At 42.0% G+C, this 128,290-nt stretch overlaps 2 protein-coding genes across 5 annotated transcripts; one reads left to right on the top strand and one right to left on the bottom strand.

Annotated features, from left to right (window-relative positions):
- Positions 1–29,183: 29,183 nt before the first annotated feature.
- Positions 29,184–123,546, top strand: agbl1 (AGBL carboxypeptidase 1). Of its 4 annotated transcripts, none has more exons than XM_085359488.1 (27): positions 29,184–29,430; positions 47,980–48,053; positions 59,062–59,125; positions 60,958–61,104; positions 62,056–62,187; positions 62,491–62,584; positions 65,510–65,547; positions 83,060–83,268; positions 86,969–87,131; positions 87,849–87,916; positions 88,130–88,246; positions 90,597–90,765; positions 91,848–91,938; positions 92,522–92,788; positions 93,386–93,469; positions 96,499–96,579; positions 96,763–96,911; positions 99,351–99,438; positions 100,276–100,408; positions 103,961–104,114; positions 112,544–112,724; positions 114,407–114,533; positions 114,983–115,114; positions 115,278–115,340; positions 115,737–115,850; positions 119,475–119,629; positions 120,152–123,546. In XM_085359488.1, the coding sequence occupies exons 1-27, from the start codon at positions 29,349–29,351 to the stop codon at positions 120,435–120,437; spliced, it is 3,462 nt and encodes a 1,153-aa protein (XP_085215614.1). In that variant the 5' UTR covers positions 29,184–29,348; the 3' UTR covers positions 120,438–123,546. The 4 variants fall into 4 exon arrangements, with proteins under 4 accessions (XP_085215614.1, XP_085215613.1, XP_085215615.1 ...); XM_085359487.1 differs by having other exon boundaries at positions 114,404–114,533; XM_085359489.1 differs by lacking the exon at positions 93,386–93,469 and having other exon boundaries at positions 114,404–114,533.
- Positions 49,500–57,387, bottom strand: LOC146628388 (uncharacterized). The gene is made up of 3 exons (XM_085358900.1): positions 56,514–57,387; positions 55,933–56,414; positions 49,500–49,566 (listed from the first exon to the last, which is right to left on the bottom strand). Exons 1-3 carry the CDS (start codon positions 57,291–57,293, stop codon positions 49,500–49,502), a joined length of 1,329 nt encoding a protein of 442 aa, XP_085215026.1. The 5' UTR covers positions 57,294–57,387.
- Positions 123,547–128,290: the final 4,744 nt, after the last annotated feature.

The following is a 128,290-nucleotide window of genomic DNA, read 5'->3' as shown; positions in this document are numbered from 1 at the left end:
ATTCCAAGACGCTCAAAAGGAGTGCCGATGACAGGGAGAGGTTGGAGTGGAGCTCTATGGGGGATTTTAGCAGATGTTATCTGACACTGTGGGCAACTTTTACAAAACTGAGCCACATCTTTGCTAAGACCAGGCCAGTAGAAATGATGTTTGATGCGAGCTGTGGTCTTGTGTTTACCAAGGTGGCCAGCCCACGGAATAGAATGCCCTAAGGTGAGAATGGCGTTTCTAACCTTCTGGGGAACCACCAGCTGCAGCACCGACCCCTGCTGACGATAGAGAATGTCATTTTGCAAGATGTACTCACTGTTAACCTGCTCCACTCCAGGTTCCTTTTCTTTGGCCTTCCGGAAAAGAGATATTAAAGATTGATCAGATTTTTGGAGTTCAGCAATTTCAGTTGGAATATTAAACCCTAGGGGTGACGGTGTTGGCTCAGCGTCTGTTAGTGTATCCACAGGTGAAAATTTGAATTTCTCCTGCCTTCTTTGTCTGCGGGTCTTCCGTGGCTTCACCACAGTTGTCTCAAACTCCTCATTAAAAAAAGGCAGGGCACTCAGGGTCTCAGAGTGGGTACTGACTTGCTTAGCCTGAGCTCTGGTAACAGCTACATTGCACTCCTCAGTCTGCTCAGACTCCAACAAATCAAAAAGCACAGGAAGGTCACGCCCTAACACGGCAGAGTAAGGCAAACTGTTCACAACACCCACATTCAGCAGATACATCTGGTCCTGAACTTTAATGTAGATGTCAGCTGTCGGATATCTTTTCTCATCTCCATGGACACAACAGATTGAAATTGTATCACTGGTGCGAACAATATTAGGTGGGGCAAAATCTGAGTGAATAAGAGACCGAGAACTGCCAGAGTCAAGAAGGGCATTGAGTAGAACCCCATTCACTTCAATCTGGCTCATTTTGATGGATTTGTCACTCTCCTGCTCAGGATCAGCATTAGAACGAGGAGCAAAACACATTTGCACCATTTTAGCAGAATTTCTTGGGCACATAGGTTTTGTATGGCCCTCTAATCCACAAAGATAACAAATGAGCTTCTTACCAGAGGCCTTTGGTGGTCTAGTGGTAGACTGAGAGCTCTTACTGGTGCTTGTATTTGCTGAATCCAGATGGTTTTGCTGAGGTATCTTCCGGGTGTCCCTCGATACCTTCCATGCATTATGGCTCCATGCTTGCCCCTTCTTTCTGGCAGCAACAAAAACATCAGCTAACCGAGCCGCTTCCATTGCTGAACCAGGGTTGTGTTCTCTGATCCAAACCTGAAGCTCAGGAGATAACATTCTGAGAAACTGCTCCAAGATTATAGTTTCACCAATGTCATGAATAGTTTTACCCTTTGGCTGGATCCATTTCCCATAAAGCTCCTTCAGTCTCGCATATAGCTCACGAGGGCTTTCATCTGGTTGAACGTCCAGGGATCTGAATCTTTGCCTATATGTTTCAGGGTTAATGTCATATTTTGACAGAATAGCTGATTTCACTTTATCATAGTCTAATGAATCATCAATGTCCATGTGAACATAGGCACCTCTAGCTTTACCAGTAAGCAAGGGTATCAAATGAAAAACCCAATCTGACTTCTGCCATCGATAAGCTGTAGCCATACGTTCAAATGTGATCAGGAAATGTTCAATATCATCAGCTTCAGTTAATCTTTCCAATCTGCCCTCTATTTGTAGGGGAAACTGAAATGCTGGTGAAATGGCTGGATTGGAATTAGTCATAACTGGTTCAGCCTGGGCCTGCTGAACAGAGGAAGAAGGATGAATATCAAACTCTAATGATTCAGAGCGAGCTTCTGCAGAATCTGATGGTGATGTTCTGACTTGGATTTCTGACTGCAAAAGTCTAAACTGATGTTGAAAGGCTTTAAATCGCTGTTCTTGTCGTGCATTTAACTCACTCTGTTTTGCATCCCGGATGTCCTGTTGTTCCATGTGAGCATATTGACTAGATCAGACAAAGTAGGCTCCTTTTCAACTCTCTCCACAACTTCAGTGACTCCTGAGGCTCCATTTTCCTCCTCTTCGCAGGTTTGCTGAGCAGATCCCTTTTTCTTTTCATTCTTGCCACCACGATGCATTCTTCCTCCTCATGGGGAAAAACAGAAGAAAGAAAAAAAGAAAAAGAAAAAAGACCTGTGTCTAGTGATGGCCCGCTTGAAGCTGACGCTCCGGAGCGTGTGTCGAAAAAAACAACACACTGGTTCAGAAGCACTGTGTCGAGGCTTGCTTCGTTTGGCAAAAGTCACGTGACCAGTGACGTCCGAAGCTTCATTACGCACGTAACTGCTTCGGTACCTGATTCAAACGGATATAAGGAAGTGAATCATCCACGGGATTCGTGGAGTGTGTTGATGGTGACAGAGAGCGAAGAGGTGATCATTCCACTGACAGATATGGAGCCAGCGAGGAAGAGAGGACGTTCTGGCGTGTGGGAATATTTTGAGTTGATTTTGCTCAATTCATTTTATCTGCCGAAGTGAAAAACTTGAAATGTCCAAAATCATGTTTTCATAATGTAAATATCATTACAGCATATGACTTTAGGAACACTTCCATGTGAATTAAAGCTGATGAAGACTACAAAAATGTATTTGACACTATACGTACATTACATTGCTACACAGTTTAGAAAATCATTTTGTTTATTGTTTTTAGGTGATAGTCTGCAGGACCCAGGAATACCTGCATATCTACCAGCTTGCAGTGTGGTTCCTGCACTCCACAGCCTCTTCTGTTCCATGCAAGTGGATTTTCTCCAGGGCAGGAGAAACTATTTCTAAGAAAAGAAACAGACTCAGCCAGCGCACAGTAACACTAATCCTCTTTTTAAATGTAAATAACAAAAGGGCTACCTTACATAGATCATGTTTTTACTTTGCAAGTTCTTGATTAGGGATGGGTTTTGATTATCGCCTTTCTGATTACAATCCATGCTAAATTGAATAAAGTGATATTGATTCATTAAAATCCCGTGTCGATTTGTAAATTAACGTTATTATGCCTGAAACGCCAGCATCTCAGGTTAAACCTCACAACATGTCGTCAAACACCATGCAGCTAAAACAGTAACTGGGAGCAGGTTTACGGATTCTGCATACAAACGTGAACACAGAACGCGGACCCGACGCGTCAGAGTCAGATTTTGGTGTGTCGGCGGGTCCGCGCTGTGTTTGCCTCTTTTTTTTTCCGCTGGCTTCTGCAGCTGCAGGTTTCATAACTCTCTGTTTACATCTCTAATTAAGTCTCACATGTGTCAGCTTTCTTTTAATAGATACGAAATTATGGATATATACTGTTAAATGATCAGAATTGTAATATTTCTGACTGAGGCAAAACTTTCCAGATTCCAATCAAATTGAATCGGATCCTGTATCGAATCAAAAATGATTCTACAAATCAGTGACGATGCAGCCGTACTCAGCTCCCTAAGCATTTTCCCTTTCCAGTTCACAATCAATCCCACCCCTAGGTCAAAAATATGTATAGGACAATTGGCCTCATCTAATATTTTGTATGAACCTGTCCAGCTGTCCAGTGATTAAACGACAAGTAGATGGAGGCAGGACTTCACAGCAGGGGCATACTCCATAATGTGCTGTGCATTATCATATGTATATTATATATATTGCTCACTTATTGTATTTACCAACATCAAGGAGTTATGAGCAAAGAAAGGCCACCATAGTGCATGTTTAAATAGGGAAAGTTTATTGATCAAAATGTATTACGCAAATACGCATTACATTTTTTTCAGCCCCCAATCGAGAAAACAAAACCAATTACATGTTCAAAGCAACGGAACGGTGGCCCAATATCAGAGAGAACTCCACTCTTGAGTGAGCAGTGATAATTGAGCAGTCCGTTTTATTTTGCAGATTCAAGCTGCTCTTCAAAATTTTCACCACCAGATGTCACCGGAGAGGACTGTGTTGAAAAGCTTCGAGTAATGAACCGTTTTTCAATACAAGCTTCAGTGCTTCGGAAAGCTTCATTTGGCCATCACTACCTGTGTCCAATACTGGATGATCCCACCGCTGCCACCAATTGTCAGGGACCAAGCAGTAAAGCATAAAGGACACAGGTGGTTTTAATTCAAAAAATGGGTTTTATTGACCCAAAAATATGAAAACATATTTAACAAAGCCAAAACTTAAACAGGCAGACCAATAAAAGAGGTCAACTCAATAGACTAAACTCAAGATAATAATTAACAAAACCTCAAACAAACATATGACAAACTGACCTGCTGAAATGACACACAGGGGGACTTAAATACTGGTTTAGCTAAACCAAATGACACACACGGGGGAAAACAAGATGGCTGCCATATAACCAACTAATACAAAACATTTAAACAAACATGAAACACCCCCCAGGCAATGAAGCATGTGGTGCAATCCAATTAGGCTGTCAGCAGTACTTCAGGTCTCCCAGCCCTTTGCCACACCTTTTGCCAGACAGGAGGAGACACCAACCCCCAGGTAACTCAAACAAAGAAAGATGTATTAATATAACAAAACAGAACTTTGACCTTGCAAGTAGTGATGGGCAGATGAAGCCCCATGAAGCACTGAAGCTTTTCATCCAATTGGTTCACCCCAACGCGAAGCTTCATGAAGCTTCATTTACTCTAGCAGGACACCTACTGGACGTAAAAATAATAGCTGGCATGAATTTGAAGAGTGTGGCATTTTGCACACAGCCTGTAAATGTCAACAACAAAAGGAGTGTGTAAAACATGTATATTGTAGTGATGGCAGTATACTGTGTATATTTATACTGGCAGTATGGAAAATGATTATTTGGAAATGCTTGAAATGGAAATGATCATTTACTGTGAGGTGAGGTGTGGTTGGGGTGTGGACAGTAGTTGTGCTTTTGTAACGTTGAGGTATGAACAGCTACACACTGAGGCTTTGAGCCTCAGTCCTGCCTGTTCACATTTTATTCTGTAAAAACTAAATTTTCACTGCTGTTATGACCTTTTTAGTGGGGAGAACATTGCTAGGATTTAATGATTTAACAAATCTTTTGAATCCTTTGTCCTCCACAATGCTAAATGGCTGTGAGTCCTCAATCACCATGCTGACCAGGTCTTCATCTATTTGAGATTGTTCTCCTGAGGAAAGACAATAAAGATAAAGCACAAATATAAATATCACACACGTAACTTATAACAGCTGTATAATATTGTTATATCATTTAGTAACATTACTGCATCCTATATTATCATTGCATTTGATGGCTCACCTGGTCTTGCTCCACAATCGGTGTCCCCCTTATTCTCATGCAAAGCTCTGTAGTGCCTAAGCATGGATGAGGTGTTGTTGTTATATCCCAGCTCCCTGGCACATAGCAAACACTTCACCTTGTACAAAAGTCAAGACAGCTCAACATAAATTGTATTGCACCATCAGTATCATGAAAATACATCTTCTGTAGAAATTTACATACCTTGTTGGGAGGAATAAGATCAAAATGTTCCCACACAGGGGAGGACATCCTCCTCTTCTTAGCTGGCTCCATTCTCTCCTGACTTTCTCTCCTCACTCTCATAAACCTCCATACGGTCTCCAAACTCTCACTAACCGCAACTCTCCATCAAACACCCACATTTTGAATGAAGTCTGAGGGGTTTATATCGCTGTCATATCTCGCGGCAAAGTTCGAACCACTTCATGAACCAGTCACGTGGTACAGCCGGGCAGCGAGGCTTCGGACGTCATCATTTTCAGCTCCTCCCATAAATGAAGCAAGCCTCGATACGCGCTTCGCGGAAACGCCCCCTCCATTACTCGACACACGCTCCGAAGCCTCGATACAGAACGTCCCATCACTACTTGCAAGGTTAATATGTGTGCACGCCATATAAACATTGGAAGGTGTGATGGAAAAATGAATACATTTAATAAAGAAACGATATTGAACAATAAATAGAATATTTTAAAGTAGTGACTGTAAATTAAACTAAAGTGAATCAACGGGTGATGAGGTGTGGAGCTTACCATGTGTGGCATGCCATCACAGCTGGTATTACAGAGAGAGATGACCTTTCATCTGAATGTTAAATTCAAGTTATTAAGACTTGTCTCCTTGTGTGTGCATGTTTTTAACGCAGAAATCTGTTAGGGGAAAGTAACTTAAGCAATTTTTTGTAATGTTTTGTTTTGTGTTTTTTTTGTGTTTTTTTTTTTTTTAAGGATTTTTGTTCTTTGTTCATGGATGATAAACAGCCATGAACAAAAACCATTTGTTCATCCAGTCTAATTTAGTGGCACTTGTCCAAAGATGTTGGATGACAGATGACTTCTTTTAGTAAATGCTCTGATTCTTTCGTCTTTGGCTGGGAGATAAGGCGACCCTTGTTCTCCGCCTGTTTTCAGTTTCTTATTATGTGGTTTCTTCCTTGAACACTATCATTCTCTCTGCTTTGTTTTCGTAGCAGTAGAGGCTTCTCTCTTGCAATGTTGTCAGTACTTGTTCCGCTGCACCTCAAATCTGTTTCCCTATAAAAAGAAATTATTCACTAACACATGCACAGTTGAAGAACAAGACTGCTCAGTTCATGTTTCATAAACCCAACATTAAGTTTACATTAAATAAAATCTTGGGCACAGTAAAGAAAGTTTCTACACACAGTAATGGTTAATGCTCATTACTCCATTACCCCAGACAGTTGAATGCTGGAAACCCATCTTCAAAAAACTAAATCTAGCATAGTACATCTTATATTCACTCTAAAACACAAAAGGTGTCTTTTAATATTTGGCCGAAGGCACATCGATGTGTTCAATAACCAACACAGATGACTGACATAGACCTTTCAATTATGTTCACACGTGGTAATAAACAAAAATGTAATTAAGTTGCATCTTAAAGTGTTTTATTATTAATACTTGTTATTATTTTCTCCTTCTTTTAATATTTTATTTTTAATCTAATTTATTGATATTTTCTGATATAGTATTTAATTTAGTGAGATAAGATGGGGGTAGGGTTAGGGGGCAAAGCAAAAGCCCTCCGACAACATAGCCCCTGGGATCACTGGGGCACACAAACCCCTTACCACGATAAGGTGGCGATTCACTTTGACCTCCTTATCAACATCCAGCACTGTGTACAGACCTAGCATTTCAGAAAGTGTACAAGAAAAAATATAAGGTTAGACATGGTTAAAACTGAGGAGAAATCGACAAAGCATACACTACACATACATGTGTGAGGCCATTCTCAAGGTCACTCCGACATATAAAATGTAATGTAAATGTAATGATATGGTGAAAATCATTTTGTCTTGGTAACTGTACAGGCTATGTACCAGAAGGTGGCACAAGCACCCAGACCTTGAAATAGCATAAGGCGGAGCACAGTGTAAATGATACATGAAGTGAAGAGAGGTCACTATGCCTACTTACATATCTTACATAAAGCAAAAGACCATCCTAATAAAACAATGTTAATTTTCAAAAGCTGAATTTTTTTAATGGATTCTTATAACATGTACAAATCACATTTAGGTTTCTGCACACAGTCATGTATAAATAGAAATCAAACCTTTCCACACACATTTGAATTAATTTATAATGTTTTATATTCAACATTACCATATATAATATTACTTATCCAAATACTGCTCTGTACTGCTCCTATTAACTTTAGCTAAGAAAGCACTGTTAAACAACAAAGGAACAATTAGACCAAAGACTTGACTGGTTATAAACTACTGAGCAGTATGAACAAAGCAGCACTTGTGCACCACTTTTCTGACACATTGTGTAGAATGTGCTGCCACAGGTAGCTGTGCTGTTTACCTGTGGCTCAAAGTTTGCTTGTGTATTTTAGAAGTGCACTGTATCCCCGGAGAGAGGCTTGGGTTTCATGCCTTTTGGAAAGTGCTAATTCAGCCATGTTTGACTGAGCTAGCCTGCGTAGGGCCTGTCAATGCAAGCTCATATCACACGCTCTGTACTGACGGAAAGCTGTATATGCCAGAAGAGCAGCTTCCCAGACAGCAGCTTAATACTCACTTTCAACCTGGGAGTTAAACTTTTTGAAGAAGTGACAAAAGCCTACTTTTTCAGAGGCGCTACAGTGTCCAGAGTTGTACGCAGTGCAAATGTAAAATTATTAATAAAGTAATCAACCTCTACTCGAGTAGAGAAAGACGAAACCTATTCCTGCATATTCTCCTTCTTTTATGTGCTCCTCCTGTTCCTGTTGCACACATAATTGTTTTCAGTGAGGTTAAAGTTGCTGTCCCTTTGGATAACTGTCCTCTGTGCACCAAGGGAAATCTATTCTATTCTAAAATGAGTGAGAACTTGTCTCCAAATTATAATGAGATGGTAAAATAGTTAAAAGGGACACTCAACAATGTAACGTGGACTTTCTATACTGCTGGAAAGCTTTCTCTCGTTTTTACTAGCTATCTTGCTCTTTGTGTTGATGTTTGTGGTTATCAGCACAGTAATACTTAAATAAGAGGTAATCAACAGGAAGTACTGAGCCGCACACTATCCCAGTCAGACAGATGCCATCATGCACCCAAAAGCTATTCAAAAGTTGTTAAAGTTACTTAAGAGGTTCAGCTGTGTGATCACATTTTCTGCCCTTTAATGCTTAAAGGTATGATAGCTTATCATATTGAACTTCGGAGTCATTTCAATCAAAAATAGCTCTAATAAAAAATGTAAATTCTATGTCTAAAATAATAAAATTCAGCTGTAGTTGGGCTTTAATGGAAAACCGATAATGTAGTTATGCCACATGTCATATTTAATTGACATCAATTGGCAGGCTCAGTGTGTTTAAGGCCTGCAGCTACTGCTGCTCTATTTCGTCTTGTGTCTCTTTCTGGCCTTCTCTGCTGGGGGGGATCTTTTGCAAAAAAAATTTTTTTTTAAGAATTCTTTTTTACATACAATTACAATTTCATGTCAATAGCACCTTTAGACATATATTAGAAAACTGGCAACATGTTCAACCCCTGTCAGCTATATCAATCCAGACCAGTTTAAAATGCACATTGTACTGGACATCTGAGGTGAACGTTATTAGTCATTTTTTTAAATGGCTGGATACAGATACACACCTTTGGTTCAGTCTGTGTTCTCAACTGTCAGAGCTGGCACACACACCGTTTTATCTGAGCAACTTGAAAAGGGATCCAGTTCAAGTGATGAAGTGGGGTATTTTCACCCAGGACTGAGTTACACCAAAGGCTATTTTAGGCAGTGTCACCTCTGTCCTTCCTCCTGGACTGTTGGACAATAAAACAGGACCTGAAAAATGCTTACACTAGTACAGAAGCATTTTAATTCTCAGATAAGTAAACATGTCTGTTAATATACCATGACGCTTTACTCTGAACAAAAATAAATAATAAGTTCATCTAAATAAATGTGTCCATCTGTACCTTTTATATTCTTGTTAACTGAGATATTTTACTTTTACTGAGAATGCTAGATACTGAAAGTCAGTGGTAGCACTTAGTCTCCGTCTTACGGCTCCATACAGTATAGGAACTATTTGGTGAGAAACATTGTCACTAAGCAACCCTGTTAACCTGAACTGAGTTCACTGGAAGGAATTATTTTTACTGCTGGGTAACTTTAGCACAGTGAGAAGTATTGGAAACCAGTAGGACACTATGTTTTTCCATTATAAATATTTTAAACACATGGAAAGAACTTGTGGTATTACATCCTACTGTAAACATGGGGATATTTGTTCATGACACAATTCTTTTGGATGTCTACGCACTGCTTTAACTTTAGGTGTAATCTATCATGTCATGCAGCTCCTGAAATTCATGCATTGTGTTTACAGCTTTTAAATCCTACTCTAATAATCACTGCACTTATCCCCATATTTACCTATCATTAATCTAACTTTTCTGACTGAAACTTGAGACGTGTACCTGTTGAGTCATGAGGCAACATGAGACAAGACCAGAGCGTGGTTCACATGCCAAGATGATGTTCTGTTAAGTCTCGGAGATGACAAGCATTCAACTGTATGATTCTCTATTTCAGTAACCTAGACCACTGAAAACTCAAACATAACATGATAAAGTTAAGACAAAAAGCACCAAAATTGTTTGTGCTTTTAGTGGAACACACAAAACGAAACACAAGGTTTTCTCCACTGCAGTGTGATGACAGATGGGAATGTACAAGCCCATAACATGTAGTCTTTTACAAGAAGTTGGTCCAATATAAATCAAAGTTTATCAACCACTGAATTGAGCCAGACTGTCAGACTGACTAAAGGTGTTTTTTTTAAAAATGGTCCTTGAATCTCATATGTTCATGTGGCACATTTCATCTGCAAAAAGTGCTGGATATGTTCCTAGGAAATGTTCTTCATCAATCTGTCCATCCTTTAATTCTTAAAATGTACTAGTTAGATTTCCATGAAGTCATATTCAGTTTTGGTGACCTTACATTGTTTCCTGTAATGCCATAAGACCATAAAACTTGACTATACTATTACATTAGAGTAGGAAATAAATCTTAAAGCAGTTAAATGGTAAAAAATGGTCTGTATTTATATAGCGCTTTACTAGTCCCTAAGGACCCCAAAGCGCTTTACACATCCAGTCATCCACCCATTCAAACACACATTCACACACTGGTGATGGCAAGCTACATTGTAGCCACAGCTGTCCTGGGGCGCACTGAGTTAAGAAGATGGATGATTAGCAAATATTGGTGGTGTATTACGAAGTGCGGTTAATGGGTCAGAGAAATATGTTCAGCTTAAAGTCAGTTTTCAGAGTTACAAAGGTTGCTCTCTTTTTATCTTGCTAGATCACTATAGCAACTTATGCTGAACACAGAACCCGGAACAGGTTATATTCAGGTTGGAAGTCCCAGGGTTACACTGATGTTGACTTACAGTATAATTTAAATGCTATACAGAGTCTCTGCTGAACTAATATGTTTTATAAAAGCAGCCTGTTGAGCTGTATCTAACTAACACTACAGGAGTAAGCCATGCAGCAGGGCCACAGCAGCAGAAACTGCATCACAGGGATTTACACATATTCAGTTGATGAAAATGCATAAATGTTTTCAAGTTTTGCGCTAATCTGCTGCCAAGTCTGTTTGGAATTACAGCTGATAGAGCACAAATAAGAAAGCCCAGTTTGTTGGACATTTTTGACCAAAATATTTTATCAGTAAACTAGCTGGGACCACATCCTCATTTTAGGTTTGACAGCATTTCTAGTAGATAAGGGTAGATGGCTTAAGCGTGAATTGAGGCTGCAGTTTGGGGAAGGCCAGTAAGGGTACTGGTGGCGGCTCCTGGGACTGGGCAGATCCCCATATGAAAACAAGAATGAACAGCTTGTAGTGTTGGAGGGGTCATATATAGACCCACCTCCATGCACCCCCCTTCCGGTTGTCCCGCTCCTGAAATTCAGATAATTTATCTCCAATGAACAATTTTCCGCCAGCATTACTCTTTGATCTCTGTTACTCGTTCTTCTGTTATGTTTCTGATTGGAGTTGACTGGTTCTGTTTTCTGTGACTGGGGTCAAAAAGAAAGCCACAAAGAATTATTTACACCTGTAAAGTCAGAATGTCTCTTCCTGCTTAAGTAGATTATCCAATTTAACTGTCCATCAAACTGATTACAATCAGAACTGATAATAAAATAGCAGTGTTTATAGAGAGAGCACTTCCTAAAGCCACATTACAAAGTGCTTCACATAATGTAGCAACTTAATAACAAGCAAGTCTTATTACAGTACACAACATTCATAGTTCACTCAGGGATTTATAAACAACAGTCTGTTTTAACACATTGTTGAAAGTTTAAAATGTATAAACACTTAAAGTTATAGATACAGAAATTTCATTAATTTCGACTAGCAAACATCACCCACAGGCAGTTTTCTGGGCAGTCTTCATAGTGTATTTAATGGTGACAAAATTCTCATACAAATTTTGGTGGCTGTGAAGTTACATATGAGTGATGTGTGAAACAACACAACTGGAGAACCTTTGCAGGAATAATGAATACAAAAATTAAAAGAACTGGGTTTTAATGACTGTTTAAAACAAAACAAAACATATAGATGTGAATAATCGCTGTATGTGTGACAATATCAGTCGAAGGTTTCATTCAGAATGGCCTTTACTTAAATAGGAGATAGGGTATATGCATTGTTAAGGTTCAAAATTGAGGAAGGAGAGTACAAACCACCATTGGTCCAGAAGCTCTTGGTCAAACAATGATTTTAATGACTACACATGTGTGGGAAGACACTCTGTACGCCGACAGCAAGTAGTCTTCGACTTAATCAAAGCATAAACAGATATTTTATAGCATCAGGGTTTGATTTACTGACGCCCCTTCATGCGTCACAGATACATTTTATACATAGATCAGATTAACACCACAATGACTTTTAACCCAGAAGATCATCTTCTATTTTCATGGCTGGTACTTTCCGTTCTTGTCTTAAAGTGAATTGTTCCTCTTTCTTGCCGAGACAACAAGGACGGTTCCTCTTTTACCGAGACATGACTAATCTCTCCTCTAAGTAAATCTAACTCGTGTGTGTGTGTGTGTTGACCTCACATGCTCTTTGTGTCACCTCTTCACCTGTTGCACTTCTGACCTTTTACCAGACCAGAGGCTCACTGAGACTATATGTATGTCTTCTACTAAATAAATGTTTTAACCAAGAACCTCTACTAAAACCTTAATATGAAATGACCTGATATAAGTGTTTTGTAAGCATGTATTGCAATTCCTTCTATGTTCTAGTTTTCCCTCAGCATGTATCACCTGAACAGTCACGTCAGTGAAGCTTAAGACCTTTAAAGAACCTGAACATCAACTCAAATAAGCACAGATATGCATTGTGTACACAATAGTTATAACTGCATCTGAAATACAAAATTAACATCATCATAAACATCTTAAGGCCATCTTAAAGCTATCTGTTACATTGTTAAAGCCTCGTCTTAGCCTGCTGCTCAAAATAACTTCCTGCTTCTGCAAACTCTCTGCAAGCCTGTTTCCTGTCAGCCTGTGACTTTTAGCCTTTCTGAAAGACACACACTGTTCAACCCCTGAATGCAATATAAACTCCAGATTATATTATTAATGCAATGGTAATAATGATGATTATTTAACAATCGCAGTAAAATAATTTCCCTGCTCCACAGCATATATCAGTATAGTAAGATGATATGTGACAGTAAAGTCGAACACTATTTTTAGTGAGGCAGAGTGTAGATGTGCTTCTGAAGCATATTGTATCATGTCTGTTGGAATCACAATGTCTCCAATGGGTGCGATCTACTCCGTCAGTCATGTCATAGTCCTGATGTAGCACAGTTGTGCCCCCATTGTATTCCCAGGGTGAGCAAACCTCGCAACTAAAAACGGATTATTTGACCACACACACGTACACACACACAGTCACTCAGTCACTCTGGTGAGTGTGTGTGTAGCTCTTTGGTTGAAGTACTGGAGACAGGTGCCACGAACTGGAGCAGAGCCTCACCAACTGCAGTAATCAAGAGTCTACAAATATCCAGCTCTGCCACCACCTCACTGCCAGATCGTAGTCTCCAACGCAAATGTGCTTTAGCCATCCTTTGATCTAGTTAGTTATTCAAGGCGGACTTGCTGATATTCCCCTCCTGAAATAACTCTCTCCTCCCTCTTGCAGTGCCTCCAGGCCCTGCTCTCCTTTCCTTCTGGCCCACCCCTTCCACTGGAACCCAGTAATATTCTCAGACCAGTAACCGCAGCTTCTCAGTCTGGACAGTCACTCAGCTTCTTATCACCCTTTGCAATGCAAACCCAGTTATTTGCTACCAGCCTCCCTTCATTTGTGTCTCTTTTTAGGTTTATCAGTACAGCATATGAAGAGGGACGTTTTTAGTTGTTTTAGCCATTTTAACTCTTTTTAACTCCTGTAAAAAAATGAAATCAACCACATTTACCCTTTTATGTATTTCTCAAAGAAGTCAATGGCATTGTTGAACCAAGTATTTCAGTTATTAGGAGCTCCTAACCAAACACATTTTACCGCCCACTTTCTAAACCCTAGTCTGCTCTGTTGTTCATTTTTACATTCAGCTATCATCTGATGCACTGGTAATGTGTGACGTGAGACGTGCCAGCTCACCAAGCGTTTTAGTGCTTTTATGGGTGATTTTAACCATTTGCTGATTGATAGAACACAACTTTTGTCGTCAACATCGAGGACAGGCTGAATTAGAAGACCATCACAGAGGTTGTGTACAAGAAAGGGAGCTCTTTCAATATGTACAGCAAAATCCTGGAGGCTTTTTATCAGGCAGTTGGTGAGCACAGTGTTTGCTGATTAACTGCTGGAGTTTGCTGATTAACTAGCCACAGGAAGGCTGGCTCTGTGATTGGCTGTCAAATGGTGGCGAGGCCATCACTGAACAAACTGTTAGGCATCATAGATATTCTTGGCCATCCTCTGGACCACTTATTGAGCACACACTGATTCAGCTCACAGCCACGTGTAAATACTCTTTATAATAAAATATGTCTCTCTGGTGAAGAGCTATCTGCTCTTTCATTAATATTTTATTTCCTTTTAAAAATTCAGTTGTGGTTGCTTTGACTTTAAAGCAACCACAACTGAATTTTGCCAGCACCTGCTGGCAATCAGCTGTGATGACTGACCTGCTCCTCATCAGTGTTTTTTTTGTTGCTATGAAGTCTGACTCCCGTGAACCCTGTTGTGTGTGTGTGTGTGTGTGTACTAAACAGCCTGCAATATCAGACCGCTGTTGCTAGAACTCTTAACACCTGACCCTCCACTTTGTTATTGCCTTTGACCTTGCAAAATCCTGTAAATAAACCTGTTGAACCTTTACAGTGCTCGGTGATCATTCCATTAGTTTATGACATTAATACTGCTATTATTGTTACATTCATGTTGCTTTTTTATTATTATATGTATTATTTCAGCTGCAGTGACAGTGAGGTTCATGTGGTATTTCATTATAACATTATTTCTACATCATTTCAACTGCTGTGACAAAAGAATATCCCAATTATTGTAAACATGTATCATTTCATATATATACAACTTTCTTTTTGTTTCCTGCCCTCGCCAGGATAAATATCAACTTCTGTATAGCACTTCGCTGGGGACAGCACAACTTTCACTGCTCTCTCTGTGTACGCTACAGTCCATAGAGGCTAAAAACTATACATCACCATTGTAAACATATAGGAGCGCCTTCAAATCTAAGACACAAATCGTTTCAATTTTTTTAGTTTTATTTATATAGAGAGAAATCACAACAACAGTCATCTCGAGGAACTTGACATTGGAAGGTAAAGACCCTACAATAATACAAAGAAACTCTGGCAATTGGAAGACTCCCTATGAGCAAGTACTTGTGTGAAGGAAGAACTCTCTCCGGCAGACCCATGCTCAGTGAGGGCTGGTTGTCTGCCGCAGCGTTTGGGGGTGAGGGGAGCAAGACAAGACAAAATACTTACTGTGGAAGCGAGCCAGAGATTAATAATAACTCATAATTAAATTGAGAGGGGTGTATAAAGACACGGTTAGTGAAAATGGGTGAGAGAAGGAGAAACATTCATTGGATCATGGGAACCCCCCAGCAGCATAAAGTCTATTGCAGCATAACCAAGGGAGGATTCAGGGTCACCTGATCCACCTCTAACTATTAGCTTTGTCAAAAAGTAAAGTTTTAAGCTGTCACAGGGGCCCGGAGGTTGGTGCAATGATTTGGACCCAAGACCAGATTCAAACACGGAAGGCAATAGTACGATATAAGGGACTGGAGTGCACTGGTCCGAGCTGGGAGACATGGAATGTCGGTTGGATGCACATGGTAGCAGGAAGTTTAAGCTTGACAGCCGAATGACTGATTATGGACTTAACCTTGTAAGGACCGATGTAGTGGGGAGCAAGCTTGCGAGAGAGTGCCTTCAGAGGAATATCCTTAGCTGCCTTGGAGTATACCTGTTAGCCAATTGGCATAGTGGTATTGATGATTAGTGGCTTTGAGTAACGCCTTCCGAGTCTAAGCCCAGGCGCGGTGGCAATGCTGGAGATGGTGCTGGACTGAGGGAATGGCGAGGTCAGCCTCTTCCTCAGGAAATAGGGGTGGCTGATACCCTAGGGAGACAAGCCAGTTGCAGAAGATATGAGGGTGTTGTGTGCATACTCTATCCAAGGTAGATGAGAGGACCATGTCGCTGGGATGTAAGTGGTTAGGCAGTGGAGGTTAGACTCCAGCTCCTGGTTGAGCCTCTCTGTCTGGCCATTGGACTACGGATGGTATCCAGAACTGAGACTGACCTTGGCTCCCAGAGTAGTGCAGAAGGCCTTCCAGACATGCGAGGTGAACTGTGATCCCTGTTCCGAAACAATCTCCAAAGGGATGCCATGAAGCCTGAAGACATGGTTAACCAGGAGCTTAGTAGTCTGAAGGGCTGAAGGGAGTTTGTCATGGGTGACGAAATGAGCAGCCTTTGAAAACCTGTCGAATATGGACAAAATGACAGTTCCCAGAAGAGACAGGTAAACCAGTGACAAAATCTATGGCTATGTGAGACCAGGGGCAATGGGGAATAGTTAAAAGTTGAAGGAATCCTGCCGGTTGTTGAGTTCTGTTCTTACTCCTAGCACAGATGGTACAAGCCGCCACATGCTATATTTTTTCCAGTTTTCTCCCCCATTTCTTTTTCAGCTTAGACATCGTCATACTACATATATAATGTAGTAACTGAAATAACACTAAAAGAAATAACAAAGGGCATCCCTTTCCAGGGCCTCCCACCAGAAGTACCATTTTAATAATGAAATGGTCCTACCTACGCCGGGGTGACAGGCGAACTTAGCAGTGTTGATCCAGTTGATTACTGTGGAATGGGCTGAGGAGGGGACAAAACAGCAGTCAGGTGAACCAGTGCCAGGATCAGGTTCATCCTGGAGGGCCTGGCGAATTGTCTTCTCCACATCCCAGGAAATTAAACCCTCCCTGCAGGTGGCGGGTAAGATGGTCTCCCCTTGTGAGTGATCGGTGTTTGTGGCGAATTGGCGGGAGAGAGCATCCGACTTGATATTCAGAGAACCTGGACAGTATGAGATGGAAAAAGTTAAAACCTACAAAAACACAGTGACCATCAAACCTGGCGGGCATTTAGTTGTTTTGTGGTCCACAGGTAAGTGATATTCCTCTGGTCTGTCCATCTAAGAAAAGGCTGCTCGGCTCAATCTAGTGGGTGACGCCATTCCTCAAATACCAGCTTAATTGCAAATTATTTACGGTCGCCTACATCATAATTTTGTTCTGCCAGAATGAAACAATGTGAGAAGAAGGCACAGGGTTGCAGCTTTGAATGTGGCCTGGACCGCTGGGAGAGTACCACTCCTACACCAGTGTCTACCTCTACTGCACCTGTTCACATTCATCCCGACCCCATGATGTGTCATTTGTAGACCAATGTGCTAGAAACATTTTCAACGTTTTCTCGGACTTGCAAATATTTTACTGTTGCTTCACTTGGAACTACACTGCGTTCCACATTATTATGCAAATGATATTTTTCTCTGATTTTCCTAAATAGTCCATTCAAATGACAGTCAGCATATTTTTCGAGTCATCAACCGTTAGAGTATAAGTCAAATGTTACTGAACAAACCTCCCAATGAAAACAGTATGTTTTTCAAAAATAAAAAACTTAAAATGCACTGTTCCAAATTATTACGAACACAGAGTGTCAAAACATTTTATAGGTTATAGAGAATTGAAAATGGCTATTTGTCAAATTTGCAGCATTAGTAGATCAATTTTAGTGAAATCAAAAGCCATTTCAATCAAAAGCATCTTAACAGGTCAAGTTACATATTAACATAGGAACCCTTTATTGATAGCAGTTTCACAATTCTTGCATCCATGGAACTTGTGAGTTTTTGGAAAGTGTCTGCTTGAATGTCTTTGCAGGATGTCAGAATATCCTCCCAGAGCTGCTGTTTGGATGTGAACTGCCTCCCACCCTCATAGACCTTTTGCTTGAGGATGCTCCAAAGGTTCTCAATAGGACTGGGGTCAGGGGAGGATGAGGGCCACACCATGAGTTCCTCTCCTTTTATGCTGATAGCAGCCAATGATACAGAGGCATTCCTTGTAGCATGAGATGGTGCATTGTCTTGCATGAAGGTGATTTTGCTGCAGAAAGCACAGTTCTTCTTTTTCTATCGTGTAAGAAAGTGGTCAGTCAGAAACTCCACATACTTTGCAGAGGTCCTTTTCACACCTTCAGGGACCCTAAAGGGGCCGACCAGCTCTCTCCCTGTGATTCCGGCCCAAAACAAGACTCCACCACCTCCTTGCTGACGTCGCAGCCTTGTTGGGACATGGTGGCTGTCCACCAACCATCCACCACTGCATCCATCTTGACCATCCAGGGTTGCACTGCACTCATTGATGTTTTTAACGAACACCTTTTATTGCTTGTGATGCACAGACACACCAACAGAGGGCAGTAATATCTCTTCAACATACATTGTAAAATTACTATTACAACACTCCCACTTAATTTTACCATGGAGTTCACTTACTTGACTGCCATTGCTTATTTCTTTCAAAAAACAACATTATGCACCTATATCACGGTGTTACTAGAAAATAAACATTTTCTCTTTTGTTTTGAACTCACACAAAAAATGTACCGTGTCCATCTTAGACAAAACTATTATTCTTCATTACAGTTAAATGCTCACTATCTTAACATAAGCATAGTATAGGCATGTTAAGCATATGATAACCCTTTTAAACTGAACACAGTCCAATCTTCCCTCTGAGATACTCAAATTTTTGTCTAGGCAGCGGTTTGGTTAACATATCAGCCTTCATGTTTTCTGTACAGCAGTACTTCAGCTGGATTTGTCCATTTTGCACACATTCACGAATGTAGTGGTAACGAATGTCTATGTGCTTTGTTCTTGCATGATCGACTGGATTTTTTGCGATTGCAATTGCTCCTTGATTGTCCTCCAGGATCACTGTTGCTGTGGTTTCCATTCCAAGCTCAGTTAGTAGTCGTCTTAACCAAACTCCTTCTTGTGCAGCTTGGCTCAAAGCAATATACTCAGCCTCTGCAGTTGAAAGTGCAACTGTTGCTTGTTTCTTGCTAAGCCAACTGACTGCACCTCCTGCAAGTAGAAAGATGTTTCCAGTTGTAGAACGTCGATCGTCCTGATCACCTGCCCAATCAGCATCTGAATACCCAACCAAGGTTCCTGTTTCTGTTCTTTGATATTTGAGCCCCATGTTTAGAGTTCCTTTCAAATATCTCAGGATTCTTTTCACAGCTGTCAGGTGTGTAGTGTTTGGATTTGCATTGAACCTTGACACCACACTCACTGCTTGTGCAATATCTGGTCGTGTGGCCATGGCAGCATACAATAAACTTCCAACCATTGACTGATACATGCTTGGGTTTACAGGTTGACTGACATCATCACTCTTTCTTAATTTGACATTTGTGTCAGCTGGAGTTGCTACTGGATTGGCACTGTCCATTCCATACTTTTGTAGTATGTTTTCAATATACTGCCTCTGATGAAGCATAACATGGTTTTTGTCCTTGTCTTGGACCACTGAGATGCCCAGAATGTAGGATAGCTCACCCATGTCCTTCATTTTGTAGTGTTTCTTCAGAGTGTCCTTTAAGGTCTTCATGCTCTCTGCTGATTCTGTAATCAAAATCAGATCATCAACATACACAGCCAATATTTCCAACTCCTGACCTGTTCTAACAAACACACACTGATCTGAAGTACTCTGTGTAAAACCAATACTTTTCATGAACTCTGTAAAAGCTTTGCTCCAGCAACGTGGAGACTGCTTCAGTCCATATATCGACTTGTTTAGTTTGCACACTAGATGTTCCTGCCCAGGTTTGATGTAACCCTCTGGCTGCTCCATGTAGATTTCCTCTTCCAGGTGTCCATTCAAGAATGCAGTCACAACATCCATTTGATGCACATTTAGATTGTTTTGCACAGCAAATGACAACAATGTACGAATTGAACCAAATCGTACAACTGGAGAGAATGTTTCATCATAGTCTGCACCATAAATCTGTGAATAGCCTTTGGCAACAAGTCTGCACTTGTATCTTTCCACTTGTCCATCACTGTGATGCTTAACTTTAAAGACCCATTTTGATCCAACTGCTTTGCGATCCTTTGGTAGATCCACTAAATCCCATGTGCCATTTTCTAGCAGTGACTCATATTCCAAATCAGCTGCTTCTTTCCACTCCTTTGCATTTGGACTTGACATAGCCTCTTCTAGTGTATTTGGTTCTGTGACACAACAGATGTTTGCATAATGATCAACTGTAGCTCCATCAGCAAACTCCTCAAATCCATATCTCTTTGGAGGTCTTCTGATCCGCTGATCTCCTTTTGCAGCCTCACTGGTGACAGTCTCCTCAGTACTTGTTTGTCTTTCACCCGTGTGTAGTGTCACCTCATTCCCCAAACCGAGATCTTTTTCAATTTGTTTGCATTTAAACTCTGTTTCATTGAAGACCACATCTCGTCGAATCAGTATTTTTCCTTTTTCCTCATCCCACAGTCGGTAGCCTTTTGCATTGGTTGCATTTCCCAGGAAACGAACTTTCACTGCCTTTTTGTCCAGCTTCTTTCTCTCTGTGTCTGGAACATGAGCATAAGCAACGCAACCAAATACTTTCATATGGCTAATGTCTGGGTTTTTTTCATACCATCTCTGATAGGGTGTTTCGTTCTTTAAAGCAGATGTTGGGAGCATATTCTGTGTGTAAGCTGCAGTAGCAACAGCTTCTGCCCAGAATGTGTTTGGCAACTTTGCATGTGATAGCATGCTTCTAGCTGATTCCACTAGAGTTCTGTTTTTTCTTTCTGCAACACCATTTTGCTGTGGTGTGTGTGGTACAGTCATTTCATGGTGGATGCCTTGAGCTTTCAAATATTCTTGAAACTCTTTAGATGTGTATTCCCCACCATTGTCAGTTCTGAGTCTTATTACTCCCTGTCCACATTCATTTGAGAAGATTCTTTCAAACTCTTTGAACTTGCTAAGGACTTCTGTTTTTTCTCTTATGAAATACACTTTACAACATCTGGAGTAGTCATCAATGAAAGTCACAAAGTACTTTTTTCCTCCAAGTGACTCAGTTTGAAAAGGACCACAAACGTCACTATGCACTAATTGCAACTTGCGTTTTGTTCGTATTTCTCCCACTGATTTGTAAGGTTTTCTTGATAATTTGCCCTCAACACAAGCTTCACAAAAAATGTCCTCCTCTTCATTTGTAAAGCTAACTCCTTTTACCAAGTTTTTGACCTTTTTCAGATTTGTAGTGTGACCTAGACGCTGATGCCACATACTTGCTGGAACTGAAGCAGTTGACGCTCCATGACAGGTTGTGCAGTTTCCCTCAATATCCAGCTGATACAATCCGTCAGATCTTTGTGTTCCCATTCCATGGAGAGCTCCATTCTTTCCTCTTATGTAGCAATGAGTCCTTTTGAACTTCACTGTGTTTCCCTTCTTGGCAGCAGCTCCCACTGAGAAAAGGTTCATTGATAATTTGGGAACATACAGCACATCATACATTGTGACATCTTTTCCATTACTAACTCTGAATGACATTTTCATTGTTATGTTGCCCAGACCTAAAGCCTCAACTACTCTGCCATCACCGAGTTTCACTGTTTGTGGTTCTGAAAACTCTTGGTAGTTTTGTAGAGCTTCTTTATTCCATGTCATGTGTTTTGACGCTCCTGAATCAATTAACCATTCTTCTTGTTGTGCATCACTTTTACATGACTCATTTACAACAAAAGCTCCCTCATATGAGTCCTCTTTGTCCTTATACACCACGCTTTTAGCCTTGTGGGCCTTGTATTTCTTTTTAATGCTTGGACAATCACGCTTGATATGTCCTTCCTTCCCACATTTGTAACATCTCCATGAGTCGGAGCTGTTTGCTCCCACTGTTTTTGATCCACTCTGTTCAATTCTATGCATCTGAGATGACATCGCTGATACACTACTGGACACAGTGGTGTTGTCAGTAAGCACTCGCTTTTGTTCCTCATTTATCAAGGCTTGTTGAACAAACTGTAGTGTCAGACTGTCCATCTTTGTCTCCAAAGCAGTAACAACAGTCGCATAGCTGGGTGGCAAACTACCTAGAAGGGTGACAATTTGATCTTCCTCTTCAATTACAGAACCTATTGCCCCTAGCTGATCAGTAAGTTCCTTCATCCTCTTTAAATGATCATTGAGATGTTCTCCTTCCTTCATTTCACACCGGAAGTACTTCTTCAGAAATAGCTTGTTAGCAACAGTATCTCTTTCAAACTGTGCTTTTAGCATCTCCCATGCTTCTTTGGGGGTCTTACAGTTTGTTATCAAGTACAATTGGGGTGTACTTACATTCAGTACCAGCACTGAAAATGCCTTTCTTTCTTCCGTTCAAATTCAGCTCGCGCTTGGGCATTAGCATCCGCAGCTAACTGCTCCGTCTCCTGTACCATACCCCACAGTCCTTTTGCCTTCAACAGGTGCTCCAGTTGAAATTTCCACGTTGCCCAATTCTCCGGTCCGCTCAGCTTGTCAATAAACAGTCTATCTTCCATTGTGAATCCCACAATTCTGTTTATGACTCCCAAAAGAAAACGTGTTAGCAGCTTCCCTTGGCGACCTCTGGGCCCATAACCTGATGTTTTTAACGAACACCTTTCATTGCTTGTAATGCACAGACACACCAACAGAGGGCAGTAATATCTCTTCAACATACATTGTAAAATTACTATTACAACACTCATCACTGAACAAGACTGTTTAAAATTAGTCTTCATGTAGTTCTCGGTCCACTGCAGCCATTGTGAGCATTAGTTAGGGGTGGTTTATGCACAACTGCTAGTCTCTGGAGGATCCTACACCTTGATGTTCGCAGGGCTCCAGAGGCACCAGTAGCTTCAAATATGTGTTTGCTGCTTTGTAATGGCCTTTTAGCAGCTGCTCTCTTAATCTGAAGTATTTGTCTGGCAGAAACCTTCCTCATTGTGCCTTTATCTGCATGAACCCGTGTGTGCTCTGACTCAGCCACAAATCTCTTAACATTATGGTGATCACGCTTAAGTTTTCGTGAAATATCTCTGGTTTTGGTTATGTGTCCAAGGCATTCAACTATTTCATGCAACAGCAGAGAGATCCTTTTTCTTACTCATATTGCTTGAAAATGGTGGTCTGCTTAATAATGTGGAACATCCTTCTTTAGTAGTTTTTCCTTTAATTGAGCTCACCTGTCAAACTCATGATCACAGGTCTCCGAGATTAATTCAGTGATCCACAAATCCCTGAGACACAATTCCATCCATGAGTTTAATTGAAAAACAACTTATTTAATCTTTATGACACTTAAACACAATGTGCATAATAACTTGGAACGCGATGTACAGCCAGGTAGCTGCACCTCTCACTCACCTCAAGTCCACCGAGATCCCCCTTCTACAGATCCCCTTCCGTTAAGTTAAAATATCTATTCACCGAATCCCAGAAAACATTGAAGATGTTTCCCAGATGTTGGTGTGGGCCATTACCTCACGACTAGAACGTTAGCTAGGTCTGTCTTCACCTGGCCTCCTGCTAGCATGTAGCCAAGAAGTGACTGAGGGTGAACGAAACTCACATATCTCTATTTTGACACATAACCGGCATTGAAGCATGCTCTGTCTTTCTAGTCCCTGTCAGTACTCTCAAGCAGTGTTGGTCAAGTTACTTGAAAAAAGTAATCAGTAACTAATTACTGATTACTTCCCCCCAAAAGTAATTAGTTACTTAGTTACTTATTAAAAAAATTATTTACAACCTGAATAGGTAAAAAAGCAATAGATCTTTCAGCCCAATTCTATTTTTTTTGTATAATCCATCATATAAAATGTAATCAAATGAAAAAGTTTCTTTTTGAAACTAGTTTTATTAGTTTTAATCTTTTAACTTTATGCGTGAAGCAAACATTAAATGATATGCAACATTCTCTGACTGGAAGAAATTTGTTTAACATTTAAACCTTTTTTCTGCATATTCCAGCATATAAAATAAAATGGTTTTTTCAATTCAATTCAATTCAATTTTATTTATATAGCGCCAAATCACAACAAAAGTTGCCTCAAGGCGCTTCATAGATACAGAGAAAACCCAACAATCATATGACCCCCTATGAGCAAGCACTTTGGCGACATTGGGAAGGAAAAACTCCCTTTTAACAGGAAGAAACCTCCGGCAGAACCAGGCTCAGGGAGGGGCGGCCATCTGCTGCGACCGGTTGGGGTGATAGAAGGAAGACAGGATAAAGACATGCTGTGGAAGAGAGACAGAAGTTAATAACAGATATGATTCAATGCAGAGAGGTCTATTAATACATAGTGAGTGAGAAAGGTGACTGGAAAGGAAAAACTCAATGCATCATGGGAATCCCCCGGCAGCCTACGTCTATTGCAGCATAACTAAGGGAGGATTCAGGGTCACCTGGTCCAGCCCTAACTATATGCTTTAGCAAAAAGGAAAGTTTTAAGCCTAATCTTAAAAGTAGAGATAGTGTCTGTCTCCCGAATCCAAACTGGAAGCTGGTTCCACAGAAGAGGGGCCTGAAAACTGAAGGCTCTCCCTCCCATTCTACTTTTAAATACTCTAGGAACAACAAGTAGGCCTGCAGAGCAAGAGCGAAGTGCTCTAATAGGGTGATATGGTACTACAAGGTCATTAAGATAAGATGGGGCCTGATTATTTAAGACCTTGTATGTGAGGAGCAGGATTTTGAATTCAATTCTGGACTTAACAGGAAGCCAATGAAGGGAAGCCAAAACAGGAGAAATATGCTCTCTCTTTCTAGTCCCTGTCAGTACTCTTGCTGCAGCATTTTGGATTAACTGACGGCTTTTCAGTGAGTTTTTAGGACATCCTGATAATAATGAATTACAGTCGTCCAGCCTGGAAGTAATAAATGCATGAACTAGTTTTTCAGCGTCACTCTGAGACAGGATGTTTCTAATTTTAGAGATGTTGCGCAAATGGAAGAAAGCAGTCTTACATATTTGTTTAATATGTGCGTTGAAGGACATATCCTGGTCACAAATGACTCCAAGGTTCCTCACAGCGTTACTGGAGGCCAAGGTAATGCCGTCCAGAGTAAGTATCTGGTTAGACACCATATTTCTAAGATTTTCAGGGCCGAGTACAATAACCTCAGTTTTATCTGAATTAAGAAGCAGAAAGTTAGCGGCCATCCAGGTCTTTATGTCTTTAAGACCTTCCTGCAGTTTAACTAATTGGTGTGTGTTATCTGGCTTCATGGACAGATAGAGCTGGGTGTCATCAGCATAGCAGTGAAAATGTATGCTATGTCTTCTAATGATGCTGCCTAAGGGAAGCATGTATAATGTAAACAGAATTGGTCCTAGCACTGAACCCTGTGGAACTCCATAATTAACCTCAGTGTGTGAAGAGGACTCTCCATTTACATGCACAAATTGGAGTCTATTAGATAGATATGATACAAACCACTGCAGTGCAATACCTGTAATACCTACAGCATGTTCTAATCGCTCTAATAGGATATTATGGTCAACAGTATCGAATGCTGCACTAAGGTCTAGCAGGACAAGCACAGAGATGAGTCCACTGTCAGAGGCCATAAGAAGATCATTTGTAACTAGAGCTGGGCGATATATCGAGTTTTTAAAAAATATCGATATATTTTTATACGAGATATAAGATGTGACAATATCCTTTATATCGATATAGTCTATGTTACGTTATAATTATACTTGTGGAGCCGCAAGTTTCCCTCTCTTTCGTCCACTTTCGTCTTTTCGCAACGTTACTCGGACTCGCCTCTCCTTCACTGAACACAACTCCCCCTCCTCCCCCATCGCTTCACCTGCAGGAAGCGACAAGATGGACACGGCAAATCTCCGTTAACGAGTTACTGGACGGCTAGCTAACCACGCTAACGAGCTAACCACGCTAATGCCATGCAGCCCAGAGGTGCTGCACGGACTAAAATCCTTTCATTTTCTCAAATGTTGACAGCGCGCCTTATGTATGAATTCGGGTTGTGCTTGATGGCCGCGAACCGATTTTATGTAGAACACGGCGCTCAGCAATCTGTCAAAAAATGTTTTAGTACGACTTTGGTAAGCTACGGAGCTGCACCGCTTGATGGTTTGTTGGAGCATTACGGCTGAGCCTTGCGGAGTGATACGTACTGTGCTTCAACGTAATATTACCTTACTGTGTATAAGGACCATAAATGGCACTTGTTAAGAGACATGGTTGCGAAGCAGATTTCAAACTCCAGGCTGTCAGTCACGCAGTACAAGTTGGGAACAGAGCAGCTGTGAAATCTGTCTTTGTTATTGTGCTCAGCGTCTTTTAGTTTACATTTTGACTGCACAATTGTGAGCTTTTTGTTATGCAGAAAAACAACATTGTTTTCTTTTATTTATGGAGCATTATTATTTAATAAATGCTCATAATTTATTTTTGAGTAAATTTTATGTACATCTATGCTCTATGTTAATAAAAGTGCCTGTGTGACATCTGGGACACAGCTTTGACTAAGAACTCTCTTTTTGTTCTTACTTTATGGCTTTAAAAAATATATCGAGATATATATCTTATATCGCCATCCAGCTAAAAAATATCGAGATATAAATTTTGGGTCATATCGCCCAGCCCTATTTGTAACCTTCACTAAAGCTGTTTCTGTGCTGTGATGAGCTCTGAAACCTGACTGAAACTCTTCAAATAAACCATTCCTCTGCACAATGTGTTGGTCCTTTTGTGTTTACACACACTTTTTCAAATAGATGCACGTAAAACACAGCAAAAAATAAATAAAATCAAAGACTCAGCGGCCCTGTTGCTCTATTTTCACCTGTATAGCAAGAGTGGGGCAGGCGGAAATTTGCCCTGGTGCAGGTGTGTCGTAGCGGTCAGTGGAAGGATCAGGCAGTTTCTCTGTGAATTTCACATTCCCGTGGCAGCTGTCGGTGCTTGCTTGGAAGTTTAGGGGGTTTTTTGCTGTAAAAAGAAGTTTTCTTCCCATGCAGTGAACAGCGGACGCTAATGTTTTTGTCACCTTTTACTGAATCAAACTCAAAGTAAGGTCAGTACTTCCACTCTTTAAAAGCTGCACGGTCATACTCTCTCCCGCACTCGATATATTATCCATTGTTGATCTGCACACAGCTGTTGCCACGAAAGTCACACTCGCTTACGTCACTGTCATGGAACACTCTCGCAAAAAAATCACGGTTTTAGTAACGCAGTAATGCAGCGTGCTTACGGGAAAGTAACAGTAATCAAATTACCTTTTTTGCAATAGTAATCCCTTACTTTACACGTTACTTGAAAAAGTAATCAGATTACAGTAACACATTACTTGTAATGCTCTCAAGGCTTTTTAGGGAGTTTTTAGGGCATCCTGATAATAACGAATTACAGTACAGTGGTCCCTCGTTTATCGCGGCAGTTACGTTCTAAAAAATAACTTGCAATAGGTGAAGTCCGCGAAGTATCCAACTTTATTTTTTACAATTATTATATATGTTTTAAGGCTGTAAAACCCCTCACTGCACACTTTATACAGTTTTCTCAGACAGGCAAGAACATTTTCACACTTTTCTCTCTTGTTTAAACACTCTCAAAGTTCAAAACTTCGTAGAAAAATAAGTCCAGTATTATAGAATGAAACCAAAGGCGCCTGCGGTTGCCTTTGACGATGCAAAATGTTTCGTCGACATTGTTGTTGTTTGTTGGGGAGAAAAATTACAAACATACAGTACAGCACTTCAGAGTCGCACTGCTAACGATCGAAGATTTATGTAAATTTGAAAAGCTGAATGCATTCTGTACTGTACAGGAGACACGCCACGAGATTGATTCACAATGGTCTACAGCCAATCAGGACGCAGAACACAATGCGATGTACAAAAAAAAAAAAAAAGCATGCAAAATTGCACAAAAAAATCCGTGAAACAGCGAGAAGGGAGACCGCGTTTTAGCGAGGGACCACTGTAGTCCAGCCTAGAAATAATAAACATACGAACTAGTTTTTCAGCATCACTGAAGGATGTTTCTAATGTTAGAGATATTGTGCATAGAAGAAATGCACAAGGGAAGAAAGTCCTACAAATTTATTTAATGTGCGCCCTGAAGTACATATCCTGATCACAAATGACTCCAAGAAATCTCACAGTGTTACTGTAGGCCAAGGTAATGCCATCCTGGGTAAGACTGCTCACTCAAAGCTGCAGAGAAACACAACAGAAAGAAAGAAGTCAGAGAAGGAACTTGAGTGAAAGACCGGAAATGATGGGCTTATATAAGGGAACAAACAAGGGAACGAGTAAGAAAATATCATGCTGAAAAGAAGCAACAAATTCAGCTTGAACAACCTTTAACCCTAAAGCCTGGTGTAAAAAATATAACCACAGAAAAATGAGGAACAGACCAAGTAAGACATGCAATCCTAAAAGCCCAGAAGGTAAAGGCTACAATCCTGAAATCTAATGTTGAGAGTGTGAGATCAATTAAAACGCCTTTGGAAGAAAAACCTTGAAAGCTCTAGCAACAAATTTATCCAAGGGTCTTGAATGGTTTGAATGAAAAGCGTGCAGCATGTATAGGAAATTTTATTCAAATGTCTAGAAATAATGATAAAAAAAAGTAAAGCAAAAATGTATACACACACACACACACACACACACACACACACACACACACACACATATATATATGTAATGATCATCTCCCCACCTCTCTCCAGAGACAGAGGTGTCAGTCACGCACTCAGTGTGAGTGTGGAAAATCAGCATGTATAAGTAATGCAGGTACAAACACATGTGCACACACACACACACACACACACACACTATATAAATTCACCCCACCTGTCCTCTTGCACATACTGGTGTGTTGTTTCACATTTAGGCTACTAACCAACAGCAGTCAAAAGACAGAAGGGCACAAGGGCACCCAATCAGGCGCTTATGAGTGCTACAACTCCACACCCTCTACCTCCAGTAGTGCACACCACACTAAGTTTCCTTCACACTAACACCAAGTCAGAGGAGAAAACAAGAAAGGAAGGGAAAGAATCTCTTTTTATTTCCCATCTTTTCATTTAGATCCCAGCGTATGTGGATTAGACTGACAAATAAATAACCAGACAAACAGGGCAGCTGTTAACAGAAATCAGTGGAAGCAGTTACAATGTCTGTTTATGGCCAGAATCACTTTACTTGGAATGGTACTCTGAGAGATCTGCATGGCAGCTATACAGGCTTCTGCACAGGTAGGTAAGACTAAGTGTGTTTGTGTACATGTGTATCAGTCACATGTATTTTCATTTGAAATTAAGAATACCTTTAAAAAAAAAAGCCATAGACAGTAAAGTTATGAGGAATAGCTTTTATTTATCAATGGACTTCATGCAAACTGCAGTAAAGAGAAAGTCTTCTGTTACTCCTCTGAGGTTGAAATCAAAACTTGTGGGGTCCATACCATTTATTGGATGTTCTTGTGTCCTTCTGGTGATTCTCTGGGGCTCTTTAAAATGCAGTAAAATGAATCTAGGATTAAATGAAACTTTCTCATGCATATGCAAACATACAGATTGCATGTCTATGCTTACTCTCCTGATGAGAACACGGACAGGGGGTGGGGGCGGGGGTGGAGTTGACTTGGCAGCCTGTGTAAGGTTGGCATGAGTGCCTGTATGCTTGTACACATCAAGACCAAGCAGAATTCTGACTTGGCATTACTTGCAAGAGCATTCAGTTGCAGTTGACACATTTAATTGTGGTGTACTGTAAGGCTTGGAATTCATTACACATCCATTTATGCATAAAATACTTTTTTTCCACAGACAAATCTCAGTTTCCTCAGTTTCCTTACTTATAAACATTTGAACCAGACCACCAGTGCATTGATATGACTTCTGCTGTGATTGGGTACTCAATAAATAAATAATTTAAATCTAATCTCTTGTTTGTTACTATCACTTATTCTGAAAGAAGTAGTCATACTAACAAACTGCAGCTGTGAGTGTCAAAATGCAAAGAATGCCAGTTATGAAAAGCAACTTTTGCTTCTGTAGTCATGGAAAGGTTGCTTGAAAATATCTAGTGCCTCCAGTGCTAGTCAGACTGGAGTGCTATCTCTGCTATGTGGCTGTTATGTGCTCAATGTTACTGTGCATGCTGTGTCAACTCTCCACAGTAATAAGATGTCAGATCAGAGGCATAACAGAGAGGAGCAAAGTAGCATCCAGTGGGCTAATGACACATAAGTGATTTGAGTATGCTATAGGGTAGTCAAGGAAACTGTCACTCTTATTTATGGTTTAATGTCTTGGTAACGATAACATACTGTTTACTTGATAACAGTCTGAATTTACTGTTTGATATTTCTTTTTATGATCTCAGATCCCTGTGTACATTATAAGTTATCTAAAATCATATGAATTATGTCAGTGACTCATACACTTCTTTCTAGTTAGCAGTTAGTGAATGCAGTTCACCAGATTTTAGAAACCAACAGTGTCAATGAGAGTCTTGTAAAACTACAACTGAAGATGAATCCACTCAGCACACATCCTTAATTCTTATAGATGCAGAACATGAGTCAATAAACATGAGTAAATGTTAACTTGCAAAATAAGGGGCTTTGAGACAATTGTTGTTGTGTTTTAGTGCTGTAGAAATAAAGTTGAATTTAACTGAATGAGTCCATTCAACTGAGGGGAGGCCTTGCAATAGTTTTTGTTCGTTTTCTGTCATGGATCACTAGTAGACTTAACAGAAGATGAAAGAAAAGTCTGGAAAGGTTTAGGGCTGAACAACTACTAACTTGTTCGGCAATTTGAACTACAATAGCTCATTTGTTGAACTGGACCACATGGACTAGCCTTCGCTCGCTAAATGTGTTGGTGAGCCTTGGCCACCAATGATCTTATCACTGGTTTGCCACTTTTCCTTCCTTGGACTACTTTTGATGGATATTATACCACAACTGTAGTTCTGGAGATGCTCTGATACAATCATTTAGTCCAGCGGTCCCCAACCTTTTTTGCACCACGGTGTCACGGTCCTGGGTCTCCTGACCCAGCGTTTTTAGTTCTTTGTGATTTTCGTATTATTGTACTTGTGTGATTTATTCTATGGCTTCTAGTTTTGATCCCTTGCCCTTCATGTCTCCCTGTGTGCCCCTCTATGTATTTATGAGCCCTCGTCCCCTTTCGTGTTTATTCCGTGTCTCCCCTGCCTGTTACGTTGGTGTTCTACTCGTGCTCTCTCTCCCCCTGCACTTCCTGTTCCACCTCTCCCGTCAGTGTTCAGTTCACCCCCGCCCTGTCTCGTTATGATTATCAGTGTCACCTGTGTTCCCCGTGTGTTCCCACTTCCCTCGTTAACCCTCTGTGTATTTCTGTCTGCGTCTCCCTCTGTTCAGTGTGACGTCGTCCCTCATGCCGTGTGTGGATCTCCCTGTGTCTCTCTAGTTTGTGGTTTCCCAGTTCAGTTTAGTTTTGTATTTCCTATGTTCGGCCATTCCAGCATTAAAGCTGTGATTTTGAGTTCATCCCCGTGTCTGTGAGTTTTGCGTTTGGGTCCTCCTCCTGCCTGCCACACAGCCGAGCCTTGACAGTACGACGTCACCAGTTATGGACCCAGCAACTCACAACCCCTCCGCTGAGCTCCGGGAGGATTTGATCTATACGGTGGAGTACCACTGTCAGGAGTGGGAGGCGCTGCCAGGAGACGAACACCGGGAGGTCGTAGCCGCCCGTCTACAGCGGATGGTGTCCGGACTCCCGTGGCTGTTCGGCGCGCTGCACCCCCACATCCGGGACTTCCTTGTTTCCACCGTAGGCGTCCGCCCGGAGCTGCCTCTCCAGTGTGAGGGGTCGGAGGACGTTCAGCCCGGTCCGCTGGAGGATTCGCGGCCCGGCTCATCTCCTCCCCCCTCTCGGCGAAAACGGCGCTCACGCCGCCGCCGCCCTAACGTTTCTGAGCAAACTCCGGTGGTGAGTGACACTAACTGTTTCTTCCATGCCACTTCCAAGTCGGACCAACTCGGACAATATTCTGCTCTCCAACCTATATATTTAGAAACCGTTTGTGTGGATGCTCCTTCGGACCCAGGAGTTAAGACTGTTTCATCTGGAACTGTTTATTCTGGAGCTATGTTTATTCAGTCAGCTGCCCGTCCGCTTTCAGCTCAGTCCCCTGCTCAGCAGCCGTCTGTAGCTCAGTCTCCAATGTCACCTGCTCAGCAGCCACCTGTAGCTCAGTGTCCTGTGTTTCCTGCTCAGAAGCCGCCTGTAGCCCAGACACCAACTCCACCACCACCATTTTCGCCCCAAGCTCTGTTAGCCGCCCGGCCCGAAGCTCTGTTAGCCGCCCGGCCCGAAGCTCTGTTAGCCGCCCGGCCCGAAGCTCTGTTAGCCGCCCGGCCCGAAGCTCTGTTAGCCGCCCGGCCCGAAGCTCAGTCGCCACCTCCACCACATTCAGCCTCGCTTCCCATAGCACAGTCACATCCACAGCCTGACTTACTACAAACCTTATTTCAATCCTTAGCCCAGTCAATAGCTCAGTTGGTAGAGGAATCATCAGCCTTATCGACAGCTCAGTTAGCTCCCTCGCAGCCCTTCACAGCTCAGTTAGCTCCCTCGCAGCCACCCTCAGTGCAGTCCCCAGTGCAGTCCCCAGTGCAGTCCCCAGTGCAGTCCCCAGTGCAGTCCCCTTTAGCACAGTCACCCACTCAACCACCAGCACCACAACCATCACTACCTCTAGTTCATTCCCCTGTGAAGTCATTAACTCCACCACCTACTCCACTCTCACCACCACCGTTACTACAGACATCAGTTCAGTCCCCTGTGCAGTCATTTACTTCTCCACCGTTAGCAGCTCAGGTCCCCGTGTGTCCAGCAGCTCAGGTCCCCGTGTGTCCAGCAGCTCAGGTCCCCGTGTGTCCAGCAGCTCAGGTCCCCGTGTGTCCAGCAGCTCAGGTCCCCGTGTGTCCAGCAGCTCAGGTCCCCGTGTGTCCAGCAGCTCAGGTCCCCGTGTGTCCAGCAGCTCAGGTCCCCGTGTGTCCAGCAGCTCAGGTCCCCGTGTGTCCAGCAGCTCAGGTCCCCGTGTGTCCAGCAGCTCAGCTCGCACCTGAACCTTTGGCCCAGTTCCCCGTAGCAGTGCGGTTTTCTAGCCAGCTTAACATTGAGCCCGGGGTCCTAATCCTCTCTGGCTCTACATCAGCTCCTGCTGGAAGCTCGGATGAGCTCATCCAGGACTCCGCGGCTCCCACGCCGCCATCTACCTCGTCCGCTGGGGGTTCCAGTGAGCCCGGCCAGCACCTCCCTGTCTCCGCTGGAGGGTCCGAGAGGCCCGTTCAGCCTCCTGTCTCCGCTGGAGGGTCCGAGAGGCCCGTTCAGCCTCCTGTCTCCGCTGGAGGGTCCGAGAGGCCCGTTCAGCCTCCTGTCTCCGCTGGAGGGTCCGAGGGGCCCGTTCAGCCTCCTGTCTCCGCTGGAGGGTCCGAGGGGCCCGTTCAGCCTCCTGTCTCCGCTGGAGGGTCCGAGGGGCCCGTTCAGCCTCCTGTCTCCGCTGGAGGGTCCGAGGGGCCCGTTCAGCCTCCTGTCTCCGCTGGAGGGTCCGAGGGGCCCGTTCAGCCTCCTGTCTCCGCTGGAGGGTCCGAGGGGCCCGTTCAGCCTCACGCCGCATCAGCTGGAGGGCCCGAGGAGCCTGTCCAGCCGCCATCTGCGACCGCCTCGTCTGGCCCGGCCTCAGCCTCTGCGTCCTCGCCTGGCCCGGCCTCAGCCTCTGCGTCCTCGCCTGGCCCGGCCTCAGCCTCTGCGTCCTCGCCTGGCCCGGCCTCAGCCTCTGCGTCCTCGCCTGGCCCGGCCTCAGCCTCTGCGTCCTCGCCTGGCCCGGCCTCAGCCTCTGCGTCCTCGCCTGGCCCGGCCTCAGCCTCTGCGTCCTCGCCTGGCCCGGCCTCAGCCTCTGCGTCCTCGCCTGGCCCGGCCTCAGCCTCTGCGTCCTCGCCTGGCCCGGCCTCAGCCTCTGCGTCCTCGCCTGGCCCGGCCTCAGCCTCTGCGTCCTCGCCTGGCCCGGCCTCAGCCTCTGCGTCCTCGCCTGGCCCGGCCTCAGCCTCTGCGTCCTCGCCTGGCCCGGCCTCAGCCTCTGCGTCCTCGCCTGGCCCGGCCTCAGCCTCTGCGTCCTCGCCTGGCCCGGCCTCAGCCTCTGCGTCCTCGCCTGGCCCGGCCTCTTCAGAGCCTTCGTCTGCCGCAGCCTCCTCTTCAGAGCCTTCGTCTGCCGCAGCCTCCTCTTCAGAGCCTTCGTCTGCCGCAGCCTCCTCTTCAGAGCCTTCGTCTGCCGCAGCCTCCTCTTCAGAGCCTTCGTCTGCCGCAGCCTCCTCTTCAGAGCCTTCGTCTGCCGCAGCCTCCTCTTCAGAGCCTTCGTCTGCCGCAGCCTCCTCTTCAGAGCCTTCGTCTGCCGTAGCCTCCTCTTCAGCTGCCTCGTCTGGTCCAGCATCCTCATCAGCTGCCTCGTCTGGTCCAGCATCCTCATCAGCTGCCTCGTCTGGTCCAGCATCCTCATCAGCTGCCTCGTCTGGTCCAGCATCCTCATCAGCTGCCTCGTCTGGTCCAGCATCCTCATCAGCTGCCTCGTCTGGCCCTGCGCCCACCGGGCCATGGCCGGCACGCCTGGGACTGGAGGGCCGCCGCTGCCTTCCGCGCGGTCGGCCTCCTGAACTGCTCCGTCGTCTCCTTCGCCGCCGCCGCTGCCTTCCGCGCGGTCGGCCTCCTGAACTGCTCCGTCGTCTCCTTCGCCGCCGCCGCTGCCTTCCGCGCGGTCGGCCTCCTGAACTGCTCCGTCGTCTCCTTCGCCGCCGCCGCTGCCTTCCGCGCGGTCGGCCTCCTGAACTGCTCCGTCGTCTCCTTCGCCGCCGCCGTTGCCTTGCGCACGGCCGGCCTCCTGAACTGTTTCCGCGTCGCCGCCGTTGCCTTGCGCACGGCCGGCCTCCTGAACTGTTTCCGCGTCGCCGCCGTTGCCTTGCGCACGGCCGGCCTCCTGAACTGTTTCCGCGTCGCCGCCGTTGCCTTGCGCACGGTCGGCCTCCTGAACTGTTTCCGCGTCTCCGCCGTTGCCTTCCGCACGGTCGGCCCCCTGAACTGCTCTGTGTTTTGGGTTGTTTTCTTGGGCTCCGGTGTTTTCTGTGCTCTTTGTTTTCTGTTCCGAGCCCTCCGTCCTGGGCCCCCGCCGCCCGCCCTGGGTTGTTTTCTGTTTGGTTTTGTTTTTCTGTGTTTGGGCTGTCTGGAGCCAGCCCTTGGGGGGGGGGGTACTGTCACGGTCCTGGGTCTCCTGACCCAGCGTTTTTAGTTCTTTGTGATTTTCGTATTATTGTACTTGTGTGATTTATTCTATGGCTTCTAGTTTTGATCCCTTGCCCTTCATGTCTCCCTGTGTGCCCCTCTATGTATTTATGAGCCCTCGTCCCCTTTCGTGTTTATTCCGTGTCTCCCCTGCCTGTTACGTTGGTGTTCTACTCGTGCTCTCTCTCCCCCTGCACTTCCTGTTCCACCTCTCCCGTCAGTGTTCAGTTCACCCCCGCCCTGTCTCGTTATGATTATCAGTGTCACCTGTGTTCCCCGTGTGTTCCCACTTCCCTCGTTAACCCTCTGTGTATTTCTGTCTGCGTCTCCCTCTGTTCAGTGTGACGTCGTCCCTCATGCCGTGTGTGGATCTCCCTGTGTCTCTCTAGTTTGTGGTTTCCCAGTTCAGTTTAGTTTTGTATTTCCTATGTTCGGCCATTCCAGCATTAAAGCTGTGATTTTGAGTTCATCCCCGTGTCTGTGAGTTTTGCGTTTGGGTCCTCCTCCTGCCTGCCACACAGCCGAGCCTTGACACACGGACTGGTTTATGCCCGACAATATTTTCACGGACCGGCCTTTAAGGTGTCGTGGATACATACAACAAAATAAAACTAGTACCGGTACCGAAAAAAAGAAGATTTATTCATAACACACGTGAAAAGACCCAGGAAAACCGAGTAAACGATAAAAACGATAACAAAATAACGCTGAAAACCGATAAAAACCCTGAAAACCATACATTTCACACCTGAGCCTCAACTCTCGCGGCCCGGTACCAAACGACTCACGGACCGGTACCGGTCCGAGGCCCGGGGGTTGGGGACCGCTGATCTAGTCATCACAAGTTAGCCTTCTCAAAATCACTCAAATCCTTAAGCTTGTCTATTTTTCCTGCTTCTAATACGTCAACTTTGAGGACAAATTGTTTACTTGCTCCCTAATGTATCCCATCCACTCAAAGGTGCTGAAATTTTATGCCTGTATATGTATATATATGTTTCCCACTCATCCTGCAAACGGTCTTTGTTGGTCCTTTAAAGACTTGAGGTCCTCTACCAGATGCCTGGGAGCTGAGAGCATAGTATCTTTGTTGTTCATAGGACAGAGATCGATCGATAGATGTCGTTCCTGAGATCTGCTGGAGCCACTTGCCCAGTTTGGGGGTCACTGCTCTGAGTGCCACAGAAACATTGTTGTCTTCACCCTCTACATCTTCTCGAGCTCCTCTCTCAGCCCTCCTCTTTAAAAAAATTCTTTCACTGTACAACTACACCTACCACTATGGCTGTCTTCATTTTACCATGAAATTTTGAGATACTGTCCAGTAATGGACAGTGTGAATAGAAAAGTGCTATGGTAATGCAGATACACTGAAGGAGAATATTGTTTTTAAATAACATTTCATTTACTATTATGTGAAATAAGGCTGTGTAAATGCATATCTGTCCTTTTGCTTCTCCCTTGCTCTGTCTATCAGTCTGGATCATCTAGCCCGTGTGGATAAGGGTGGTGATTTATAGGTACATTCAATCGGAAAGGGCCTCCTTTGCTTCAAGTTTCCATTGCAGTGTGATTTACATCTGGGGGGAGGGGGCAGGGGCTTTAAAACTGGCATGCTTCAGATGCCGTGGGACTGTGGAACTGTTGAATCATGAGTAAATAAATAAGTCTGACAGTCCACTATCAGCCCCTAGAGGCTGAAGGGCTCAATGCCATGTGCCAATAATGTGCCAATACAGTGCAAAGCAGCTACCTGAACTGTACTCCCAGAGAGGCTGATTATCTTGTTGATAGTTTTACATCTTTTCTGCATACGACTCTGATACTGCAGCTCCTCTGAAAAGAAAGACACACATCAGAAGTATTTCAGTCCCTGGTGTAACTCTAAAATGCACATCTTACAAAATTGTTGCTATAGTTGTTACACCATAAAAAAGCCCTCTGTAAAGCTAGAACATCTTACGATTCATCACTAATTGAAGAAAAGAACAACCGCCCTAGGTTTTTCTTCAGAGAAAAATTCAGCACTCTGTCAAGAGTCTGTGAAGGTTCTCAGTGTTCCAGGTCATCGTAGTCAAAGGAGCTCGGAAAGAAAAGCGCCTGGACTTCTTTAAGTTGCTTGAAGACGTTTCACCTCTCATCCGAGAAGCTTCTTCAGTTCTAAGGTCAAATGGTGGAGAGTCCAAGATTTAAACCCAGTGGGAGTTTCCCCCCAAAGAGGGACAAAAGGACCCCCTGATGATCCTCTAATCGCCTGAGCCAAGGTGTGAAACTGGGTGTGGGTCACAATCAGCCAGGGTTTCGGGTGAGCTCATTGAGAAACCAGGCCCCACCCTATCATGTGATTTCCTGAGGTGAGATGGCCCAGGATGTGAGTGGGCGTTAAGGCGTCTGGGGAGGGATCTCAAAACTGGATTATAGATGGCAGACAGTTGGTGTCGTAAACCACCGCCTCTGTTCAAAGATGGTCGCTCACAGTGGACATAGATGGCTTCTTTCACTCCTCTTTCAAACCATCTGTCCTCTCTGTCCAAAATGTGAACATTGGCATCCTTAAAAGAGTGACCTTTGTCCTTTAGATGCAGATGAACTGCTGAGTCTTGTCCCGTGGAGGTGGCTCTTCTATGTTGTGCCATGCGCTTGTGAAGTGGCTGTTTGGTCTCTCCAGTGTAGAGGTCTAGGCATTCCTCGCTGCACTGTACAGCATACACCACGTTGTTAAGTTTGTGTGTTAAAGTGAATTGTTAAGTGTTGTCATTTTTATGCTTACCTCCTCTACATTGTTTCAAACTCTGTGATCAAGGAATTCCTTTGTCCGCCTCCCCAGCCTCTTGAGGTTCTGGGGGGAGGCTGTAGTGTTTTATCACAAGCACATCCCTTGTGAAGGTTTGTTTGATGCTTGGTAAGCTTCCTGCCCTTTTTATGGCTTCACTGTGTTGTGTATGGTGAACCAATACAGGAATTGAGCCATATATTGAGTGTGGGGGAGATTACCTTTTTATGACCAAGGATGTTGTTAGAAACAAATGTGATCAGGAAGTCACGCACATAGACACACACACACACACACACACACACACACACACACACACACACACACACACACACACACACACACACAGTGCCTTGTCCTTGTAACCAAGGGGAGTTTTACGAGGGGAGGTGCTTGTGTAAACTATTGTTTATTGTAACAGTTTTTTCAATAAAAGGCAGCAAGCGGAGGCTGCAGTCGGGGTCATTTGTGATATTATTCGAAGTGCGTTCCTGAGATAGCGACCGATGCCTCCCTTGCGCAAGTAAATCGATTGATTGCTGTTACCTTGTTTTTTCCTTCACGGGAATAAGTCTCTGAGTCAGCGGGGTCTGAGTTTAGACTCCACATTGTGTTTAGGAATCTAAGGAGCTTGGAAAGAAAAGCATCTGGACTTCTTTAAGTTGCTTGAAGACATTTCACCTCTCATCCGAGAAGCTTCTTCAGTTCTAAGGTCAAATGGTGTTAAGTCCCCTCTTAGGGGCTGGGGATGCTTTCCCTAGCCTGGGATGCTAATTGGGGATGGGGCTTGTGGGGTGCGTCAGGTGACCTAGGTGCTGTGCGACTCACACCTGTGTGTCATGGTGGGATCTGGCCCTTTTGGGGCTTGGGGAGGGGATGGATTGGGCTGATCATGATTGCTTCTGCCAGACATGAGGTGACCTTGATGCAATTTGCGTTTATATGTCTGGCAGGCATTGTTCCTGTCATGGATCGCTGTGTGGCAAGCAGGAGGAGGACCCAAATGCAAAACTCACAGACACGGGGATGAACTCGAGAAACACAGCTTTAATGCTGGCACGGCAGAACACAGGAAATACAAAACTAAACTGGGGGAAAAGTAAACTAACACTCGCAGGTAGACACAGGAAGATCCACACAACATGAGGGAGAACGCGACGCCGAACAGAGGGAGACTCAGACAGAAATACACAGAGGGTAAACGAGGAAAGTGGGCACACACGGGGAACACAGGTGACACTGATAATCATAACGAGACAGGGCAGGGTGAACTGAACATGACATGTACAGGCACAGAGGTTCAGACAGGAGGAGAGAGAGCACGGGGAAACACAGACGTAACGGGCTGGGGAAACATGAAACAACCACAAAGGGAGACGAGGGCTCATAAATACATAGAGGGCACACAGGGGGGAGAGAGCCATGAAGGGAAAACACTTAGGGAACAACACAACAGGGCAACTCAGAAAACATGGCCTAAATAAGGAACAATACAAAAATACATGAAAACTAAGAATACTGGGCCCACATGGCCCAGGACCATGACACCACCCCCCCCCTAAAGGGCTGGCTCCCGACAGCCCAAACCCGAGAAACAAAAACAAAAACAGAAAACAACCCACCCAGGGCGGGAGGCGGGGGACCAGGACGGAGGGACCAGAACGGGAAACAAAATAGACAACAGAAAACACGGGAGCACATGACCATAGTCAAAATAAAGTTCAGGGGGCCGACCCAGAGCCCACAGGCACAAGAGTTCACGGGTCACACGGTCGGGGGGCCGACCAGGCGGGTGGCACAGGTGGCAGAGTTGGTCCGGAGGCCGGCCGCGCGGAAGGCAGCGGCGGCGGCGAAGGAGACGACGGAGCAGTTCAGGGGGCCGGCCGCGCGGAAGGCAGCGGCGGCGGCGAAGGAGACGACGGAGCAGTTCAGGGGGCCGGCCGCGCGGAAGGCAGCGGCGGCGGCTCTCCAGTGTCAGGCGTACTGGCCGAGGCCCGGTGGGCACGGGACCAGTCGAGGTGGGACCGGGCGAAGCACAGGCTGAGGCTGCAGCGGACGAAGACTCTGAGGCTGCAGCGGACGAAGACTCTGAGGCTGCAGCGGACGAAGACTCTGAGGCTGCAGCGGACGAAGGCTCTGAGGCTGCAGCTGACGAAGCACAGGCTGGACCAGGCGTAGCAGAAGGTGGCTGGATGGGCTCCTCGGGCCCTCCAGCTGATGTGGCATGGTGCTGGACGGGCTCCTTGGGCCCTCCAGCTGACGTGGCATGAGGCTGGTGCGGTTCTCCCGAACCCCCAGCTGACGAGGAAGGTTGCTGAACGGGCCCCTCGGACCCTCCAGCGGAGACAGGAGGCTGAACGGGCCCCTCGGACCCTCCAGCGGAGACAGGAGGCTGAACGGGCCCCTCGGACCCTCCAGCGGAGACAGGAGGCTGAACGGGCCCCTCGGACCCTCCAGCTGACGAGGTAGATGGCGGCGTGGGAGCCGCGGAGTCCTGGATGAGCTCATCCGAGCTCCCAGCAGGAGCTGATGCAGAGCCAGAGAGATTTGAGACCCCTGGCTGAATGTTAAGCTGACCAGCGGACCGTACTGCTATCGGGGACTGGGCTACAGGCGGCACTGGAGCTACTGGGGACTGGGCTACAGGCGGCACTGGAGCTACTGGGGCCTGCGCTACAGGCGGCACTGGAGCTACTGGGGCCTGCGCTACAGGCGGCACTGGAGCTACTGGGGCCTGCGCTACAGGCGGCACTGGAGCTACTGGGGCCTGCGCTACAGGCGGCACTGGAGCTACTGGGGCCTGCGCTACAGGCGGCACTGGAGCTACTGGAGACTGAACTGGGGGTGACACTGGAGACTGAACTGGGGGTGACACTGGAGACTGAACTGGGGGTGACACTGGAGACTGAACTGGGGGTGACGGTGGCTGCGAGGGAGCTAACTGGGGTGACGGTGGCTGCGAGGGAGCTAACTGGGGTGACGGTGGCTGCGAGGGAGCTAACTGGGGTGACGGTGGCTGCGAGGGAGCTAACTGGGGTGACGGTGGCTGCGAGGGAGCTAACTGAACTGAGGGTGGCTGCGAGGGAGCTAACTGAACTGAGGGTGGCTGCGAGGGAGCTAACTGAACTGAGGGTGGCTGCGAGGGAGCTAACTGAACTGAGGGTGGCTGCGAGGGAGCTAACTGAACTGAGGGTGGCTGCGAGGGAGCTAACTGAACTGAGGGTGGCGGCGAGGGAGCTAACTGAACTGAGGGTGGCGGCGAGGGAGCTAACTGAGCTGTGAAGGGCTGCGAGGGAGCTAACTGAGTTGTGAGAGGCTGCAGACCCTGGTGGCTCCGAGGGCCCCCGAGAGCCAGGCGTGTTCCCCGAAAGATGTGCTGACAATTGGGGGTAGGCCACGGCTTTCCCCGGAGCTGCTCCTCTACGTGGGTGCAAGCTGCTTGCTGCTGCTCACAGAGACCGGGCTCCATGATTTCCGGAGTTAATGCGGTGCCACGGCGGCGCCGGCGCCGCCCCCTTCTGGTAGCTGGCGCGATGGGCGCTGATGGCACCAATGCAGGGGGTGATGTAGCGGCGATCTCCCGGTCGTCCGCCCACATCCTTGCCAGAAATGAGGCAGGCGAAGTAAAGTCTAAGCGGATTGGAGACGGCGAGCGGCTGGTAGGCTGTGCAGCAGGTGAGAGGTCCTGCTCCGAGATGAGCCAGGGCTTCCACCGGAGCTCGTCCTCCCGATAAGCCCGCAACACCTGCTGCCGCTCCTCCTCACCGAAGTCAACAGCCTCGGGCATCTCCGTGCAGGCAGGCGGTGGCGAAGATGCGGAAGCTGATGAAGTGTGAGCCAATGGTGTGTCCGTGGTGAGCCTCACCGTTCCGACTCTGACCGCCACTGGCTCATGAGGCGGCGGGGCAACGGCGCGATGGCACGGCTCTGGTGAAGGTGCACGCCCACCGGGCCGCTGCTGCTGCGGACGGAGTCGGAGAGCGGAGACGAGAAGGTCGCTGACGAGGGGGTGCAGCGTCTCCCATAACCAGGGGAACACAGACACGCACACCCCTACCTGGCGGGCGAACTCCTCCCGTCCCTCCTCACTGGAACAGTGCAGCCACTTGTCGCATAGCGACTCCACTGTCCGGACAATCTCCAGTCTTTGTGTCGCTGGGTCCATGTTGTGGTCGCGTTCTTCTGTCATGGATCGCTGTGTGGCAAGCAGGAGGAGGACCCAAATGCAAAACTCACAGACACGGGGATGAACTCGAGAAACACAGCTTTAATGCTGGCACGGCAGAACACAGGAAATACAAAACTAAACTGGGGGAAAAGTAAACTAACACTCGCAGGTAGACACAGGAAGATCCACACAACATGAGGGAGAACGCGACGCCGAACAGAGGGAGACTCAGACAGAAATACACAGAGGGTAAACGAGGAAAGTGGGCACACACGGGGAACACAGGTGACACTGATAATCATAACGAGACAGGGCAGGGTGAACTGAACATGACATGTACAGGCACAGAGGTTCAGACAGGAGGAGAGAGAGCACGGGGAAACACAGACGTAACGGGCTGGGGAAACATGAAACAACCACAAAGGGAGACGAGGGCTCATAAATACATAGAGGGCACACAGGGGGGAGAGAGCCATGAAGGGAAAACACTTAGGGAACAACACAACAGGGCAACTCAGAAAACATGGCCTAAATAAGGAACAATACAAAAATACATGAAAACTAAGAATACTGGGCCCACATGGCCCAGGACCATGACAGTTCCATCCCCTCCACTGTCCCACCTCCCTCCAGTTGCTTGCTTTCGCCTCACCAATTTGACTGGACCAGTTGGCAGACATATCGGTGGGACTGGTTGTCCTGTGCCTCACCAATGTGGTTGTGCTGGCTGGTGTCTTTATTATCCTTTGGGTCTGTTCGCTGTCCCTCTGTGCTGTAGGCCTCAGTGGGGGCCTGGAAACTGGTGGAGACTTTCCTGCCTGTGTCTGGCAGAGCACACAGGTATTCAGGGCTTCTTGGTCTTGGTCTTTTGATTGGAGTAATGATATCTTTACAGTATAACTCACCACAATGCTTGTTTTTGTCTTTGTGTCATTGTGGTACATTTTGCTACTGAAGTGATGGTGATAATGTGGAAGATCATAGGCATAACTTAACAAATGGAGGGAACAAAATGATACATCACAAGTATATCAGTTCACTGATGTCTCAACCTGGCATGTTTGGACCCAAAATGCAGAACTGAAGCCAAACTTAATGAACAAACTAACCTTTATTCATGTGAAGTTGGGAACCAAATGTCCAATGAGCAGAAACCAAACATCCATGAATCCAAAAAAGAGAAAACACATGGCGGAGCGGAGACCTCTGGCAGAGACGAAGTAAAACCAGCAGACGAGGAAACTAGGGGTGCAACGATACACAAAATTCACGGTTCGGTTCGATACTTTGGTGTCACGGTTCGATATTTTTTAATTTGTCATTTATTAAAATTATAAATATATATTTTAACTCAAAAGTACAGTTTTTAAATTTAATGTTGCTGAAACAACAAAGTAATAAAAAAATAAATCTATCTGATTGAGAAATCACTCATCTTTGGAAAAGAGAGTTTATTACAGAGAAATGGCTCTTTCCAAAATAAAAGCTATACTATACGCTTCTTCTGGGCTATATTCTCAGCAGCATATTAAACATATCAGGTCCCATAAGGAGAATCATGTGCTAACGGCTGTCTAAATGACTCGGGTAAAGTTTGTACCATGCGTGCTTGTTGTTTTTGTCTGCTTCCACTTGTCTTTGCACTAGGATGATGTCGGAGTAAATGTGCAGTCATATTCATTTTGTTCCCACTAGTGCTGTCAGCGTTAATCTCGTTGAAATGACGTTAACGCCATAACACGGCAAATCTCTGTTAACGACCTACCGCGGATCACCCCGTGCGTGGGGCTGGACGGCCAACACGTTAACGAGCTAACTGCGCTAACACACTAGTTCCCACCAATGTAAATGAGCATTGCGTGGCACATCCGACATACTGTTTTACTGTAGTCCATGACGCGCTTACCTTCAGGGTCATACGTCACATGAAAACCAAAATAGTTCCAAACGCCACATCTGAACTGGGGGGGGGGGGGGGTCAATTTGCCATGTTGCAATAACCGTATGACTGTTCCCACCACTAACACATGACCCTACGCTGTGTTCACTGCATCATTCCATGTTTTGGCACTGATCACCACCTGCACTCATGTATATATCTATCTATCTACTTAGCACTTTTAATTCTTATTCCCATTTTTATTTTCATGTCTATTTAAGCTTAATTTATAACAGTATGTTTGCACTGAAGCACCGCAGCAATTTCCTAATGTTGTAAACCCGCTCAACATTTGGCAATAAAACCCTTTCTGATTCTGATTCTGCAACGAGAGCTTACCTTCTGTCTCGCTAGCTTGCCCTGCGCTCAGTGAATCTGCATTCGACTACTCCGCCTAGGCTGCACTGTCGAGGGCAGATCCACTGAGCGTTCAACACAGACAGCAACGTAAGAGGGAAAGTTGATAAAATGAATTAAAAATTTTGTATTGTTCGATACATATGCGTACCGAACCAAAAGCACTGTATCGAACGGTTCAATATCGATACGAGTATCGTTGCACCCCTAGTGGAAACCTCTGGCAAAGACGAGGCACGGCCAGCAGGTTTGGAAACCTCTGGCAGCTGCTGCTGGGGCATGGGAACCTGGGAGTGGATGCATTCAGCTAGCTCCAGAGCGTGAATCCCTTCCCTGACTTCATGCAGATGTTTAATAAAATCAATAAAGCCTTACTAATTTTGGTCCTGAAGCCAGTCATTTCATCAAGTTTGGGCTGCCGACACCGGCACCCACAGTTTCTGTGTTGCTGCAACATGTTTTGCGTTTAGATGGTACTGTAAGGTTGAAGTGCTTCGGTGGTATGCAAACTCCATTTTGCACAGTTTGCACAAAATCACGCTTTTATCAAGGCTTCCGTCGAGCAGTCTTTTGCAATGAAATTCGCCTCTGATCTATGGCAAGCCATTAAAATGCCGTTTAATTATTCCGAAAACAGAGTTTTTTCTGCCACTCAGATGGGGTGTTCAAGGCGCCAGTCTGTGGCGTAAAAAAATGGTGTTCTGTCGGGACAAACTGCGGGGTTTTTCAGCGTTTTGAATAATTAAACAGCGTTTTTTACGCCATTTCTTAACCAAACGGGTTAGAAAAGTGGCGATTTTTGGCTCTAATGGCTTGCCATACTGATCAGTCCTAGCGCTTTCTTCTGATTCTTCCATTTTTGAAGCCATGTGCATCAGTGTAATCGGTATACCAGGAAATCATGCATTGACAAAAGTTCCCCATTGCTTGGAATGCAAAGTGTGATTAAATGCGTTGATCTTTTTATGCTTTTTTTTTTTTTCAAATTAATTAATCACAATTAATGTATTAAATTCCCACCCCTAATAATTATATAAATGAATCAGTTTGGCACCTGTCATTTAATAGTGATTTTATTCAATTGGAAATATGTAATTTTACTATGACATTTTATTAAGTGGGCAAATAGTGTTTCTTGTTTCTGACCTGTGTGTTATCAGTAATTTATACACTGATTATAATGAGAAAATGAAATAGACTACATACTCATGAGTGTTTTGTTGCATTTTGCTGAACAAGTTTTACCTAGCCATTGCAGTCTTGCAGCAGTAAACACATGTTTTTCTATAATTTTAATTGAAAACTAAATTAGTAAATAAAAAATTAAATGTAATGTTTCTAAATACCATGAAACAGGCTTACTGGGAGAAAATGGAAAAAAAAAAACACCACTGGTTTTACAACAGCAGTAGTGAGTTGTGAGCAGCGTCTATGTGTGCTGCTCTGCTCAAATGAGTTATACATGGAAAGCCAAGACGTGCATATCAGTGTACCAGCCTGCTGTCTGAAGGCATCAGTGAAACTAGACAGCTGGAGCAACACTCAGGGTTCTCCCCTCATTATTGTGGAAATGGAAATGTGCGTGGGTGTGCAACATATAGCTGTGTCAAGCCCGGGGAATCCTCTCTGGGAGAGCAGTATGTCTTTGATTTCACCTGTGGATTAGGAGTTCCTGATGGGAATGTTATGGCATTTTTCAGTTGTTGATGTGATTTTCTTTTATTACCTATGTGTGTGCGCTTGTGCGTGTGTTTGTGAAATAGAGAGAGAGAGAGAGAGAGAGAGAGCAAACGAGTGAGAGACAGTAACAGAGAGACAGAATGACACAAGCTGAAGGGCACAGTGGTTGAGAATGTTCATCCTTAATCCCAACTTTCAACCAGCCAGCTCAAAGCCAGCTCTCCAGCCCATATGAACTTTAAAGCATGTTGACTCTTCTCATGAAGTCATAATGCACATATGTTTGCACACACACAGACACACACTAACAAGATAAGAAAGTAGTGACTGAAACAGAGTAATACATAATATATAGATTCCTTCAGGGTAGACGAGGACAACAGAATGAAACCAATGAAAGCACAGGTGTGGATTTTTTGGGTGGGACACAACAACTCTGACCTGTGAAGCAGTTATGGGCTGTGCTACCTAATTAGTCAGTCAGACGTTTATTCTGGTCAGCGGCTCTTTCTCCACAGTTCTTGGTATCTTCAAATGTAGTGCTGCACCAATGGTACTGCAGCCTGCTCCTCCTGGAAACTGATGTGGTTGCCTAGAAACAATGGTTACAACCCGCCATCCTTTAAAAGCAGTAAATTACTTTCCACATTGTCTTAGAATTTTATTTTTCAGAAGAGCTGTCAAAAACCAAATTGTGAACCCAAAAACCGAAAAGTGCTCTGTGTCTGTCAGTCTCCCTTACTGGCTGCCTTTCTGATTTAATTGTGTGTTTAGCATCACTTTTTTGTAAGTAGAATAAATTTAAAGGTGAATAAATTATTATATGGATCAACAGATGAGTACTTTCATCCTGGGAGTTAGTAAGACTGAGTCAGATAAGCAGCATTGAATACACTGTAGTGTTTTTTCTGGGTTAGAGTACGGTGGTACTGAATATAGTCTGTGCCCTGCAGCTGCCCTGCTGGTCTTGTCAAAGCCTTTTTATAGTGGCAGTCTTCTCAGCACCACAGCACAAATGTTTTCTGGAGCTCTTTATCCTAGAGGGGTAGGATTACACATGCAAAGTCACGTGTGCGCACTTAAACACAATAACACACACATATAATCACTTTTCTATAAAAATACTTTTCTTGTATTTTATGGTAGGAGGAATGTGTTTATTGTTATGTTTTTTGCATGTGTTTTATGATCGTGTAAAACAGACTGAGCAGAAATGACACACACTCTCAGGATGACATTAACTTTACTAATACACATGTCCAGCAATGACACACACACCAGCACGCGTGCCCCCTCCCTGGCCCTGTGAGTGTCACTCCGCTGTGTTTAGACACAGTATCGTTACAGCCTGTGCAGAGAGAAAAGCACACTGATGCTATAAGTGTGTCTGTGTGTGTTTGTTTGAAGTACTGCTTGCATGTTGCTGAGGAGACACTTCGGCTCTCAGACTGTCCAAGTCCTCATTGATGATCCCGTTTCATTTTGTCGTTTGTCTGTTTAAAAGTTTGTTCACCTTTCCTTCACTCTTTTGATTCGTCCATCTGTTGACTGGAACAGGACGAGGTCGACCAAGTATGACGGCCACCTTAAGCTCCTCCAGCGGCTTAGAGGTCCTCCTTTCCACTCTGCAGGTATGTGCTCCTGTATGTGACGTGTTGGTATAAAACACTGAAATAACAAATCAAAACAATTACTTAACTTCCATATTAGCTTTAATGTATGCTGAGCCCCTAATAGTCTGTTAGGGATATAAAAAAAAGGAGAAAAATAAAAGAAAAACTAAAATATGTTTTGCTTTGCCTCAGCTGATTTACTGAGAGGAATATCTGAGGTTTGCGTGTTTGGAATATTAACAAGATATGATTTTTGTACTTTGCGTGTGGTATATTTTGCAGGCTCGCATTGGGTAATTGCTGCATCAAACATGTATCAAATATACATCAAGCTCGATCCACATTCATATGCTGTATCATGTTCACATTATTTGGTTTGTGGTTGACACTGGATCCTTAAAAAGTTGAATGACGTAAAAAAAAATGTCAATAATATTGGACATAAACTTGGGTCCTGCATCAGCATTAAACTAGGATCTTTAAATAAAAGACATGTAACTGCAACACACTCATATGGAGCAGTGATGAAAACCTATCTATCTATCTATCTATCTATCTATCTATCTATCTATCTATCTATCTATCTATCTATCTATCTATCTATCTATCTATCTATCTATCTATCTGTCTGTCTGTCTGTCTGTCTGTCTGTCTGCCTGCCTGCTTGTTAAGGTATTGGTGAAAGGGACCGTGATGGTATGATACAAAACATCCCTGGGGTGCTACAGTTGGATACTGGGGGGTATAGGGGTGGAGAGATTGAAACAGCAGGTGGCATTACTGGCTGAACATCATTCTTTAAAAAGTGGCGGACTAACCTCACATTTTTAATGACAACACATTCTGACTACTGAGTCTGGGCAGTTCTTTCAAATAGTGTTTCATACCCACAGTCCTGAATTTACAGTTCAGTCAGTCTAAACCTAATCCCAGCATCTGAGAATGAACAGATTTCCTGAGTGTGGATGGACTGCCAGAAACCATTCTAACTGCAGATGAACCCTGAGTTGCTGAATCGGACTTAATAATACAATTCAAAGTACAGTTTTTAGTGACTGATCTTTATTAAGTGTTCCTCTGAAGGAACCTCAAAAGCCACGAAAGGTGGTCATATAGGATATCTCCTCTACAGAGAAAGTTTCTTTCAGCACTCCCCTATTAGCACAAAACAAACGAGGAAAGGAATATATTGGCTTTACATTGAACATATTCATGCAGCTCTTATCGATTTTTTGTTACTGCTAAAGGACACAAAGACAGACAATGTGAAAAATGAAGCGCACTACATGATTCAAAAGCTTGTAGAACAACCTTCAGCAGCATTATCCAGAAGCTATCATTTTCTGTAGGACTTTATCAGTCTCTGTGATCACTGAGGAGGAATTTTGTTCCATTCTTCTTTACAGTGTTGCTTCGCTCATTCAGGCTTGCAAGCAGTCATTTATACGCAGCTCTCTGAAGGTCTCAACACAGCATTTCAGCCAGTTTCAGACAAAGTTTAGCTGTCTGACCGATGGCCTCTCCTTTGACTCTAGAATATTTTGGTACACAGAGGAGTTCATGTTAGACTCGGTGACTGCGCCGTTCTTGGGTCCTGTGGCTGTAAATCCAGCTTAAATCATCCCCCCTCCACCACCGTGCTGACAGCTGGTATGAGGTGTTTGTGCTGATATATCGTATTTGGTTTTCTCCAAACGTGGTGTTGTCCATGAACACCAAGCATCTCCAGTTTGGTTTGTCCAAAGGCATTGGCCTTCATACCTCAATTTGATTTTACTTTACAAATAGATTTAGAAGTCCATTTCACACTTACAACCAAATGAAGACCTAACTGTGCTGGGAAAGTAAAGACAAATCTTTAAAATGAATACTACTATTACTACCACTACTACTACTAATAATATTAACAGTACCATAGCACTTAATTTACAAAGCACTTTTAAAAACAACAACCGGGCTGACCGAAGTGAGCAGTTTTCTAAAACATCATAGGCCACAAAATGTACAGAATTACACAAAAAAATACAAGGCATGTAAGGAAAACAAAGTGATAAAAGTAAAGACGTAGGCTTTATCCTTTTAATTTAAATATATTTAATTAATCTCACTTGTCTTAACTTAAATGGTCTTATCTTTCTTTCTTTCTTTCTTTCTTTCTTTTAAAAAATTGCAGTAAGTTTCTCATCTCAGGCTAACAGGACACTTACTTGTTCTCTTTCTTTTAGGGGAAATGACATCGAGCTTTCCTTTTTTTTTTTATCAGGTGAAGCCTTTCTTTGTTATTTACTTAATTTTAAACGGTCATCACTCTCATAGAAACACTAAGAATGTTGTCCATTTTCTGGCTGAGTAGCTTTTCTACTCAGACTTTCTCCTTCTGTTTTGCCTTAGAGACGCACACTTCTCTCTTACATCGTCACCTCCAGATGAACCTGTTTCTTTGTATAGACAAATGGGGAGGGGTGGCTTTATGCAGATTATAGGCAGTATGTAGGATTTAAAATGACTGTGATTTATTAATATACGCACAGCAGTAAGAAAAAAACTGTGGCATAAATCTAACATGACTTTAATTGCAAACTCTTTTTTTGTAAGAAATTTCTCGTGCATTTATCAGCAAATGAGGCCCATTGTTTCAGAAGTCTTGTGGTTTGTTCAGGTTTCAGCTTTGCAAACCTATGTTACCTTCTGCAACCCTTCCTAACCTCCTTGCTCAGGGTTAACATTTATCATTGCTAATTGAGGCCTGTAAAGTTTTTTGCAGGTTCTCTTAGTATTGCATGCGCTGACCTTTGGGTGAAAATTTGCTGGGATGTCCACCTTTGGGAAAATTGTCAGCTGTCTTAAATGTTTTCCAGTTGTGAATAATAATAATAGCACTGTGGACTTCAAGTTGTTTGCAAATGAGCTCATAAAGGTTCCCAGATTATTGGGAATATTTATATTTTTTGTTACTGCCTGTTAAAGCAGCTCTTGCGGAATCAAACCTGTAGACATGATTATTCAATTTTGTGTTAGGGCAGTTTCTAAAAACTGTCAGATGAGAATCACAGTCTGAGGAACAGACATATTTAATTACTGTCACAGAATTTCCTCCCTTCTAAACATGTGAAACTTCAGAAGGGTAGAAATATTTCATGGGTAGACAGTCTGAGATACTGGCTCATTCAGTTCTCTACATCAGTGTAATGGGTCAACTTTGCTGTGAGTGCTCTTTTTTCACTGAGAGGGTGAAAAAAAAAATTAAAGCTCATTTAAAATTATGTATCTCAGTGTTAACTGAAAAGTCACACGTTTTCATATATGTCTGGACTATAAGACCTGAGCCAAGAAGCCACTGTCAGAAGCCTCATCATGGTTAGAATAGAACAGAATAATCCTTTAATTGTCCCAGAAGGGGAAATTTGGTTGTAACAGCAGCCAGAAAGAAAGGTTGAGTGCAGCACAAGCACCATTTTTATATGCAGGGTTTAAGTTACAAGTCCACATCAGTCCAGCTCTGAGGTCCTTACACTGGCTGCCTGTCCGTCAGAGGATAGACTTTAAAGTTCTGATGCTGGCCTATAAAGCTCTGAATGGTTTAGGACCAAAATACATCAATGACCTCCTGACCCAGTATGAACCTTCCAGATCCCTCAGGTCATCTGGATCCGGTCTTTTATCAGTTCCCAGAGTCAGAACCAGACACAGAGAAGCTGCATTCAGCTTTTATGCTCCTTATATCTGGAACAAACTCCCAGAAAGCCTCAGATCAGCTGAAACACTCAGTTTATTTAAATCCAGGTTGAAGACTCACCTGTTCTCAGCTGCATTTGAATAAAGCACCAAATCCACACTTTAAGCTTAAATTTCAAAACTTACATTTAACTACTGATTTTATCTACTGTTCTGATTTTATCTGTTTTGATTTTATATACTGTTTTGTTTGTTTGTTTGTTTGTTTGTTAATTAGTTAGTTAGTTTATTTGCTTGTTTTAATCAATTTTAAATCATGCTTTTTATTTGTTCTTGTTTCTAATGTCTCTGTAAAGCACTTTGAATCACCTTGTTGTTGAATTGTGCTATACAAATAAACTTGCCTTGCCTTGCCTTACAAAAAAGTAAAGACAGTGCAAAAACAAAGCTCCCTCATCAAACATAGGGCCTTTTTTTAAAAATAGCTTTCAGGCTGTCACCCACTTCAGACTGGAACATGTGGTTGCAGTGAAAAGTGGCAAGTTGCTTCAACTGGTTAAGTTGACATAACCTGTCTATCCTATTTAAGATGTTATTACCTTTGTGTAGCAATCTTTGCTCAACACAAGCCTGTACCATTTTATTACTTTTCACACTGAATAGCTAGAACTAAAGACCAATGCAATTTGAGAAAATTCCAGTCGAGTGGCGTGTAAAGAAACACAAATTTACGTATTTACCGACTACTACACAAGAAAAATCTCGAGTCTTTCTTGTATAGCCCAGTCTGTTCCACTGGAATACCAGATGAGATCAGTGAGTTTGCAGGAAAATAGATGAGCAGAAGCAGCAAGGCAAGATCAGACTCAAGATTATGAATTTTACAGGGTAATGTGGAGGATTAAACATGAGATGGCCTCCCACAAGACCTCAAAATATTTTTACCTTAAATTTGACCATGAGCTAAGGTTGTTCCAATGGTTCCTAGTCCCTAGGGAAAGATCCTGTTGCGGAAACAAGACTATAGTTTCTATTTGAACAGGCAGATTGCTGGCCATCTAAACAGCCTGTCTGGATGCAACACATTAAGTTATTTATATCTGGCATCAGATATTCATCAGCGGCCTCATTTGGACATTGGAGAAGGTTTCTTCATACAACGCACATTTTAACGAGGGAGATGTTTGGCCACCTTAAAAGATTTCTGTTGAAACGGCAGAATTTAATCAGCCAGATTGGGTAGTTGATAAGACCAGCAGACCTCTGCTCAGTCGGATCGTTTTGAAAATGTGGGATTAGAATCTCTGAGAAAATCCATCTGCATGTACATGTGGAGTAAATGTGACATAAGAAACATGTATATAAACTAATATCCTAGTGTCCATTAGTTTGGAAATATTGGACACATTTTATGTATATAAGGCCACGAGTCCGTCATGATTGGCTCCAGCTCCCCTGCAACGCTGATAAGGATAAAGGGAAGAGAGGTGTGTGTATAAAAGGTTTTTTTTTAAATATGGTGTCATCCACTGGAACTGTTTGTGCTCCATTACATGAAAGGAGCTGAATTTAACAGGAAGTAGGAAAAAATGGAAAAGCCTAAAAATATTGCCAGTGTAATTAATATGAAGACATTTCACAGCCAGGATTTCAACAGGCTATAGAAACATTTCTTCACAGTAACATGTCAAGGTCAGTGCCACTTTCTGCCCTGTCTGCATATAAAGTCCTGAAGCAAGCTATGCTCACACTGTGTTCCAGGACGTGTCAATGCAGGATGCAGAATTTCCATGAAACACATCTACTTGTTCAAATTCAAATTCAAATTCAAATTTTATTTGTCACACACACACACAACCATACACAGTATGACATGGGGGTGAAATGCTTGTAGCTGTACAATGCCCGACCATTAAATGACAGAAGAAAAGTTTTACAATATTTACAATTTACTACAAAAATTTACAAATTAACTTAGGAATTTACAGTAAAGAACGTGCAAATAGCAGAAGAGATTATAAAGATAAGGATTATAAATTATAGGAATTATAGGATTATAGGAAATGTGTGGTGGTGCGTGTGGTGACGTGTGTGAGAGTCCAGTCTTATAGTGACGTGTTTGGGAGAGTCCAGTCCTACACCTGGTTCAGGCCCCGAATAGCCTGGGGGAAGAAGCTCCTCTTCATTCTCTCTGTTTTGGCCTTAAGGGAGCGGAAGCGCTTCCCAGACCTCAACAGTGAGAAGAGTCCATTGTTGGGATGGGAGAGGTCCATCATAATCTTCCTAGCTTTGGACTTGCACCGCTTGGTGTAGATGGACAGCAGGTCAGGGAGCTCTGATTGAATGATGCGTTCTGCCGAGCGCACCACCCTTTGCAGATCTCGTCTATCCTGCTTGGTGCTGTTCCCAAACCAGGTGCAGATGTTTGACGTCAGGACGCTCTCGATGGTGCAGGAGTAGAAGTTCTTGAGCGCCTTCAGTGGCAGATGGAAGTCTAAGTCTTCTGAGGAAGAAGAGACGCTGACGGGCTTTCTTAACCAGGGTGTTGATGTGACAGGACCATGACAGGTCCTGAGTGATGTGGACACCCAGGTATCGGAAACTGTCCACTCTCTCCACTGGCGTGCCACTGATGATGAGGGGTTTGTAATTCCTCGCCTGCTTTGTAGTGAAGTCCACGATCAGCTCCTTAGTCTTGCTGATGTTTAGGAGGAGGTTATTCTCCTGGCACCAGGTCTCCAGGTTCCTAATCTCCTCCAGGTAGGCCGTCTCGATGTTGTCGGAGATTGTTAGGTGTGGCTGTGTGCAGGCAGGAATAGGACCCAAGGTGCAGACTCCGGAGACAGACGTGAACTCAAAAAGGCTTTAATTTGGTACTCAAAAATATAACATAACTGAAAAAACTCAAAACAAACTTAAACCAGAGGAATGACAGAACACACAGCTAAGAAAACGGTAGATCGCGACACAGACACTAAGAAACACAGGGCTTAAATACACAGAGGGAGCAATCAGGAAATGAGTAACAGGAGGGAAACACAGCTGGGGCAAATCAGAACTGACGAGACCAAAGAAGCGTAAACTGAACACACTGAGAAAAGACGGAGACCTTCAAAGTAAAACAGGAAACACATAACACAGACTGAACAAAGACACAGACTCACATGCAGGCACTACAGAGGGAACAGAGACGTGGGAACAGGGCAGACACAAACACTGACTGAACACGGGGATATAGGAACTTAAGATACACATAGACGCGAACTAGACAAGGGGATGCAGGTGATAGGGGAGACAGAGCAACTAAAGAAGACAGAGACCTAAGCCATAAGACAGAACTCAAAGAAACCAAAAACTAGACAGTATAAATAATATCATAAACTCAAAAACCCTGGGTCGATGACCCAGGCATCCTAACAGTACCCCCCCCCTTAAGGGCTGGCTTCCAGACAGCCCAAACCAAAACATCAAAATCAAAAAAACAAAAACAACCCAACCAGGGTGGGCGGCGGGGGAAACAGGATGGAGGGCTCGAAACAAAACAAGGAGCCAAAACAAAAAAAGAAAGAACAAACAACGGAGCCTGGAAAGCAACAGAAGAAAACACAGGAACAAAGTCCAAAACAACAGCACCAAGGCCCAGGCATAGTCCAAAAGCAAACAAACAAAAGAGCTCACGAAAAGCGCAGAGGCCCAGGCAATAGTCTCAAAAAAGTTCAGGGGGCCGGCCCGGAGGCTGACAGCACGATAGTCCAAACCCGGGCAGTTCAGGGGGGCGGCCCGGAGGCTGATGGTCCAAGAGCCTAGAAAACAGTTCAGGAGGCCGGCCAGGCGGGAGGCACCGACGGCGACCGAGCAGATCAGGAGGCCGGCCGGGCGGGAGGCCGGCCGGGCGGGAGGCACCGACGGCGACGTAGTTCAGGGGGCCGTCCATGACGGCAATGACGTCCAGTCATCGGCAGGACGAGCAGGACAAGCTACAGAGGCTGAGGTCGGATCAGGGAGAGCTGCAGACTCGGGGGCCGGACCAGGCGGAGCTGCAGACTCGGGGGCCGGACCAGGCGGTGGAGCCGGTGGTGGCTGAACGGCCTCGCCAGAACCATCAGCAGACACTAGGACGTGCTGGCTGGGTCCTCCCGGACCCCCAGCTGACGAGGCACGAGGCTGAACGGGCCCCTCGGACCCTCCAGCGGAGACAGGTGGCTGAAGCGGTTCCTCGGACCCTCCAGCGGAGACAGGTGGCTGAACGGGCCCCTCGGACCCTCCAGCAGGAAGAGACGGCTGAAGCGATTCCTCGGACCCTCCAGCGGAGACGGGTGGCTGAAGCGGTTCCTCGGACCCTCCAGCGGAGACAGGAGGCTGAACGGGCCCCTCGGACCCTCCAGCGGAGACAGGTGGCTGAACGGGCCCCTCGGACCCTCCAGCGGAGACAGGTGGCTGAGCAGGTGACTGAGCCGATAGGTGAGCTAATGTCTGAGCTATGGAGAGAAGTTTAAGTTGTATTGACTGTTGTAACGATGGCAGTAATGGCGGGTGAGGTGGTGGATTAGCAGACGGTTGGACTAGGTTGTCTGAGCCTACGGATCCTACAGAAAACTGCTGGACGGGCTCACCTGAGCCTCCAGCGAGGTCAGAAACAGGTGCAAGTACCTGCTGGACACCAGCCACTCCCACCCGAGGAGAAGGTACGGGTGCAGGAGCTAACTGGTTCCCGGTCATCCTCACCCTGGGAGCCGGGACAGGCACAGTCAACGGCTGGGCAGCTGCAGTCCCCACCCGAGGAGCTGGTACGGGTGCAGCGACAGGCAGAGGCTCAGCCAGCCTAGACACCCGAGCAGGGACCAGCTGGACCTCAGCCTCCCTCACCTGAAGCACTGAAACAGGTGCAGGGGAATGCTGGGCCTGAGCTGCCCTGGGAGCAGGAACACAATGGTGCGAAGGAGCAGGCTCAGCAAACACAGACTCTTCTAAAACGTTTTTTAACTTCCTACCACCACCACGTCTAACAGTCTTAATAGTCTCAGTCTTAGCAGTGTTCATATGATTGTTAGTCTCCAGCTCCGAGGAACGACAGCAATCACAACTCACCACCGGGAGTTGCTCCGCAGAAAAAGAGTGGTGACGGTGTGAGCGTCGCCTCCTCCGGGAAGTGGGAGGTGGCGAACTGGGCTGCGAACCCTCCAAAGGACCGGGCTGCGATGAGGAAGCAGAGAGTTTGTGAAGCTCAGAACGCGGCAGACCCAAAAACAGAGCGAAGGACTGCAGCGGAGTGAGTCTAACGTCCGGTGTCACATAATCTCTCTTCCTCCGCCGCTTAACTCTCTTGTCGGACTGGTAATCCAGGGGTGAAGGCGGAGGTGTAGCGACTGGAGAGAAGGAGCACGTGCTCAACCTGATCGCCCGAGGCATAGACACTGGCTCGGCCGTAGCCATTTGGAGGCTGCGGGGCCCTCCCAAAGCCAAACGTGACCCATAGAAGGGTGACTGGAGCTCCTGGGCATGCTCAGCTTCCTCCCTCACGATCTCCTTGAGGAAGGCAGAAACTGCGGGTCGCTGATACCACACGGAGTCTGCTGGGTCCATGTTCTGGTCGCGATCTTCTGTTAGGTGTGGCTGTGTGCAGGCAGGAATAGGACCCAAGGTGCAGACTCCGGAGACAGACGTGAACTCAAAAAGGCTTTAATTTGGTACTCAAAAATATAACATAACTGAAAAAACTCAAAACAAACTTAAACCAGAGGAATGACAGAACACACAACTAAGAAAACGGTAGATCGCGACACAGACACTAAGAAACACAGGGCTTAAATACACAGAGGGAGCAATCAGGGAATGAGTAACAGGAGGGAAACACAGCTGGGGCAAATCAGAACTGACGAGACCAAAGAAGCGTAAACTGAACACACTGAGAAAAGACGGAGACCTTCAAAGTAAAACAGGAAACACATAACACAGACTGAACAAAGACACAGACTCACATGCAGGCACTACAGAGGGAACAGAGACGTGGGAACAGGGCAGACACAAACACTGACTGAACACGGGGATATAGGAACTTAAGATACACATAGACGCGAACTAGACAAGGGGATGCAGGTGATAGGGGAGACAGAGCAACTAAAGAAGACAGAGACCTAAGCCATAAGACAGAACTCAAAGAAACCAAAAACTAGACAGTATAAATAATATCATAAACTCAAAAACCCTGGGTCGATGACCCAGGCATCCTAACACTACTACACTCACCGTGTTCCATCTGGTCATAATCAGCTGACTGTGCTCAACTTTGGGATTGCAGGCCTCAGTCCTGACAGCTGATGACATGAAGACAATTATAAGAGATTCACAAAACATGAGAATTTGCAAAACAAATTGCAATCATTCCACTTTCATATAAACACAAGCAAGAAAAATCAGCTTTGTTGAGTGATAAAATCATTCAACAAAAACAAGAATAACAATATGTAGTGACAGTCACTAAAAAAGTGCAAAAACCACAACCATTAGTAGCAGCTGGGTTGTTTGGATTGTATATGGAGTCCACATTCTGATTTAGATACTGTGTGTCATGCTTCTCTGAGGTTCATCACTAACTGTAAATTTCAGACACACCACAGTTATACTCTCAGGTGGGAGGGGCTGCTTTGGCCAGTCGGAGGAACTCTCATTTATACAGTTTTATATATAAGGCAATACTCAGATTGCTGCCTTTCTATATGTGTTCCCTGCTTGCAATGAAACATGCTGATCGTTATTCTCTTCGTCCGCAAGGTTACTTGTTGCTTTCTGTTCCATTTGCCCGAACTGAACTTGGCAAAAGAGCTTTTGTCCATTTAGCACCCTTTGCTTATAACGAGCTGCAGAACGACTGGAAAATGACTGAATTCATTTCATTAAGTGCTTTTGAATCTAAACTAAGAATCCTTGTGACCAATTCCATAACATGCAACTGTTTCAATAAGATTGTTTGTCATTTTAACTGAATTTTAGAATTTTTATTTAATTTTATCTTTATTTATTTATTTATTTAATTAATTAATTTTTCATTTATTTTAGAATGTCTGTTGTTGCTGCCTGTGTTTAATTGAGTAATTTTTGTAACTGTGAGACATTTGCTGCTGCCTATCTTAGGCAGGTCTCCATTCAAAAATAGGTTTTTAATCTCAATGGGATCTTCCTGGTTAAATAAAAAAAAAGTAGGTTAGATGCATTCTAACTTTTTTATTCTTTTATTTTGTGGGTTTAAATGTCTTATATTCTCTCTCTCTCCCTCTCTCTCTCTCTGTGTGTGTGTGTGTGTGTGTGTGTGTGTGTGTGTGTGTGTGTGTGTGTGTGTGTGTTGTCTCTGCAGAATGTAGGGGATGTGGAGAGCACCTTAAATATCCTCAGTGTCTTGGATGAACTTCTGTCAGCTGGTAAGATCATCTTCTCACCATTTGGTTTCCATCCTTACGTAAAAAGTTGTTGTGCTATGGAAAATGCCAATAAACACACAAAGCCTTTAAAGGCACAGTCTGTTTTTTTTAATTAAATATACTAAAAACTAAGTTACTAAGAACTCATAACTGTACTTAAATTCATGTGTAATTACATCTTCCAACAAGCAGATGCAATCTTTTGAACTTAGAATTCATCCGTTCACTTTTTTCCTCCATAAAGATGACATTTGACGACCTCCCCTGTACCTTTAAGATGAGTTTTGACTCCTCATTATATATATATCAATAAAAACATGACTTGATGATCATTAATAAAGTTTCCAGGTTTTTCCAAGGGTAGCTGCATAGTCAGAAACCTAGAAGCAGGTCTGAAATATGACAGAAACCTCTCAATTCAGAAAAGTTCTTCAAGCATTATTCCTACTAGCCTTTCAGGGAGTAAAGAGTTGAAAATACACAGGAGCGGGCAATGGTTTGAAGTCATCGTGCTGCCTCATCATCCTGAATAAAATAGCTGGGATGAACGTCACTGTTCCAACTAATTGCAATTTATGTACGAGGCTAGAGACCAGCTACAAATATAGTATACCAAGGGGGAAAGGAGAGGAGAACTCGTAGGCATTTGTGCTGGAGAGGCAAATTTTAATATGTGTCTGCACCTTTATGTCACAGTGTGGCAGAAGCAGACTGTGTGGATTGACAAAACGGACCCAAAACACAGATTCACAAAGTTTTAGATGAGTAAAAAAACACAAACAACCAACATATTGACAGCTGAGGTAAATAGTGGAGCCGCAACCCACACTCAGAGTGACAGTCTATGCAGATAAATATCAGCCACAGTTGTTTGTCATACAGCGGCCACTGTAGCTAGGATCACACACTTTAATTGGGAGGTAGAAGAAAACAGAGCTCATTTGACTTCAGCTGGCATCTAGGGCTGGGTGTAGCATGTGCCAAATGAATGGATGACAGTAATCCTATTTTTAGTAATGCAGTTATGTAATGCGTTACTGTACTAAATTCTGTAAATACATTAAAATTAATATTATTTTGTTACTTGCGTTACTTGTTTTTTCAGATATATGCACCAGGAAGGATAGGAAGAAAACAGCATACACATGTATGCTGGGAAGACAAAAAATATAGAGTGGTTTATAGCTTTTGAGAAGTGGCAATATGGACATTAATTTTATTTGTATTGCATGAAAGGACATAAGTGCAATGGTGAAATCCAAACAACATCCAAGACAGAAACAACTGCAGTATACTGCTAACAGAACTGTGGCTCTTAGACAGATTGCTAAGAAGCTAATCAACAACAAGTGATGTCAAAGCTGAGTGTATTCAGACCCCAGCCCAGCAGCCAGAGGCTGAACTTCTGCAGGTAACAAAGGCAATGATGTGTCTATATATAGACATATAATAGGATCAAATGTGGAAACTGGTTACAGCTGAGTACATAGATAGAAAAACAAATAAAATAGGGGAATCGCAAAAAAGGTAAATAAATAAAAGAAGGAAAAAAAAGAGATTTTATTATCAGATAAGTAATATTTTTCAGAATTAGAAGGTGAGGGCACTTGGAAGATATCTGTGGCTGTCACACCCCTCGTATTCTGAGGATGACTATGGTTTAAGTCTTCATTTGGAGCAGTAATGTCCTTTGCAATAAATAGAAGTACTTGATGAATGCCCATTTGAATGCGGCTTGTAGCATCCTTTATATTTTTTCAAAATAGTAAAAAAAGGCACTATTTATATTTCAGTCCCTTTCAGCCAAGCACTAACCTCTGCTCTCTGTTCAGGTACAGATCGGCGCATCCACTATATGATCAAGAAAGGTGGTAGTGAGGCTCTGCTGACTGCACTGGTTAAATATGGCCACACTTTCAGTCCCAACTACACTATACTCATACCACTCCTGCACCTGCTAGCTAAAGTTGGACACAAAGGTGGGAATGAACAAAACAACATGTATTGTGATAACTCTTTCTAACTCTTAAAGTTTGTTTAGGAAAGGTGAGATGATCTACAAAAATAGCACAGTGGTTCCTGATTCACTGACAGCTATGTTTGTGTGTGAATAATGAAAGCTTCTCACAGAGATATATCTGTGCTTATTTGTCTGACCAACAATTTAAATCATACTGAGGGTCATTGTATGTTACAATGTACATGGTATGAAGGCATATTCATAACATACCTTCATACCGTGTACATTGTAATATACCCATAATAGACCCATTTTTGTACCTTCATACCTATAACAGACCCATTTCTGTAATATATCTATATACCTATATTATTGCTAATATGTATTTTGTAATATATTTATATCATGGCTAAAGCACTTCTGGATGGATGCAAACTGCATTTCGTTGCCTTGTACTGTGACATGTGCAATGACAATAAAGTTGAATTCTATTCTATTCTAATTCTATGTTGCAATATTAAAAAAAAGCAAAAGGTCTATAATGGAAATACAAAGCAAACTGCTAATACATTTAGGTAGCACTTAGTTATTATTAGCAAGTGCTTAATTCATCATTTACATGTCATTACTAGTCCTTAATATGTCATTTAGAAATGCAGATATGTTTCGCCATCTGCTAATGTTACACCATGTCAAGCGATCACTGCTTGGTGTAACTATGTAGAGCTATTAATGCTACTACATCACTGCTAGTAATAATCACAATTACACTCATGGTAATTTTCCAAAGATGGAAAAAAATCATATAACTTTAATATTTGAATGCTACTATTTTAAGTACTTTTTCATTGGGGTTGCTGTTATTTTTGGATGTTTTTGACTTCTTGCATTCTTAAAATTTTCATCACTTACTTTCACAATACTTACTGTCACCATGCGTATTCATTGCAATGTATATATATATATGTAGACCGTCGTATTGGTATGAAAGCAGAAGAGGCAGGTGCAGTGCTGCTGACTCTGAATCTGCTGAAACACAATGGCCAGCATGCCAGGAGAACTGCTGCCTGCCTCTGGGTGATCCAAGTCTTCTGTTCATCAGGTAAACAATATAGTTGTTTTTGTCACCAGCTTGGAGTTAAATTCATATCCTGGAGGCTTACCCTAAAAATAATCATAGCTGCTATTTCTCTAAATTCTAATCCAAACTTTACCCTTATCCTAAACCCTACCTTATACATTGTCATCCAGAGTACTTTATTATTGAATTCTTCATTAACAAGTAAAGCCTCCACCTTAATTTTTAAGGGGAGAGTATTTCAGAAGCTTTACCTGTTGCTGTGTTTAAACTTATATGTTGATAATCTTAGTAACAGAGTTAAAGTCAGTTGTGTTGTCTTGACAGTTTCTACAGCAAACCTCATAGGAGAAAACCATGGACTGGATGTCATCTACCGCCTCATTCCTCAATACACAACCAAGCATCTGCATGCTATTAAGTAAGTATCCTAAGGGCTTTCTGCATTTTCCACTGATCAGTTTTACCATATAGATACAGTCAGGGCCATAGGCTTTTGAACAATTTTTCATCCAGAATCCAATAATGTTTTTGACACAATTTTTTTGTAATTTTGCTTTCTGCAGTACCGCAGTGGACTCTAAATTAAACAATCAAGGTGTGATTTAAGTGCAGACTTTCAGCATTAATTCAAGTGGTTTATAGAAATAGTTGATGAATTATAGCTAGCTGTTTATAATACCAGTTTTGGAAGCTAGGGATCGGAGTGCCAGGACCTCTCGATCCACTAACACTGAAGCCCTATGTCGACTCCTGCGGGTGGTGGGCCCACAGGCGGACGGACCCATGTTGCTTTTCTGGCCCGGCCACCAGATGCTCACCAGACATTCACTCGAGACACTACCCTGGGCCTGGTGCGCTGGACCCTTGAATTGTTCTGGATGAACATTTTTGCAGCACATGATTGGCTGAAGTTCAGAATTCATGGACTCCCTTGGGACGCTCAGCTAGACTTTAACTGTAGATGCTTTCAGTTGCAGCTTGTTTGGGGATCTCTCTGACTACAGTACTGTCTTCAATACTGAAAAGCATGACTGAGATGAGGTTGCTGACATGGAAGAATATCCTATTTTTTTGCCTTGAGAAACCTTTGGGTGAGAACTGCGATAATAAATAAAGCCAATGACAACTATGATAGGCTATATTTGGATAAATAGTTCAAGTAATGGTTTTATTAAATCCTTCGAATTAAAGTCTGAACTTCAATACAATGTGACGGCATCAAGAACCAAACTTATAAAATTGTGTCACTGTCTACTGACCACTCATAGTTCTTTAAACTACAAGCCACATTTAACCATATATGAGAATATTTAACTGCCCCCCATTGATCCATCCATTTTCTTAATCGCCTGTCCAGTTAAGGGTTGCAGTGGGACCAGTAGCCTGTCCCAGCTCTCACTGGGTGACAGGCAGGGTGGTGGTCACCCATACGGAAAAGAAATAGTAAAAACTTATATGTGATTACTCATGAAAGTGGCCACTTTCGCATTACTTTCATACATTGTTTTAGGAAGTATCCAAAACATACACGTTTCATTATATAATTTTTCAAGGGATCTTATATCTGTTTTCACACTTATATGCTTTTCATACAAGTTTCACACAAGACAGATACAAACTTTATAAGATTTATATATATCTTTTCCATATGGGCAGAGAAACTGAGATTTTGTTATAGTCCAGGTATAGTACACTGTCACGGAGAAGTGTAGGCTTTAAAGATATTATCTCCCCCCTGCTTGTAATGCAACATCTGCATGCAGTAATACAACTTCTGCATGTGTGTCTATTTCCAGTTTTAAAGCAGCAAAGCATGAAATGGACATGGTGGACCGGCCTGTCTATTACATGTTTTCCTGTTTCCTGTAATACTGGGTTGGAGATTCCTGCTGGACCCACGTACTCGGTTTAAAAATTCATGGGGATATGACTTTTTGGGCAAGGTTGTGGATTTTTCTTCCACTGCCTTTACTCTGTAAACTCCACTGATTCATTTAAAAAACAGCTGAAGGCATACTGACAACCTTTAGGTAAATTGTTGTTTTATGTTTTTTTTTTTGTTCATTCTTATGATATATTTTATTTCTGGTTTTATTGTAAAGTATATTGTGATTTTTACCTGTAAAAAGTGTTTATAAATGCATTTTACTTACTTACTTGACCTCAGTGTAGCATTTGACACCACAGACCACAAAATGTTAACACAGTGATTACAAAATGTGTTAGCCATTAAAGTTACTGCCCTGCAGTGGTTTGAATCATAGCTCGCTAATATCATTAACTCTAATTTGTTCATGTAAATGGAGAGTCAAACACTAAGCACTGTTATAGAGTACCACAGGGTTCTGTTTTTGGACCAATTCTGTTTAAATTATACAGGCATAATACATTAGGCAGTATTGGTAGAAGCCATAACATACAGTGCATTCTCATTGCTATGCAGATGATACCTAGCTTTATCGATCCATGAAGCCAGATGACATACACCGATTAGTTAAACTGCATGAATGTCTTAAAGACATACAGACCTGGATGAACTCTAATGCCTTGTTTCTAAATTCAGATTAAATTGACTTTCTTGTACCATTTTACAAACACGATTCTTACTCTAGATGGCATTACCTTGACCTCCAGTAACACTTGGAGCCATTTTTGACTAAATGTCCTTCAATGCGTATATTAAAACAACCACATCTGTGTTATTAGCACAGTTATATTTAATATCTTAGTTACCGGTATATCTAAGGCAGTATTCAGGGTCAACTAATCCAGCCCTAACTATATGCTTTATCAAAAAGAAAAGTTTTCGGGTTAATCTTAAAGAATAGAAAGTGTCTTTTTCCCAGATCCAAACTCTACTTGGTTCCACAGGCTCAGTAAGCCAGCAGTTTGAGAGCAAAGTGCTCAATTGGGACAATATGGTACTCTGAAGCCTTTAAGAAAAGACAATTCAAGACCTTGTATGTAAGAAGAAAGATATTAAATTCAGTTCTGGAATTAACAGGTAGCTAAGACAAGGCAATACAGGAGAAAAATACTCACTTTCCAGTCCTTGTCAGTACTCTCACTGCAGCATTTTCGATCAACTGAAGGCTTTTCAGGGAGCTTTAGGACATCCTGACAAAAATGAACTACAGTAGTCCAGACTGGAAGTAATAATGAAGATGAATCAATTTTTCAGCGTCACCCTGAGTCAAGATGTTTCTAATTTTAGAAGTCAAATAATTTCATGTTTACTCATACATAAAGATTTACTTTGACAATTACAAATGCAATTCGTTTTTTATTTTAATTTGGTGTTGATTCAAATGAGTCAGACGTCACTTTTCTGTTTTTTTCCTAGGGCAGCCATTAATGCCTTTTCTGCTCTGCTGTGCACAAGTAAGTTTTTTTTATTACCTTGAGCATTCCTCAGCTGATGTTTCCATTTTCATCATCACCATCTTCATTACCATCATGTCACAACTGTTTCTCCGGGGACACATTGGCAATGCTTGATTTGTGAGGTCATTTTGTTTTCTTATGATTTTTGTGTCTAATTTCAAGGACCATAAAGATACCTTACACGGCATTTAGTGCAATGAAAATAGATTTAAATAGATATTGCATTTTTTTATGTACTATAGAACTTAACAGGTGGGGATCAGGCTAATATAAACTACTGCTTTCACAAAATAAAAAATAGGGCACTAACAAGAGCTGCATGCTTACTTGAGTTTAAGCTGGTTGACAAAAATGTAAGGCTTATACATTGGGGCAGTTTAGAACACAGCTCTCATATCTGTGGCTTCAAGGTGGAAGAGCCTAAGAGGAAGAGCTTTCCACATGATTCCAAGATAGTGTTTAAGTTATAACTACAGAAGGAATAAGCTAATGCATGATACTGTGCACAAGAACAGAGTCTGCAGAGAGGGCTCAAGACAGGCCCATGAATGAGGGTTTAAAATGTTTGGTTAATTGTCACAAATTGACAGAACTTCCAGGAACCATTAAGCAGTTCATTTAAATGCATAAATACAGATGAACAGAACTGCAATTCAACGTTATTACATTTCAGAAGTTATTGTCATTAAAATCTTCTAATCGACAGTTTTGACATATGATCTGTTACTGACATGATCTGAATTAGTTGTTGTTGGCTTTTGGAGGTGTAATAAAAGTATATGTGCATTGCGCAGTGTCATTTTAAAAACTGGAGGTGAAGACTGAATTTACTCTCTCAGCTGTCAAGCTTTTGCTACTATAGTCAAAATTACATTACAAAAAACATTGGAAGTGCAGCTTAAAATTGAAGAAACAGTTTAATGTTTTATTTAAATTGTTTTCAATAAAATGTAGACAAAATAGATTAAAATTTGACAAGGGGTGGACCTCATCGACCCCTTTCATAAAGATGGGAACCACCACCCTGGTCGGCCAATCCAGGGGTACTGCCCCTGATCTCTATGCAACATTGTAGAAGCGTGTCAACCAAGACAGCCCTACTAGGACTCCTTCTTCAGTTTGGTGGCTCCCCTCACCTCTCCAAACATTTTTTTTACAAATAAATAACTGAAAAGTGGGGTGTGCGTAATTATTCAGCCCCCTGAGTCAATACTTTGTAGAACCACCTTTTGCTGCAATTACAGCTGCCAGTCTTTTAGGGTATGTCTCTACCTTTCCATTGTTGCCCTGGCTTTATGTTTAGGGTCGTTGTCCTGCTGGAAGGTGAACCTCCGCCCCAGTCTCAAGTCTTTTGCAGACTCCAAGAGGTTTTCTTCCAAGATTGCCCTGTATTTGGTTCCATCCATCCGTTTGCTGTGTCCCCCACATGGCTTGTGGCAAACTGCAAATGGGACTTCTTATGGTTTTCTGTTAACAATGGCTTTCTTCTTGCCACTCTTCCATAAAGGCCAACTTTGTGCCGTACACGACTAGTAGTTGTCCTATGGACAGATTCCCCCACCTGAGCTGTAGATCTCTGCAGCTCGTCCAGAGTCACCATGGGCCTCTTGGCTGCATTTCTGATCAGCGCTCTCCTTGTTCGGCCTGTGAGTTTAGGTGGACGGCCTTGTCTTGGTAGGTTTACAGTTGTGCCATACTCCTTCCATTTCTGAATGATCGCTTGAACAGTGCTCCGTGGGATGTTCAAGGCTTGGGAAATCTTTTTGTAGCCTAAACCTGCTTTAAATTTCTCAATAACTTTATCCCTGACCTGTCTGGTGTGTTCTTTGGACTTCATGGTGTTGTTGCTCCCAATATTCTCTTAGACAACGGTCGTGTCCAAATTCATGGGCTGCATCCTCCTGAGGACCCAGCCTTCGCGGTCTACGTGGGCCGGGTCCTCAGAAGGTCGGGTAGGCCGGAAGTAAACGGCTGTGGAATTGGACGGTCTAGCCTTCTGATTAGCGTCACCGCTATCTCGGTGGAGTTTAATAAACTCAGCCGTCTGCTCCTTTCTATCTAAAATATAACAGGACACTGGAGTAAATTCTCGACCATCTCACACTTCTGTTTAATCAGTTTTCTGTTTGACGTTTATTCAGCTGTGTGAAAACCAAGGAGGAGGGGGATTAATAAAGTTTTATTTTATCTAATCTAATCTAATAACTTTAATCTCAGCCAAACCGATTTACTCACAAAAACAAAAAAACAAAAACAAAAAAACACTGAAAAAAGCCCAACAATAACATTTTTAGGTTGTCTAAGTGAATTATATATCACGTTTAACCTGAGTAGCGAAAGTCTGCGGTGATCTGAAAATGATGTGCTGGGAGTTGTGCCGTTCTCAGCGGCTTCAGTAACCCTCGAGCTCTCGGCTAGCTATCGAGCTGGTGGGTAACAGACGTCTCCGAAAACGTCGAACCACTTTTGCAAATATGCAATGTCTTGATAAACCGAGCAGATATTTGAAGTTTACACACCCACATTCTCGCCTGAAAATATGTTAAAAGTTTATTTTGTGACCCAGAACGATTAATAAGAGTAATTTTAAAACTTAGTAGCGGCCGCCATTGCTGGAAACTGGAGTTTGGCTGGGCCGCGCTACGAATTCTGGGATATGATAGGCCACGAAGGACACACCCGACCCATCCTTCAAATTCGGAGAAAAGGAGGACCCATTTGTCGGCTGCATTCGGAGGAGTCTACGAATTTGGACAGCCTTCGGTGCGTCGCTGTGACGTAATCGGTCTACAAATCCGTCCTCAGGAGGATGCAGCCCATGAATTTGGACACGACCAACCTCTGAGGCCATCACAGAGCAGCTGTATTTGTACTGACATTAGATTACACACAGGTGCACTCTATTTAGTCATTAGCACTCATCAGGCAATGTCTATGGGCAACTGACTGCACTCAGACCAAAGGGAGCTGAATAATTACGCACACCCCACTTTTCAGTTATTTATATGTGAAACATGTTTGGAATCATGTATGATTTTCGTTCCACTTCTCACGTGTGCACCACTTTGTGTTGGTCTTTCACGTGGAATTCCAATAAAATTGATTCATGTTTCATTCATTAATGTTTCTTTTGGCTGCGTTTCAACTAGCCCCAGATTTATTAATAATATTTATGTGACAATGCAGTTCAAACTATACTACGGAATGACATGAAAGTAATGTGACAAGTAGTTACTTTCTCCAATGAGTAATTAAGTACTCTTTTTAAGTAATGCATTGCAAAATGTAATGCATGTTCTTCAGCAAATGAAAAACCAGACAAAAATATTCAAAATAATCAGCTCAGAATTCATCACTAATTTCCTTGCACAAAAAGGAGGTTTCATGGAAATTTTTGAAGCCTGTACAACCAGCTCCAATGGACCATCACCCATGAAACTCTAATTATGAAAGCCTTTTTAAAGCCTTGGAAAAAGAGAGCAGCAGACATATAGACACATTTTATGCTTGAGCTCAAAGAATACAAGATGCCCTACCATGTGTCGCAGGGGCGACATTTGCAGACAATTCACCTTAAAAGGTAAGTGTGTTGAAGCTAACATAATGTTATGAGCTACTGATGCACTTTTGCCAAGCTATGAAGGAAAAAGCGCTAGTGGTCATCTAAAGTAAACATAACCGATCTGAGAAGTAGCATTAACTTTACATGAGATATGAAAAACTGTAACGCAGTTTTTACAAAAAAAAACAGAACTTTATTTTTATATCTCTTATTCACGTCACAGTTAAGAAAACCTCAAATGACAGCAGCTCTTCTAAGTGATTCTAAGTAGTAACAGGAAAAAGAGGAAGCTACTGTAAAAATTGATAGGATTATGCACAGGATTATCAGTCTGTACTATTAAAGACCAGGATCATGTTCATATGATGGAAACAGAAGTTAGTAAGATGACTGTTCCATAGAAAAGCAAAGAAACCTGATAGACAAACATTATGAAGATGAAATACAAAACTTCAGAAAGAAATAACAAAAAGGTATACAAGTATGTAAACAAGAGAATATACACATGAAGACAAAATAATCCCCAAATGGAATTGACAGATTTTGACAAAATTTTCCAAAATTGTGTCAAAAACAAAATAAATCAATTTAGATTAGGGAAAAGGACAAGTATGTATGTGCTTCACTAACTGCACATTTTGTCATATTACAGTCCTATTCCAAAATGGATTAAATTCCTTTTTCACCTCAAAATTCTACACACAATACCCCTAAATTGGAAAGAGAAAAATGTTTGCTTGACATTTCTGCACACACACACACACACACACACACACACACACACACACACACACACACACACACACACACACACACATATATGTGTGTGGTTTGTGTTTGTGTTTTGTAAAACCTCTCCTCCTCCATCAGGTTGGAAGGGAAACACTAGTGCACAGCCATTTTCAGATCTCTCCAGAGATTTTCAATTGGGCTCAAGTCTGGGATCTGGCTGGGTCACTCAAAGACATTCACAGAATGGTCCCAAAGCCACTCCTTTGTTACGGTTGTGTGTTTAGGGTCATTTTCCTGTTGGAAGATGAACCTATGCCCCAGTCCGAGCTCTCAGGAGCAGGTTATCATCAAGGATGTCTCTGTACATTCCTGCATAAATTTCCCTTGACCCTGACAAGTCTCCCAGTTCTGGTTGGTGAAAAAAGACATACGCACAGCATGATGCTTCACTGTAGGGATGGTATTGGCCAGGTGACAATTGATGTCTGGTGCAGACATAATGCATGCCATTCAGGCCAAAGATTTCAATTCTTGTTTCATCAGACCAGATAATTTTGTTTCTCATGAACTGAGAACCCTTCAGCTGCCTTTTGGCTAGGCTGTTATGTGTCTTATGGCTTCTGTCTGGCCACACCATCATGGCCTGATTGGCAGAGTGCTGCAGGACAACCATTTTTATAGAGCAATGCTGGATCACTGTCAAAGTGACGATTCGGTTTTTGGTCACCTCCCTGACTAAGGCTCTTCTACTCTGATGGCTCAGATTGTTTGGATAGCCAGATCTAGGAAAAATCCTAGTGGCTCCCAACTTCTTGCATTTATGGTTGATGGAGGCCACTGGGCTCATGGAACTGTCAAAGCTGCAGACATTTTTCTGCATCCTTCCCCAGATCTGTGCTTTGCTAAAATTATTTTTAGAGCTCTACAGACATTTCCTTAAAAGTTATGGCTTACTTTGCTGTAGCTTCAGTACCTGAACAGCGATATATGCAATTTTCTCTGTAAGTGCAGCTGCCAATCAAAAATGATGTTGCGCATCAATTTAACAAATTAAAATCAAACTTATGATAAAGGAGACCCCTCAACATGATGAGAACAACTAATAATAATTGCTGAAACCATCTTTTGGAAAAATTTATCTCAGGAGAACTTTTACTTTGTCCCCGTTCCATCTTCTAATGTCGAGGGTGTGGGGTTTTTGAACAATACTGCAGCCAGACACCAGGGGGCGATAGAGACACTTTTGTGGAGTTGTTGGGTTTTCCATATTTTCTACACCAGTGGTTCTCAAACTAATGATGTGCGATACCACTGATTTCTTTTCCAATCCGATACCAAGTAAAATTCATGGTGGTATCGACAATACTGATCCGATACCGATACTTTGGAGTCACACAAACCACCTGCAACTCAACACCTCAAAGACTAAGGAACTGGTTGTGGACTTCGGGAGGTCCAGAGCAGGTCCACTGCCGGTTCAGATAGAGGGGGAGGAGGTGGAGGTGGTCAACAAGTACAAGTACCTCGGGCTGTGGGTGGACAATAAACTGGGCTGGTCATGCAACACAGAGCACCTGTATAAAAAGCCCAAAGCCGACTGTACTTCCTCAGGAGGCTGAGGTCTTTTAACATCTGCAGGAAGCTCCTGAGGATGTTTTACCAGTCGGTGGTTGCTGGAGTACTTTTCTATGCTGTGGTGTGCTGGGGGAGCAGCACAGCAAAGAAGGACTCATCCAGGCTGGAGAAACTGATCAGGAGGGCTAGCTCTGTGGTCGGCATGAAGCTGGACACTCTGGTGACAGTGGCAGAGAAAAGGACATTAAAGAAACTGCTGGACATTATGAACAATGCTGGGCATCCTCTGCACACGGCCATAAACAATCAGAAGAGTCTGTTCAGTGACAGGTTGCTTCTCCCCAAGACAAGAACTAACAGACTTAAAAACTCCTTTGTCCCACACGCCATCAGACTGTTTAACTCCTCTCTGGAGGGGAGAGGGAGGGGAAACAGGAGGACAAAGGAGGGGGCAACAACTAAGCTGTAGTGCCTCTTCACCTCACTGTACAATACCTTGTGCAATACTTTTTGTAAATAGTCAACAGTGCAATAGACTCAATACTTGAAATGTGCAATTCACTTGTATTTTTATTTTTTATTCCTATTTATTCTATTTATCCCCTTTGTATATTTTATTTATATTTGTTTCTGTATTTATATATGTGTGTGTGTGTGTGTGTGTGTGTGTGTGTGTGTGTGTGTGTGTGTATATATATATATATATATATATATATATATAACAATTCTGTAACTGTAACTTCGGTCGTTGCTGTGCTTTTTTTTGGAAGTCGAATTTCCCAGAGGAACCCACCCGAGGGATTAATAAAGTTCTATCTTATCTTATCTTATCTTTGTACAAAAATGTATTTTATTTATTGTATCTTTTATTGTATCTCAAATGATAGCGTCATCATGATTACAGGACATCAGATTACTTATTCTTATCACTTAATAATGCAGAATTCATCATATAGAAATAAAAAAAACTGAAGTCGTGCGCTATTTGGACTCCGCGAGAGATGTCTGTCTCCCCCTAGCAGCACCTGTCCCTGTCCACTCCTCCTCTTCAGTTCGCCTCAACATACGCTCGTCATAATCTGTGATATGATTTACTCTGAGGTGTTTGAGAAGGTTAGTGGTGTTGCCACAACACCTCACTGTCTTGCCACATGTATCGCAAACTACGTCTCAGCTGTTTGTGGAGGTAAAACACGTCCACACATGACTCCATTTACGCTCAGCCATTGTTGTGAATGCGCACGCCAAGGGGCTGCGACACATTTATACAGCCGTATTTTGCACATGACTATGGAAGGCAGAAGAGAAAGTAGTTCCTTCCAACGTAGACAATCCGAATGATATAGTTTCTTTCCACTCTGTTCCTGTTAATGATAAACTACAAATTTACCCTAAATTACTAAAATATCGATATTTTAATGTGAGAATCGATTCTAGAACATAAATGACTGGTATCGAAGGAATCGATATTTCAGTATTGATCCGCACATCACTATCTCAAACCTTTCACAATGAGTACCACCTCATAAAATATGTGGATTTTGAAGTACCACCCTTATGACCAACATTAAAGTACAGTAGTAGAGGCCTATTTAACACCACATACAGTTTACATGTGGTGTCACTTATATGAATGTTATTTATTTTAACTGTCATAAACAGGATGTGACAAGTGATAATAATAACAGCTGTACTGCATTAAAACATTCACAGCAGGTAGATTATCCAGTCTCCAAGTGATGATGTATGAATCCTGCTTCCGGGTCCAAACTACTCTGCATTTATCAAGGCTGTTGTGTTTTTAACATGTTTTAATGCTTTATATTTTGTTCTATTTAATCTGAACAAGACCCTAAAAAAGGCAGTGATTAGATTAGATTAGATTAGATAGAACTTTATTAATCCCTCGGGTGGGTTCCTCTGGGAAATTCGATTTCCAAAAAAGCACAGCACCGACAGAAGTTACAGAGTTAAAGAATATTATATATATATATATATATATATATATACACACACACACACACACACACACACACACACACACACACATATATATATATAAATACAGAGACAATATAAATAAAATATACGAAGGGGATAAATAGAATAAATAGGAATAAAAAATAAAAATACAAGTGAATTGCACATTTCAAGTATTGAGTCTATTGCACTGTTGACTATTTACAAAAGTATTGCACAAAAGGTATTGTACAGTGAGGTGAAGAGGCACTACAGCTTAGTTGTTGCCCCCTCCTTTGTCCTCCTGTTTCCCCTCCCTCTCCCCTCCAGAGAGGAGTTAAACAGTCTGATGGCGTGTGGGACAAAGGAGTTTTTAAGTCTGTTAGTTCTTGTCTTGGGGAGAAGCAACCTGTCACTGAACAGACTCTTCTGGTTGTTAATGGCCGTGTGCAGAGGATGCCTGGCATTGTCCATAATGTCCATCAGTTTCTTTAATGTCCTTTTTTCTGCCACTGTCACCAGAGTGTCCAGCTTCATGCCGACCACAGAGCTAGCCCTCCTGATCAGTTTCTCCAGCCTGGATGAGTCCTTCTTTGCTGTGCTGCTCCCCCAGCACACCACAGCATAGAAAAGTACTCCAGCAACCACCGACTGGTAAAACATCCTCAGGAGCTTCCTGCAGATGTTAAAAGACCTCAGCCTCCTGAGGAAGTACAGTCGGCTTTGGGCTTTTTTATACAGGTGCTCTGTGTTGCATGACCAGTCCAGTTTATTGTCCACCCACAGCCCGAGGTACTTGTACTTGTTGACCACCTCCACCTCCTCCCCCTCTATCTGAACCGGCAGTGGACCTTCTCTGGACCTCCCGAAGTCCACAACCAGTTCCTTAGTCTTTGAGGTGTTGAGTTGCAGGTGGTTTGTGTGACTCCATGCGACAAAGTTCCTCACCAGACTTCTGTACTCCTCTTCCTGATCATCCCAGATACACCCCACGATGGCCGTGTCATCTGCAAACTTCTGAATGTGGCATAATTCAGAGTTGTAGCAGAAGTCAGAGGTGTACAGGGTGAAGAGAAGAGGGGACAGCACAGTTCCCTGTGGTGCTCCTGTGCTGCTGACCACAGTGTCAGACGTGATGTCCTTCAGCCTGACGTACTGTGGTCTGTCGGTGAGGTAGTCGGAGATCCAAGCCACCAGGCAGGGGTCCACCTCCATCCTGTTCAGTTTTTCCTGAAGCATACAGGGCCGGATGGTATTAAAGGCACTGGAAAAGTCAAGAAACAGGATCCTGACCGTGCCTTTTCCCCCATCCAGGTGTGAGTGGGCTCTGTGTAGGAGGTACAGGATGGCATCCTCCACTCCGACACCCGCCTTGTATGCAAACTGTAGTGGGTCCTGGGCATATTGTACCTGTGGTCGGAGGAGGTTGAGGAAGAGCCGCTCTAGGGTCTTCATAAGATGTGATGTCAGTGCCACCGGTCGGAAGTCATTCAGCTCATTGGGCCGGTTCTTTTTGGGGACCGGGACGATGCAGGATGTCTTCCATAGGGCGGGCACTCTCCTCAGTCGCAGACTGAGGTTGAAGACTCGTTGTAGCGGCTCCCCAAGTTCAGCAGCACACGCCTTTAGCATCCTAGGACACACCTTGTCTGGGCCTGCTGCCTTTCTGGGGCGAAGCTTCCTCAGTTGTCTCCTGACCTGATCCACTGTGACACTGGGAGATGTTTGGGAGGAGGGGAGGGGGGGAGATGTCTTGCTGCTGAGAGAGGGATTGGAGGAGGGGGGTGTCATGGTGTCAGGAAGGGGGGGAAGCGAGGGAGGTAGGAGAGTGGGGAGAGGACTCTGTAGTGAAGGTGAGGGTGGGGGGGTTGTGGGCTGGTCAAACCTGTTGAAGAAGTTGTTGAGTTCGTTTGCCTTCTCCACAGTCCCCCCCACTGTGCTTTTCTTGGTGTTGTGGCCTGTGATGGTTTTCACACCATTCCAGACCTCCCTCATATTGTTCCTCTCCAACTTCTGCTCCACCTTCCTCCTGTAGGTGTCCTTTGCTTCCCTCAGGCAGCGTTTCACCTCCCGCTGTGCTGCTTTCATCTCCTCCTTCACTTTGCTCCTGAAAGCCTTCTTCTTCATGTTGAGGACAGCTTTGACTTCCTGTGTTACCCACGGTTTGTTATTAGGATAACACCGTACCGTCTTAGCAGGGGCGACTGTGTCCACACAAAAGTTGAGATAGTCTGTAAGACAGTGTGTCGCCCCCTCTATGTCCTCACCATGTGGGCTCAGGAGCACATCCCAGTCTGTGGTGTCATAACAGTCCCTCAGAGCATCCTCCTATTAATTTTTTCTGGGGTCCATCTCCGGATGGAGCGCGTTGTGACCGGCTGCCTTTGGACGAGGGGTGTGTATTGTGGCTGTAGGTAAACCAGGTTGTGGTCTGACTTCCCTAGTGGGGGGAGGGGGGTGGCTCTGTATGCATCTCTCACATTAGCATACAGTAGGTCAATTGTCCTGTTGCTCCTTGTGGGACAATTCACAAACTGGTGAAAAGCAGCCAGAGTAGAGTCCAGTGTGGCATGGTTAAAGTCTCCAGATATAATAATGAAAGCCTCGGGGTTTTGTGTCTGAAGTCTTGCTGTGACTGTGTGTATTTTCTCACAGGCAGCTGTTGCGTCGGCCCTCGGAGGGATGTAAACACACACACAGATCACATGACTGAACTCCCGAGGTAGATAATATGGCCGCAAGCTAACAGCTAGCAGCTCCAGGTCCGGACGGCATACCGAAACTTTAACGGAGACGTGTCCAGGGTTCACTGTCGGCCTCTGACGGTTTTTATTAACACTGTTTATTTTAAAGCCCAGTTTTTAAAACCTTACAATGTAACTACAGCCCAGCCCATGCAGCAGTATATTAATGACTAACCTCGTATTGTGATGAATTATCTCAGTTGTTCTCCTGACTGAAGTTTGGTCCGTTTACATCATCCCGACATGCGATTGCATTTGTCCCTAACCATCGGGAACTGTTATCGAGTGGAAAATAGTTAGTGTTCATGCTCCAGCTTCACTGTGCTAATGTGCTTATATTAAGCTAACCATAGCAGGACATCGTTTTATACCAGCTAGCCCAACTTCAGTAACCCTACAAACGTCACTGCTGTTTAGTTTCCATTTATGAAGTGATAACAGAGCTGTACGTTTTAATTTGTCAGAAATCCCTCAAGCAGAAAATGGTATATTATTTAATCATAAAAATTTTATTGGAGACTTCCCACGTACCACTAGAGGGAGCCCGTGTACCACAGTTTGAGAACCACTGTTCTACACGATCACATTGACATGGATATAGAATAGATCACAAATAACATGGCATGAGACAACTTGCTCACTAGTGAACAGCAAGAGCTTCTGCTGCCTTTTGCAATGGATACAGAAACTCTTCAGAATGACATTATATCTCTGGCGGTTCATTATCCTCTTTGGTCTGCTCAGCCACTTTGCCAACTTTTAAGGTCTTTATGGCAAGAACACTAGCCATCACAATTTTTCCACTCTTGTGCATAAAATGAAGGCTCCCTCTTTTTTGAACTTGAATTTGTGCTAAACACTTGTTGACATGACTGATGACACTATACAGGAACTGCTGAAACAGGAGTAAGAGTATGTGGTTCAATCCATTCAGTCACATTCACAAAGTGAGGATCAGTCTGAAGATAATGGACAAAGAATAGGAAGGAACCCTGACCGTAACCCAGTTATTAACAATTCAGATTACTACTGTAAGAAAATCCAAAACTGGTTATCTGTTACTGATGTTAAATAAATCTAATGATGTAATCTTTTGATGCCCAGTTTAATTTATGATGATGTACAATTGAGTTTTGTTAAATGTCTTACATTTCAAAGTAAGTTATGGCAAAACTATTAGCAAACTTTCATGAACCATTGAGAAGCTCCATAATCTGCTGTTTGTGGGAGGAGGCGGGGGTGTCAGTTCAATCCATTACAGTCAAATGGTTGTTGATATGAAGAAAATTAAAATAACAAAAAGCATAAAAGTGGATATTTCGCTGATTGATTTACAATTTGTAAGTAAAAAGGGCTTTTTCACATTTTTATTTAAAAGATACACACTGAAATGTTTTACAGTGAGACCAGACCCATGGCTTGGGTGACATCCATAAAAAATTCAACCTGCAGTTGACAGAGAGGGAAGACGGTAAGATTTTTAGATTAGATTCAATACAATTTACTCAACTTCTTGTTCACTGATGAGATAAAAGCTGAACTTTTTGAAAGATTTGACTGTGTTACATTGACATTAAATTATCACAGTATTTCATGAAAAGAATATCGTACCAACAGTGAAACATGGTTGTGGTAGTGTGAGGGTCTGGAGCTGCTTTGCTGCTTCAGGACCTGGATGACTTTCTGTAATTGATAAACTATGAACTCTAATCCATCAGTCCATCAGTTCATGTCCTGAAGCAAGAGGTTAATCTAAAACACACCAACTAGCCCACCTCTAAATGACTCAATAATAATAATAATAATAATAATAATAATAATAATAATAATAATAATAATAATAATAATAATAATAATTTTGGACAACAACAAGTCTTCCAATTCATGCTTGAAACCCCTCCACTGTGGCTGAATTAAGAAGAGTGGGCCCAAATTCCTTCTCAGTGATGTGAAAAATTAATTGGCAGTTATGACACTTGATGGCACCTCCTGCTTTAGATCCAGTTATCAACAGTATTATTCCCTTAATTTTTAAATCCGAATGAAAATTTAGAACAGTGTTCTGGCAAAACATCTTATTAAACTTATTAATTTATTTAACTTCAGCCAGGATAAGTCACTAGAAGCTAAAGACTGCCACTTCTACGACTAAAGTCATTTGACTACTGTTGCTGACAGAACAATCTGGTGGAGAGTTTGATGTGGATGTAGCTTTAAGTACTCCACGTACTGATAAAGTAACAGTCAGGTGCCAGCCAGCGTTCAGTGGGAAAGCAGAGTAGAGCCATATTTGTTCTTGATGGTAATGTTATGTGGCCCTCTTAAAGCTTTGCAGAAGGTAAGGTTTTATTATCTGTGAATAAAAACAGAAACCAAGACAGACAATACCTGTAACCAGGTCATTGATTTATTTCTCTATCTAATGAGTCAAGATGAAAACTAGACAGAAGAATAGTAGCAGATTGCAGGTCTATGGCATTGTCATAACAGCACTGAAGGGTGATCTTTGCTAAATACCTCCCTGAGACAATGCATCAGGGGCTGATAAAAGGGTAGGAGGCTTTGCAGCTGGTGAGTCCCACTGATTGCTGAAATTCAGACTGGAAACAAGTATTATTCTCCTAAAACTAGAGTTAACTAGAGTTAATAAAGTAAGTGCACTTGCTTTTCTAAAGACGATAATGGCTCTACACAATCAAAGACCCTTCGCCTAATCAGAGAAATGAACCAGTGGAGTGATATATACAGTGCCCTTGATAATGTTTGGGACAGAAAAACATGTTTTGAAGTTTTGTCTTTGTAAACCACCACAGTAGATGTAAATCAACATGATTGAAGTGCAGACTTTCAGCTTTAATTGAAAGGGTTTTACAAAATCTTTGCATGAACTAACATCCACTCACATCCTGGGCCATTTGACCTCAGTAAATTACATGATAGGATTGGGCAAGGTTTCACAATGGGTCCACCTAAAACCTTGGCTGACTGTGACCCACACCTGTTTTCACACATTGGCTTGTGTGATTAGGTAGAGGGTGAATAGGGAGTCCATGACCCTCTTGTGGACACTTCCATGGGGCTTAAAATCTGGGACTTTCCACCAATTGCACTTAGAACTGAAGAAGCTTCTTGGATGAGAGGTGAAATGTCTTCAAGAAAACTTAAAGAAATCCAGACGCTTTTCTTTCCAAGCTCCTTAGACTACAATGACCTGGATGACTGAGAACCTTTACACACAACCCAGTGAGTTTTTTATGGGCAAATGCCCTGTATATGGGGTCAATGTCAGCTGAACCAGCTCAACCTAATGAAAAGTACATTTCAATAATGATTTCTATAATACTAGTTAACAGTAGTATTATGGACAGACATTACCATATCAAGTCCGTGTTCCTGTGTTCTGTTACTTTGTGTTTTATTTTGATAGTCTGTCGTCTCATGTGCATTATGCTCAGATTGGCTTTCCTTGTCTCATTCTTTAGATTCAGTTTAGCTGAGTGTATTTTCCCCGCGTGTTTCCACTTCCCAAATTACCCTCCTATGCATATCATATATTATGTCAGTGTTTCTTTGTCAAGGCATCTGTTTTCCTTCCCCAGTGTTTCTCAGCCCTAGTGAGGTTTTTAGTTTCTGCAGCTTTCAGTTCCTAGTCTAGCCTTTATCGATCTGCGGGATCGATAAAGGGACAAAAAAAAGGAAACAAAAAAAGTAAATGGCCACAATTTAGACTTTAATTACGTTATATTTTATAAGTGGTTTAGCAGCAACAGTAATGTGACGCAAAAGCAATTTGACAAACTTAAATGTTATTAAATATATGTATTGTTTTACAGTCAATGGCCACCTAATGTCTAGAACCCATGGAAACCAAATCTCTCTTGAGATGCTTTGCTCGTGGGCCTCTGTCTTCAGTTTTATATTCAGTAACTGAAACGTATGCTCTGTTCGGTTCAAGTGACTAAATTGGCAATTGGAGAATATTCTCTTTTCTTTCCTTGTCGTAAATGCCCTTCATTTGTATTCATGATGGCATTTTTGATTGAAGACTTTTTCAGTGATATACTGTACCTGTCTCCTGAAAACTGTTCTTGGTTTTCCAACATGATGTGAAAGGTGTTCTCTTAATCAATGAAAGATTTGTAATGATCTACTTTATTTTTCAGGCCATTTTAGGCCAAAAACTCACATTTGCCTAAGAAGCAAAGGAGCAGCTGAAGGTTGCTTTCACCTTGGTTGTCTTTCAGGGATTATGTTGGTGAGCTGTTTAGTCTGTTGGCAATTCACTCTATTTCAATTTCTTGTCTTGTCTTGTTAGACTCACATTGAAAATTCCAGCCTGCTAATTCCAAGTTCAACAGTAAACGATTCCAGATATTTAATCAAAATGTTTGCAGTTAATGGACTATCTGTTAAAAATCACAGAATTAAACCTGGAAGTGTGCAGTTCAATCGCATGTTGATCTTTTTTTCAAATCCACTGTAGTGTAAACACAATGAAGCACACAAAAGAAATGACACAGAAAAAGTATTTAAAATCTATTTAATATTTCGTGCAAAAATTCCAAGACATCTCTTGTGTAGATAAACTCGTAACAAGCATTTCTCATGTGTGATTTTGGCACATTTTTCCACACAAAACAACGAGTCTTCCAATCCTGAAAGTTCTGTGGGCTCCTTCTATGAACTCCAATTCTTAGCTTTAATCCTTTGCATAGATTTTCAACTGGATTCAGGTCAGATGATTGGCTGGGCCATTCTAGCAGCTTTCTTTCCCCTTTCCCTGAGACCAATGGAGAGTTTCCTTGTGTGTTTGGGATCATTATCTTGCTGGAACGTCCACACTCGTTTCATTTTAATCATCCTGGAAGATGGCAGCAGATTTCTAATCAAGAATGTCTCCCTACATTTTTCCTTTCATCCTTCATTCAATTGTACGAAGTAAACCAGTGCTGTATGTTGAAAAATGACCCCATGATTTTCCCACCTCCAAACGTCACTGTTGGTATGGTGTTTTTGGGGTGATGTGCAGTGCCTTTTGACCTTTGAGCTAGAAACATGGCACATTTTATGGCATCCAAACAGTTCAATTTTGGTCTCATCTGACCAGACTATATTCTTCCAGTATTTCACAGGCTTGTCTAAATGTTGTTCGGTTGTTCGCAGCATCCTTTTTCTTCAGCTGTGGAGTCTTGCATGGTGAGTGTATATACAGGTCATGGTGGTTGAGTGCATTACTTATTTTTTTTCCTCTGAAACAATTGTACCTGCTGCATCCAGGTCTTGCTGTAGCTCTTGGACAAGTTTTCTGAAAAGTCTTTTCACTCCTCTGTCTGACATCCTGTGGTGAACACCTGGCTGTGGCCGGTTTATGTTGAAATGATCTTTCCACTTCTGGATTTTGGCCCCAACAGTTTCTCACTGGAACCTTCAGTAGTTCAGAAATTGTTCTGTAACCAATGCAATCAATAAGGTTTTAAAGACCTTAAGAGTATTCCTCTACTTGTATTCCTTTGTAATATTTCTTTTATCCTTAATTGAACTCTATTTTTCTGTAATTCAGATTTATGTATTTCCCTTTCCTGTCTATATTTCCCACATTCTAACATGTTCAAACCTTTCCTCTTGTCCACAAAATTCACAATTCCCTGTTGTGTGACACCTTGGTAATAGGTGGCAGGATTGCTTTTTAATTACTGATAGATTTCAGCTGGTGTCATGGCTTTTCATGCCTTTTTGCACCTTTGTTTCATCATGTGTTCAATACCTTTTCCCTGTGTCATTTCTCATTATTACACATTTGAATTTACGAAATTTATGGATTAATTTTATATCATTTGGAGCAATGCTTATTTATCTGCTGTGTGTGTGGATTTGGTTTGTCAAGATGTGCACTTCAGAAAGATGCAGAGAAGGACCGAGTGACATTCTGAATGGCATCTTAAATATTCTGGATTTTCTTGTAACCTGGAGAATGATGCACTTACTAGATGACTGACCCAAAAATATGCAAGTGTGCGGTTTGTGATGACACTGACAGATAAATATTTTTTAAAAGGCTTAAAGTTTGTGTAAGTTTATTTTCCTGATTTTCAAGCAGGTTCAGTAGTCAGATTTGGGGTTCAGATTGGGACCCACAGTGTGGAGACTGAAATCAGCCAATACCTCAGTTCAGCAAGTGTCATTGTTTGCATCTGTGTAAGTCGCTGTAACTAACTGAACTTGAGCAGTGACCTTTTAGACAGTCACTGCCCTGCCAGAGACCCTGATGGCTTGCAGTTTTTTTGTGTGATTTATTTTACATAAAGAAAAATGTCCATGTTTCCACCCAATTTTATCCGCTTATCCACTTCAGGGGTGCTGTAGCTTATTCCAGCTGTCACAGGGTGAAAGGAAGGTTTCGTCAGTCGGAATCCAAACAGTTTTCCTCCAAGTCTAAATTGTTCAGACAAAATATTTAGGCTAATGTTTACAGTATTTCAGTGCTTCAGCATTTAACAGAGTATAGAAGCATTCACACCAGCAGCATTTAATATATATATATATTTGAAATAGTTAAAATTGTAAGATGAAATATTTTACTTAATATTGAATCATTTGGGTCTACATGTCTACTTCTGAGGAATGCAGTCGTCTTGTTAAACAATGTAAGAACTGCAAAAAACACAGCACTACGTGAAAAGTGGATTTTCTTGTTTGTTGGTTTGTTTTGATTGCTAAAAGTGAACAAAGTTACACACTAATGAGATTAGAAATAGTTCAGACTATTCAAAGGGCATTCTCACTTTTCTAGTTTATCTGGAATACATAGATGCATTTCTGCACTGCTTCCAGTCAGTTATTACTGAAGTAATATAGTATATATTAAGAAAAAATGATCCAAAATGTTAATGTACTTATGTCCTTTCCTGCTTTTTTTTTGTCTGTTTCTCCTTCACAGAGGCAAATGTTTGTTCTGCGGTATCTAAAGGATACATCTCTGGCTTCTTGTGGCTTTATGAGGACTGGCATAGCAAAGATAACCAAGATGTTGCCATAGCAATCCGTCATGCGCTCCTGTGCTGCCTCCTTAAGGCCACTGACAGCACTGCAGGCAGGCAGGCTTTTCTATCCCAGGGAGGTATCAGACTCCTATATCAAACTGCACAGGTGAGTTCAAATTGTTTCTAGGTGAAGTTAATCTGACTTCATGAGGTAGAAACCAAATGCCTGTGTGCCAGTATAGTCCTTTTTCCATTAGTACCTACTTAAATCGACTCGACTCGGCTGTATTTGATCAACCTAATCTAAATGCATTTATCATGCTAAATTGCAAAGATTTTTAAGTTTTTGTTGAAGGGTGTGTCCATGGTGCCAAAGTGAATATCGATGATGTTTAGCATCAGGAGATACAACTTTATTGGCAATAAACACAACACTTTGATTGGATCAATATGTGATCCTCATATTTAATTTGTATGTTGACTAAGTTTTTTAACCCTTGGCTGTAAAAGGGTATTGTTGACACCCTGCTAGGTAGGCAGGCAGGTGGATAATGTGGACACCCAAGTTTGTGAATGCAAGAGCAAATTAATGGATTTCTTTTTAAATTTAGTTTCATATTGATACCATAGGTGTAGCTACTAAAAATCACGGACTAGTTTGAATCTCTGTGTCCTAGACATCAAGGTCAGGGGTCAGAGGTCACCTTTCCGAAAAAAGATTTTCTGAAAATCTTGCATCTGAGGGGTACCCCTGGTCACTGCCAGTAATTTTATATTTATTTTATATATCAGAACAGCAGGGCTGAACGTGCATTCAGCCAAGTCAATGACTACAATTAAAATGTTTTTTTTACCACTCAGTGTGCTAAATCAACAGATTAACAATTTCCTGCTGCATTAATACTGTCCTTTTAAAAACCAGGTTGCATTTTACTGCTACTTGTCTTATGTTCTCTACAGTTATTATTTGATTTGCCACTTTGTATTTATTTTTTTTTGTACTATCTACCATGACATTTATTTAAGCTCTTTTGCTATACAATGGCAGCAATGATTCACTAATGCCCTGAGGAATTTGCAAGCTTGCTCATTTACTAGGAAATGAATATGCTTAAATTTTATAGTACTTTCATTTTAATAAGATAAGATAAGATAAGATAGAACTTTATTAATCCCTCGGGTGGGTTCCTCTGGGAAATTCGACTTCCAAAAAAAGCACAGCAACGACCGAAGTTACAGTTACAGAATTGTTATATATACACACACACACACACACACACACACACACACACACACACATAAATACAGAGACAAATATAAATAAAATATACGAAGGGGATAAATAGAATAAATAGGAATAAAAAATAAATAAAAATACAAGTGAATTGCACATTTCAAGTATTGAGTCTATTGCACTGTTGACTATTTACAAAAAGTATTGCACAAGGTATTGTACAGTGAGGTGAAGAGGCACTACAGCTTAGTTGTTGCCCCCTCCTTTGTCCTCCTGTTTCCCCTCCCTCTCCCCTCCAGAGAGGAGTTAAACAGTTTGATGGCGTGTGGGACAAAGGAGTTTTTAAGTCTGTTAGTTCTTGTCTTGGGGAGAAGCAACCTGTCACTGAACAGACTCTTCTGATTGTTTATGGCCGTGTGCAGAGGATGCCCAGCATTGTTCATAATGTCCAGCAGTTTCTTTAATGTCCTTTTCTCTGCCACTGTCACCAGAGTGTCCAGCTTCATGCCGACCACAGAGCTAGCCCTCCTGATCAGTTTCTCCAGCCTGGATGAGTCCTTCTTTGCTGTGCTGCTCCCCCAGCACACCACAGCATAGAAAAGTACTCCAGCAACCACCGACTGGTAAAACATCCTCAGGAGCTTCCTGCAGATGTTAAAAGACCTCAGCCTCCTGAGGAAGTACAGTCGGCTTTGGGCTTTTTTATACAGGTGCTCTGTGTTGCATGACCAGTCCAGTTTATTGTCCACCCACAGCCCGAGGTACTTGTACTTGTTGACCACCTCCACCTCCTCCCCCTCTATCTGAACTGGCAGTGGACCTTCTCTGGACCTCCCGAAGTCCACAGCCAGTTCCTTAGTCTTTGAGGTGTTGAGTTGCAGGTGGTTTGTGTGACTCCATGCGACAAAGTTCCTCACCAGACTTCTGTACTCCTCTTCCTGATCATCCCAGATACACCCCATGATGGCCGTGTCATCTGCAAACTTCTGAATGTGGCATAATTCAGAGTTGTAGCAGAAGTCAGAGGTGTACAGGGTGAAGAGAAGAGGGGACAGCACAGTTCCCTGTGGTGCTCCTGTGCTGCTGACCACAGTGTCAGACGTGATGTCCTTCAGCCTGACGTACTGTGGTCTGTCGGTGAGGTAGTCGGAGATCCAAGCCACCAGGCAGGGGTCCACCTCCATCCTGTTCAGTTTTTCCTGAAGCATACAGGGCCGGATGGTATTAAAGGCACTGGAAAAGTCAAGAAACAGGATCCTGACCGTGCCTTTTCCCCCATCCAGGTGTGAGTGGGCTCTGTGTAGGAGGTACAGGATGGCATCCTCCACTCCGACACCCGCCTTGTATGCAAACTGTAGTGGGTCCTGGGCATATTGTACCTGTGGTCGGAGGAGGTTGAGGAAGAGCCGCTCTAGGGTCTTCATAAGATGTGACGTCAGTGCCACCGGTCGGAAGTCATTCAGCTCATTGGGCCGGTTCTTTTTGGTGACCGGGACGATGCAGGATGTCTTCCAGAGGGCGGGCACTCTCCCCAGTCGCAGACTGAGGTTGAAGACTCGTTGTAGCGGCTCCCCAAGTTCAGCAGCACACGCCTTTAGCATCCTAGGACACACCTTGTCTGGGCCTGCTGCCTTTCTGGGGCGAAGCTTCCTCAGTTGCCTCCTGACCTGATCCACTGTGACACTGGGAGATGTTTGGGAGGAGGGGAGGGGGGGAGATGTCTTGCTGCTGAGAGAGGGATTGGAGGAGGGGGGTGTCATGGTGTCAGGAAGGGGGGGAAGCGAGGGAGGCAGGAGAGTGGGGAGAGGACTCTGTAGTGAAGGTGAGGGTGGGGGGGTTGTGGGCTGGTCAAACCTGTTGAAGAAGTTGTTGAGTTCGTTTGCCTTCTCCACAGTCCCCCCCGCTGTGCTTTTCTTGGTGTTGTGGCCTGTGATGGTTTTCACACCATTCCAGACCTCCCTCATATTGTTCCTCTCCAACTTCTGCTCCACCTTCCTCCTGTAGGTGTCCTTTGCTTCCCTCAGGCAGCGTTTCACCTCCCGCTGTGCTGCTTTCATCTCCTCCTTCACTTTGCTCCTGAAAGCCTTCTTCTTCATGTTGAGGACAGCTTTGACTTCCTGTGTTACCCACGGTTTGTTATTAGGATAACACCGTACCGTCTTAGCAGGGGCGACTGTGTCCACACAAAAGTTGAGGTAGTCTGTAAGACAGTGTGTCGCCCCCTCTATGTCCTCACCATGTGGGCTCAGGAGCACATCCCAGTCTGTGGTGTCATAACAGTCCCTCAGAGCATCCTCCTTTTCTGGGGTCCATCTCCGGATGGAGCGCGTTGTGACCGGCTGCCTTTGGACGAGGGGTGTGTATTGTGGCTGTAGAGATAAAATAAATAGAGATAAAGGAGAATATCAACCAGAAAATCCAAAGAAAATGGAGAAAAGAAAATCACATAAAAATGATAAACTGTAATATACAAAAGACAAAATGAATGAAAGACAAATGTGAGTTTGGGAGGGTAGGTTTCGGCATTCTGTTGGTACAATATAGCTCATTCATTAACATTAAACTAATCTGTTAGCTCACATTTTTCTGGAGTTTTCATGTTGTTTCAATTTTCTTGTTTGTTTCTGTGCAGACATGTTTATTAAGCAAAAATCTGGAGTGTTTGGTGGAGCCATCCGTGCAGCTGATGAGGAAGTGTCTTCCTAGAATTCCTCTACCAGTCACATCAGATCAGTCTGCATATAGCTTTCTCCTGCCTGGTACACCTGCTTTCACGGATGTTAGTGAGACACCAGGTAAAGTCCCAGGATTCATAGACCTCCAAAAACTGTTTAGACCTCAGGAGCCCCAAACAGACTAATTAAATCTTTAGTTAATCTTATGTAGTCTGAGACTGGCCATTTTTATTCCATTAAGGGTTAATGGGGTATTTTCGTCACCCCACTGCGTGAGCAGGCAGCGTGGACACCCACGTTTGTAGATTTAATAACTTGAGAATGAGGCAACGTAGCACTTTGATATTTATACCATAGGTGTATCTACTGAAAATGAACAAGACTGAATCCCGGTGACCTTGACCTCAAGGCCAACGTTTAATAAAATTAAATGTAATTAGGAAATGATGAGACATAAGAGGGTTTTCGGAATTCTGTTCCATAATCAGTTCCATAATCAGTTTCAGATCAAATTGTGCACATCCAACCTCGCTGCACATGGAGATTACTTCTGATTGGATCAATTAGAAGCTCACTCCACCTCTTTACACAACTTGATGTGTTCTGATTGGATCTTGTCTCTTCAGAACATTTTAATCTAATTTTTATTCATCAAAGTGTCAATACATTTCAACATAGTTTTTGTCCTTTGCATTTGTTTAAGTTTAAACCTAATTGAAGTTTAAGTATAATGAAATGTGCTAAATAAATTAAATGTCCATTATGATTGTAATTTTACTTTGGAGTCAACAGTCACTCTAACTTATCGGTTTTCTGTTGTGTATATATGTGTTGTAGATGAGAGCAGTGATGAGAGCGATGCTGAAGAAGCTGAAGATAACCATGAGGCCAACAACAGAGACTATGTGAGTCTATGCAGATGGAGTGCTTAGGATTGTCACCTCACTGCAAGAAAGTTTATGGTTTGAAATCTGGTTTTTAGCCTGTGCATACCTTCTGGGTACTGCAGCTACCTTCCACAGGTAGGTAGCTGCAGTACGGTGGATTTGATATATGCTGCTGTGAGTATATATTGAAGACTCATGAGTCATTATGCATTTGTGTGCATCTTTGTCCAGGATGATGACTTGGAGACTGACCTAAACAAACTTCGTCTTCCTCCTGACCCTGACAGACCTAAAGAGCTGCTTACACAGTACAGCTGCTTTTGTCCTGAGCTGTCACATGATTTCCAGGTATGCACCTCTCTCTCGCTCTCTGTCTTGTGTTTGTGTGTGTGCATTTGTTTGTTAGATGAATAAATTGTTAAATTCCGCAAATGTGTTGTTTCTTTGGACTTCAATCATCCGATTCAATAAAGAACACTAAACAAAGTAGTAGAATAAACTGTTTGGCATTGGCAACAACGATTCAGCAAGTTTCTCAAGCACCATTTAAGGTGAAATAAACAGACTTTCCACCAGTATAATATTCATTGCCAAGAAACATTGTTACAAAGAAATAACTGACCAAAGACAAACTTCCTTTTGTGCTAAGTTTATTTTTTTAAAGGCAAAAGATGTTGGCTTCATGTTTAATTCAATAAAAGTAATACGTGTGTTGTATTTTTTTTTGTCTCAAGACACTGCCGACATTTTTCTGTATGAAGCCAAACCCTTTGTCTAGATTAACTTTAAACACAACCATAAAACTGAAATGTTACTAAGTAATTAAGTAGAAAGTAAGAAAATGGTACAGATCGATGAAAAAGATTTGATATTTTCTTAACCACTTGTCCAATTCAGGAATGCAGGGATCCTGTGCCAGCTGTCTACAGATCACCAGTCCATTACAGGGCTGTGTTATGACCTGGTTCATAAACCACAACATAAAATGGAGACTGAAACCACAACTTTATTTAAGCTGAAAAATGACAGCAAAAAGGAATCAGTTAGGAGAGCATAACAAGGTCCACCCTTTGTCAAGTACAGACAATTAGCAATTAAACCCAGTCAATTGGCAGTGCCACTTTAAAGGCAGGTAGTGCTTGCAGAGGGGTGTAACACCTCCCCCAGGAACTCAAAATGAATTTAGAGAAATCCCCCTGGAGTCTTTTCTAGTTGTTGACCTAAAAGACAAAATGGGGAAAGATGGAAAACAAGTGTGGCTCACAGCAGCCACAAACGAAGTTACTCCAATCAGTGGACACCTACAGCCAAGACACAGAGGCAGAATATCATTCCTGCCTAAGACCAATTTAAAGTCACCAATGAACCTTCTATGCATGCCTTTTGGATTGTGGTTTGAACCTGGCATACTGGAGAGATCACACAGTAAGAATATGCCAAGTCCACACAGCAATGCTTCAGGTAGCTGGCAGATTGAGACCTAGAATCTTCTTGCTGTGAGGCAACAGGGCTGACCTCTACACGACAGCTTCAAGTTGTATTTAAATTTGTAGTTAATTTCAGACATTTCTATGATATAGTGAAGAACAAACAAAACACGTGTTCGTATTGGTCATGACTGTACTGTACCGCATGAAATGGAATGTGTTGTCACCTAATTAAGATTTTTCCATCTTGTAATGATACACTAAAGAGCCAACAGTAAAATCACTTATGAACTGATAACCTTTATCATCTTGTTACAATGCAGGGATGCACCTGCATTGAAAAACAAAATCAGACAAAATATTAAAGTGACGCTGAGGTTAGCACTGTCACTTCACAGCAGGAAGAGTTCTGATTCAAGTCTTTGAGATATCACGGCCTTTCTATATGGCATTTCCTGCACTTGTGCCTGTGTGAATTTCCTCACTTCGTGTTCCTCCCACTGTCCAAAGACTGCTCATGGATGTGAGGTAGATAGTGTGCTTAAATTATATAAAATAAAGCACTGTGTGGTTATGTGTGGCTTGTAGTCTGAAAGACTTTGAGTGGCCAGTTAGACTAGAAAAGCACAATATAGATGCTGTTACTGGCAGCTGATGTCACCGTGACGTCACCACGCAATGATTTTGTAGAGTGACAACAATATTGTCTGTAATATTTAACCACTACATGTATTTTCAGGTTTTAGAGTCAGTTTACCTGTATATATGTATAGTATGATCTATGTGGACCGGAAGCAAACAATGTGATGTCTAGAAATGTCATCTCATCACCCTCAGTGTGGAAGAAGGAGGCTAATAGGTAGACTCTTGTTTAACATGGCATACTTATTACGCTGGCAATCACGATTTCAACATAATTTTTTTCACTTTTGCACACATCATCCACATAATTTTCTATATAATCAAAACTTTGTAATGCCACATAGCCAGGTAACAGTTTTTTCAAAAGGCTCTCTATTATGTATTTGCTAGTTCCACACTCACCTCACCTTGGAAATAAATGATGCAGCATTGACTCTATAACTGAACATAGCTCATGTTTCAAAAGACCAAGGTATGTTTGTACATAGGCTACTGACTGGGTTAGCTCTCAACTGCCCACATGTTTACACAAAGCCTCTTCAGAAAAAATCAAGCATCTTTTGTGAGGTCTTGCAATGTACAGTTGGTGTTTTGCCAGAGTAAGACGTGACTATATCTGTGTTTTTCAGGAGCTGGATCTGAGTTCAGAGACAGGGGATAGTTCAACAGCATCATCATCATCAGATGATGAGGTAGTGCTGCTTAACAAGGACAGGACAAAGACTACTGCAAGTCGAGATTCCTCTACCTCTGATGGTTCTTACTCAGAGATGGAAATATCCAGTAGAGACATGCCAGGTCAGAGCCAGCTTAAACACACAGCAACACTGGTCCAAAAGTAGGGTCTCTACTTTACGAAAAGTTGCATTGAGATTTCTGTTGTGTTTTTGTGCTACGTAAAAAAATTGAATTGAACTAAAAAATTATGATCAATTACAAAAAGATAGCTCTGGATAATGACATCAGCCTATAGAGAAAGTGATGCATATTTCCAGCTTATGCTTATCCCTCTCACAAACAGAAGCAGAATGAGTAGCACTCTTTACCATCTACTTTTAAGAGCAAAATCATTAATATATTTGAATGTTTATAACAATGTTTTTAAACACAGCTTTATAACGGCTAAAAATGTTAACCTTTATTTAACTAGGAAAAAACTCTTGAGATTTAAAATCTCTTTTACAAGAGTGTCCTGGCCAAGGACAGCATACGATAAGTTATATAAATTTATAGCACCTAAACATGCAAAGTTACCAGTTAAGTACAGTCAAAGAGTAAAAAACACAGCAAAGAAACCTTCTAATGAGGTTTTAACAACCTCATCAGAAATATTAAAGCAGCTTATTTACATTCATTCTTTATTATTGTTAGTTGTTGACAGATTTTTAAAATCAGTTTTTAATGATTAAATTATTCACTTTAATTAAAAGTTTAAAGTTGACATTTATGAAATACTGAGCCAATTCTAAAACTAAAACAGACTAAAAATGTCTGCTTGAGTACCTCACAGCTAGTGAATTGAGTTAGTAACCTGATTACCGTTGATTACTGACCATGCCTTAAACTAATAAATTATAAGTTTACAATTCTGCCAGCAACTAATTGCTGGTCAAATATCTGCAAAATAACACATTATTGTCTTTTTCACTCAATCGTGAATCTATTTTGTTTCTTTTGCAAGAAATATTGCACATTTCTTTTCATTCTCATTAATTCCACTGATTTTTATTTGCTCTGCTAAGTAAACAATACTCGGGACCTCTTCTAAGAATTACAAGTTAATTTCACAAAAATTCTTTCACATCACTGCATTAGCTCCTTCATTTGTTTTGTAGGAATTTAAAAACTCAATGGATTATTTTCCCTTTCTCACTCTTCAGCTGCTGCCCATTTAGAAGCGTGTGATTTCCACAGTCACAGCAGCATCCTGGGCACAAGCCCTGGGTTCAGGACCATGGTTAGAGGGGCAATGTAAGCTCAAAGTCTTCATGCTAACTGCATGTACTGCATGGACTAAGGTTCTGTCGAGCTGTTTTAACTGAAATGTAAATTATCCTGACAATGCAAAACAAACTGTCAAAAACTTAAATCTACTGCTTGTTAAACTGACAAGCGGCATGAGGCAGATTCAAGGCCAGAACTGTGGCATTTATTTACATGATGCAGAAATCCAACTTGCCTGATTCATCCATTCACACCTTCATTTTGTCTACAGAAGTGCTTTCTATTTAACATTCACATACTCGAATGGAATTGCAACTTGAGCAGCTTGGGGTTAGTATCTTGCGCGAGGATATTTGGGGTGTAGACTGGAGCAGACAGGGACCAACCTTCCAATTAGTAGAGGACATGGTCTACATTGTTATTCTTCTTCCAGCAGTACTATCACCCTAGTCCCGTCAGCCTAACTTTTATTTGGTTTTGTTTTGTTTGGTTTCTGGTGTTCGGCGACTAACTCCGTGTGCATCACTGAAAGAATTTAAATCTTTCTGACTTTGCTGTTGCTTTTGAATTCTCATCTTAGGAGTCTGACCTCATTCCTTTTTAATTCTAGGGGAGAAGCCTCCCCATGTCAGAGAGAAGATGAGCAAGATAATGAAGAAGATGGAACAGAAGAATTTTATCATCATACAATAATAGACAGGTTACTGGAGCGGCACGGAGCCGGTATTCCCCACCATGATCCCAAGCTATATTGTGCTGTAGCTTCCAAAACCAAATCCATTCCAGATTTTAGCATCCTGGCCTTTCCTGATTTCTGGGGTCATCTTCCACCACCAGGACATCAACCCATGGCCCCACGCAAACCCAACATACAGAGGTATTAGATACATGCAATAATAATGTAGTTCATGTAACAGGTACGTAGAAAGTTAGACCTCTAAGCATTTTTATAGTGAAAAGAATGGAGAGCGTTCACTCCAGAGGGCCACATGTTTACCACCAACCGTATTCCTAATATGGTAAGAAAAGCAACAGAGGCGATGACAGGGTTTTAGTACTGGACAATAGCAAACTATTAGCATGTAATATAATGAAACCTGGTGTAATGATGTGAAACACCTATGTCCAATCACAGCAAGAGGTGGCAGCAGGGGAAATGTTTAAACCTCCTGGATTGCTTTTGTATTTGATCAGCTTTATCCATTATACCATCACAGCTGGTGACACTAACAGACTGAATAAATTGACCAAAAACTTTTGTGAGCAGAAAAGAACAGATGACTGACTGATGTTACAGCCTAAAGAGGAAGTATAGCGATCACAGCAGGAGGTATATAAGTATTTGAGCAATAAGTATTTAATAATGACTCAGATATTTACTGCTGCTGTAAATATAAAGGATAGGTTTTTTAAACATATTTCAAGGACTGTGATTCGAATATTCGACGCTTGACTATGCTTGTGTGTTTATCAGACAGAAAGTGTTTGAAGATATTCAGCGTTTTCTGAAAACTGATGACATCATTAACCATGTTGTCTTTGACCTCGAAGATAGCAAGTAAGTTACCCTCCCCTCACCCCCTGCTCCCCATCTCCATTCTTTCTTTAATTGGTTGTTTTCCCGGGACGGACTTGGACTTGACGATTTGAGCTTGAAAGATTAAAACCTTAAACCTGAAACCAACATGTAGACTTGTGTTTCTGAGCTGATTAAAAGCTGTTGTGGTCCTCACAGCACAGCCTCTGCAAAACCTATGATTTTATTGAATATGAAGGTTTTTTCGAACCATAAACATCCTCAGCAGTAATACTGATCAATGTAATGCTGATGGGGAGCATTTTTCAGGAAAATAAATACTTCTATTTTTGATACTTGTAAATGTTAAATTTGACAGTAATACAGTTTTATGTGTTGTTTTATAGTATTTGTTGCTTTTGTTCCAAAATAATTCCTTCACCACTCATAAGAGAGTGTGAGTGATGTTTGAATCTAGTACAATTTGTCTTGGGAAAGACTAAAAGAAACTTTATTTTTATCTATGCATCAAGCCATTTTCTTCTGCTTATTCAATTCAGGGTCAGGGGAAGGAGGAAGGCGGGGTACAAGCTTGGACAGCTTACCAGTCTGTGGCGGGTCTAGAAAAGGCAACCATTCATTTTAACTTAATTACATTTTTTTGGAGGGGTTGCACCCAATGTTCCCACTAAGCTGCGCGTGCGCGCAGTTGCACACTGCTGGCACGGTCTCTGTGCACAGAAAATCTGCGTTGCGCACAAAAAAAATCTAACCTGAATTGAAATTAAAATTAATACTTTAACAATTCTGTTTGGCAGTGTTAGTCAGTAAGTGTCTGGCTGCTCCCGTATAGGATTAGAACGATGCCCAGTGTTGGGAAGGTTATTTTTAAAATGTATTCCACTACAGATTACAGAATACATTTTATTCTGTTACGTTACTCAATGAGAGTAACGTATTCTGAATACTTTGGATTGCTTAATATATTATCATGCTTTTTACAACTACATGAATGTCCTATTGCTGTGTGATTTATTACTATTACGGCTCCAAACCGTAGTAAAGGGACCTCTGGCTAATACGGTGGGTTCCGTGTCGGGCTCGTAGCCGAAAAATAGCTTTACTTTGTTGCCTGGGTCAACTTTGCTAGCGAGAGAGAGACAGAGAGAGGCATTGAAAGGCTGCTCCAACGGAACTTACTGTTTCGGAGGAAAACACGAACACGGTGTACAGTCGAGTCTTAATAACTTACTTACAACTGGGCTCGGCAGGCACTCTTTTTGTCTGCAGTGATTATTATATTTACATGCTTCCAGCTCTCGTTTCTGCTCGATGTCAACTCGTACTTTTCTACCATCCTTTTTCTCCCTCCTCGCGCTCACAAACACATAACGGGTATGGCAGTCCATTCTCCCTGCAGCACGGACTACACTGCCCATGAGGCTACATTCTTTAGTGCTATGCATTCTGCCTGTTAGCTTAGCACAACAACAACAAAAAGGTGCTTTCTCACCCAGGAAACACAGTCGCAGAGAGAGCGTCACCCTGTAACCATGGCAACCGTAACGCTGCTGCCTGGAACAACAGAACAAACAAAACCCAAACAGTCCTGACCCGCGACAATATGAAACAGGGAAGTACCGCCGTGTAATCCATTTATTTCAACAAAGTAACTGTATTCTGAATACCACCTTTTTAAACGGTAACTGTAACGGAATACAGTTACTCATATTTTGTTTTTTAAATACGTAACGGCGGTACATGTATTCCGTTACTCCCCAACACTGACGATGCCACCTTATCCCACAGTCCAGCCAATGATGCGATTCACATTCGCATCATTGGCTAATCAACGCAGCTAATCAACGTCGTTGACAGGCTATGACAGCGTCCTTATGTGCCGACACCGGTGTTTTAGCTAGCAAAGCGACGTGGCTGATGTGGAGTGAAGCAACGTTAATGACAACGTACACAACCATTGGAGATGTGAGCAGGACAGACTGAACAATTGACGGAAAAAGTGTGGACTTTATACCAGTTTTTAAATTGTGTTGATAGGCCACGTAAAACCAGAGTTACGATAAAAATATCTGCAATGTTTGGTTTTCTTCCTGAATACTATGGCGTTATTTTTGTGCCACTATTCTGAGCGCACGTAAAAAAAGTTTGCAGGTGCAAGTGTTGCATTTTGAGGAGAAATTTATTTTGAGCGAAGACAAGCTGAATTTGAGTGAAGAAAATTCATTGCTGCGTGAAAAAAATTTATTTCAGTGTTTGCTATTATCCACACACACACACACAATAGCAGCCCCTCTCGCTCAGTTTTTGCATTTGCGCTCGCTCGCAATGTGTTGCTCGCGCTCTCAACATTTCTTTCTCTACACTGTTGTATCTGTTGCAACGGATGCAAAAATATCTGATTGGCTGTTCTGGTCTCCAATCAGCTCGAAATGACGAAATGCAATATCCCAGAATCCATTTCGTCCAAAGCTCAAACGAGGCAGTGGCGGAGGAACACAGAGTGTTTGAATACTACTCTTTCTGGATCACAAAATAAACTTTTAAGATATTTTCATGCGAGAATGGTGCTGTGTAAACTTAAAACATTTGCTCGATTTATCAAGACATCACATATTTGCATAAGTGCTCTAACGTTTTCGGAGATGCCTGTTACCCACCAGCTGACCGGGTGGTCACTCGGGTTAAACATAATATATAAGGCTGAACTGACAAAAACCAGGTAGGCTATTATACGAAAAACCATAAAGCCTTTGAACTAAAACAAACGCTCTTGTGACACTGATGTACACTGTCGTGTTGGTATATATGCATGATTTGTATCACCTTCAAGTTTCCAAACCGATATCATGAGCAGCAGCTTTTACAGCTGTGGCTCCAGCAAACAGCTGATACTAGAAATTAATTTTAAATAACCTAACCCTAACCCTCTTGCTTACTTTTTTGCAAAAATCACAGCAAGAGACAGACAGATAGGTGTGTGTTCATGTAGGAATAGGGTGGTGTGTGTCCTAAAGACCGTCTGTGTCTCTCTTTGTTTCTCCGTCTTTCAGTCTTCAGTGTCACTCTGATTCTTTGAGGTTTTTTTCCAAGTTTGAATCTGGGAATCTGAGAAAGGCTGTTCAGGTCCGCAGGTATGTTGTGTTGAGACACACACACACACACACACACACACACACACACACACACACACACACACACAGAGTTTAGGAGATCTAAGCTTACATTTCATTATTACTAATTACTGAGAAAATAAATCATATTTCATTTTAAATGCAGTACAAAGCAACAATGTCCTCTCTTCTCTTCTCTTCTAGATATGAATATGACCTCATATTGAATCCAGATGTTAACTCTTCTCAGCATACCCAGTGGTTTTACTTTGAAGTTAGTAACATGGCAGCCGATGTCCCATACCGTTTTAATGTCATCAACTGTGAGAAGAGCAACAGCCAGTTCAACTATGGTGAGGTGGTTTGTGTGTGTGTGTGTGTGTTCCCTCATTTATAAACTTAATTTGTCACTATTGTCATTATTGCTTTATACATAAATCAGTGATGTCACATGGTACTTATTTACTCTCCAAATAGGCGCGCAAGTGTTTGTGAAGAAAATAAGCACTCTGTGGCATCATTTCATTTCATGTGTGACGAGAAAAAAAACTTTGCATTTAAGCATGACTGCAACTTTCCACACTGCATGATTATACAACCATGAAGCTGAAAGAATAACATGCTGGAGAGAGAGCCATTCACAATCACAACTGATTTAGTATCACCATTTTACCCAGTATGTACAGTGGGGCAAAAAAGTATTTAGTCAGCCACCGATTGTGCAAGTTCCCCCACTTAAAATGATGACAGAGGTCAGTAATTTGCACCAGAGGTACACTTCAACTGTGAGAGACAGAATGTGAAAAAAAAAATCCATGAATCCACATGGTAGGATTTGTAAAGAATTTATTCGTAAATTAGGGTGGAAAATAAGTATTTGGTCACCTCAAACAAGGAAAATCTCTGGCTCTCACAGACCTGTAACGTCTTCTGTAAGAAGCTTTTCTGTCCCCCACTCGTTACCTGTATGAATGGCACCTGTTTGAACTCATCATCTGTATCAAAGACACCTGTCCACAGCCTCAAACAGTCAGACTCCAAACTCCGCCATGGCCAAGACCAAAGAGCTTTCGAAGGACACCAGGAAAAGTATTGTAGACCTGCACCAGACTGGGAAGAGTGAATCTACAATAGGCAAGCAGCTTGGTGTGAAAAAATCAACTGTGGGAGCAATCATCAGAAAATGGAAGACATACAAGACCACTGATAATCTCCCTCGATCTGGGGCTCCACGCAAGATCTCATCCCGTGGGGTCAAAATGATCATGAGAACGGTGAGCAAAGATCCCAGAACCACACGGGGGGACCTGGTGAATGACCTGCAGAGAGCTGGGACCAAAGTAACAAAGGTCACCATCAGTAACACACTACAACGGCAGGGAATCAAATCCCGCAGTGCCAGACGTGTTCCGCTGCTGAAGCCAGTGCATGTCCAGGCCCGTCTGAAGTTTGCCAGAGAGCACATGGATGATACAGCAGAGGATTGGGAGAATGTCATGTGGTCAGATGAAACCAAAGTAGAACTTTTTGGTATAAACTCAACTCGTCGTGTTTGGAGGAAGAAGAATACTGAGTTGCATCCCAAGAACACCATACCTACTGTGAAGCATGGGGGTGGAAACATCATGCTATGGGGCTGTTTTTCTGCCAAGGGGACAGGACGACTGATCCGTGTTAAGGACAGAATGAATGGGGCCATGTATCGTGAGATTTTGAGCCAAAACCTCCTTCCATCAGTGAGAACTTTGAAGATGAAACGAGGCTGGGTCTTCCAACATGACAATGATCCAAAACACACCGCCCGGGCAACAAAGGAGTGGCTCCGTAAGAAGCATTTGAAAGTCCTGGAGTGGCCTAGCCAGTCTCCAGACCTCAACCCCATAGAAAATCTGTGGCGGGAGTTGAAAGTCCGTGTTGCTCGGCGACAGCCCCAAAACATCACTGCTCTCGAGAAGATCTGCATGGAGGAATGGGCCAAAATACCAGCTACTGTGTGTGCAAACCTGGTAAAGACCTATAGTAAACGTTTGACCTCTGTTATTGCCAACAAAGGTTATGTTACAAAGTATTGAGTTGTATTTTTGTTATTGACCAAATACTTATTTTCCACCCTGATTTACGAATAAATTCTTTACAAATCCTACCATGTGGATTCATGGATTTTTTTTTCACATTCTGTCTCTCACAGTTGAAGTGTACCTCTGGTGCAAATTACTGACCTCTGTCATCATTTTAGGTGGGGGAACTTGCACAATCGGTGGCTGACTAAATACTTTTTTGCCCCACTGTATGTTCTTAAACAGGAAGCTGGAGCACTGAGGGAGAACCCATGGGGACATCATAAAACTATACACTAAAAGTCACCCACTGACCAGTGTATTTGAACCCAGGAACTTCTTGATGTGAGCAGGCAGTGCTAACCGCTGGACCACTGTGTCACACTAGAAAGAGCCCATTAGATAAAAAACACTAATCAGAATATTCCATACGCAGCAATAACAGAATGAAACAACAGGTTTTGTTTACTAGTCTGTCTCCACAGAGACTTTCAACCTAGCTGTGTTTTTGTTTTTGTTGTTGTTTTTTTGTTTTGTTTTTTGCAATAGCTGGCTTGATAAAACCTAAAACCCCAATCAGAGAGAGTTTTTTACAGCAGTTATCAGCTTTGTCTGTTACACTGGTCTTTGTGCATCAGGTTCAGTGTGTGCTCACCTACAGACATGGACTAATTTATCAGTACCCTTACACAATATGAAAAAATGTGTGTGTGTGTGTGTGTGTGTGTACTGCAGGAATGCAGCCGGTCCTGTACTCAGTAAAAGAAGCCCTGGAAGGTAGACCACACTGGATCAGTACTGGAACGGAAATTTGTTATTTCAGGTATGAAAACATTTTACATATTTTTCATTAATTAGAGACATGTTGGAAATCCAAGTGTTGGAGAGTAGCTTTAGCAGGCTGCTGAAGGCAGGTCAGACCTCGAAAAACATTTAATTAGGGGCAAAAAAAACACACGGGTTTGAAACTTGTGTAAATTAGTCATAGGTCAAGCACAGAACTATGTGTGATTCTCCAATAGATACTTCAAATGAAGAAGTTCATTCATTAAAACCCCCCACTGAGACTAACTGTAACTGACAGCTGATTTCAGCTGTTCAAAACAGATGTTAGCAGTAGCAATTACCAGAGGCCTATCCATCCAAAGAGACAACCATTCACTCTCAATCTAGAAGCAGCAATTAACCTACCATGCATGTCTTTGGGAGCAAGCCAGAGTGCCCAGAGCAAAGATGCAATCTCTGCACAGAAAGGCCCAAGACTGGATTCAAACCCAGGATATTTTTGCTTTGACACAGCAGTCCCAATCGCTGCACCATTGTACAGTTTAACTTGGAAGCAGCAGTATGTGCAAAATACATTCCTCACATTTATCTTGTCATGTTAAAAATCCAAAATAAGGCCACATGTTTTATTTAAACACAGAAGAATTTCTCTCATACCTCCATCTCTGTTTTACCAGCTTCAGGCACACTGACCTCACTAGAAAAACAGTCAATAGCACCATCTGATGGACTGGGAAAAAAACCTCCCAAAACATTGTATTTTTGTACGTGTGCTATAATATTACCTACTGTTCGACTATGTTGTATCAGTTCCCCTGATTTAGATAGTCTACATATAACAAAACATTTTTTTTTTCTCAATTTTCTCCAACAGAAACAACTTTTGTCCAGCACAGGGCAGAAGGAGAACTACCTTTTACACCCTGACCTTTACCATCACCTTCAAACACAGTGAGGATGTCTGCTACCTGGCCTACCATTATCCCTACACATATTCTGCTCTGATGGTATTTTTTTTTCATATAATAATCCCGTTTATTTACTTTGGTCAGAGTTTAAACTTAATGTTTTTGTAGAATGTTTATAACCCTATCACAAATAAAGCTGTGAAGCTGTGTAAAAGTGTAAACAAACTATGATGAGTTTCAAATCATACAAGTCTCAGTTAAATAATACAGTATAATTCACACTTCTATATACTAGCATATGTAAAAGTGTGACATATATAGTGTAAAAAATCAAGAATCTAATTAAGTTCATGAACATTAAATCATAAAAGTGACATATTATAGTCATTACACAAAGAAATACCTTAACACCTTTTTTGTTTGTTTGATTTTGATGATTATAGCATATTACCCACATCACTCAAAGCCTGAATATCTATAAAGTCTGTCAGCTGATGGACTCTTGTAGTGCCTTAAGATCTCCTATAATGACTTAATAAAACAGAGGACCAAAACCAGCCGATGACATGGCACCTTATATCACCTTAAACTGCAGAAACTTCACACTGGACTTCAAACGTTTTGGATCCTGTGTCTGTCCGTGCTCCCTCCAGACTCTAGGACCTTGATTTTCTAAATGAAATGCAAGTTTTACTTTCATCTGAAAAGACAACAGTTGAGTTCTTTCTCTGGCTCAAGAGTTTCTTGATATTGTGACATCTGCTGTCCCTGTCCAGAACATTTCTGTTCATGGTGGCTCTTGATACTCTGACACCAGCTTCAGTCCACTTCTCGGGAAGCTTGTTAATAGACAGTTCAAGGCTGCAGTCATCCCTGTTGCTTGTGCATCCTTTCGCAGCACACTTTCCCCCTCCAGTCAACCTTTGGCCGATAAGCTGCCAGTCTTTTCGATAGTAGCTCACCTTTCTTGTGGAATTTGTTGATAATTGTTATCTGGACTGTATGTATCTCTTTTTTTTTTTTTTTTTTTTTTCTTTCTTCTTGAGTGAGATACATACAGGACTGTATGTATCTCACTCTAATCTTTGTGTACAGATATCGATACACATGTTGGGAAAAGCTGCATCAAGCCACGCAGATGACACAGTTAAATAATTTCAAATGTGAATCCATCTCTGTTATTTTAACAGCGACCATAAGCCCCATAACTATAACCTGAACATATTTTATAATATTTTATATTACAAAGACAGATAAGATGGTTACTAAGAACTCTTTTATTACCAGAAAAATCGTTATTTTTTGTTTTCTTTATATTTTAGATCATGCGCTGCCATCTGAGATGTCACAAGCAGGCTAAGTCAATATAAAATCTCTTCTTTCAGCTGCTCCCTTTAGGGGTTACCACAGCAGATCATCTGCCCCCATCTCATCCTATCATAGTATCCTCCTCTGCCAGACCAACCCCCTTGCATATTCTTCACTACATCCATGAATCTTTCAGTCTGGCAGCTCCATTTTCAGCATCTTTTATCCAGTATATATATTTACTAGTTCTCCTCTGCACATGTCCTGATCATCTCAGCCTTTACTCTCTAACTTTGTCTCCACCTGAGCTGTCCCTCTGATGTAATCATTTCAAATGCTATATCTTCTTGTCATTCCCAATGAAAGTCTTAACATCTTCAGCTCTGCCTCTCTGTACATCATAGCAGGTCTCACTACCTTCTTGTAAATCTTGCCTTTCTCTCTTGCTGCTGCTTCTTTCACAAATTACCTCCGATACTCATTTCCACTTACTCCACCCTGCCTTGACTCCCTTCTTCACCTCTCATGTACTGTCCGGTACTTTGGATGATTGACCTCATTTAAATTATTCGGCGTTCACTACCTCAGCTCAGCTCCCTCTTATTCACACACATGTATTCGGTCTTCTGGCTTCTAATGTCTTTCATTCGTTCTCTCTCCAGTACATACCTCCACCTCTCCAGGTTCTCCATATGCTCCTTATAGATCCGATGTCATCTGCAAACATCAGAGTCCACTCCTGCCTGATTTCACAAGTCAACCTGTCCATCATGACTGAAAACGAGAAGGGGCTCAGACCAGATCCCTGACCAAATCCCACCCCCAACAGCTTTATCCCCTGTAGTTACTACAGTTCTGCACCACACTCTTGTTCTGGAAAAACTGATCAATATGAAGCAGAAAATGTAATTTTATAGGTTCTATGTGAAGTTGGTTTATAAAGACTATTTTGTCTCAGACGACAAACATGAATTTTGAGTTTTTTAAGCTATGAGCAGTTCAGACGTGCAATCACTGTTTTTATGTGCACCCTTGTTCACCCTCATTTGCATCCCCTCCTATGTCATCTTGTTATTCAGGCTATGGTAAATCAGCTTTTTTATATTTAAACCTTTTTTAAAAAACTTTGTCTGCATTTGGGTCTTCCCTACTACAACTGAATTACTATTTTAGCTCTATTCTCTAAACCTCTGGGGGAAAATGTAACTCAATAAATAAGTACAATGTCTAAGTCTAATGTAAAAACAATGCAGTATAGATTTTGTACATCTTTTTATACATCATTTTCTTAAATGGCTGGCTGTGGAGTGCTTACTCTTTCTGTTGCTTTTCAACATACTGCACAACTTGCTCTGTGTTTTTCCCTCCACAGCTGCTATATAGTGAGGAAGGTTAATCACCAGATGCATGTCAGGTGTGTCATCCTCCCTAGCTGGCACCACACCTTTCCCTCCTGCAGTCACACCCCACTGGCACATAACTCCCACAGCCTGACTTTGGCTGGGAACCATCAAACCACCATCACCAGCAAATCTTCACATACCCTATCGGAAGTGTGAAGTTTTTCTCTCAAGTCCATAAGATGCTGAATTGGATATTTACTAGGACTTGGCACTTTCTCCTAGTTTTCTTTAAGTAGGTCAAAAATCCTGAACTGTAGTTCAAAGGGAGAAAATCCTGTCAAGGATCAAACCACTGGTCGCAACTGGTTTTAATGTCACTAATGAAATTTGCAATACTGTATTTTTATCCTATTCAAACCCTCAACCTGATCATCAATCTGTGGAGGAAACAAACGTGAAACATTAAATACAGTTCTTTCACCAGGCATGATATGAATGACATGCCCTGAGCCATCAAAACTGATGCAGGATATGACCAACTTGAGCTGCTGTGTTTGGAGGGAACAAAATGCAGACCCAAAGAACACAATCCCCACAGTCAATCATGGTGGAAATATTATGCTTTGGAATAGTTTTTCTGCTAAGGGTCCAAGGTCATGTATCATAAAAGTGTAGACGAGAACCTCCTTTCCTTCAGCCAGAACACTGAAGAGGAGTTGTGGATGGGTCTTTCAGCATGACATGAACCAAAACATATCACCAATCAAATATCCAATAATTATTTTCCCCCACTGTACAAAATTAGCTGTAATTCTTAAGTAGTTAAGGTAATACTCTTGTTAAACCCCTTGAATTAAATTTGAAAGTCTGAATTTCAAAAACATCTTGATTGTTTGACTTCAGCTCCGCTCTGGTGGTGTACAGAGGCAGAATTACAAGAGAAATATATCTGTTTTATAAATAATTAGAGACCTAAGTATATATTTGTTATTTTTGTCAGGCTCACTTGAAAATACTGCAGAAATCAGTGGATCCGGCCAAGGTGTTTTTCAAGCAGCAGACTCTTTGTAGCACTTTGGCTGGAAACTCCTGTCCAATAGTTACCATCACTGCCTGTCCAGTCAGCAGAAGGTGGAAAGACCTGCACCAGATGCGTAAGTAGTGCTTTGTAGTCCAGGAACTACTCATGTCAGGGGTACTTACGTGTTTACACAGCCACATTGGAATGGTAGAGAGACTGGTACTTATGAAGGACCTTTCTATTCAATTTGAGCACTCAAATAACTTTCTATTACAAGTGTCATTCACCCAGTCACACATTCATAACAGATTCTTCAATTTCATGGTGAACACATGAAATTGTCAACCTCACTCACTAACCCTATATGCGTGGAGAAATGTTTACATTTTTTCACATATAATTATCACTGGAAAATATTGTTATTTTCAGTTGTTAGACTCAGACTCTAAGATGCATATGTATACTGTCATGTTTCTCTACATGAGAACATATTGGAGCAGCTTTGGGCCCTCTGTGCAGAGTTTGAACATTCTCCCTGTATCTGTCTGGGTTCTCTCCACGTACTCCGCCTTCCTCCCAAAAACATGCAGTTAGTGGATTAATTGGTGACTCTAAATTGCCCATAGATGTGCAGAGTAGGCATTCTAACTTTTTACAGCAGAGAGTCATTGCCTCAGACTTATAAGTGATAATTCTCATTACTACTGCTTCATACTTTGCTGCAAACTGCTCCAGTGGAGGTCACCTACCGATGAAGCCAGAAGAATCACCAAATGTCTTCTTCAAATAAATTTTATTTTATTAGCGCCAAACCACAACAGTCACTTCAAGGCACTTTATCTAGTAAAGATCCTAGAATAGTACAGAGAAAGCACAAACAGTCAGACTAACTCCTATGAAAAAGCACTATGGCAACAGTGTGAAAGGAAAAATCTGTTTAAACAGTGAGAAACCTCCAGCAGAACCAGGCTCAGGAAGGGGCAGTCATCTGTCACGACCAGTTGGGAGTGAAGGGAGATGGACAGGACAAATAAAAGAAAGAAAAAGCACTGTAAAAGAGAGCCAGAGATTAATTAATCATTAAATGCAGAGTTATGTATGAAGACATGGGGAGTAAAAAGAGGTGAGTAAAGAAGAAACACTCTTACTGCAGTGTAACTAAGGGAGAATTCACACTCACCTGATCTAGACTGAACTGTAACCAAAGGAAAGTTTTAAGCCTAGTCTTGAAAGTAGAGAGGGTGTCTGAATCTAAACTGGGAGCTGATTACATAAAAAGGGGGCCCGAAACCTCAAGGCTCTGCCTCCCATTCTGCTTTGAAAGACCTTAGAAATCACATATTCCTAGGGTATTGTATCATCCAGGTCTTTATGTCTTTAAGACATTTCTGCAGTTTAATTGATGTGTCTCATCTGGCTTCATGAATAGACAAAGCTACACTACTAGCCAAAAGTTTGGACACACATTCTCAATTAATGTTTTTTCTTTATTTGACTACTTTCTACATTGTAGATACAAACTGAAGGCATCAAATATATGAAGCAAGATATATGGAATTATGTAGCAAACAAAAAAGGATAAATAGCTCTAAATATGATATGTTAGATTCCTCAAAGTATCCACCCTTTGCCTTGTTGACAGAGCTGCACACCCTTCTCTTCTCTCAATGAGCTCCATGATGTAGTCACCTGAAATGGTTTTTAATTCACCAGGTGTGTCTTGTCAGGGTTCATTTGTGGAATTTTCTTGACTTCTTAATGGGGTTGGCTCCATCAGTTGTGCTGTGCAGAAGTCAGGTTGGTACACAGCTGACAGCCCTATTTGACAACTGCTAGAATTCATATTATGGCATGAACCAGTCAGCTAAGTAAAGAGAAACAACAGTCCATCATTACTTTAAGAACTGACGGTCAGTCAGTCTGGAAAACTGCTAAGAAACTGCTACTATGGAAAAGAAACAAGCAGAAGAGATTTGTTTGGGCCAAGAAACACAAGAAATGGGCATCAGACCAGTGGGAATCTGTGCTTTGGTCTGATGAGTCCACATTTGAGATCTTTTGGTTCCATTGGCAGTGTGATGCAAAAAAAGTGAACAGATGGTCTCTACATTCATGGTTCCCCACTGTGAATCATGGAAGAGGAGGATGTGTGATGGTGTGGCAGAACCACAGCATCCTGCAGCGACTCAGGACAGTGACCCCAACACGCACCTCCAGGCTGTGTAAGAGCCTTTTGAAGAAGAAGGAGAGTGATGGAGTGCTGCACCAGATCGCCTGGCTTCCACAGACCTAAACACAATTGTGATGGTTCAGCACAGTACTTCTAATTCCCCTGGCTTCTGACCTTCTTTTCACTCTAAAAGCAAACATTGCATCTGTAGTGCCATAATGCTCCTCACTAATTGTCACCTCTTTTTAGCTTAGCTTCAACAAGTCTTTGCCATATCTTTATGGCATAGCTCATTTTTTGTAGTCAATGCAGCTCACATCATCGTTGTTCTAGCATTCTTGGTGGTGCACAGGTTGGTCAGTCTGGTGTTGCAGTCTCAGACGACTGCTCTATCTGCTGGTAGCTGGTGTTTTGCCCCTATGGTATTCCTGCCGATTCCTTGGCACATACGACCCATATCCACAATGAGTGACAGGTTAACTTAAGAAAGCACCAGCAATAAGAAAAATGCTGCAAAAGCACACAAAACACAACGGAAATAGGAAAATTGAAAACGGAAATAGGAAAGAAAAGATGTGAGGTAAGAAAAGATGAGAGGTAAGTGTGTTAGCCTAACTATTAGCCTAAAAAATCCGTCATCAGTATTATATGAATCATGAGATTAAAACACACTTACCGAGCATGTTTTGGTTCCTGCAACTGGTCCGTAGGGTTATTGTCTCCCCAGTCACTTCCCTTGTGCTTTTGGAAATCTGTTTTTTCCTATTTCCATTTTCGTTTTTCCTATTTCTGTTGTGTTTTGTGTGCTTTTGCAGCATTTTTCTTATTGCTGGTGTTTTCTTAAGTTGCAGTCAGTTTGGCCTCTCAGGGCCACCGTATAAATTGGATGAAAACACTATACAGCTCTCCAAATGTGTCTGTCAGGACAAATGATCTTAAGATGATCTAAGATAAGCCTATATGCTGATGATACATTACTTTCCTTGGGAACACAAACCTCTCTTCTGAAGACAATCAGACTCACTGCTAAAATCCCATTCATATCAGACTACTCTGCTAACTGGAGTAAATTGACATTTCTGCCCCTAAATTGTAAATTTCAGAACACCTCCACCACTACACTACAGTTGGGTAACATTAATTATCTTCATGAATAAAAAAAACTGTTTGTATTACTCAATGTAGAAATGTACTTCTAGATCACATTAGTTTGTAGAAAATGCATGCCTCTTTAAAAATTTAATTGGATGAATTTATTTCTCTCTGATCTCTCTGATTAATTCCAGTGTTTAGTTGGCGTTGGTCGACTGTAGTCACATCTCCCTGTGTGTCTTGCACGTGGCTGGTGGTGGACACGGGGTCAGTGGAAGTCTAACAGTCTCCTGCGGGGGTCGGTTGGTGTTTTGGGGCATTGGTGTGTCTGCCTTGATTGCTGGTGAAGGTGGGTGGCTGGGGTGGGTGCAGGTGCTGTCTTACAGTCTTGAGATGTGGAGCAGGTCCAGGTCTGGGGACTGGGGCCCTAGTTCCCAGTGCTGCCCATTCTGGTTGGTTCCTGGTTGTTCCACCACATGGGGTGGGTTGGCCCACGTCTAGATGTCCAGTCCAGGTGGACTAGCCTTTGTGGTGGTGATGATGGGTGCTGGCTTATGGTGCGGCATTGCCCTGGGTTGCAGTTGACACAGGTCTGCTCTTCATCACCCTGTAGCATGATGTAGCATAGGCCACAGTTGGTAGGGCCATTGATGTGGCTTTGCTGGGTGTGCTGTGCTGCCATCCGCTGTCTCATGTCACATATCCTCCCTCAATTTTAATAACATCTGTGAGCTGTCAGCAGTGTTGGGAAGGTTACTTTTAAAATGTATTCCGTTACAGAATACAGAATACATGCCCCAAAATGTATTCTGTAACGTATTCCGTTACGTTACTCAATGACAGTAACGTATTCTGAATACTTTGGATTACTTAATATATTATCATGCTTTTTACAACAACGTGAATGTACTATTGCTGTGTGATTTATTACTATTACTGAAGGTCCGCGACTCCGAACTGTAGTAAAGGGACCTCTGACTAATACGGCGGGGTCCCTGTCGGCTCATAGCCGAAAAATAGCTTTACTTTGTTGTGTGGGTCAATTTTTCTTGCGAGAGACAGAGAGAGGCGTTGAAAGACTGCTCCAACGGAACTTATTGTTTTCGGAGGAAAACACGAACACGGTGTACAGTCGAGTCTTAATAGCTTACTTACAACTGGGCTCGTCAGGCACTCTTCTTGGCTGCAGTGGTTATTATTATATTTACATGCTTCCAGCTCCCGTTTTTCCTCGACGACAACTCGTACCTTTCCACTCGCCTTTTTCTCCCTCCTCGCGCTCACAGACACATAACGTGTATGGCAGTCCATTCTCCCTGCAACACGGACTATACTGCCCATGATGCTACATTCTTTAGAGCAGGGGTCACCAACCTTTTTGAAAGTGAGAGCTACTTCTTGGGTACCGATTAATGTGAAGGGCTACCAGTTTGACACACACTTCTCAAATAACAAATTTCCTCAGTTTAACTTAATTATGTGTTATCATTAATAATTAATGATATTCATCTATGTACGGACACTAATTATGTTAATTATTTTTCACCATAATTATAAAGAATGCAATTAGGAAACAAGGTAGGAAACATAAATATCAATATGCAACGCTTTATTTCTATATATCTCTGCAAGTATTTACATTTTGAAGTGATCACTTCTACAACATTTTCACTTACCACTAACAAATTTTAACAAATCATGCACTGTTACATACATTATTTTTGTATGTATGTAACATACAAAAAATCAACTTTCAAATTTTACAGAACTTTTCACCAAATTGGCAGCATTTTAAAGCAAATTGTCACTGAGAACATCTAATATGGCTTTCTTTGTCTGTTAGTGGGAAACCTGGCATTGCATGCTGTTCACCAGTGTGTTGTAATCTGGGGTATAACTTGACACTGCAACTCTGAGTGAGTCTTGCAGATGTGCATCGGAGAGGCGTGTTCTGTGTTTGTTCTTGATGAAGTTCATGTCAGAAAAGGCTGATTCACAAAGATAGGTTGAACCAAACAGGCTGGCAACCTTCATAGCTGCTGTGCAAACACCACTGTACTTTTCTGTGTCAACAAGGCACCAAAAGTTTGGTGCACCCAGATAGGCTTTGAGGTGGACGTCATTTTGCAATGTTACAATTTCGATTTCCACCTGTCCAGCATCCAAGCTGAACATTGAACTTAGTTGCTCAGCAATGCATGTTGTGTCCACATTCATGAAAGGATTGGAAACAAATGAGACACATGGCTCAAGCTGATCAAGGTCACAAAACCTGTTCTCAAACTCTTGACCAAGTCGGTTTATGACTTGAGTGTACTTTTCTGCAACTTTGTCAAAAGTCTCAGATGCAGAAGCATTGTCTTTCAGCACCATCTGCACAGAAAGAAAGTGCAGCACCTTTTTTCTCTGTAAATGCACAGAGAAAATGTTCATCTGGGCTTTAAATCCATTTAAAGCACTTATCATGTCAGCAACAGTCTTACCTTTGCCTTGCAGCTCACAGTTCAAATGGTTCAGTTTCCCAGTAATGTCTGTTAAAAACACAAGGTCAAGTGTCCACTCAGTGTCCTCCAGCAGAGATGTGTCTTCCCCTTTGGATTGCATGAACTCCTTGATTTCACCCAAAAGTGACAAAAAACGAAGCAAAATCCGTCCCCTGCTGAGCCATCGGATTTCCGTATGTAGTAGCAGGTCACCATATTCAGCTGACAGCTCCTCCAATAGCACCTTGAATGTTCTGTGCTGTTTAGCTCTGGAGCAGATGCTGTTTATGATCTTCACGACGGGAGTCATGACGTGCTCGAAGCCGATCACCTTTGCGCATAACGCCTGCTGGTGAATGATGCAGTGGTAATGCATGAAGTTTGGGAACTCTGTGTCACCTTTACAGTGAGCGATGAATCCCGTATGTCGGCCGATCATAGCAGGAGCCCCGTCGGTAGTCACTGATACCAGCTTTTCCAACGGTACCTTTTTCTTCGCGAAAAACTCCTTCACCGCGTTATAGATGTCAACTCCCTTCGTTGTTGTCTTTAGCGGCAGTAGTGTCAGAAGTTCTTCTTTTGTGGAGAAACCATCAAATACCGTCCGGATAAAGAGCATCAGCTGTGCTGTACTGCTGCTGTCGACGGACTCGTCACACTGGATGCTAAACCAACTGCACTTTGCCAGATCCTGATCCAACTGATCGGCCAAGTTCCCGGACATAGCCGACACTCTTCTAACAATTGTAGTTGCCCCCAGCTGGACATCAGAGAGAGTGGAAATTACATCGTTTCCATATTTCTCGTCTTTAAGCACAGTTTTTGCAATTATCATCATTGCTTCTTTGAAATACTCCCCGTCTAAAAATGCCTTCTTTTTCTTAATCATGAAATGTGTAGCTCTAAATGAGGCTTCGGTTGCTTTTTGAGAGTTTTTCACCGGTCTCGTGAAAAAAGACTGCTGTTTGCTCAAACCTGCCTTTAATTCGCGGGCCTTTTCCGCTCGCAGTGTGCTGCCCTTTGGGTAGTTAGCATGGTAGCTTGTGTGACACGTTCGGAAATGTCTCTCCACGTTGTGCCGCTTTGCCGTTGCCACAGTTGCCCCGCAAATGAGACACACACATGAATCTTTCACAGTGGTAAAAAAGAACTCTTCCTCCCATTCACTGTGAAAATTATATGTTTTCTTCCTTTTTTCCGCCATGTTTTCCTCATCTCCTCACCTTTGCCTTTGCTGGTCTTCACGGCAACTGTTTCCGTGGAGACCAGCTAGCACTAAATATTAGATCATGATCTAATATTTAATAATAAACTTTTTTTTTTAAATATATTATCTCTAACAAATTAACGCCAATGCAATTGTGATAAAAAAAAAAATAGCAAGAAAAAATAAAAATAGATGCAGCTTACTGGTAAGTTGTTATGGTGAGCTATTTTTAGAACAGGCCCGCGGGCGACTCATGTGGTCCTTGCGGGCGACCTGGTGCCCGCGGGCACCGTGTTGGTGACCCCTGCTTTAGAGCTATGCTTGTAGCATTCTGCCTGTTAGCTTAGCACAACAACAACAACGAAAAGGCGCTCTCTCACCCAGGAAACACACAGTCGCAGAAAGAGAGAGAGAGCGTCGCCCTGTAACCATGGCAACCGTAACGCTGCCGCCTGGAACGAAAGAACGTAGCTGTCAAACAAAACCCAAACAGTCCTGACCCGCGACAAAATGAAACAGGAAAGTACCGCAGTGTAATCCATTTATTTCAACAAAGTAACTGTATTCTGAATACCACCTTTTTAAACGGTAACTGTAACGGAATACAGTTACTCATATTTTGTATTCTAAATACGTAACGGCGGTACATGTATTCCGTTACTCCCCAACACTGGCTGTCAGCTTTCAGCCCTGATGGTGTGTCCGTGCCGTCGGGTGAGAAAGCTGACACCTCACTGATCCTGATGCGGCGGGTCAGCGCTTTGTGTTTATGTCTTTGTGCAGAATCCGTGTACCTGCTCTCATTTACTGTTTTAGCTGTTTGGTGGTTGTCAAAATTTTGTGAGGTTTAACCTGAGATTCTGGTATTTCGGGCAAAACACATTTATATTTAAAAAGCGATTCAGGATTTTAATGAATCGATATCGCGTAATTCAAGCTAGAATCGATTTTAATCGGAAAATCAATAATCAAAACCCACCCCTACCACTACTCCATTTCTCTTCCTGTCTTCCAACCAACAGTTGGACTCCACCTTCACTCCATCATATCAGCCACTTTTCTCACTTTACCAGTTATAGCCCGTACTCTCACCTCCAGACTCCAGCACCAGTTGTACTGTTCAGTTCACAGATCTGTTTGCTTGCTCTTTGTAGATCTTTCACATTAAAGTCACAGACACTCAGCTTGTTAACTGTATGTTAATTACGACTGTTCCACAGCCGTTGTAATCGGCTTCTGGGTCTCACCATCTTTGACTAAAGCTAAAGATTTTGTTAAACTAAAAATCTGATCTGGATAACTATGTTATCCAGATAGACATTATTAGTTGGTTTTAGATGTGAGCCATTAACATGCCTTGTTACATAGCATTTTTCTAATCTGCTTTAATACGTTGTACTTTATAAAAATGCTTGAAACGAGACCCAGTAAGTGGTTACAGAAAGAGGGTGATAGATTGCCAGAAGCAGAAAGAACAAGACAATGCTAGTGGCCAGACCTCATACAGGCTACACCCAGGGGAAGATGCTTGATGTCTAGAAACTAACTTCCTTGTTCAATATGTTATATCATTAGGCAAACTGATGATTGTGTAATAATAATTTTCCTAGGTAATCGCCCCTATATTGTACTGACCAGCCGTGTGCATCCTGGTGAGTCCAATGCCAGCTGGGTGATGAAGGGCACTTTGGAGTTTCTGTGCAGCAATGACCTGGTGGCCCAGAGTCTCAGGGAGGCCTTCGTCTTTAAGATCATCCCCATGCTCAACCCAGATGGAGTCATCAATGGCACGTGAGTGAGGAGCAGGAACATTGTTGGAATGGTTAAAAAAATGATATAATATACACTTTTACTTTACTTGAAACATGTAAGGAAACAATGCCCTTGGCTGCACTTACACTAGGCTTCTTAATAATGAAATGCTGCAGGTAGCATATGCTAATGTAACTACAATACAATATTACAATAACATTCATTGTTGATATAATTTTTGTCATTTTTGTGCTTTATGAGTTACTGACAGTTTGAACATTCTCATAATTTTACCTCTGAAATCCACTGTGGTGGTGTACAAACAGTTCTGATGCAATTGGAAAGCACACACTTTCAGCTTTAATTGAAAGGATTTAAGAAAAATATGGCATTAACTGTTCAAGAAATATATCAAGTTCTATACAAAAACTTTAATTTTCAGAGACGCAAAACACATTTCAAAATGAGGACCAAAGAAATGAAGCAAGGAGTGAAGGAGGTAAAAAAAAAAAAAATCTATCAGAAATAATAACGTCTTTACTTAACCTTTACTTAACCAAATCACAGTCAGGCTACGAAGTCTGCAATCAAGGGATGCATTTATGAAAGTAAATACGAAAAAAACAAAACAAAACAGAACCCCAGATGAACTTGTGCCAGAAAGTAAGGAGGAGGAGAGAAACAGTTAATAATCTAAAACATCACATCATCTGTCAAACATGGTGGAAGCAATGTTATGGGATGGGTATGTATGGCCGCCAGTCAGCCTCGGCACTGGTGTTCATTGACTGCTGATAGAAGCAGCAGGATGAAGAGTCTACGGGACTGCACTCTGCTCACATTCAGACGAATGCTGCAACACTGATGGGACAAAGCTTCACAGTGCAGATGAATAATGATCCAAAGCAAACTGCAAAGTAACCCAACAGTTTCCTGAGTTTCCCAAGAAGCCTGGCAGAGCGTCTTGATCATACAGATATATGGTTTTGCTGAACCAGAAAGACTGTCATTAGAACATTTTGTCACAGTTCAGTGAAAAAAATACTTGAAACGAGACCCAGCAAGTGGTTACAGGAAGAGGGTGATAGATTGTCTGAAGCAGTCAGAACAAGAAAATACTACTGACGGAACCTCATACCACAGGCTATACCCAAGGGAAGATACGCCAAGTCTGTATGGTTTACTAAAGATACATAAACAGGGTGTACCTTTAAGACTAATTGTCTTAAAGGTACACCCTTTAAGTTTCAGACTTATTTCTGAATTCCAAAAAGACTTTTCCAGATATTGCAAACGCTTGATTGCAGTTGTTGCTTCCAAGGGCGGCCCAACCAGCTATTACGTTTAGGGGCAATCACTTTTTACATGGGGCCATGAAGATATCTCCCCCCCCTATCATAAACATCTTCATTTAGAAACTTCATTTTGTGTTTACTTGTGTTATCTTTGTCTAATATTTAAATGAGTTAAAAATAGGAAATCAGGAAAGGGGCAAACACTTTTTCAAACAACTCTAGATAAACTCAATTATAGCACTTCATAACATCCATGTCTCTCTGTCCCACCTCTCAACAACAAACAGTACTTTGCTACTGAAGGACACTATTATTCAGCCAAACAACAAGTAACGTTACAGTATTTGGTATATATCACAGATTTACCCCTCACAAATGAATTACAGTGCAAGTATTTGTTTTTGTTGTTGTCTGTCTCCTCAGAAGTCGCTGTGACCTGAACAGCAAAGATCTGAATCGTCAGTGGAGTAAACCAGACCCTCTTCTGAGTCCAACCATCTACCACACCAAAGGCTTTCTCTACTACCTCAACATTATAGGACGGACTCCAGTGGTGAGATACACATGCTGTTATGTAATGTTTTCTTTTTGAAATGTTAAGCTCTTTGGTTTTGCTAAATATCTGTCCTGCATGTTTGACACACTTTCACACATTAGTTAATCTACATACATTAGATCCAAAAATTATTCACAGCTTTATTAAAAATTCTAATCAAAAATGCGTTGTAAAATGTACCATACAAAAAAAAGATGTGCGTAAGTATTCGCAGCCTTTCAGTTCTTGTCTTGGAAATTCTGAATTTGTCGTTTAAGTATTAGGCTGTAATATCTAAACAGTGAACACTTCAGTTGAACCTGTTAAATTAAAATGACAAGTCTGTACTTTAATCACACATTAATTGTTTGATTTAAAATGCACTGTTTGGTTTCATAGGCAAAATCACAAATCAAAATATTTTATTGTCCAAATGCACAAGCTCTTTCTTTCTTCATATTTACTAGGTTTTCTGTGACTACCATGGCCACTCTCGAAAAAAGAATGTGTTCCTGTATGGCTGCAGCATTAAGGAGACTCTCTGGCAGTCTGGCTCTGCAGTTGACACTGTAGGATTGAAAGAGGATCCTGGATATAGGGTAAGAAAAGCACACACACAAAGCCAAGCAGGCCATAGGGGTTTCTGTTTTTGTTCTACTCGTTCACCAGCAGCAGTATTTCAAATTCTGAAACCAGATAAAATGTTTTGTTCCTCTCCATCTCTCTCTCTCGCTGTCTTTATCATTCTCATCACCTTTCTAGACCATTCCAAAGACCTTGGATCGTATCGCACCGACCTTTTCTTTCAACAGCTGCAACTTTTTGGTAAAAGTTACAATACTAATAATAATTCTCATTTTGAAAATCACTGCATATAATAAATCCACAGCGTAGTTGTCAGTACAACTAAATACAACTACTAATTAATTCATATTGTTATCCTTCTCAGTATTGTAAGCAAAGTTGTACTTGTTGTCACTGTTAACTTCTTTATTATTAACACTGTCAGTTGTATAAAATAAATATCTCTGCCTGGAACAGCAGGTTAAATAAAGCATTATCTCAGCCATCTTCATGTATCATACCTCATCAACACCACTATCACTGTTATTGTCAGTAGTGTTTATATTTGTTAATGTGTGAATAGTTACATTCATTATTTTTCTTATTATATGGGCCATATTCTCTTACCTACCCTTAATTCTGATTTTAACCTGTCAGGTAGAGAAGTCTCGCTCTGCTACAGCCAGAGTGGTTGTCTGGAGGGAAATGGGAGTTCTGAGAAGTTATACTTTGGAGAATACTTACAATGGCTGCAACCAGGGAATATACAAGGTGTGTGTATGAGAGAGAAATTGGGTGAATTAGGGTACTCTAATAGAATTACTTAATGCTACTGTGCACTTTGTAACTTTTTACCATTCATTTTGTGCCATGTGTACAGGGAGTAACTATGTGACCAGTTTAAAGCAGTTTTATACCTGTAGCTCTGTAGAGCTCCAGAGTGGCAGGGTTGGTGTTGATAAGGAGATCCTGACCATGCTGTGCCAATAATACCTCAGTGGGTAAAGTGTTTCGCTGTCAGCCTGCACAGAATACTTTGTGTCTCTGCTCAACTTGCCTGATTTATTAGACCAGACATGGTCAGAACTGCCAGCCCCTCTTTTTTTATTGTCACACCACCAAACACCATCTTCTCTACATGACACATGTTGAACAAGGGTGGTTAGCAGAAGGAAAATCTGTTGCAATGCTGAATCACTGAATCTCATCTACTTGCTAATGCTATGTGTATTTCTCTATAAAGCCCAGGTCGTAACAGATCTCAGAGCAGCCAAAGATAACCCGTGGCACTTTCCTTCGCACACTGCTTTCCTCTCAGTTTACCAACACAGACCAGGGGTTTATTCACAATGCGTCTGTGCAAACCACTAGAAACAAGCTGCTGATCTCTCAGCTTGCCCAGCTCCAGTAATTGTTAAGGGGTAATGGACACACCCTCAGAGAGAGAGAGAGAACTAGACTTTGTTATGAGATTGAAATATGTTTTCAGGGACAATAGCTGACTGCGGCCGCAAGATAGCAAAAATGTAAAGGCTGGATGCACATATTAATTGACAGGTCTTTATGGGAGCACTGTCATTGGTTCACACTTGTATGCAACTTTGTTTTGTTCTTGATGTTTTTGTTTTTTGGAGCACAAGTTCCTTTTGAGCTGGACCACTTAGCCTATGCACTTATAAATCTAAATCAAAACAGAATGTAATGATATGCAAATTTCATAAATATGGTCATTTCCCAAAGATTGAGATGTTTAGCACCGGGTAGCATGATGTCTTCTTTTAACAACAGGCCATAAAAGTCTATAAACTGAGGTGAGCAGCTGCTGGACTTTTGGATGCCTCATTCTTGTCTGAGAGATGATTTTTTATTTTTATTATACAGGGAGTGCAGAATTATTAGGCAAATGAGTATTTTGTCCACATCATCCTCTTCATGCATGTTGTCTTACTCCAAGCTGTATAGGCTCGAAAGCCTACTACCAATTAAGCATATTAGCTGATGTGCATCTCTGTAATGAGAAGGGGGGTGGTCTAATGACATCAACACCCTATATCAGGTGTGCATAATTATTAGGCAACGTCCTTTCCTTTGGCAAAATGGGTCAAAAGAAGGACTTGACAGGCTCAGAAAAGTCAAAAATAGTGAGATATCTTGCAGAGGGATGCAGCAGTCTCAAAATTGCAAAGCTTCTGAAGCGTGATCATCGAACAATCAAGCGTTTCATTCAAAATAGTCAACAGGGTCGCAAGAAGCGTGTGGAAAAACCAAGGCGCAAAATAACTGCCCATGAACTGAGAAAAGTCAAGCGTGCAGCTGCCAAGATGCCACTTGCCACCAGTTTGGCCATATTTCAGAGCTGCAACATCACTGGAGTGCCCAAAAGCACAAGGTGTGCAATACTCAGAGACATGGCCAAGGTAAGAAAGGCTGAAAGACGACCACCACTGAACAAGACACACAAGCTGAAACGTCAAGACTGGGCCAAGAAATATCTCAAGACTGGTTTTTCTAAGGTTTTATGGACTGATGAAATGAGAGTGAGTCTTGATGGGCCAGATGGATGGGCCCGTGGCTGGATTGGTAAAGGGCAGAGAGCTCCAGTCCGACTCAGACGCCAGCAAGGTGGAGGTGGAGTACTGGTTTGGGCTGGTATCATCAAAGATGAGCTTGTGGGGCCTTTTCGGGTTGAGGATGGAGTCAAGCTCAACTCCCAGTCCTACTGCCAGTTTCTGGAAGACACCTTCTTCAAGCAGTGGTACAGGAAGAAGTCTGCATCCTTCAAGAAAAACATGATCTTCATGCAGGACAATGCTCCATCACACGCGTCCAAGTACTCCACAGCGTGGCTGGCAAGAAAGGGTATAAAAGAAGAAAAACTAATGACATGGCCACCTTGTTCACCTGATCTGAACCCCATTGAGAACCTGTGGTCCATCATCAAATGTGAGATTTACAAGGAGGGAAAACAGTACACCTCTCTGAACAGTGTCTGGGAGGCTGTGGTTGCTACTGCACGCAATGTTGATGGTGAACAGATCAAAACACTGACAGAATCCATGGATGGCAGGCTTTTGAGTGTCCTTGCAAAGAAAGGTGGCTATATTGGTCGCTGATTTGTTTTTGTTTTGTTTTTGAATGTCAGAAATGTATATTTGTGAATGTGGAGATGTTATATTGGTTTCACTGGTAAAAATAAATAATTGAAATGGGTATATATTTGTTTTTTGTTAAGTTGCCTAATAATTATGCACAGTAATAGTTACCTGCACACACAGATATTCCCCTAAAATAGCTAAAACTAAAAACAAACTAAAAACTACTTCCAAAAACATTCAGCTTTGATATTAATGAGTTTTTTGGGTTCATTGAGAACATGGTTGTTGTTCAATAATAAAATTATTCCTCAAAAATACAACTTGCCTAATAATTCTGCACTCCATGATGCTTCAAATGTTTTCAAATGGATAAAGCCAGTCTGGACTGCAGGCAGGCTAGTCCAGGTCATCTGCTGTTAGTGAGCAATGCTGTTGTCACAGTATGAGGTTTAGCATTGTCTTGCTGAGTCATGCAAGGACTTCCCCGAAAAAGCATCTGTTGCTAATCTTCTGGAGCCTTTCCAGATATGCAAGTTGTACAATTCTCTTCAACTATTTGGTGATTAGACTCAAATGACCCATCATAGCAGAACAGAATCCCACCAGTGATGGGACAGCACCCACCCCACACATCCACAGAAGAGCACTGAGATATAAAAATGTGCATAGACGAAGCTGATTTTCTTGGAAAAGGTGGGCAAAACATGACTGGGCTAGAGCAGTGATGTAAGAATTGAGTTTGGCAGCATGATAAAACGAATGTAAAGTAAAGAATAGCTAGTAGCTGCAAACCCAGGATAGCAGGGAGATGAGTGATTACAGATCTTCCTTATTGAACTTTTGCATAAGCTTTGCTTCAGAGAATCTTTTCCTGACTAAGATGCTCTTTTCATGCCCTATTATGTTACTGACATCTTGTCAGTTGTTCCAATTTGATGTAAACTGTTCCTTCTGCTGTGCCTCAGAAGGGCACTTTTGAGTCATGTTGGTCCATCAAATTAAAAAAAAAAGATTAGTATTTTTAATTAAATAGTAAAATGTCTCAGTTTAAGCATTTACGATATTCTCTATGCTCTATTGTGAATAAAATATGCTTTTATGAGATTTGCAGATCTCTTTTTGTTTTCATTTGACACAGCATCGTAGCTTTTATTTGGATTGGGTTTGTAAAAAATCCAGTAGCGTGTTCCTAACAAATGTCTCTCATTGGGCAGTGTGCACAAATTTTCAGGATGTATAATATACTTAACTTGGCTCAGGAGGGGAGCGTGTCTGTGTGTGTGCCTGTGTGTTGTTACAGGGGCTGCAGACAGGAACCCAGGAGCACCAGGAAATGGGGATGAAGTTCTGCCACAGTCTGTTGTCTGTAACCAAAGACACAAGGATTCTATACAGCAGGAAACTCATCAACCATATTGACCTGGACCACAACATGCTGGACCACAAGTCTCACAAGTAAGCTACCGTTCTAGGGCGGCTTATCATATGTGGGTTTTCCATGTGGCAGCAGGGAGGACAGTGCTTAAACCAGGGCAGTTCGAGTGGAATTCAGGTATTTATGGGAAGAGGTGATGAACTCTTTCCCAGTTAAATTTACCCTTCATTCTAATTTGTGTTGTACAGTTATTTCATTTTTAACTTTAATTTTTATATTTTATTTTATTCCTTCCTAGTTAAATTTACCCTTTTTAATTTTCATATTTATTTCCTATCTTATTCATAGCCTTTTCTTTTTTTCTTTAGGTCACGAGCAGTTGTCTAAGCATTTCACTGCATATCGTACTGTGTATGACTGTGTACGTGACAAATAAAAATTTGAATTTTGAATTTGAATTTGAACAGCTGCTGATGCAAAACACACCTGATGCCACTGCTGCAAGCAAGCTGTGTGTTTACACAGTGTGTTTTACATAAAACTTAGTTTGTTGTTTTTGGTGAACAAGACTTAACATGGCAATTCTTTCTTCTTTCATGCAGCTGTTTTGAAGACGATGAGCCTCCGTGTGCTGAGGAGATCGAGTACTCTGGTGGCTGTCCCACACTTAAAGGCAGTGATTTGGATTCAGACATTGACAGCAACATGGCCCATGTTGATGATGATGACAAAGAGCACAGTGCTCAAAAACATCAGCAAGACAGCATCAGTCAGTCTCAGCAGTCAAGCATAAAGAACCACCTGTTTCCTCCACAAACCCGGCAGCCATCCGTTGATACACCTAGTGAGAGAAGAGACTTGCGTAATGGTTTGAGGATTTCAAAATGATAACTCACAAGTTTAAAGGTTTTTTTTAAATAATTTACTTTCTTAACGATAGTAAGAGAGCATCAGCTAATATGAGCTGTAGTCCTTTAAACACAGCAGACTGTTCTGGATGAAAATAATAATACTTGGGTTTGTAATTCAAAACCAGCTTAACTAGAATGTATTACTAAAGACTGAAAATACCAGGCATGTGATCAATACTTCATAACAGACTTTAACATAAACATGTATAGCCAAGTACAGCCATGACTTAAAGACTGGCTGTTTTACTTAGACCTAAATTTTCAGGAAAGGAATCTCATAACTCCACCAGTTATGAGATGAAATGACAATAGTTTCAATGAATGATGGATTAAAACCAGTTCTTATTGAATATTTATGTATGTAAAAGGTCATCAGCATAGTCTTAATGATACTGATAACATCACCAGTGAACAAAAATGCATGCTATAACGAATGAAAAATGCAACTATAACAGTGATCTGCATTTTGTCTGTCTTTGTCATTGGGTGAAAATAATTTCGTGTTAGCCTTTTTAGTTAATATCTACAACATCAGTTTAGTGTTCCAGCATCTTATTGTGACTGGCTTTTTTCTGTCTGTACTACTGCAGGCACTACTTTGATTATTAGTAGGTAATTAGCAAACTGAAACAAACTTGATTGTTGCTGTGTAAAACTTTTAAATCAACTTAGTTGTATTAATTACATGAAATACTGGGGACTGGTACTTATCTTTCCTCTTCTGTATCTTTGCAGAAAGAACAAAAACAAAAACAGGTGAATAGGTTTAACCTGCTTGGAGGAAAGAATTCGGCATGTTTCCCAAAATGTTCTCACCAAAATGTCAAGTTCAAATGTTATGCTGTATGTTATAGACTTAAAATGTGTAAACTGTAAGGCAAGGGGTGGTATTTGGCTTCTGAGTAAATATCAGCGATTTACTTTACAATTAATATCCTGCCAAGAACACATCCTGTACACAACTCCATGTTTTATCTTTTCAAGTTTCATTACAAACAAATCTCATAAAAGGTCAAAGAAACTCTGATGACTGATGGTGCATTTATTCAGAAGAACATTAATATTGACTGTAATATTATCACAGAACTGCAACTACGCTGCCTTTACAGCAGTTGTAGTTTGTTTTGTAATCCACAAAGGCACAATGCTGCTCTCAAGCGTCATGTATGAAATTATAAATGTTAACATTTTCCAGAAAGAATTTTTTTCCCAACATTTTTTTGCTTAAACAAGCCTATGCTGATGGAATCTAAAATTTCTGAAAGTACATGAGTTTTTTTTTACCCAGTAGGTTAGCCTTTTAGCCTAAATTTGTGCAAGTGTACGATAAATGATATAGTTTATACATTTATACAGTTTGGGGATTCCATGGATGGAGGATCCGAACACAGAGCACACAGGGAACACAATAAAGCCCCAAATCCAAATCTTAAATCCAAAAGTAGACATCCAAGTAAAAGCAAACAAGCAAATAAATTCAGCAAAGCTAGGGAAAGGCAAAATCTAAAAATACTCCAAAGATTATAGATGAGAAGCTTGGAAGTCAGAACAAGGTAAAATAGAAAGAACATACAAGGTCTCTTTGTTTACATTGTACTGTATATACTGCACATGTTGTACTGCTGTGAGTACTCCTGCTATTTTTAACTCTTTTAACTCCATTTTGACTGCCTCCAGTCATTTTGCACCTTTAAATCACACTGGATCTTTTCCACTTTGAAGAAACAATTTGAACTTTAGAATTTTATTGTGAAAAGAGGATCACCCGCAGGAAGTCAAATCAGTTGATATCCATCCATTTGAGCTCAAGTTTGAAATTGCTGATGCAAAATACAAGTGGTCAAAACTGCGCTTGCAGGAGATGAATAAGCAGCAATGCCAGAAGTGGTCAAAAAGTTTACAGGGAGATTTTTAATTTAATTATTGGTTATGGGCAAAGTTAGGTGGGAGAAGTAGAAGAAGCTTTTATCACACCTAAATCCCATTCCTCCTCCCAGCTGTGAATTCTTTTTCTGCCATGAGACAGGGCATCTCATTGCCCACTGTCCCTATCTCCAGTGCAAAGAGCAAAAGTTGCCAACTTTTTTTTCAAAAGGTTCTGTATTTTTGATGGGCAAAGAGGAGGCTTGTGTTCTGATTATGGTTTTGCATGATATTGGAGCCATCAGCCCGACTCTTCTGGATAGGGGAGAAGATGTTGAGCTAATAGTAATGTGGGCGGATGTCTCTCCACTCTGCAGTGGTTGGTTGCATCAGTGGAGGTGATGAGCCAGAGTAGTGGGCTGTGGTAGACTCCTTTGTCATGTGGTGCTGAAGACGTTTTTTTGTTTTTGAAGCCCTTCAGTCTCAGATGCCGTCTGACGGTTATGGGACTGCAGTCAGCACCAGTAACGGCCTTAATTTGGGTTGAGGATCGTCCAGTGTCTTGACAGACGGCCAATTGGATCCTCCGGCTCAGTGCTGATGAATTTTTCTGGGGTCTTCCACTTGACGTTTTTGTTCCATAACCCTCAGGAACATTTAAGAAATTCCAAATGACTGTCACACTGCGTCCCACCTCAGCAGCGATGGCGTGCTGCAAGCTTATGCAGTTCAACAACCCGACCACGTTCAAAAAGGGAACGTTTTTGTGCCTTTGCCATCAAAACGTCATGACAGTGTGACAGAAATTGACAATGTGGTTCTAAATTTTTGATCAGCTGTAAAACAGCCTGTTTCAGTTTAAGCATTATTTTCAATAAATTACATGCTCAAAAGACTGTTTTGTCTCACTCCCAAAATAGGATTTTTTGCCATTGATCGGGACTGTAGGATGTACTGATTTTTCTGACATGCTCTTACACATGTTCAAGACTCCGGCATAGTCAAGATACATCCCTGTTTGAATATATCCATCATATCTACATCCCAAGACCCTCAAAACGACTACCAGATGTGTGTTAGCACAAGTACAAACATCTGCTATTTCAATGTGACAGGCTGCAATTGTGCTATGTCCAAAGCATGTTCCTTGATTTGCAAAATACCATCAGAAATAAAGGGATTTTAATGCCCCCAAACTGGCTGGGACACTTGATTTTGTTGAACTAACAAACATTTTAGGAAGGTTTATGACTTTTGCATTGGAGATTTAAGAGAGTCCAAGAATTTTATTTGATTGTCTCTAATATAGTTAGGTATTCTGAGTTTTACCATAAATTGGTGACTCAACCATTTGGTAGAGACCTCTATCTAAAAAAAAAAGACGGGGTTGTTTGAACAAAAGAATAAAGATTATATTTACTGTGGCCCCAAATGAGGAAAAAATACAGTGAAAAAATGTTTTCATGTTTTTTTTCTTGCCGCTGCCTTTAAAGGCTCAAGGTCACTGAAATTTGATCTCGTTCAAGATTTTTAGTAGATACACATATGGTATGAATTTGAAAATCCTGTCACTTTGTTCTCGAACTATCACGTTCACGAGATTGTCAGAAAACTTGACCTCTGACCTTAAGGCTGAGCTGAAGGTTTTTATAAGCTTAAAATTCATATGAGTTCAATTCAATTTTATCTACCGGTATTTAGCGCCAAATCACAGTGGATTAATTTGCTGATTAATTTCCCAGGTAACAGACTGATTGAAAATAATGAGAAATTCTAATGTCTAAATCTAAAAGAGCAGAAGTGTGAGAGTACAACAACAGCATGAACAAAAAGGTCTGAGGAACCACTGGAGCATAAATAAAAAGCAAGTGAACTTGGTTATCTTTCACCTCACAATGTGAACATAGAAATTTATCTTGGTCCACTTTTAGATCCATTTTGAAGAGGACTGTATGTAAAAACAAGATTTCAGGCTGCAAACAAGGTTTACAGTGTGCAACTTAAATGACAAACCCATGGACCCTATTTCAGAAAGCAGATTTTGTGAAAATTTGTGTTATTATTGCCAACAATGTTCTAACAGTGATCAATCACTGTGACAAAAAAAGACACACAAACACTGAAAATACATTTACAGGCACAATGGAGGCATACAGATGAACATACACATGAGACTGTGGTTCAGGGAATCATCTTGCACCCACAGACATCAATAATGGTGGACAGACATTTTAATTATTAATGCTCTGAATTAAGTATCTTTCTATTGCTCTACACTATGTCTGTGTGTGTGTGTGCGCGCGCGCGCGCACAGGCAAGGACATGGAACTCTACAATGCAGCATGCATAGTATAATACATGTTTCTATCTATCTATACACACACACACACACACACACACACACACACACACACACACACACACACACTTCTACGCTTTTTGACAGAGAGAGAGATAAAGCACTAAGGTGAGCCTAACTGTAAAATAAGGGGCTATTTTTCGTACAAGGCAACAACTGTCTAACTGTGCATATTAAGTACATAACAGTAACAGATGGATAAACATGTCGTAAATTACAAACTAAGGAGAGGTAATGCCATATAAATGATGTCTTAAGCACTTGCTAATACCTTGTTAAAGCTTAATAGCGTGACATTATTATGTGCTACTGTGTGGCTTGACTGTGGCTACAATTACAGGAGGAGATGTGTTATCACAGAGCGTGATACGACTGTCTCTGAAACACAATAAACAATACACAGGGCTATAATAGCTCTCTTGATACAATAACAGTTAATTAGGCTGGTGAAGTGGGAGCTGTATTGATTGGCTCAGTTAATTGGTCATTTAACTCTGCAATCCCACAGGCCCATTCAACACAGCTAGTGTTACAGGTAGTGTGTGAGAGAGTGTTTGGGAGTGTGTCTGTGTTTGTAAGAGTAAGCCTATACAACAAATAGTCTCATGCCTTTAAGCTACTAATGTTCTGCCTCACTGCTCTTATTTTTGCACAGAGTTGTTGTTGATGTCTAAGTTATAATTATGAATACATGGACTGGACTGGCGAATACGATTTACTCTAACTTTGCATTAAGCACTTTTTACTGCAAGCTTTATTCATCCAAGCAACCTAAATCCAGCCTAAACTAAACCTGTTTTAACCCATTTAAAGCCTTATGGACAATGGTAATGATTTAAAGCTGTATACATAATTTATGCACTGAATATTTAGATCTCAAATCACAGCATGCATTACTTCCACCGTCCTTCCAAGTTTTCAGTAAGAGACAAGATTTTTGTTTGCCATAAAAAAATGTTTGTATCAAGAAAAAGAACTCCAACTTTAAAGCCTAAAGATCCTTTCAGTTCACAAACCAGCTTCTGACAAAGGTACAGTGCTCTGAAAAAGTATTTGGGCCTCTTTATTTTTTACATAACCTGAGTAAATACTGAATGCTTTTTAAAATAATTTTTCACAGTGCTGTAAACACGGAGCAGATAAACTGTTAACAAAGGCCATGTTTTAGTTACTTTGGGTTAATACTTCTTGGATTTTTGGATTTTGCCATTGATCAGTAAGATGGTAGAAGACAGGTCTCACTCTTGGAAAAATAAATGGATTTCTGTTAACTTGCTGAAATTTTTTTAATTATTTACACATAAATAACAAATAACTGGTATGTTCGCTGGCATTGGAAACTGTTTTTTTTTAGGCTAAATTTTATTTTATTTCATTTCAGTCCTCTGAAGTCATCGTTTCTTAAATAATGGATTATTTTTTAAAAATATAGCTCAGCATGCAGAGCCAACAAACTTAGTTGTCGCATGCATAAACAAAATAAAACATTGCAGTAATAAAGCTAAATTTAAACATTATCACAATAAATTAGCTGATCATTTGTCTTTTAAATCAGTTATTATATAATGTGTAAAATCAGAGGACTGTCCCACAACAGCTTCACTCACTGACACGTAAACATTATACGCTGTACTGCTATTCATATATTATTATTCAGTTAGAAAATACATCTAAAATGTGTGACTGCAGGGAAAACGTGTGAGGTGGAAAAAGCGAGTCAGAAGAACAAAAGAGAGTAAGGAAAGAGATATAGGAGGCTGCTCCTCAGAGGACCATCATCTACTATATCAGGTTTTTAACATATCAAAATATGAAACTGGAGCATGGGGAGTGAAATCTGTTCTATGATTTCTGAGTAGTAAATTATTTATCAGTCTGAAAGCCCCTCTAACTACGGTAAGACCTATTGCCAAGGGGGGTTGTGAGTCATGTATATGTAATACTGCCTAATACCAGTGACAGAGACACTGACTGAGAATTACTCTACAGGTTTATATCTGCACTATGTTCCTCTGAAACTCATGGTGATGAGAAGACTCCAGGATGTTATTGCATACAGGCAAGAAACAGGAGGACATGTCACAGCTACCTTGGGTGATTTCCATTTCCTACACTGACAGTATACTTCCTATACACTTTATACTAGACCAATACAGTTAGTATAAAGGTGGAATTCGGTGAAATAATTAAGCGTCATCAGCTTAAAATGCAAATTATTCTGTAACACTTGATGTAACCAAACACTGACCATGAGCCTCACAGCCAGTGTTCAAATGTCCAACACAACTATAAATTCACTACAGTACGATAATCTAACATGTTTATCATGCACAAGACTACAAAGTATTTTCATGCAAGATTTGAATAACACAAACTTGATATGCTTTCTTTCACGTTTCATGATATGAAAAAACATAATTTGGCAAAACTCATTATATACAGATGCAATGTGTGTGTGCAATACTTCATACCATCCCTCAAAGCTTCTTAAATTTTATTTTTGCATTTAAATTAAACATAACATGCTTATACAAAATCAACCAAGAACAATTACTGTTTTTAACATTTGTGAACTTATAAGCATGAAAGGAAAAAAAAAGAAAGGAAAAAAGAAGAGGAAGAAAAAAACAAAAAAAACAAAAAAAACAAATAAAATAATTCACGTGGAGTGTGAGGCATGAATTATGATCAGTTATTTTTTTAAGAATTCTAGAAATGGTTGCCAAATCATACAAAAACTCGCCAGTTTCCCCTCTCTATCAAATCTTATCTGCTCCACCCTGGCCACAGACACCATCTCATTAAGCCACCTGTTAAAACATGGGGCCGAAGAAGACCGCCACTGTAAAAGAATAAGTTTCTTTGCAGCCAGCATACCCATTGTAATTATCTGTTTTTGTGAAAAGGAAAAAGATTCGACTGATGCAAATGATCCAAGTATAGCCAATGTACCATCACGTGGTACTTTTTTCCTAAATTGGTTTGAAAACCACATAAAAATCCGGCTCCAAAAAGCATTCAAAACCGGGCAATGCCAAAATAAATGTGCAAGGGAACCTTCACCGACTTTACATCTGTCACATAAGGGGGATACAGAATTATAGATCCGGTTAAGTTTAAGTTTAGAAAAGTGTAGTCTATGAATGACTTTAAACTGGATTAGTTTATATCTGGCATTTATTGAGCCTTTCTGAATATTGGACAAACAATTTGACCATTGGTCTTCAGACAGAGGGACCCCGAGGTCTTCAGCCCATGTTTTCTTAATTCGGTCGGAATCAACTGGGATTGTAAAGCACTTAACAAACTGAGATATCAAATGTTTAAAATCTGCTTTCCGAATTATATCAAAGTAAGTATAACTTCGTAGCTTCAGTGGAAAGTCTGAAAAGTTTTGTTGAACAAAATTCCTTATTTGAAGATAACGAAAAAAATGTGATTGAGGTAATTGAAACTTTTCTTGAAGTTGAAGGAAGGACATAAATTTGTCATCTGTATATAAGTCCTCAATGTATTTCAATCCCTTTTCCCCCCATTCTAAAAACACCCTATCCATTTTACCTGGTTTAAACAAGTAGTTATGTATTATTGGCATTCCTACTGAAAAA

This window comes from Diplotaxodon limnothrissa, linkage group LG7 (genome assembly GCF_057381915.1).
Source record: "Diplotaxodon limnothrissa isolate DT_005_m linkage group LG7, D_limnothrissa_male_GT1.1, whole genome shotgun sequence".
Lineage (NCBI taxonomy): Eukaryota > Metazoa > Chordata > Actinopteri > Cichliformes > Cichlidae > Diplotaxodon > Diplotaxodon limnothrissa.
This window is presented reverse-complemented; position numbering and strand designations above follow the sequence as displayed.

Bases quoted from the DNA above. Each gene is read 5' to 3' on its own strand.
- agbl1 (XM_085359487.1), top strand. From the start codon at position 29,349: ATGTCTGTTTATGGCCAGAATCACTTTACTTGGAATGGTACTCTGAGA. The intron at 48,054-59,061 runs GTATGTGCTCCT...TTGTCTCTGCAG, and splicing joins TCCTCCTTTCCACTCTGCAG to AATGTAGGGGATGTGGAGAG. The intron at 93,470-96,498 runs GTAAGTTACCCT...TCCGTCTTTCAG, and splicing joins TTTGACCTCGAAGATAGCAA to TCTTCAGTGTCACTCTGATT.
- LOC146628388 (XM_085358900.1), bottom strand. From the start codon at position 57,293: ATGGACCCAGCAGACTCCGTGTGGTATCAGCGACCCGCAGTTTCTGCC. The intron at 56,415-56,513 runs GTCGCTGCACCC...ACCGGGAACCAG, and splicing joins GGCTGGCTGAGCCTCTGCCT to TTAGCTCCTGCACCCGTACC. The intron at 49,567-55,932 runs GTCCGAGGAACC...AAAATATTCTAG, and splicing joins CCACCTGTCTCCGCTGGAGG to AGTCAAAGGAGAGGCCATCG.